The sequence below is a fragment of the Salvelinus namaycush genome, chromosome 19 (assembly GCF_016432855.1).
Source record: "Salvelinus namaycush isolate Seneca chromosome 19, SaNama_1.0, whole genome shotgun sequence".
In the NCBI taxonomy this organism is placed as follows: domain Eukaryota; kingdom Metazoa; phylum Chordata; class Actinopteri; order Salmoniformes; family Salmonidae; genus Salvelinus; species Salvelinus namaycush.
Window position 1 is genome coordinate 26,110,019 of NC_052325.1, and position 119,977 is coordinate 26,229,995.

The following is a 119,977-nucleotide window of genomic DNA, read 5'->3' on the forward strand; positions in this document are numbered from 1 at the left end:
CTTTAGTTCAGATTAAAATCGACTTAATGAAAAAGTTTTAATGTAAACAACAAACCGAGTGTAGACAGTAGTGTCCTGTTGCGTGCTCTGATGACGTCTCTCTCTCGTAACGTAATGCCAAAGGAGCAATGTCTTTACTGCGGTGTTGATGCTGGACGATATTCAAGTCGGTTACTACGACGAAGTTTGTTCACAGGATACACAATGCCTCAGACAAAACAGAGATGGGGACAGTTCTGGACATTGCTTATGTGTTTGGAAAGGGGGATACCTAGTCAGTTGTACAACTGAATGCCTTCAACTGAAATGTGCCTTCCACATTTAACCCCTCTGAATCAGAGAGGTGAGTGGGGGCTGCCTTAATCGACATCCACGTCTTCGGAGCCATGTATTTTGCTCCTCCCCCCAGGCTCCACTGGGTGATAACTATTCCGCTAAGCTTTGTTGTTTTTGTCAGAAAGAGGAGACATTGTCGCAGCTTGTCAAAGTTGATGCCCAAGTGACTGAGCAAATTAGCCTATCTGCAGATTCTGGGACCTGATATATTTGCTGTTGCCATTAAATTTCCTCCTACTGGTCCTCATACATGGCCTACCAAACCCATGTCATTTGCATTATCACACCTTCATTTTGATGTAACCACAGTCAGACCCTCTTTCTTTACGTACTTATTCCACAAGTTAATCATTTTGTATGCATGATTGTAAAGCACATACTGTGTGATATGTATTAATGTTTCTGTATGTCTCTTACAGGTGTGTTCATGGATGTTTCTGAGAGGAGTGTTTTATTGATCTACGTATTGGCAGCCCTGCCTCTCTGCCAGTTTCTGGTCCCTTTTAATCTGGAAATGGAAACATAAAGGCATTTTTTTACATTTCCATGTATTCTGAAGAGTGGTGTGAGTAGTGTCCATAGTCATACAGGAGAGGCCCGTCTAGGCCATTTGCTCTGATACAATTACAGTATAATTAACATTTAAATATGTATTTTTTTTTAAAGCTACAGATAATACTGACACTGTTAGAATTGGGCCATAGTCCCAGTCACCTTGCCATAGTTTAAATGCATTGGTTCGCACTTTCAGTTTTCCGCAAATGCTGCCATCTATCCACTGTTTCTGGTGTGCTCTCCATAAAGCCAGCTAGCCGTACAAACAGCCTTCCCTCTCGCTCCCAGACGTCCGCATGGTCCTAAAGTCAATGCCACTAAACTGCATTAGCCTTTTAATCGGGATTGGAATGATTTTTACTTAACTACTTTACACCACTGCTGTTAGGTTTACTCCTGCTCTCCATCTACTGTTAGCTCCCGAGTGGCGCAGCGGTCTAAGGCACTGCATCTCTGTGCTGGAGGTGTCACTACAGACACCCTGGTTCGAATCCAGGCTGTATCACAACTGGCTGTGATTGGGAGTCCCATAGTGCAGTGCATAATTGGCACGGTGTAGGCTGTCATTGTAAATAAGAATTTGATCTTAACTGACTTGCCTAGTAAAATAAAAAATACACTGTTGTCATAGAATGAGCCTACATTCCTCTCAATATTACAGCATATATTCATATTTTGTTCTAAATTAGTTGTTTTATCAGCAGTAAGATGACCATGGTGACCCTTATGACAGTTAATATTTACTCTGATGCCCTTTGGCTATACTGTTAGGCAGTGGTGTAAAAAGTACTCAATTGTCATACCCTCATAGATACCTTCATAGAAAATGAATAAAATAAAAGTGAAAGTCACCCAGTAAAATACTACTTCAGGAAAAGTATAAAAGTATTTGGTTTTAAATATACTTAAGCATCAAAAGTAAATGGAACGGCTAAAATATACTGTCACACCCTGATCTGTTTCACCTGTCTTTGTGATTGTCTCCACCCACCTGCAGGTGTCACCCATCTTCCCCATTATTCCCAGGGTATTTATTCCTGTGTTCTCTGTTTGTCTGTTGCCAGTTTGTCTTGTCAAGCTTACCAGCGTGTTTACCGAGTACCTGTTTCTCCTAGTCCTCCCGGTTTTGACCTCTTGCCTGCCCTGACACTAAGCCTTACTGTCTGACCATTCAGCCTGCCCTGACCTCGAGCCTGCCTGCCGCCCTGTACCATTTGGACTGACCTGGTTTATGAACATTTGCCTGTCCTCAACCTGCCTCTTGCCTGCCCCTTTTGTTCAATAAATATCAGAGACTCGAACCATCTGCCTCCTGTGTCTGCATCTGGGTCTCGCTCTGTGCCGTTATATACAGTTGAAGTCGGAAGTTTACATACACCTTAGCCAAATACATTTAAACTCAGTTTTGGGTGAATTTTGGCCCATTCCTCCTGACAGAGCTGGTGTAACTGAGTCAGGTTTGTGGGCCTGACTCAGTTACACAAGGACTTTGTTGTCCTTAAGTCATTTTGCCACAACTTTGGAAGTATGCTTGGGGTCATTGTTCATTTGGAAGACCCATTTGCGACCAAGCTTTAACTTCCTCACTGATGTCTTGAGATGTTGCTTCACTATATCCACATCATTTTCCTGCCTCATGAAGCCATCTATTTTGTGAAGTGCACCAGTCCCTCCTGCAGCAAAGCACCCCCACAACATGATGCTACCACCCCCGTGCTTCACGGTTGGGATGGTGTTCTTCGGCTTGCAAGCATCCCCCCTTTTCCTCCAAACATAACAATGGTCATTATGGTCAAACAGTTCTATTTTTGTTTCATCAGATTACAGGACATTTCTCCAAAAAGTACAATCTTTGTCCACATGTGCAGTTGCAAACTGTAGTCTGGCTTTTTTATGGTGGTTTTGGAGCAGTGGCTTCTTCCTTGCTGAGCAAGCCTTCCAGGTTATGTCGATATAGGACTTGTTTTACTGTGGATATAGATACTTTTGTACCTGTTTCCTCCTGCATCTTCACAAGATCCTTTGCTGTTGTTCTGGGATTGATTTGCACTTTTCGCACCAAAGTACGTTCATCTCTAGGAGACAGAACGCGTCTCCTTCCTGGGCGGTATGACGGCTGCGTGGTCCCATGGTATTTATACTTGCGTACTATTGTTTGTACAGATGAACGTGGTACCTTCAGGCGTTTGGAAATTGCTCCCAAGGATGAACCAGACTTGTGGAGGTCTACAATTTTTGGCTGATTTCTTTTGATTTTCCCATGATGTCAAGCAAAGAGGCACTGAGTTTGAAGGTAGGCCTTGAAATACATCCACAGGTACACCTCCAATTGACTCAAATAGCCTATCAGAAGCTTCTAAAGCTATGACATCATTTCTGGAATTTTCCAAGCTGTTTAAAGGCACAGTCAACTTAGTGTTTGTAAACTTCTGACCCACTGGAATTGGGATACAGTGAATTATAAGTGAAATAATCTGTCTGAAAACAATTGTTGGAAAAATTACTTGTGTCATGCACAAAGTAGATGTCCTAACCGACTTGCCAAAACTATAGTTTGTTTACAAGAAATTTGTGGAGTGGTTGAAAAACGAGTTTTAATGACTCCAACCTAAGTTTTAATGCACCTCTAACAGAGGGACCGCCATAGTATTATAGAAAAAGAAAGCTTTGGCTAAGTAACTGCTGTTTGACTTGACATTAAACTAAACTAGAGTTTTAATCCTGGTGCTGAGCTAGTGTGTAGCAGCTAATTCTTGTATGACGTGTTTGTAGAATATTAAGTCCCCTATTGACTGAAGTGAATGAAGTTATAGCAACAAGGTGATAGTAGCTGGTTTTTGTTTTTGCTGTTCTCCAAATTGCATTTTAGAGTTTTAAAATTGTGTAGAAGTGCAGTAAATCAGCTTCAATTTTATAAAAATTCCTTAGAGGGAGGAGAAAATCTTTCCCTGTTACTTTGCCCTAACCTAGGTTTAGCTGAAATGAGGCCCCTGACTGAAACCATCTCAGGCCTCTCCTAAAGCTTTTCTCTGGGAATGGACAACAATGACCTTTTCCAGTTAGGGCTGCCTGGTGGTAATAACTTGTGTGGACTGGATGGAGTGACTTAGTAGCTACAGAAAGTGGGTGGGGACCATTTAGGACCAGGTCCAACTTTTTGGATCGTGAAGACCTCTACCATGCAGACTCTTTTACAAAATTTAGGAGGTGCACGGTGATGCAGTAAAGAGCTCGATTTGGCCTCTGCAAGCCTCCGGAGCCTCCGCAATTGTATTACACCTTCTGTACTGAGCATCCGGAACACATATTCCGGAGCAAGCATAAATTGGCTTTTACTCTCATCCCACACACACACATTGACTGATTGATGTGCACTAAACTAAAGACTTAAAGTCACTGGTGTATGTCATGTGAATATTTAAGATGAATAAAGTTCATATTCAGTTTAGAGTTATTAACACAATTTATTTATATATTTTCCCTTTCTGTAATACACATGATTTCCAGTGTTCTGTTTGTAACACTTGGGTTGATGGTTGCTAGACTAGAGGCTGTATGTTATGGATTAAACTCATATCTGATAGTGATTGATGCCAGACTGGAGGTATAAGGACTGAGGACACACTGATTATTACTATATACTGTGAAACACTGTGATTCTGTAGCAGCTGTTATAGTCACTGCCCTTTGTTTTTACTTCCTACAAGCCTCTCTGGCTGGTGTTTACGGTACACTTTGTGCTGTTTGATTAGTATATAACGGGCCTATCTCCAAGAAGCCAGTTAGAGGTCGTCTACGGTTCTGGTTCAGGAAAAAGATGGAGGAAGTGGATGCTGAGTTCGAATCAAACAGCCCGCCAAGCAAAGTTGGTGAAGATGACTGTTCTGAATGGACAACAGTAGTAGTAAAACTGGAACAAAAAGGAAATGGTCTAAAATTGGAGTGGAGGATACGTGTATGAATGACAATGAATCACTTCTTGCTGGATGCGTTTGTTGAGTAAGGATGCATATGTGGGGAAACCGCTTGAGCAGTGGCGACCCGTCATTCAGGGCAGGTGGGGCAGAGCTCCACTTGTTTAGCAAAAATAATGATATATATATATATATATATATATATATATATATACACACACTTTTTTGGGCTGTTTTGCGTGTTATTTTGCCATTAATACATGTAACATGTCAATTTGCAGACAATGTAAACATAATATTAATTGAGTTAATAAAGCTGCTATCACAACTCAGGATATGACCCAGATGCAGACACAGGAGGCGGATAGTACAGTTCTCATAATATTTATAATACAAGGGGACAGGCCAGAGCAGGTCGAGGGCAGGCAGAGGTCAGTAATCCAGGGCAGAGTCAAAGAGGTACAGAACGGCAGGCAGGGTCAGGGGAGGCAGAAAACACTGGTATAAATACACAGGGGATAATGGGGACAATTGGGAGACACCTGGTAGGGGGTGGAGACAAGCACAATACAGGTGAAACTGATCAGGATGTGACAGCCGCATACAAACATGGCCTCTTTTTTGCTTTCTTGAGTAAGGCAGCTCCAAAATGCAGGTGTTTCAGCCTAGCTGGGTGCTTTCTGTGGTGGTGGTGGTGGGGCAGCCAGCGGAAAATAAGGAGCATAGGGGTTAGTAATGTTCTCTAGTTGCGCCGTGATTGGCTCAGTGTTCTGTCACTCATGGGGACACTACATCACCTCAAAATCTACAGGGAGAGCTCGAAAATTCAAGCCCCTTGGGTGCTGCCATAGATTTACATTAGAAGTGCCCATCCAAGAAAGCTCAAGGTCATTGGTTACAGATAAAATTACGTCAAATCACGTTATATCTACCGTAGCTTTGATTGGACTGATCATGTCAATATCATACTTTAAAAATCTTAGCTAGCAAGCTAGACAAGCAGTCATCATCATGAATCACGTTGACAATCTACTGGCAAATTATTTTCAATTCATATGAAGAGAAATGATAGATAAAACGAATCGGTGCTCATCGGCCATTGGACGTAAACATTACAAGTTCGAAAATCGCTAATTCAACAATGAGTGGTTTGGAAGGAATCAGTGACTAACTGCAAGTGTTTCAAAAGAATCCCTAGCCTGCTAATCAGTGGAGTGGGTGTGTGGTCCAAGTCTGGGTTTAAGCTTCTCTTTTCCAAGTTTAAAAGGATAAACATTCAACACCATGGGCCAGAGGTTGAATACATTGGCCATGCTGTTAATCCAGCATGTCTTCTGCCGCGTTCAAAACAACTGGAAACTTGGAAATCTCAGACTTCAGTGAGTTCAAGACAACTGGGAACTCTGAAAAAAACAAGCTCCATCTGGGAAAATACTTTTTGAATGGTCATCTAATTCGGAATTCCAAGTTGGAAATTCAGGCCTCTTTCTAGAGTTCTGACCTGAAAATCACTGATGCCATGATTCAACCTTGTTTTTTTTTCGGAGTTCCCTCTTGAAACCCCTATAAATCCAGAGAATGCCAGACTTTGATGACAACGTTTGATGACAAAATGTGCCCACAAGGACCACCTTCCTGTTCAAGTGAGCACAGCACAACAATGTGAGTCCAAAATATATTGTATGATGCTGCATAAATGCCAGGGAGATATGTATACTGTAGCTAAGAAAGTAATACTAAGTTTATGTTGTGTAGTAAGCTGTTAGTAGCCCATGTGCCTCACCCTAATAATGTGGTCCCTTTCCCCCTCATAACTTAGCCTACTGTTCTGACTTGGTGGTGCACATACAGCCTATGGCCTGTTTTAGAAAAATGTAATCATTGAATATTGTAAGATCTTTCATTGTCTGCTTATATGCCCCCTGTATTTATCCTACGGTTACGACTTGGTGTATAGGGAGAATACTGTAAGAACGGCCCATGTTCTGAATTCTGTCGCAGTACATTTCAAAAGTGTTGAACAAATAGTTTTATTGACTATGTCTGTCCTAGCCCACTCATTAATGTCTTAATCGAAATGATGGATTGCCTCTTATCTGCTCGTCATCCCCTTATGCCATAGTTTGTACATCTCAATTGTCAGTAGAAACCACATTTGTTTAAGAAAGTCAGCCTTATCAGCTATGTTTTTTTTTAAGTCCGTAAATGAGGCTGAATTAACTGATTCGCCCACCAAGATTGACATGCTAAAATTGCTACTGTGTTTGAAGTTTCTAAAGTGGTGAAGTAGGCACTGGGAGTCTGTCAGAGTGACCAGGAGTGGCCTCATTTGGATTAATTGTATTTCTGAAGAACAGAGGAAGATTTCAGTGAGCCTCAAAAGAATCCGAACAACAGAAGTTTTGTGTTTTGTACTTAGGAATAGAGCACCCGTCAAAGGAGTCATCTCAGGGGTGACAACGGATGTTCTGCTTGAATACCTGAAGAAAAGACCTTGTCTGGTTGGTGCCCTTCTGATCCACTGGGTGAATGAAGAAAAATAAGAAAGTCTGTCGGTCCTGTTGTTTTTTGATAAAGAGCAAATACCTACATGTAAATCTTGGTAATGTAAGATACGCTGTAAGAGCTTTGTCCCCAAACCATTGCAGCTTAATAATTGTAAAAGATTTGGCCATGTTTCAAGTATGTGCAGACGGACAGAGTATATTGAAGAACCCCAGCCTGTAGTAAATGTTTGCTGCCAGTCAAAAGATACCCTGTGTGTTATAAATGTGGATATTGTGGAGTTCATTGCCACAGTTACAAACTGTACGGCACAAGTCTCAAAGAAGTCTAAGAAACTGGACATTATTGTGGCTGCGGCAGAAACGTTCTTGGGACTTAAAGATTTTACATCTGAAGACTTGCAAGGGGTACTGGTGCCGGAAGACCCTCCCTCCCAGGTCCCCCTTGAGCCTGTGTATTGATCAGATCTCTTTTATTTTTTAACAGAAAAGTTGTTTGATTTAGTTTATTTATTTATTTATTTGTAGCTTGGTAGTTTTTTGGGGGGTTATTTTGTTCCATTTTTGGGAATCCTGTTTCCATCCCGCACAGTAGGTGGCGGGATGCACATTAAATTGTGCGATCGCCAATATACCATTGAAGAGATGATGGAACCCGAAAAGGCCAGATTCTAACTTAACGAGTGTCAAGCACGATCGATTGCCGTGTTCATTTCAAACCTGCAATAGTAAAAAACAGCAATTTTTGGAAAGATGGTGGAAGCGGATGATGAAGTGGATTCTGAATCAAATTTTTGGTATTTTGGTATTTTATTAGCATCCCCATTAGCTGTTGCAAAAGCAGCAGCTACTCTTCCTGGGGTCCACACAAAATATGAAACATGACATAATACAGAACATCAATAGACAAGAACAGCTCAAGGACAGAACTACATTCATTTTTTTAAAGGCACATGTAGCCTACATATCAATGCATACACACAAACTATCTAGGTCAAATAGGGGAGAGGCGTTGTGCCGTGAGGTGTTGCTTTGGCGGTAGAATCAAGGAGAATTGGAATATTGTCCAAAAGAATGGAAAACGGAGCAAAGTAGAGTACAGTGATGAAAATGTCACTTCGTATCTTGTAGTACGGTTTGTAAATGAGGAGCAGCTGATCAAATTACCCATCTTGAGGAATCCATTTGAGATATTCAAACTGGTGGAGAGTGCTGGCTAGAGTGAAGGCTGTGAGGATCACGAGATGTGGGCTGGTTTTGATTTTGTGTGGTTCTGAGGATCAGAAGAAACGTGTGTTGCGTCCCACCTGATTTGATAAGTATGAAGTGTCGTATGTGTCTCTTAGGAAAAGGGTGTGGAGTCTCTCCCTACTCAAGTATATTAACTACAGAGTCAGAGCATTTATCCCAAGACCAATGCAGTGTGATCATTGTAAAGCTTTTGATCATGTTTCAAGTGTTTTCAGAAGGGAGAAGCCAAGATGTCCAAGTTGTGGAAAAGATCATGTGTTATGTGTTATAAAAGTGATGAAAATGTGACATGTTGCAATTGTGGTGGGAACCATGAAGCCATGTCATTCGAATGCCCCACAAGGGTAAAAGAGAATGAGGTGGCCAAAGTCAGGGCTATCCAGAGCATATCATATGCAGCAACTGTTAAAAGGGTTGAGGGTTGGAATGGTGCACTTGAAGAGTCCATGGTGGTGGGTAGGCCTTCACTGCAGACTTCAGGGGTTGCCTTTCACCAGCAGGATCCTGACATTTTAAAGGTTAAGAAGGTGGACTTGGCCAGGCTCTGTCGCAGCCGGCCGCGACCGGGAGGCCCATGGGGCGGCGCACAATTAGCCTAGCGTCGTACGGGTTAGAGAGGGTTTGGCCAGCAGGGATATCCTTGTCTCATCGCGCACTAGCGACTCCTGTGGCGGGCCGGCCAGGTCGCTAGGTGTATGATGTTTCCTCCGACACATTGGTGCGGCTGGCTTTCGGGTTGGATGCGCGCTGTGTTAAGAAGAAGTGCGGCTTGGTTGGGTTGTGTTTCGGAGGATGCATGGCTCTTGACCTTCGCCTCTCCCGGGTCCGTACGGGAGTTGCAGCGATGAGACAAGACAGTAACTACTAACAATTGGATACCACGAAATTGGGGAGAAAAAGGGGATAAAAAAAATAAAAAAAGAAGGTGGACTAGGTGGCCTTTATAGCTATGGTGATAAATGGCACTGCCTAGGTGGAGAGAAGGTCCAGGAAGATAGAAATGATTTGTGGAAGCAGAGAAGGAGTTACATGGAATATTATCACAAGCCATACCACCATCTCAGGCCCTATAACCTGAGAAGGGAGATATGGAGAATTGGGAGTTTTGTTTTGTCAATGTACTATTTTTATTTGTGTGGAATAAGTTAATTTCCCTATCACGTATGGATTTTCTTTTTTTTTACCTTGTTTTGGTTTCAATGAATTCCAGTTGGTGGTGGCAATACACCTTTCTGGGTTATAGTCTGCCAGAAAGCCCACAGAAGAAGAAAAAAAACAGCTATACGTTTTCTCTGCTTCTGTGTTGGATGTTGCCTCTTGTAATGAACTTCATTGACTTATAATTGACTATCTGCGACTGCTCTTCTCTTTTGTTCACCTGGACATTCCTAGTGCAGTGTATAAATAATTCATGTTACTTTGAAACAACAAAAACCTGCCGTTTTTACTGTTATACAATCTGAAGTCTGGCAGGCACTATCGATTACGTTCGCTGTGACGTACGTACGTTGTTTGACGAAGTCGGAAATGAATTGAAGCTTAGCGTTGGAGATCATCAAAATAGTGAAATGCTTTAGTTTTCAAATCGTACAATTCAGTAACATATAGCAGATATTCAGCTACACAGACTCGTTTCCGTTAACGATTGGTTAGTTACATTGCTTCGATCAAGATGGAGGTAAGTTTGGTCCAACGACATGTAACGTTAAGTGATTGTTGTTAGCACGTCTGGCTGGCTAGTAGCAGGTTTAGCTAACGTTAGTGTAGCTAGCTAGCTAACATAATAGTAATGACAACTAAATCGCCATTTAAAATAATATGCGATACTACACAACTGCTAACATGAAATGATAGTTAAGTCATAGACCTTGGCCAAGTTACTGGTCTAGCTAGCTATAAGGGCAATGTTAGCCATGGACAGCTATCCAACTGTTTCCTTATCCAGAAGTATTCACATGCTTCGGTATCACCAAAGGCAAAGATGGCTATCTAGATGAGATTAGCTACGTGATACCTACTCATCGCTTTTGTAGTGTTTGCCTAGACTGTAAATGTGAGTTTGGTGTGTGTGTGCGCGCGTCATACCGGTATATCCTGTTTTATGTAATTGTTTGTTTGCAGGACACTGGCTCAGAGTCTGTGGCCTCACCACCTTCAGGTGCAGCAAAATCAAAGGTGCAGCACTCCCGAGTTCTCAGAAATACTATCCTACCCACCACCTCCCCATTCTTCCTTTATCAGTCTTAGAGTATTTTGAAATATCATGTACACTTTCTGTATCAATGATGTATACATGAATTGATTGGCCTTTGTGCTCATACTTTTGACAACTTTATAATATCAAAAGACGAGTACTGAGACCCTAAAATAATGTGTTCTATGTCTCACTGTTTGCTACATCTATGTCTCACTGTTTGGTACCTCTGTCTCACTGTTTGTTACCTTTGTCTTACTGTTACCTCTATGAAGTTGGACACGTTGTCCAAGGATGACCTCATCAAGTTTGCCAAGAAGCAGATGGCTGCCATCCAGAAGATGAAGTCCAAATGTGCAGGTACATGATGCACTTGTCATTCACTGTTTAGATTCAAGGTGTAATTTGACGTGCACAAGTACAGTGAAATGCATTTCGTGCAGCTCTAAACCCAACAATGTCATAATCATTATCAATGTAGCATTAAAAATAACAGAAGGTAGAACAAAAACACATGAGAAAGAGATATATGAAGAACACGAGAAAGTAAGAAGCTATATACAGGGTCAGTCCAGTACCATATTTACAAGGTGCATGGATACTGGAGTGATAGAGGTAGATATGTATAGGGGTTAGGTGACTAGGCATCAGGATATATGATAAACAGTAGCAGCAGTGTAAATTATGATTGTATGTGTGTGTATAGAGTCAGTATAAATGTGTGTGCATGTTATTTGTGAGTTGGAGTGTCAGTGTATGTAGAGTCCTGTGAGTGTGCATGGAGACAGTGCAAAAATAAAAAGGGTCAACCATTGGTTTACTATTCAATGTTGTGATCGTTTATAATATCAATACAGTAGTAGGATTTCCTTTTTAATATTTTTGTCCTTTCTACTTCCCAATATTCTTTTCAGATTTGGAGAAGGAAGTTGACACCCTCAAGTCTCAGCCAACAGGCAATTCAGACGACTCCGTCATACAGGTTTGTGGTCTTAAATTGTTACATGAGAAAATGAATAAGCTGCTGCTGAAGTGCTTTGGGAGTGTTTGTAAGTAATGTGTTTTCCATTCTATTCTGTTGAATTCTGTGGTATTCTGTTCTCCCAGGAGCTGACTGAGAGGATGAGTGCCTTGTTGCTGGAGAAAGCTGAGACCCAGCAGAGTGCAGTGTTACTGCGGAAGGAGAATGAGAAGGCCAAGCAGCGGGAACAGGTGAACTGTAGTAGACCATGTCATCTGTCTGTGTAGGCCAGACCAGTGGTCACCTACCCTAGTCCTGGATAGCTGCATGGTGTTCAGCCTTTTGTTCCAGTCCAGTTCTAACTTGATGTTTTCTGTTGAATATGACCAGGATGCAATAAGAAAACTGGCCACCCTGCAGGGAGAGTTGAACCAGGCCAAGGAAGACCACCAGAAAAAGATGGCCACTTTTGAGAAGGCCATGCACGTATCCCAGGCCAAACATAAAGAAGAAGTCGAATTCTTTCAGAGGCTTCTGAGAGAGAAAGACGAGCGTGACAGAGAGAAAGAAAAGCATAGGGAAAGAGAAAAGGAAGATACAAACGACAGTGTAGAAGCTGTTAGTCACAGCCTGAAGTCGCAGATCCTGAGTCTGCAGACGGAGCTAGCTGCAGCGGTGGAGCGAAGCGCCCAGGAGGCTGCAGCGCTGCAGGAGGACCACCAGAGGGCGCAGACAGAGGTTAGTTCAAAAGCAGTGTCCGAAACATTTCACTAAATAAATACCTTCACACGGTTGTAAGCCGACAGCTGACAAAGACCTTCTGGTTTAAATGTTGCAATACACTGTGTGATTCTTTTTCTTTTAGGCCCAGCAGGAAGTAGAGAACCTACGAGAGGAGTTGGCCCAGCATAGCATGCAACATGAAGAGGAGCTGAGAGCTCTGGAGGAGGACTTTGAGATGGAGAGAGAGAGACTGCTACTTCTCCAAGAGGAGCTCAGTGAGCAGCTCGCTCTCAAAGACAGGTGGGTCCTACTGCTATACATTGGTGTTGGACAAGATATTGGTGTTGGATGACATGAGATGAGTCACAGACTGTACAGTAAAACGCTTTGAGACACTTTAAAAAGTGCTTAATTAATCAAATTGTCTTCCTCTTCTTGTTATGACAGCTTCCTGCAGGATGTGCAGGAGGAAGAGGAGGAGCCTAGCGGCCGCAGCTCAGGAATAGCCAGGATGTTGGAGCTGTCTGGTTTAAGTCAGATTGATGCCAGTGATGGAGAGACGGAGACTGGACAGCTCCGATCCGCCTTGGAGGACCTGCAATCCCAGAATACAATGCTGCAAGACGAACTGACCTTCTTGGGCAATGTGAAGACTCAACTGGAGGCGGAGCTTGAGAGGATGAGGGAGGAGTTTCAGACAGAGAAGGAGGAGCTAGAATTTAAGATCGATGAGTTGCTGATGACCCGGGAGGGTGCGACCCCTGACCTGAATATGACCCCTTACCGAGACCCTCTGAGCCCAGCAACCCCCAAGTGTGACCTTCAGGAGGTTCCAGCCCTCACTCAGCTCCAGCAGAGTGGGCCACAGAGAGAACCAGCGTACAGCCTGCCTGCCAGCTCTGCTAGCCCCTCCAGCCCTTTCCCTGACACAGACCACCAGAGTTTGACCCTGGAAGAACAGCAGAGACTGATCCTAGAGGTCCAGGAGCTGAGGAACCAGTGTGAGACCTTAGCTAGAGAGAATACCCAGGCGGTGGGTGAATGTGAGTCTCTAGCCAGAGAGAGGCGCCAGGCAGTGGATGAATGTGAGTACCTAGCCAGAGAGAGGGGCCAGGCGGTGGCTGAGTGCGAACACACCAGAGACATCCTGAGAGGCCTGGAGACTGAGCTAGGTCAGAGGACTGGGGACTTCGTCAGACAATATGAAGCTATGAAGGAACAGGGGGCGTCAGCGATCCAGGAGCTACAGGAGAGAGTCAGAGGGCTAACTGAGGAGAGAGAGAGTCTGGTAGAGAAGTTGAGAGTGCTGAATGAAGACAGAGACAGCCTGTTGGAGAAGGTCCAGGGCCTGGAGAAGAAGCTGGAGAGCTTCCTGGAGCAGACACAGGCAGCCGAGGGGCTGAAGGAGCAGCTGCAGACCTCTCTGGAGGAGAAGACTGTGTTAGCCTCTGAGCTAAAGGCCTCTCTTGAGGAGCAGACAGCGTTAACCCTCGAGCTAAAGGCTTCAGTGGAGGATCTGAGCAGGCAGAACGGGGAGATCCTCTCTCAGCTACAGATGAAGGAGAGTGCTGTTCAGGAGTTGGAGGATTCACTCAATGTGGTGAGCACAGAGAGAAACCAAACACTGTCAGCACTGCAGGAGATGGAGGTGGTGAGGCTGAGGGAGGTGGAGGGGAGGCAAGGCCAAAGAGAAAAGGTGGCTGAGCTACAGGCTCGTATACAGGAGCTGGAGAAGGAGAGGAGCCTGCTGAAGAGCAGCCTAGGGGAGGTGCAGGGGAGCCCAGGGGAGGAGGTGGAGGAGCTGCAGGCTTGTGTAGAGAAGCTTGAAAAGGAGAGGAACCTCCTGAAGTGTAATCTGGGGGAGCTGGTTGGAGATACTGAAGCTCTACAGAGAGACCTGGGAGAGATGAAACTGGCCAATGAGAAGATAAGAACAGAGAACCAGGAACTATTGGCCCAGGTCAGCAACACTACAGAGACTCTGGCAGACAAAGAGAGGGAGCAGAAGGTGGGAGGAGAGACGGAGAGAGAGGAGGAAAAACAAGAGGAGAGGAGAGCGCTACAACAGCAGCTAACAGAAAAGGACAAAGTCATATCCCAGCTGAAGAGTGAGATGGCTGTCCTGCAGGTGAGTGCTTCTTCTGTCAGTGTCTTCAAGTTGAATGGATTACATGTATTTAAAAAACATTTGCCTCGAGCTATAGTTTGTTACAGTGACTGCTGAGGTATTTTTCATTAGTTCTACAGACTGACTTTTCCTCTCTCTCCTCCCACCAGTCTACAGCCTCCACTGTCTCAGAGGAGAACACAGAGTTCACTGAGAAAATCGGTACGTTCCTAATTACTACTGTAATGGAGAACTTCAGAACAGGGAACGGGGATACTATGACCAGTAAACACAGATCAGCAGTACTAACAGTGTCATGCTTGTTTTATTATTTCTAGGTGATTTTATTCAGCTCATATAAGAATGACAGATACAAAGTGCCAATCATTAAGGGATTCTGATACTGCCAATGATCTCTGTGTCCTCTTTCGATTCCATCCCTTCATCGCAGCCCTGCTGGAGAAGGAAAGCAAAGAGAAGAATGAGAGGATGAATAAGATCAAGGCTGTGGCTGTGAAAGCCAGGAAGGAGCTGGACACCAGCAGGAAAGAGGCTGTGTCTCTGAAGGAGGAAGTGGAGGTGTTGAAGGCTGAGAGAGAGAGAGTGACCAGCTCAATGAAAGACATCATCCATGGAGCAGAGGGATACAAGGTACTACTCACCCTGACCCCTATGTATTGGTAGGGGAAACATCACCCCTGATACCTAGCCCTGACCCCTCACTGTGTCTCTACCTCATACGGAATGAATAACACAGAAATCAATAGTGAATTGCTTATTAACAAGCTGTTGGTACAAATCTGAAGAGATTGTTCATGCAAATAATGAAGTGGCATTTTCCCTAGATTGTTGGCCAGGGCTGCTATTGCTAAGTGTGTGTGCTCAATAAGGAGCTTTCTATTTGTTTCAGTTAGTAATGCACAACAGCCACATTAAATGGGTTCAGACGGTTGTCTTTATGAATTGGCTTTGTAAGCCATTAGAGATCAAATCACTCTGCCCAGTTTAATGAGAGTTTTGTTCCAGACCTGAATGGATGGATACCCTGTCACTGTGTAGAACAGGCAGCTTGATATAGTATGTGTTATTCTGCATTAAACTGAATGCCTCGATGCCTACTCAATAATGAATGTGTTTAGTATTACATTTGTGTGTGTGTTACAGAACTTACAGTTGGACTACGACAGGCAGACAGAGCAGCTGGATAAGGAGAGAGAGAAGGTGGAGGGAGCTGAGAAACAGATCTCAGAGCTGACCAAACGACTCAACACCGCCGTACAACAGGTAACACACACACACAGTCCCACACACAAACCATGCTCAGTCTTCCAGCATGCTCAACCAGACTGACAATTTCCCCCTCAGTACAAATATAAACTGTCCATTTGTGAATTATTTCCATTCCACTTGTAATGATTATCATCTCCTCCTAATAGTTTTTCTAGTGAAGTAATGGAGTGTGTGTAAATAAACCGGTGTCTGGTTCCATCTGGTGTTGTAGCGTTGTGTCTACTGAGGAAGATGCTGGTCATGGCTGTATGAGCTGACAGCTCCCCTGGGACAATGCAGATTGGAAGTACAGACAGAGAAGCTCAAGTGTCTGAACAGTGTCTGAGACTTCCCTGGATGTCTTTGTTAGATATGTTGAAGAGTATTCTATATCCCTTGCTGGCTGATTATATGGCCAAGGGGACTGGTGATTGTCAAGAACTCTAGAGTGAAGTTTTCTTAAATGTGTGTTTTTCTGTGTGTCCAGCATGAGCAGCTGAGGTCGGAGAGAGAGGACCTGAAGACTGGGATGGAGACTCTGAGGAGCACGGTGAGACAGATGGAAGGACAGACAGCAGAGCTACACAGGCAGACAGACACCCTGAACAGAGACCATCAGGCTGAGAGACTACTGAAGGAACAAAAGACAAAGGTGTGTGTGTGTGTGTGTGTGTGTGTGTGTGTGTGTGTGTGTGTGTGTGTGTGTGTGTGTGTGTGTGTGTGTGTGTGTGTGTGTGTGTGTGCGCACTATGTTAACTGTGTTTGTCTCTCCAGGAGCTGTCATCGTTGCAGAAGGAGGGAGAGGAGTTGACCGCTCAGCTCCGCAGACAGAAGCAGCAGTCTCAGCAGACTGCACAGGAGCTGGAGCAGCTACGCAAGGTACACACACAGCATGGCCACTCAAATAAATAGCTGGTGAAGCCCTTCCTTCTAACCCTCACTGAGAGTTGTGTGTTGTGTTGCCTCTAGTCCTACAATACAACGCTGACTCTAGAACGATGTCAAAATAACATTTTCCCCTCAAGCACTGGAAGCTGCTTTTCCATTACTCATACTAAGATGTGTGTAGAAACATGATTCAGTGTGTGTATGTTGCGGTACACACAGTGTGGTGCAGTGTGTATCCGTTGTGAATGTGTGTGTTTTTGTCCAGGAGGCCCAGCAGAGCTCGTTGTTGGACATGGAGATGGCAGACTATGAACGCCTGGTCAAAGAACTCAACACCAAACTGTCAGAGAAGGACGTGTGTGTGGAGGAGCTGAAAACACAGATACACACACACACTCAGAAAGAAGACACACTCAACCAGGAGATTGGTACGCAGACATTTCTACATTCGAGTCATTTAGCAGATGCTCTTATCCAGAGCGACTTACAGTAGTGAGTGTGTACATTTGAATACTTTTTTTCGTACTGGTCCCCTGTGGGAATCGAACCCACAACCCCGGAGCTGCCATGCTCTACCAACTGAACTACACAGGACAGTTATCACACCAATCACTACCATTCGCCAAACTGACATAGTTCTCTTACAACTAACCTATTAAAACGGAACTAAATCAGGTTACAGTAGATCAAAATCCTTTGTTTCTATAATGGTTTCATTCATTATAATGATGTCCTTCAATGCATTTCTGTATTATTTCATTCCTGAAACCTGTGTGATCCTCCAGAGGGTCTGAAGTCCCAGCTGGACCAGGGGGAGGACAAGAGCGCCAAGATGAAACAGCTGCTGGTGAAAACCAAGAAAGATCTGGCGGACGCCAAGCGACAGGTCAGACTCCAGGGATCACAGTGTTGTGTTCCCCTTACTGCTTTCCCCTGTGTGTGACGTCACTACTGTATTATAAGGAGTGTTGACAGTGTTATGTTACGTTAATACATTGTAGTAGTCTAGTTGGTGTTGCCTTAGAAACACTTACATTGTAGTGTGTGTTTGTGCAGGAAGCCTCTCAGATGATGACCCTGGCCTCTCTGAAGGGAGACCTGGAGACCCACCAACAGAAGCTAGAGAACAGTAAGATCCAGTGCTGTGACCTGTCTGGGGAGCGCCACCGGCTGCATGAGCAGCTGAGGACTCTGACGGAACAACAGCAGAGAACAAGCAGCTCCCTGCAACACAGACTGACCTCACTACAGCAGGAGGCCAACACTGCCAAGGTATACCCGCATACAAACGCACATACGCACACCTTTGGTTTTTCTCTCTTTCATCTCATCCTCTCTCTCCGTTCCTACCTCTCTCTTCCCCCCTTTCTACCCTCAACCCCATCTTCCTCGCTCTCTCCTCTCTCTCTCCGTTCCTACCTCTTTCTACCCTCAACCCCATCTTCCTCGCTCTCTCCTCTCTCTCCGTTCCTACCTCTCTCTTCCCCCCTTTCTACCCTCAACCCCATCTTCCTCGCTCTCTCCTCTCTCTCCGTTCCTACCTCTTTCTACCCTCAACCCCATCTTCCTCGCTCTCTCCTCTCTCTCCGTTCCTACCTCTCTCTTCCCCCCCTTCTACCCTCAACCCCATCTTCCTCGCTCTCTCCTCTCTCTCCGTTCCTACCTCTCTCTTCCCCCCCTTCTACCCTCAACCCCATCTTCCTCGCTCTCTCCTCTCTCTCCGTTCCTACCTCTCTCTTCCCCCCCTTTCTACCCTCAACCCCATCTTCCTCGCTCTCTCCTCTCTCTCCGTTCCTACCTCTCTCTTCCCCCCCTTTCTACCCTCAACCCCATCTTCCTCGCTCTCTCCTCTCTCTCCGTTCCTACCTCTCTCTTCCCCCCCTTTCTACCCTCAACCCCATCTTCCTCGCTCTCTCCTCTCTCTCCGTTCCTACCTCTCTCTTCCCCCCCTTTCTACCCTCAACCCCATCTTCCTCGCTCTCTCCTCTCTCTCCGTTCCTACCTCTCTCTTCCCCCCCTTTCTACCCTCAACCCCATCTTCCTCGCTCTCTCCTCTCTCTCCGTTCCTACCTCTCTCTTCCCCCCCTTTCTACCCTCAACCCCATCTTCCTCGCTCTCTCCTCTCTCTCCGTTCCTACCTCTCTCTTCCCCCCCCTTCTACCCTCAACCCCATCTTCCTCGCTCTCTCCTCTCTCTCCGTTCCTACCTCTCTCTTCCCCCCCTTTCTACCCTCAACCCCATCTTCCTCGCTCTCTCCTCTCTCTCCGTTCCTACCTCTCTCTTCCCCCCCTTCTACCCTCAACCCCATCTTCCTCGCTCTCTCCCACTCTCCTCTCTCCACCTCTGTCTGGACCTAGCTCAACCCCTCTCCCACTCTCCTCCTCTGTCTGGACCTAGCTCAACCCCTCTCCCACTCTCCTCTCTCCCTCTCCATACCCTCTTTTTTCCCAGCTCAGTCAGTAGAAATAGCTTCATGGATTTCCCATCAGTAGAGTTTGAGTGTGCAGCTTTTCTAAATGGTTGAAACCAAATCTTATTATTACCCTGGGGTCTAGTGGGTGATAATGAATGGTACGGTCTGGCTCCACGGTAGAGGAAGTGCTGCTGGGTTGTCTACCTCTGGGACCTACACACTAACACTGTACTATTCATTACAATATATAATCATTCACTCACACACACACACACATACACATTGGCAATAGGCGGGGGGGGGGGGGGGGTTTGCGGAAGGAAAAAAAACCTGTAAAATCACCAGGAATTCATGTCTCAATGTAATCAAGATATGAAATTATAATAGAATCTCTTTTTGGGCTTAGTTGTGGTCAATTTGCAGTGTACACATTATTCTTTTTATTTTATTTCACCTTTATTTAACCAGGTAGGCCAGTTGAGAACAAGTTCTCATTTACAACTGCGACCTGGCCAGGATAAAGCAAAGCAGTGCGACACAAACAACAACACAGAGTTACACATGGAATAAACAAACGTACAGTTAGAACACAATAGAAAAGTCTATATACAGTGTGTGCAAATGTAGTAAGATTAGGGAGGTAAGGCATGGCATGGTAAGGCTTTGGTGACAACGGATGGCACTGTGATACACTGCATCCAATTTGCTGAGTAGAGTATTGGAAGCTATTTTGTAAATGACATCGCCGAAGTCGAGGATCGGTAGGATGGTCAGTTTTACGAGGGTATGTTTGGCAGCATGAGTGAAGGAGGCTTTGTTGCGAAATAGGAAGCCGATTCTAGATTTAATTTTGGATTGGAGATGCTTAATGTGAGTCTGGAAGGAGAGTTTACAGTCTAACCAGACACCTAGGTATTTGTAGATGTCCACATATTCTAGGTCAGAACCGTCCAGAGTAGTGATGCTAGTCGGGCGGGCGGGTGCGGGCAGCGATCGGTTGAATAGCATGCATTTAGTTTTACTAGTGTTTAAGAGCAGTTGGAAGCCACGGAAGGAAAGTTGAATGGCATTTAAGCTCGTCTGGAGGTTAGTTAACACAGTGTCCAAAGAAGGGCCAGAAGTATACAGAATGGTGTTGTCTGCTTAGAGGTGGATCAGAGAATCAACAGCAGCAAGAGCGACATCATTGATGTATACAGAGAAAAGAGTCGGCCGAGATTTGAACCCTGTGGCACCCCCATAGAGACTGCCAGAGGTCCGGACAACAGGCCCTCCGATTTGACACATTGAACTCTGTCTGAGAAGTAGTTGGTGAACCAGGCGAAGTGAACCAGGGCAAGTTGCTGTGGGGGGTGGAGGGCTGTTGGTAGGGGTGCTTATTGAAATTCTCAATTATCGTGGATTTATCAGTGGTGACAGTGTTTCCCAACCTCAGTGCAGTAGGCAGCTGGGAGGAGGTGCTATTATTCTCCATGGACTTTAGTGTCCCAGAACTTTTTGGAGTTTGTGCTACAGGATGCAAATTTCTGTTTGAAAAAGCTAGCTTTTGCTTTCCTAACTGCCTGTGTATATTGGTTCCTAACTTCCCTGAAAAGTTGCATATCGTGGGGGCTATTCGATGATAATGCAGAACGCCACAGGATGTTTTTGTGCTGGTCGAGGGCAGTCAGGTCTGGAGTGAACCAAGGGCTATTTCTGTTCCTGGTTCTACATGTTTTGAATGGGGCATGCTTATTTAAGATGGTGAGGAAAGCACTTGTAAAGAATAACCAGGCATCCTCTACTGACGGAATGAGGTCAATATCCTTCCAGGATACCCGGAGTATAATTACAGTGCCTACAGAAAGTATTTATACCCCTTGACTTATTCCACATTTTGTTGCCTGAATTCAAAATGGCTTAAATATGTTTTTTTCTCACCTATCTACAGACAAACCCCAATAATGTTAAAGTGAAAGCATGTTTTTAGACATTTTTGTTAATTTATTGAAAATGAAATACAGAAATATCTAATTTACATAAGTATTCACACCCCTGAGTCAATACTTTGTCGAAGCACCTTTGGCAGTGATTACAGCTGTGAGTCTTTCTGGGTAAGTCTCTAAGAGCTTTCCACACCTGGATTATGCAACATTTGCCCATTTTATTATTTTCAAAATAATTCAAGCTCTGACAAATTGGTTGTTGATCATTATTAGACAGCCATCTTTAGGTCTTGACAAAGATTTTCATGTAGATTTAAGTCATAACTGTAACTGTGCCTCACAGGAACATTGACTGTCTTGGTAAGAAACTCGAGTGTAGATTTGGCCTTGTTTTAGGTTATTGTCCTGCTGAAAGTTGAATTCATCTCCAATTTTTCCTCTCGGATTTTGCCTGTGCTTAGCTCCATTCTGTTTCTTTTTATCCTGAAAAATTCCCCAGTCCTTAACTATTATAAGCATACCCATAACATTATGCAGCCACCACTTTGTTTGATAATGTGTTTGTATTGGATTTGCCCCAAATATAACACTTTGTATTCAGGACAAATAGTGAATTGCTTTGCCACATGTTGGCAGTATTACTTTAGTACCTTGTTGCAAACAGGATGTATGTTTTGGAATATATCTATTCTGTATAGGCCTCCTTCTTTTCACTCTGTCAATTAGGTTAATATTGTGGAGTAACTGCAATGTTGTTGATCTGTCCTCAGTTTTCTCCTATCACAGCCATTAAACTCTAACTGTTTTAAAGTCACCATTGGCCTCATGGTGAAATCCTTCAGCGGTTTCCTTCCTTCAACAACTGAGTTAAGAAGGACGTCTATCTTTCTAGTGACTGGGTGTGTTGATAAGCCATCCAAAGTGTCATTAATAACTTCACCATGCTCAAAGAGATATTCCATCCCTGCTTTTTAAATGTTTGCTTATCTACAAATAGGTGCCCTTTGTGAGGCATTGGAAATCCTCCCTGGTTTTTATGGTTGAATCTGTGTTTGAAATTCACTACTCAACTCAGGGTCCTTACAGATAATTGTATATGTGGGGTACAGAGATGAGGTAGTTATTCAAAAATCATGTTAAACACTATTATTGCACACAGAGTGAGTCCATGCAACTTATTGTGTGTTGTTAAGCAAATATCTACTCCTGAATTTATTTAAACTTGCCATAACAAAGGGTTTGAATACTTATTGACTCAAGACATTTCAGCTTTTCATTTGTTATTAATTTAAAACATAATTCCACTTTGGCACTGCATGTTCCAGCCCCGCGACCATTTGCTCTGCCATAAACTGTCTCGATGCTGAATGTAGTTGCTATACACCGTCATATTTATAGCTGCTGATCTGCAGAAACACACCTAATTACACTTCAGGGTGAAAATAGAGATACCGGTACCACGTAATATGTGCTTACAAACAGTTTGTTAAGCATTTTAATGAATTACAACTTCAATCAATGTGTGGTGTGTATTCTGTTTTCAGGCTGAGCTGTCATTTGTCACTACTGAGTTTGACAGCTATAAGGTCAGAGTTCACAATGTCCTCAAACAACAGAAGAACAAGAGTTCGGCCCAGAGTGACGGACACGCCACCAAACAGGAAAGGTATAGCTACAGATGCTGTGTGTGTGTGTGTGTGTGTGTGTGTTATATGGTGACATATTTGATGTGTGTTATATGATGATAATGTGTGTGTGTGTGACAGAGAGCAGATGGAGTCCATGGTGGACCAGTATAAAGCCAAGCTGCAGGACAGTCAGCAGAGTCTGGCGGTGAGCACTGCAGAGTTCCAACAGCTCCAGATGGAACACGACACACTGCTGGAACGACACAACAAGATACTGCAGGAGACCGTCACTAAAGAGGCCGAACTCAGAGAGCGGTGTGTGGAGGAGTAACCTTGCCTGAAGACTTGTATTAGCTCCCAGAGCTCATGCCTTTAGCTCAGTGGATTAACGTTTCCCATCTCTCCTTTATCTTCCTCCAGACTCCTGTCTCTCCAGGCGGAGAGTATGTCGCTGAGGACAGAGCTTGCCCAGACGGTGGGTCAACTTACCTCCCAGGCCGACGCCCAACGCTCAGGGTTCCGGGAGCAGATCCGCCACCTTCAGGATGAACACAGAACTACAGTAGAGACCCTGCAGAACCAGATGACCCGGCTGGAGAACCAACTATTCATATTGCAGAGCCAGACCGGTAAGACCAGAGAGGTTGAGGATTGGGTTGAGAGTGGGAAAGAATAGAGTGCGGTTCTGGAGAGGAAAAGAGAGGAGGGGGGGTGAGTGTTGGGTTCGAGAGCCAGCGGAGAGTGAGAAGGGGATGGAGACCAGGGGAAGGGTAGAGAGAGGGGTTGTGAGTTGAGCATGAGAGAGCAGAGCTGATAGACCTTATATATCACCTCCCACACAGGGGCCCTCTGGAGCCACTCAGTGTAAGCACACACTCCATCTATCTCTCTACCTTTTCATCTTACTCGTCTAGTGTGGTAGTGCAGCTGTTTAAAGATGGGAGAGAGAGCTGAGTGAGAGGGGACTTCCTTCATCTCAGCCTGGCCAGGTGTTAGTTAGTGTGAAGGCTACAAAGAGCCCATCCAGCCCTGCTCTGCCCGCCCCTCTGGGTAGCACCAGCACACTGGCATCTGGAGAGCCTGGTCGTTAGTGCCACCCTAACACAAAAGTTGGGCGCAGTTGCACTTCTGGAGACAGCTGGATCCCTTCTTATAATCAGAAATTACTTCTGCTTCTTGTCTCTCTTCCTTCATCTGCACTGAACCTTAAACGGTTTAAGATTTGATTGAATCTTAAAGTGAAAATTATGTTAACTTGAAGTGCAAGTTAGGGTCAAGAGGTTCCAGAGAGACTCCACCACTGTGGGTGTTCTCTAGGGTGTGAAGAGCAGGGCGGGCTGCAGGTGGTTCTACCCACACGTCTTTCACTCTCTCTGTCCATCAATCAGACACCCGCCCTATCTCTTTCTCTACCTCTGTCTCTCTCTCTCACACAGAGACACACACCTACCAATATGAAGTGCGCTCTTTTTCAGCACTGTTATTTTTATCATCCTCTGTTCATGAACTTATCTAAGCCCAGCTTAGGAATTACATTGAAGTAGGTAATTACATTGTTGCACTCTGCCCGACTAGATGATATGTGTTGTCTTACTCTCTCTCCACCGTCCCCCCCCCCTCGTCTCTCTCCACCGTCCAGCTCCAGTCCAGACCAGTCGTAAGCCAGTGGTGGACCGCCGGACTGTGGACCAGGGGGCGATGGGAGGGCTGGGCCTGGGCCTCAGTGACCTCCAGTCTATGGCTAGAGAGGAGGGGGAGGGTATGGAGACCACTGAGACAGAGTCCCTGTCCCCCCCACACACACCCCTACCCTCACTGGAGCATCTACTCACCTCCCCAGACCCCAAACAGGGTAGGAGTTTGTGTCCATGCATGATTTCAATGGATACATACTGTAGTTGGTTTTGTTCCCACAAGAGACATGCATTTGAGATACTGTGTCTTTGAATACACCTGTCTGCTAAAGGAGCATTTGTTTGTGTGATTGGTTTCAGAGCCGTTTGTGTGGCAGGTGGAGCCGACTAAAGAGGAGTTAAGTCAGAAGTTGGCCACAGCTACACGCAGTATGGAACACATGAACATGCTACTGCATGAGACCGAGGCTACCAACGCTGTTCTGATGGAACAGGTCAACGTATGTACACACACACACACACACACACACACACACACACACACACACTCATACTTGTGTCGGTATTCTTTCTTCTGTAGCTGTTGAAGTCTGAGGTGCGTCGTCTGGAGCGTAACCATGAGAGGGAGAAGAGTGTAGCCAACCTGGAGTATCTGAAGAATGTCCTCCTGCAGTTCATCTTCCTGCGGTCAGGCAGTGAGAGACGGGCTCTGCTCCCCGTCATACACACCATGTTACAACTCAGCCCTGAGGAGAAGAATAAACTGGCTGCTATCGCAATGGGTAGGTACACACACACACACACACTGTATACACAGACACACCCACACACACACTGTACATATACACACACACATACTCTCTCTCACACACACCCATCAATCTCTGTCTGAGTAGTACATTTAGTGAAGTTGCAGAGACCTCAATATTTTATGTAGGTCAACATTGGAATGTTTAGTGCTGGGCGCCCCAACTGGTGGCCCGCGGACTGAATTTAGCCCGCGGTTGATTTTATTTGCTGAGTAATTTTTGAATTGTTGGACGTAAGACTGTAAAAACCATGCAAATGAGCTCCAAGTGATTTGTTCCAAAGTGTACAAAACATTGATATAGACTGACCAGGTGAAAGCTATGACCTCTTATTGATTTCAATCAAATCAAAGTTTATTTATCACATGCGCCGAATACAACAGGTGTAGACCTTAAAGTGAAATGCTTACTTACAGGCTCTAACCAACAGTGCAATTTTTAAGTAAAAAAATAGGTATTAGGTGTACAATATATAAGTAAAGAAATAAAAACAACAGTGAAAATAACAGTAGAGAGGCTATATACAGGTGGTACCGGTACAGAGTCAATGTGCGGGGGCACCGGTTAGTCAGGCTAATTGAGGTAATATGTACATGTAGGCATAGTTAAAGTGACTATGCATAGATGATAAACGGAGATTAGCAGCAGTGTAAAAAAGGGGGTGGGGGGCGGGGTGGGACACAATGCAAATAGGGTAGCCATTTGATTACCTGTTCAGGAGTCTTATGGCTTGGGGGTAAAAGTTGTCAAGAAGCTTTTTGGTCCTAGACTTGGTGCTCCGGTACCGCTTGATGTGTTGTAGCAGTGTAGATGAAGAGGAGGAGACGGGTTAAATAATGATTTTTAAGCCGAGTGTCATTCAGAGGGTGAATGGGAAAGACAAAAGATTTAAGTGCCTTTGAACGGGGTGTGGTAGTAGGTGCCAGTTGCACCGGTTTTAGTGTGTCAAGAACTGCAACACTGCTGGGTTTTCACACTCATCAGTTTCCCGTGTGTATCAAGAGTGGTCAACCACCCAAAGGACATCCAGCCAACTTGACACAACTGTGGAAAGCATTGAAGTCAACATGGGCCAGCATCCTTGTGGAACGCTTTCGACACCTTGTAGTGTCCATGCTCCAACGAATTGAAGACGTTCTGAGGGGAAAAGTGGGTGCAAACTCAATATTAGGAAGGTGTTCCTAATGTTTTATGCACTCAGTGTATGTGATCGTATACAAATGTAAGCAAGGTTTGAAATTATTATGTTTTAGTCAAATATTATACGGAGTGGCTACAGATAAGGAGTTTATGTATCCCAATTTGCCCAGGCAAAAAATCTGGATATTTCTGCACATTTTACATGGGCAGCGGAGTGGGCAATCAGCTATGTAGTGTAGTTGCTGTGCTGTGCTCCGCTGCCACTCCCCCTCCCCCCTCTTCTCCTTGATTGCCTTTGTTTTGGTTATTTTTTTTCATAATTGAAAACATTTCCTAAGCTGCGCAAGAGGCAGACAGGCCGTCAAGTAGGGTTCTGTTATTCAGGAACTACGATATGGCAGCATCTATAAAGATTAGCCTACATCACACAAAATGCTAAACGTTTTTTATCCAAAGTGTAGGCACTGAGTCCTGCTTGTGCAATTGCAATATCCACTGCAACAGACAGACCGAGAAGGTTGTAGCCTTTATAATATGTTTTGGAATGTACGTTCAAATCGCTGCAGGGTTTTTATTTAAACTGTTCAGAAATGAGACATGGGCTATATCATCATGGTTCAGAAGAGTAAAGAGTGAAATGTGAAGGGGTGGGGGGGGGGGGGGGAGCAGAGCAGCAACCTTAGAAAAATGTATGTGTGCGTAAAGTCACACATGTTCAGAACGTGATCCGGATCCTTAGCTTTAAGAAAGAGGTTTCCAGAAGGGGCAGGCAGGGGCGAAAGCTCCTTATCCACGGCCAATATTATATCTGTCTGGGCTTCTTGCAATCAATTTGCTGTCTACAAATTATTTGTAATTATGTTCCGACCATCCGCTCAAGAAAAAATTGTCCCGTGGCTGAATGTAGTTGATGATCCCTGGTATAGTAAATACTGTGTGTTGGTACTGTAGTGTCCTATCTGTGTCTCTGAACCCGGTCTCTTTTTGCTTCAGGTGAGGAGGAGGTGGGAGGAGCTAAAGGCTCAGGATGGACCTCCTACCTTCACAGCTGGTCTGGCATCAGATAAAGACACATCAACTACTGCCATCTCACTACCTGCCTTCACTTTCATCTGATCAATATGTCTGATCAACTGGAGTTATTGAAAAGTCTTCATATATTATTGATGATCATTAATCTACTTGAAATGAAGCAAGTGCTGACAGCAGCAAAACAAGCCAATGCTCTTTTAACTGTTTAGTTACTGGACCGGTGATGATTCCTCAATGCCTCACATTCAATACTTTGATTGTTTTTTACGACTGAATTTGTAGCTTGGTAATAATCCGCTCCATGCAGCACCTAAGTTAAAATGGTTAATGAAGTGAACTATGACTGTGATAACACATTTCACTTAAGATCTAATGTAGAGTGGTCAATCGACAATTATAACAATTCACAGCTGTTTCGATGTATCAATATTACATACCAAAGAATGTTATGTTAATATGTAGGTACGTAGTCTGTAATTGGTCAATGTGTGTTTATATAGTAATTATGTACTTGCTGTGAAATTACAATGTTATTGTAATGTGGGGCTGCTTTTTTTCAAGTTAACGAATCATGCAGAAAGGGTACTGGATATCAATGACTTGGTCAAATTGAAGCCTCTGCTCTGTAGTCCTATGGTTGTGCTTCATATCACATCATCATTTACAAACAGATATCTGCACTTGAATTTACACATTTGGTGGACTAGCACCAACTGTGACATGAGGTATAGGAGTCACATTAGGCTCTCATTTACTATGACCAAGGCTGCGCCTGAAATTGTACTCTTATTTCCCATATATTGCACTATATTGGGATAAAGTGCCGGTTCAGATTTGGCTCATCTCTTACCCAGGGTTATATGCTAATGTCATTGTTCTGTGTTATTCCTAAGGCATATTAATGAATGAGGCCAGATGGGGACAAGTAATACATGGGAATAACTGAATGTACTCGTAATGAATAATTGGATATTTAAACTGGGAAAGTATATTGTTAGGCTATAAAATATGAATGATTAGTGATGTTGTAAACTGGTGAGGGTTTCCAGTCCTCACAGTTTGGTTGAAGTTGATATCCGCTCTGGGTTAAGACATGATTTAGAAAAGGACAAATAAGTTAAGTTAAGCATACATTTTAGGTCAACCATTTTATATAAAAAGGAGACCTGCAATCAGTAGCAAAACCACCATTATTTTTCCTTTAGAGATTATTTAACTGTGAATAAACATGACAATTAATATATATACTTTTTTTTAATGATTTTTTTACTTTCTTGGCCTGCCGTTACTCTTGTTCAACTAAAAATGTAATGTCTCATCTCAACTTTTTAAGTCACCCCAATTAAATGATTTTGAGGTAAATTGATGTAATATTTGGTCATTTAGAAAAAGTTCTATGATCTAAAGAAGTTACAGTATATCTATAAAAGTTATATTTACCAATAGGGAAGCCTAAAGAGCAATAATCCACACATTTAGAGAGAAAAAATGTAAAGTCAAACTCCAGTCTCCTTTTCAGCTCATGTATCACCTGATTTACTTAAAGGTAAATCTCAATTGGTGATCCAGGTGTCCTCTGACATGGCACAGGTGGGGGGTGGGCCTTTCCTTTAATTCCTCTATTGTTCCTCAAGCAAGGTGGGAGACCAATGACATCGGAGCGCACCATCCAGCCTACTCCATGAAGTTTGCACTTCAGTCAACAAAAAGTATTTTACTACCCCTAAAAAATGTTTTACCTGTAAGTGTGTACATTACTGTATTTATACGTGGGATATTGTTTTTCAACAGGAAAAACAACTTTTACACTAAAGGGGCATCATTATTTTCACAATTGCACAGTATTGTTCCAACCTCAGTGTGGACATATACACTAAGTGGCCAGTATATTAGGTACACCACCTTGTTCACGAAAATGGTTCACTCTTACAGATAGTGAGTCACGTGGCTGTGGCTTGCTATATAAAGCAGGCAGACAGGCATCCAGTTACTGTTCGATTGAACATTAAAATGGGAAAAACGAGTGACCTAAGCGACTTTGACTGTGGTATGATAGTCGGTGCCAGGCACACCGGTTCCAGTATCTCAGAAACAGCCGGCCTCCTTTGCTTTTCACACACGACAGTGTCTAGGGTTTACCTAGAATGGAGCGACAAACAAAAAACATCCAGTCAGTGGCAGTCCTGTGGGTCAAAACAGCACGTTAATCAAATGTTATTTGTCACATGCGCCGAATACCACAGTGAAATATTTACGTACAAGAAGTTCAAAAGAATAGAAAGTAGAAAATACAAAATAACAGTAACAAATAATTAAACAGCAGCAGTAAAATAACAAGCAGGACTATATACAGGGGGTACCGATACAGAGTCAATGTGCGGGGGCACCAGTTAGTTGAGGTAATTGAGGCAATATGTACATGTAGGTAGAGTTAAAGTGACTATGCGTAGATTATAAACAGAGTAGCAGCAGCGTAAAAGAGGGGTCTGGGTAGCCCTTTGATTAGGTGTTCAGGAGTCTTATGGCTTAGGTAGAAGCTGTCTCGACTTGGCTCTCCGGTACCGCTTGCAGTGCGGTAGCAGAGGGAACAGTCTATGACTAGGGTGGCTGGAGTCGTTGACAATTTTTAGGGCCTTCCTCTGACACCGCCTGTTGTAGAGGTCCTGGATGGCAGGAAGCTTGGCCCCAGTGATGTACTGGGCCGTATGCACTACCCTCTGTAGTGCCTTGCAGTCAGAGGCCGAGCAGTTTCCATACCAGGCAGGGATGCAACCAGTCAGGATGCGCTCGATGGTGCAGCTGTAGACCCTTTGGAGGATCTGAGGACCCATGCCAAATGTTTTCAGTCTCCAGAGGGGGAATAGGCTTTGTCATGCCTTCTTCACGACTGTCTTAGTGTGTTTGAACAATGATAGTTTGTTGGGGATGTGGACACCAAAGAACGTGAAGCTCTCAACCTGTTCCACTACAGCCCCGTCGATGAGTATGGTGGCGTGCTCGGTCCTCCTTTTCCTGTAGTCCACAATCATCTCCTTTGTCTTGATCACGTTGAGGGAGAAGTTGTTGCCCTGGCACCACAGAACCAGGTCTCTGACCTCCCTATAGGCTATCTCATCGTTGTCGGTGATCAGGCCTACCACTGTTGTGTCATTGGCAAACTTGATGATTGTGTTGGAGTCGTGCCTGGCCATGCAGTCATGAGTGAACAGGGAGTACAGGATGGGACTGAGCACTCACCCCTGAGGGACGCCCGTGTTGAGGATCAGCGTGGCGGATGTGTTGTTACCTACCCTTACCACATGGGGGGCGGCCCGTCAGGAAGTCCAGGATCCAGTTGCAGAGGGAGCTGTTAAGTCCCAGGGTTCTTAGCTTAGTGATGAGCTTTGAGGTCTAGCGCCACAAGTAAAGGTAACCTGCCTAAATGACTACCGACCCGTAGCACTCACGCCGACCCGTAGCACTCTTTGGACACTGTGTTAACTAACCTCCAAATGAGCTTCTATGCCATACAGCACTCTTTCTGTGGCCTCCAACTGCTCTTAAACGCTAGTAAAACCAAATGCATGCTTTTCAACCGTTCGCTGCCCGCACCCGCCCACCCGACTAGCATCACTACCCTGGACAGTTCTGACCTAGAATATGTGTACAACTACAAATACCTAGTTGTCTGGCTAGACTGTAAACTCTCCTTCCAGACTCATATTAAAACTTCTACTTAGTACTCATCCCGGATCCGGGAGCACCCTCATCAGTAAAAAAGCTGACTAGCATAGCCTAGCGCCACAAGTAAATACTAGCATCTAAATATCATGAAATCACAAGTCCAAGACACCAGATGAAAGATACACATCTTGTGAATCCAGCCATCATTTCTGATTTTTAAAATGTTTTACAGGGAAGACACAATATGTATTTCTATTAGCTAACCACGATAGCAAAAGACTCAACTTTTTTTTTTCACAATTTTTTTACTGCATAGGTAGCTATCACAAATTCGACCAAATAAAGATATAAATAGTCACTAACCAAGAAACAACTTCATCAGATGACAGTCTGATAACATATTTATTGTATAGCATATGTTTTGTTCGAAAAATGTGCATATTTCAGGTATAACTCATAGTTTTACATTGCAGCCACCATCACAAAATCTCACCAAAGCAGCTAGAATAACTACAGAGACCAACGTGAATTACCTAAATACTCATCATAAAACATTTATGAAAAATACACAGCGTACAGCAAATGAAAGACAAACATCTTGTGAATCCAGCCAATATTTCAGATTTTTTAAGTGTTTTACAGCGAAAACACAATATAGCATTATATTAGCTTACTACAATAGCCAACCACACAGCAGCATTGATTCATGCACGTTAGCGATAGCGAATAAACCAGCAAAAGATATTACATTTTTCACTAACCTTCTCAAAACTTCATCAGATGACAGTCCTATAACATCATATTACACAATACATATATGGTTTGTTCGAAAATGTGCATATTTAGCGGCACAAATCGTGGTTATACAATGAGAATAGTAGCCAAACTGCAAACAAAATGTCGGGAGAAATCTTGGGAGAGGCACCTAATCTAATCAATAACTAATCATAAACTTGACTAAAAAATACAGGTTGGACAGCAAATGAAAGATACATTAGTTCTTAATGCAACCGCTGTGTTAGATTTTTAAAATTAACGTTACTACGACATACAGCGTGCGTTAAAGCGAGACCGCACCGAAATTAATGGCGGAATAATAGTTTAACATTTTTCAACAGAAATACGAATTAACATCATAAATAGTTCTTACTATTTGATGAGCTTCCATCAGAATCTTGTGCAAGTTGTCCTTTGTCCAGAATAATCGTTGCTCGGTTGTAGATTGTCGTCTTCAACTTTGGAATTAGCAGCAAACATTAGCCATGTGGCGAAGACGTGTCCAACTCACCATAACGCAGCACAAATAAAATACCGAAAATCGCAATATACTGATATAAACTGATATAACTCGGTTTAAAATAACTACATTATGATGTTTTTAACACCTATATAGAATAAAATCAGAGCCGGATATATCTAACGCCTATAACGAGAGCTTTTCAGAATGCAATCCTGAGGTCTGTCTTGCGTCATGACGAACGCTGAAAAGACTGCACACCCGGTTCCAAGAGCTTTTATACGGCCTCAGATCTACCTAGACACCCCATTCCAATTCTCACTGCTTACTGACATCTAGGGGAAGGCGTATGCAGTGCATGTAGACCCATAGATTACATGCAAATTAATAAACTGACCCTGGAACAGAGCCCCTGATTTCAGATTTCTCACTTCCTGACAGGAAGTTTGCTGCAAAATGAGTTCTGTTTTACTCACAGTTATAATTCAAACGGTTTTAGAAACTAGTGAGTGTTTTCTATCCAATAGTAATAATAATATGCATATTGTACGAGCAAGAATTGAGTACGAGGCAGTTTAATTTGGGAACGAATTTTTACAAAGTGAAAACAGCGCCCCCCTATTGAGAAAAGGTTAACAGACTCATAAGCTTGTGTCAAGAACTGCAACGCTGCTGGGGTTTTCATGCTCAACAGATTCCTTTGTGTACCAAAAACAGTCCATCACCCAAAGGACATACAGCCAACTTGACACAACTGTGGGAAGCATTGGAGTCAACATGGGCCAGCATTCATATGGAAGACTTAGGACACCTTGTAGAATCCATGCCTCGACGAATTGAAGCTGTTCCGAGGGCAAAAGGGGGTGCAAAGGGTGCAACTCAAAATTAGGAAGGTATTCCTAATGTTTGGTATACTATGTGTATCTACATGATGTTACAGTATCTAAACCTTGTAATGAACCCAAAACACACAACCACATACTCACCTATACACACACACACAAAAGCACACGCACAAACACTCAACTAAGTGTATAACAGCATCAGTGTGTAACGTGATATTCTACGATGCGCTGCAGTATCTATGGCAGTCCATGTCTGGTCAGTAGAGAGAAGAGATGCAAACCTTCCCCCTGCTCTGATTGTAGACCAGAACACAAACAGTATGAGGATGGCCTGGTTGGCCAATGGCCACCACAGTGGGGACAACTAACTTCCTTTATTTACCTGGAAATATAGTAACCTGTATGTTATTCATGGTACTTATTCTGTCCAACAACTTGTGAAATATTTCACAACATTTTCGATACGAATAATAATACCACATGCCATTGAAACCATTGCATATAGGGCCCTCATCTCCCCCTCCTTCTAACAACAAAAAGCATGACTTGAAGATAGGAATCACAAAACAACTGGGAGTGAATGTTCTCATAAGGCTTTCCAACCCAGAATATAATTTAGATGCCTAGCAGAGCATCAAAGGGAGAGGAAAAACAATCTGACTGGTGAAATAAATAAATGAAAAACAGCACCCAAGGCTAATCTGACTGGTGAAAAAAATGAAAAACAGCACCAAGGTTAAGCATCTCCAATCCAAAATCAAATCTAGAATCGGCTTTCTATTTCGCAACAAAGCCTCCTTCACTCACGTCGCCAAACTTACCCTAGTAAAACTGACTATCCTACCGATCCTCGACTTCGGCGATGTCATCTACAAAATAGCTTCCAATACTCTACTCAGCAAACTGGATGCAGTCTATCACAGTGCCATCCGTTTTGTTACCAAAGCCCCTTATACCACCCACCACTGCGACCTGTATGCTCTAGTCGGCTGGCCCTTGCTACATATTCGTCGCTAGACCCACTGGCTCCAGGTCATCTATAAGTCTATGCTAGGTAAAGCCCCACCTTATTTCAGCTCACTGGTCATGATAAAAACACCCACCCGTAGCACGCGCTCCAGCAGGTATATCTCACTGGTCATCCTCAAAGCCAACACGTCCTTTGGCCGCCTTTCCTTCCAGTTCTCTGCTGCCAGTGACTGAAACTAATTGCAAAAATCGCTGAAGCTGGAGACTTATATTTCCCTCACTAACTTTAAACATCAGCTATCTGAGCAGCTAACCGATCGCTGCAGCTGTACATAGTCCATCTGTAAATAGCCCACCCAATCTACCTACCTCATCCCCATATTGTTTTTATTTACTTTTCTGCTCTTTTGCACACCAGTATTTCTACTTGCACATCACCATCTGCTCATTTATCACTCCAGTGTTAATCTGCTAAATTGTAATTACTTCGCTAACTATGGCCTATTTATTGCCTACATCCTCATGCCATTTGCACACACTGTATATAGACTTTCTTTTTTTCTATTGTGTTATTGACTTTACGTTTGTTTATTCGACGTGTAACTCTGTGTTGTTGTTTGTGTCACACTGCTTTGCTTTATCTTGGCCAGGTCACAGTTCTAAATGAGAACTTGTTCTCAACTAGCTTACCTGGTTAAATAAAAAAAATTAAAAAATTAAATCCCAGAACATATTCCAGTCTGTGCTATCAAAATAGTCCTATAGTTTAGCGTCTGCTTCATCTGACCACTTTCTTATTGACCGAGTCACTGGTGCTTCCTGCTTTAGTTTTTAGCTTGTAAGCAGGAATCAGGAGGATAGAATTCTGGTCAGATTTGCCAAATGGAAGGCGAGGGAGAGCTTTGTACTCATCTCTGTGTGTGGAGTAAAGGTGGTCCATTGTTTTTTCCCTCTGGTTGCACATTTAACATGCTGATAGAAATTAGGTAAAACCGATTTGAGTTTCCCTGCATTAAAGTCCCTGGCCACTAGGAGCGCCGCCTCTGGATGAGAATTTTCCTGTTTGCTTATAGCCGTAAACAGCTCATTGTGTGCGGTCTTAGTGCCAGCATCTGTCTATGGTGGTATATAGACAGCTACGAAAAATATAGATACTCTACCTCAGGCGAGCAAAACCTAGAGACTTCCTTAGCTTTCGTGCACCAGCTGTTGTTTACAAATATGCATAGGCCGCCACCCCTTTTTTTACCAGTGGCCACTGGTCTATCCTGCCAAAAAAGCCTAAAACCAGCCAGCTGTATGTTAATCATGTTGTTGTTCAGCCACGACTCGGTGAAACATAGGATATTACAGTTTTTAATGTCCCGTTTGTAGGATATACGTGCTCGTAGTTTGTCTATTTTATTATCGATTGATTGTACGTTGGCTACTAGGACCGATGGGAAAGGTAGGTTACCCTCTCGGCGACGGATCCTTACAAGACACCTGGACTGTCGTCCACGATATCTCTATCTTTTCCTCCTGCGAATGACGGGGATGAGGGCCTTGTCAGGTGTCTGGAGTAAATCCTTCCCGTCAGACTCGTTGAAGAAGAAGAATTCCTCCAGTACGGGGCGAGTAATCGCTGCCCTGATATCAAGAAGCTATTTTCGGTCATAAGACATGGTGTCAGAAACATTATATACAAAATAAGTTACAAATAACGCAAAAAAAACACACAATAGCACAATTGGTTACGGGATTGTAAAATGGTGACCATCTCCTTCGGCGCCATTATCTGTAATAACAAGAATTGTGCAAGCTAACACAGGCAGGCAACAAACAAGCAAATAACACCACAACAGTGGTGTGCAGAACGGCATCTCGGAACGCACAACTCGTCGGTCCTTGTCACGGATGGGCTATTGCAACAGACAATCACTCCGGGTTCCACTCCTATCAGTTAAAAACAAGAAGCGGCTCCAGTGTGATCGCCTGGTCCGACGAATCCCGGTTCCTGTTGCGTTATCCTGATGTCAGAGTCAGAATTTGGCATAAGCAGCATGAGTCTATGGCCTTATCCTGCCTGTTGTCAACGGAACAGGCTGGTGGCGGTAGTGTAATGGTGTGGGAAACGTTTTCCTGGCACACGTTAGGTCCCTTGATACTAATTGAGCAACGTTTGTACTCCAGAGCGTATCGGTAGTTGTTCTGGAGGCAAAGGGGGGTCCAACCTGGTACTAGATGGGTGTACCTAATAAACTGTTCATTGGGTGTATATAAAACACTGGAAAATTACGCTTTTAACTGCACCGGGCCTTTAAAGGAAAATTCCTCCCAAAAACTTTGGGTATTTGTTTCATTAGTCCATTGTTAATATTGTTCCAAAATGTTTAGCATGTCAGCAATTACGTTTTCAAGATATATAACTTTAAAAATACAGAAATACAGCTGGTATGATGCATTTCGCTTTTAAGAGTTAATTACTCCAAATAAAATGGATTTTAACACACTAATCTTCAGGGGACAAATGCCCCCTTTCAAAGTTTCTGTTTTTATCAAATAACACACATAAATAAACTATTAATTCTGCCCACTTGCCTAAGGATGGCCAGTATGCACATATCTAAATCTTACCAAACGTAGACTTTTTTTGTGTCTGAAAATAGACATGTTCATTATGGGAGGCGTTTCCCCCCAACATAACCTGTTCAGTCTACGGGTCTGGAGAGCCTACAGCATTGACAGATCTTCCAGATGTTTTCCTCTCGTCTTATTCCGGAAATATAGCCTTTTAAGGAAATATACTGCATGTTCCAATTACATGACCTAAGCACACTGAGCACTAGTAGGTCTTTTTAAAGTTGACATTCTTATGGTTAAATCTCGTTTTGTTAATTTGACCTAATGTTAATACATCAAATAGTCTACAGTAGACTACAACATTTTCGAGCAGCGCCCCTCTGCGCTCAGTTATTTTCTCCAATAGCATGTAAGAAGTAGACTATACGACTTAGAGCTCACATTTATGTGTAATAGTTTTCCAAATATCACACATTTTTCACTGTGGGAAGTCGGTGCTGCTCGGGTAGATTTCCGCAAACATCCGTCCATGTTTAGCGAGGAAATATGTTGGAAATACACAGCGCAATATAATAACAACATTTAGCTAGTGCATGAGGTTTAAAGTGTAAGTTTTATATTTAACCTGCTGTCCATATATGCATCTGGTATTTACAGTAAAGACTAGTCTTCTGTAGGCTATCGTGGTCCTACATGGATGATTTGACTAGAATCAGAAGCTTAGAGGGCGGGTCTAGTCCGGTTAAATTACATTTTAGCGCAGTAGCCAGACACACCGACAGAAAAAGAAATAGGCGAGGCTCATTCGCCATTACTAAGAAAGTATCGCCTGTAAACAATAGCCTATACAAAAAAATACATCCCCTCCAGCACCAAACATCTGGAAAGAAAGTGCCGTTGGAGACGAAATACCCCTGCAGCCAAGAAGATGTTGGGGGTGGCCGAAGAAATGACCAATGGCAACGGGTGAGTACTGAAAAGAAAACACGTGTTATGATCGACCAAATTTGCTTCTTAAAAGTGTTGGTAGTCTGTGTGTTGACTCAAGACAAACAAAGCTGCAGCCTGTTGCAATCAATGATCATGCACAGCGCTGTCTGTCTGCGGGGTGTAGTTGCGCACAGATGAGTTGATGCAGTGCTTAACTATCATCTATCCATACTTGATTTACATTAGACCAGTCCGGGTGTGATCACTACTGCAACAATGTAACAATTACTTTATGGCCTACTTGAGTTATACTGTGTTAGGCTACTGAACAGCTGGGGCAGTGATGATCACTCTGGTTAGGCCTATTCACAATGAGATATGGTTCAAAGTTGTCTTTGTTTGCTGCTCTGCAGTACTGCTGAGATTTAAATCCTGAATTAGACTGTTGTAGGCCTACTTTACAGGTTTTGACCTACTTGTTGCAAACTTGATGAAAGTACAGCCTGGGACCATCTGAAACCTTGTTGTGGTCACTACGGGACAACAGTGCTATACCGTCTGTGTTCGTGATTCCTCAAGAAACCAAAACAAAAAAAGACCATGTGTACAAAACATTAGGAGCACCTGCTCTTTCCATGACATATGCAGACAAGGTGAATCCAGGTGAAGTGCCACTTTCAAAACAACTGGGAACTCTGAAAAATACAAGGTCAAATCATGACATCAGTGATTTTCAGGTCGGAAAGTCGGAGCTCTAGAAAGAGGCCAGAGTTCCCAAGTTGGAATAACAAATTAGATGACTGTTCAAATGGATTTTTCCTAGTCTGAGCTCGTTTTCTTTCAGAGTTCCCAGTTGTTTTGCACGCACTCTAGTCGGAAGTCTGAGATTTTCAAGTTCGGAGATCCGAGCTCCCAGTTGTTTTGAACTCGGCAAAAGCTATGATCCCTTATCGATGTCACCTGTTAAATCCACTTCAATCAGTGTAGATGAAGGGAGACAGGTTAAACATTAAAGAAGGATTTTTAAGCCTTGAGATAGTTGAGACATGGATTGTGTATGTGTGCCATTCAGAGGGTGAATGGGCAAGACAAAAGATTTAAGTGCCTTTGAACGGGGTGTGGTAGTAGTATGTGCCAGGGGTTCCAGTTTGAGTGTGTCAAGAACTGCAATGCTGCTGGGTTTTTCATGCTCAACAGTTTCCCATGTGTATCAAAAATGGTCCGCCACCCAAAGGACATCCAGCCAATTTGAAGCTACTGTGGAGAAGGAAGCATTAGAGTCAACACGGGCTAGCATCTCTGTGGAATGTTTGACACTTTGTGGAGTCCCATGCCCTGACGAATTTGAAGTTTGCAGTTGTGTCTGAAAACACTATTTTGCTCAAAACATATTTTTTTACCCTTTAGTGTTTGTACTTTACTGTATTTATACTTAGGATATCGCTTTTCAACAGAAAAAGTAAAAAACTCGCTTGGATGTCTTTTATGCAATATGTCCCAAGGGGTTGTGGTTCAGGCCAAAATGCCACTGCTAAGCCCTGTTCTTAGGCACAACGTAACCAATCCAGAGGTGCCTGATTGCTATTATAAACTGATTACCAACGTAATTAGAACAGTAAATAAGTAATTTTGCTTAATACCTATGGTATATTGTCTGATATACCACAGCTTTCAGCCAATCAGCGTTCATAGCTCTAACTACCCAGTTTATAATGACATACAGTACTGGCTAGGAGCTGCATATCCATGCTGTCCAGATCTGACGCAGTGAATGTGATGACGCTATCTCTCTCCATCAGTCCTTAGTTGTTAGTCATTACTGTAGTTCCATTCTACCCCCTGAGACATGTTTCAGCAGATCCGCTTCCTGCCTGTTAATTACCCCCCCTGTGTGTGCGTGTGCGTGTGAATGTGTGTGTGTTACTTTATTTAGATGCAGGGATCTCTGCTCCTGTCAGGAAGGAAACTGGTTTATCATGTACTGGTTCACTCGGGCACATTCCCCCGACCAGTACCAAAAAGTACTCAGATGTATCCACTCACTACTGTTCTGGATAAGAGCGTCTGATAAATGACTCAAAAGTAAAAATGTCATTCACACACACACACACACACACACACACACACACACACACACACACACACACACACACACACACACACACACACACACACACACACACACACACACACACACACACACACACACACACACACACACACACACACACACACACACACACACACACACTTTGCTTGTATAACTTCCTTTCCTGAGTTGTTTACGGTTGGGGGAAAGGAGGGGGAATGGGGTTGGTGGGTGGAGGGAAAGAGAGAGGGGTCTTTGTCATGGCTAAGACTCAGAGAGAAGTTGCTTTGGCAATGTAAATATATGTTTCTCATGCCAATAAAGCTCTTTGAATTGAAAGGTCATGATGTGGAGAGCGGATGTCTTTCTAGTCTCCTGAGTTTCTCTCTCTCTGTCTACATCTCTCTCTCTCTGTCTACATCTCTCTCTCTCTGTCTACATCTCTCTCTCTCTGCCTACATCTCTCTCTCTCTGTCTACATCTCTCTCTCTCTGCCTACATCTCTCTCTCTCTCTCTCTGACTACATCTCTCTCTCTCTCTGCCTACATCTCTCTCTCTCTCTGACTACATCTCTCTCTCTCTCTGCCTACATCTCTCTCTCTCTCTCTGTCTACATCTCTCTCTCTCTCTGCCTACATCTCTCTCTCTCTCTGTCTACATCTCTCTCTCTCTGTCTACATCTCTCTCTCTCTCTGTCTACATCTCTCTCTCTCTCTCTGTCTACATCTCTCTCTCTGTCTACATCTCTCGCTCTCTGTCTACATCTCTCTCTCTCTGTCTACATCTCTCTCTCTGTCTACATCTCTCTCTCTCTCTGTCTACATCTCTCTCTCTCTGTCTACATCTCTCTCTCTCTCTGTGTCTACATCTCTCTCTCTCTCTGTCTACATATCTCTCTCTCTCTCTGTCTACATCTCTCTCTCTCTCTCTGTCTACATCTCTCTCTCTCTGCTCCACTCCACCCTGAGCAGGAATGTGCTCAGTGGGAACGTTTAAAATCAGAGCTCTCTCTCGCTCTCGCTCTCTCTCTCTCTCTCTGCTCCACCCTGAGCAGGAATGAGCTCAGTGGGAACATTGGACATCAGAGCTACTGTCAGTCAGATAACTTCTGTAGCTGTCACACATATTTACACATTTTTTAATACCTTGGTCTTTCTTCCTGTCCCCATAGCAGAACGCCTTTGAAGAACTCCCTTTGGTTCCAGGTAAAACCCTTTTGTGTTCCATCCCTTTCCACAGAGGGATCTACATTGCACCTAAAATAGTTCTACCTGGAACCATTCTCCTATGGGGACAGCCGCAGAACCCTTTTGGAATCCTCTTTTGAAAGAGTGTGCCATCCCTCCCCTGATTGTAAACTAACGGACAACAATACTTATATTGCTACTTACAGCTATTTTTGCTCACATGTACTGTACATGTAGTTTAATTTCCTCTTCCTGCAAGTGCTGGATTCCCCCCCACAGTGGCCAATCCACCATTCATTCTGATCTTAACTCCAACCCTCCTATGTCCACAGGTTAACCCATCTTTCCCAGTATAATTCCATTTAACAATTTCCTTTTGCAATACATCCCTGCATTTTACTGCGATGTCTTGTAAGTGTCTTGAACCTCCCTGTTTGTAAAATGTCTACTGATATTGCCCTAAAATAGAGTATAATGATGTTTCCCATTGACTGATTGTGGTTCTTCAGATCCCCTAACAATACATCTGCAGGTCCATCTGAACCCTGATATTATGACAGAACATCCATTCCTGGATTAAAATTGAAATTAACACATTTCTGTGTCAATTGTTGTTTTATATGTCAGTTCATAGACCCGATGCCAAGGTATTGGTACATCAAAAACATGTTCCCAACTGACTTGAATTTCATACGGCATTGCTGTCAAACCTTTTGACTTTAAGTGAAACTGATAAAAAAAAATATTTATACTAATCATTTCAAGCCATGTATGATATTTAATGGGTGGCAGACAGACTAATTCTTTCATTTCTTCTTTAAGTAATTGTCTCTGCCAATTTTGTGAGATGAGATGAGTTGGTTATAATTTTGTTTAGAGCATACATCTCCATACACTGTTGTTAGTTGCTTGTGTGACATCATTTTACCATCCTTGTTTACAATGTTCTTCATAAATATTATACCTTTCTTGTACATTTCTTCCATTATTTTTTTTTCTCTCTCTCTCAGTACATTGGAGTTTAGCCATATTATTGGCTGTAATATTCGATCTGCCTTTTTTTTGGAGGAGGAAATTGAAATTGTAGCCAGCTCTGTATGACTTCCTTTAAAAAAAGGATGATACTTTCAACAGAGATCCATTGTCAATCCACTGGAAATGTGAGCTTTTAATCTGCAAAAAGGAAAAGAGCCCACTTTTTAACATTGGATGGGCCTCATAGTATCTTGCTAAAAAAACAGTTTGGATTTAGATACAATTTCGGTACAATGGAGACTTTAAGAGAGAGGTTTAATGCCTTAATATTTAATAGTTTTAACCCTCCAAACTCATGTTCGTTATATAAATATGGAGGTTTAACTTGCCATTCCAAATAAAGTGAAATACTTTTTTTCACATGATTTGAAAAGGATTCTCCTGGGGCCATGAATAATATGTAAACTGCGATATAACTAGAGAATTAATCAGGGAAATCTTCCTGTAAATGGATAGGTGTTTCCCTCTCCACGGTTTCAAGATTCTATCTATTTTGCAAAGTTTTGCGAGATCGCTAAACTTTTCCGGGATATGTACACCAAGCAGGGGCGCCGTATGGGGGGGGGAAGTTAGGACGACTCTAAGGGCCTGTGACTGACAGGGGCCCTAAAAAATGATTAGAACATTAGGTTTAAAACATCTATATTAAATTATTAACTTATCATCATTGTTATATTATCTTATTTACAATTCACTAATAAAACGAACAGATTATTTTTCTTATTTTTGGCAAAAAGTTAATATCCTGATTCTCCAGTCAGGAAAAATCTCACTTGACACAGAGGCAGCCAATATCAGAGCCTTAAACGAAGAGATGCAGGTTCTTTGAGATGGATAGGAGTCTCTGCTGTCTGAGGCAACACTGATTGCTACGCAAATGGATGTTGCACTTCAATTTAGCAATTTAGAAGAAAAATAAGAGATTCCATGATGAGACAGTGTTTTTTACTGCTATGGATAACATCATAAGTGACTTGGACATTAGGTTCCACACCACCGCAAAACAAAAATTGTAGAATTATTTTCTGCTGTTCTGAAAGTTGGGCAGATTAGTGAGGATAAAGTCCCTTCTGTGTGCCAACCACTGATCATGAAGTATTCCAGAGATCTTACACCTGAGTTTCAAAATGAAATAAGACACCTGAACACTGTATATGCTTCCACTTTCCCCCCTAACTTGCCCCTCTTGGTCTCCTGAATGCAATTTGTAAGATGCAGCTGCAAAGCATTTTTGGAGAGGTATGCATTTCTTTACGTATATTTTTCACACTGCCTGTGACCGTTGCTGGTGGCGAGAGAGCTTTCAGTGAACTAAAACTGCTAAAAAACTACTTGAGGTCCACTATGTCCCAGGACAGGCTTTGCAGTCTTTCCAAGCTGTCCATTGAAAGTCAGTTAGCTAGAAAGCTGGACTTCAAAGACTTGATCAATGACTTTGCTAGCAAGAAGGCTCGGCGCTGGGCTCTTGGTGAGTAAGGCTGAGCAAGGGCCAGTGATAACTGTTAAATGGCATGGCTATGGATATTGGATCACTAACACACATGATGCCCACAGGCTGAGAACAAGACTGAGAACAGACTGAGAAAAATATATATCTCAAAGTAATGGCTGGATTGCATTAAAATTTGTTGTGCACAATCAAGACCCCAAGTGGAAGAAACCTATTGATTTGGTGACCACTTTACCTTTCCTCTAGCGCCACCATCAGGCCTTTTCATTTCCATTTAGATTTCCACTTTTACAGCTGCATATCAAATCAAATCAAACTTTATTTGTCACATGCGCCGAATACAACAAGTGTAGACTTTACCGTGAAATGCTTACTTACAAGCCCTTAACCAACAGTGCAGTTCAAGAAGAAGAAAATATTTACCAAGTAGACTAAAATAAAAAAGTAATAATAAAAAAGTAACACAATAAGAATAACAATAATGAGGTTATATACAGGGGGCACCGGTACCGAGTCAGTGTGGGGGGTACAGGTTAGTTGAGGTAATCTGTACATGTCGGTGGGGGTGAAGTGTGACTATGCATATTTTCTAGTTGGTATGTATACTTAGTTAAACAATCTGCTGCTGATTTTATTATTTTGTTTGTTATATTATTCAATAGATGATAATGTTATTTATTTTAATTGATGAGGTTAATGTATATTTAAGTTATATTTATTTTAAGTTATTCATTAATGTTAAGATTCAAGAATTTTACCATTCAAGAATTTTACCATTCAAATGACATTTAGACTGTAAAAGGCCTTTAGCACATTTCATATAGAGGGTATCAGTCTTGCATCAAATAGTGAATTCCACTGTATGCAGAATGTTGCATGCATGTCTGCACAGTGTTATATTTTCACAGCTCACTGTCAGTAAATATCGTATAGTAAATTTTGGACTACAAGAGAGTTGCAAGCCTGCAAAAGTTGAGTTATTTAAAGCTTTGAATGGGTTGATTGGGTTCTGGAGGTGTGTGGTTACAGCAATCAGTAAATATAAGTTAACATCCTGATTCTCAGGATGTTAACGCAGGGTTGGTGTGGCCTGTGGTGGTGGGGCCCAATGTGATATCTTTTCATGGGGCCCAAAATCCCTGGCGGCACCCCTAACACCAAGCACATCGACTTCACCATCCGCCCATTTAATTGGGAGACCACATTGAAATTTAAAGTTTGTATCTTTTGGAGACCCAATCCATAATATAGTACACTTATCATAGTTGAGTTTTAGTCCAGAGAAACTGGAGAAATTATCCCGGTCCTCAATAAGGCCCTTCAAGGTTGAAGATTGAGGACTCAAGAGAATGCTTTAATCATTGGTGTACGTTGATACTTTTGTCTCTAATCCATTCCTTTTTAGCCCCTTAAAGTTATCATTGATCTGATTTTTAAAGCTAAGAGTTCAATGGCCATATTAAATAGGTATGGTGACAAAGAGCAACCTTGTTTTACACCTCTTGGCAATTCAAAGAGAAGTAACCGTTATTTATTATTTGTCATAGAAGATTGTTGTATGTAAATTTTACCCATCTTATGAGAGTTTCTCCAAAGTTGAAAAAATCCAAGCACTTACGTTGCATTCGGAAAGTATTCAGACCCCTTCCCTTTTTCCACATTCTGTTACGTTACAGCCTTATTCTAAAATTGATTCAAAAAAAAAATCCTCATCAATCTACATACAATACCCCATAATGACAAAGCAAAAACCAGCATAAAAAAATACAAAACAGAAATACCTTATTTGCATCAGTATTCAGACCCTTTGCTATGAGACTCAAAAATTGAGCTCAGGTGCATCCTGTGTCCATTGATCATCCTTGAGATGTCCACCTGTGATAAATTCAATTAATTGGACATGATTTGGAATGGCACACACCTGTCTATATAACGTCCCACAGTTGACAGTGCATGTCAGAGCAAAAACCAAGCCATGATGTCGAAGGAAGAGTCTATAGAGCTCTGAGACAGGATTGTGTCTAGGCACAGATCTTGAGAAGGGTACCAAAAAATGTCTGCAGCATTGAAGGTCCCCAAGAACACAGTGGCCTCCATCATTCTTAAATGGAAGAAGTTTGGAACCACCAAGACGCTTCCTAGAGCTGGTCACCCGGCCAGACTGAGCAATCGGGGGAGAAGGTCCTTGGTCAGGGAGTTGACCCCAATCTTGATGGTCAATTTGACAGAGCTCCAGAGTTCCTCTGTGGAAATGGGAGAACCTTCCAGAAAGACAACCATCTCTTCAGCACTCCACCAATCAGGCCTTTATGGTAGAGTAGCCAGACGGAAGCCACTCCTCAGTCTAAGGTTGGTAACTTACACATGTATACATCCCCCTCTGGTGGTCACAGTAGACAACAGCAGTGGGGAAGTGAATTGAGAAGAGCAGTGGTTCTGCTTCTCAAACTTCTCTGTGACTGTCAGTCAGTCTAGGAATGTGAGTGATCCAACACCTCTTCCTGGTATCTTCCTGTGACCCACACAATAAGCAAAGATGATATGTTGTAATACACACAGTTTACTCCTTCCCTAGCCCTGTCCCTACTCTAGCCCTTACTATGACCACCGGACTGCACCCTGAGTCAGTCAGCCACTAACACACACACACACACACACACACACACACACACACTTCTCATGCCTGCCAGGTGCCAGCATATTACGCTTTGCATAACAAACTCTCCCCACACTAAAATAGTCCAGGGTATCTGAGCCACTGTCTACTACCACACCATGACACAAAAACACACACACAGGGAGGCCTTCCAGGCAGCCAAATAGGAAGTGATATGGCTGAGCAGAGAGACATGGCAACAGACACATTAGGGACACTAGTAGTGACAACACAAACAACAACAACCACACAGCAGCCTAACAAAATACTTTGGTAACACATACTATGTTATAGTATTCTGTTTCTTCTACATGCAACCTACACAATCTGCAGTATCAGATCTTGATTGTAGAGAAAACAATGTATTAGTTTTTTTTTTGCTCGTCTTAGTTATATTGATTCAATGTCTCTTTGAAAGAAATGTCTACAAATATTTAAAACTAGATGGCCGTAAGAACAGAGTCGACTGTAGAATTTATCTATAAGACTGCAGTACCTGTTAAGTCCAGAAAGTGGCAGTATCTTCATGTTCTGTTGGATTTGGACATAATGTTACTTGACTTTCCTACACTGGCTGATATCACTCTTATTTCTTTTGGCAAAATCTATTCAAATATCACATGTCTGGGGCGGCCTACACCCCAGCTACCCTGTCAACTGGGACTGGAATGGAGTGGCTACAAAGGTTGCATTTAGAGCAGGGATGGGAAACTGGGGGCGTTGGTCTCAACTTACTGCTGAGTTAGAATAGTAGAATGCACAATGTGCATTTTTCTAAATGTGGTTGTGCATTAGGAGTTTTTCTCTTATTATGTCAGTCACTGACAGTCACTCAATTAGCTCATGTCAGCTAAATATTTGTAGATTGATAAGTTAGTCTAGCCTGATATCTAAACTTGTAGTAATCATGGTCAAATTACCGACTGGGGGGTCCACATTGATTTTGTTAGTAACTCTCACTCAGATATCATATTAAAAACTGCTAAATCTTCTCTCCACTCCATGACAAAATATATAGAATTGCAGGAAATTAACTCTAAAACTTCAATTGTTTCTCTCCGCTGTCAAGAGGGAGGCCACTCAAATATTTTGCTCGCAGAGTGGGGGAGTGGGGAGGCCAGCAAAATTCCACTTAGGGCCCCCAAAAGGCTAGGGCCATCTCTGACTGCATGTGTGGGTATGGATGTGGGTACACAGACCCGCGAGCCACTGCGGCCCCTCATGAGTTCAGATTTTTTTGTGGCCCCCAACCCCATCAAAGTTGCCCGTCCCTGATTTAGAGGAACCTGAGGGGAGGTTTGTGTGTGTGTGTGTGTGTGTGTGTGTGTGTGTGTGTGTGTGTGTGTGTGTGTGTGTGTGTGTGTGTGTGTGTGTGTGTGTGTGTGTGTGTGTGTGTGTGTGTGTGTGTGTGTGTGTCTTTCAGCCAGTCATCACATTCCTGCTGAACAGGAATTCATTATTGTACCCAGCTGATCTCTCTCTCTCTCTCTCTCTCTCTCTCTCTCAGAGTGGTGGTTATGGCTTCTCAACTCTGTTTCTCTATACACTTCTCATCATACTCACTAACTATGAATGTAATTTTGGGCATTAGCCAACTTGCTAATAACAGTCATAAGACACACTTATTATGATCAAATTACAGCAATCATCACCACCATCTTCTTCCTACAGGTTAGATCTTTATAGAAAACCTGTAGGAGCTAGTATGTCATATAAATGTAATAATTGCATTCATCCTGCATTTTGTGTGTGTGTGCGTGCGTGTGTGCGTGTGTGCGTGTGTGCGTGTGTGTGTGTGTGTGTGTGTGTGTGTGTGTGTGTGTGTGTGTGTGTGTGTGTGTGTGTGTGTGTGTGTGTGTGTGTGTGTGTGTGTGTGTGTGTGTGTGTGTGTGTGTGGAATGTAGTGCAGGTTAAGGCAGGCTAGTGAAGGTGAAAGCTGCTGGGCATGTTGACTCTAGAGACAGACCTAGCCTTATGGCATGAATATCTCTCTCACACACACACACATACACACACAAACTTCCCTCTCTCACTGTATTAGCCAATAACATCCTCTGAGAAAGAGGAACAATATCAGGTTATAGCATATTCTCATAATATTCTGTAGGCAGACTCAACACACCTCAACACTGAGTAGAAGGTGAGTATACCACTTCATTACATTTCGTTCTTCTTAATTTTGGACTGTTGTGTTTTCCCTGTGTCTGTGTGGGTCATTGTTTAGTTGCTGTAGGCCTATACCTTCAAATGTTTTAGCCAGTCTAGTACTCTGCTACACCAGGACCTGCCTGTGTCTCTGGTTCTCTCTTTGTTGCTCCTCTCTCTGTTTGTGTGTTTGTTTGTCTCTAGTTTGTGATGACTCTTATTTTCTGTTAATGTCACAGGTACTTGTGACATCACCTTCTCTCTGATCTTCTGCAGATGATTGATTGGGTTGCTCTCATGTTGGTGTAGAGATTGACATCGGTCTGATATGGGTGGGGTTAGGGATTGTGATATTGTCTGCAGTAGCACGCATGCACACAAGCATGCACGCACACACACATACAAACACACACACACACACACACACACACAACAAAGTCCCAACAAAGCTAGCACATTTTGTTCCTTGGAAGTTGTGGGAACGAAAGTTTTTGGTTTCCCATTTGTTTTGGGATCGAAAACGTACGTTTCCTGACCGGTAAAACTGAACGTTTTTTAAACATTCAGAGAACGGATGTGAACATTTAGCCTGTTCTAGGAACGTTAATCTTTAGGTTGCAGGGAGGTTCTGAGAACGTTTTACTATGGTTCCTTTAAAGTTTTCCTGGCAGGTTATATTAACGTTCTGAGAACGGAAATTATAGTTTATTTTATGGTAATTAAATAACATTCTGAGAACATGTTTCAATAAGAATTTTAATAACAGTGCTAGCTTAGGTTACCTGTTTTGAACTCCAAGCACAGATAGGACCCATGGAAATAAATTAGCTTAGGCATTAATCATGCAAACATATTTATTTTGTGGCATGGCGTCAGTGCGATTCGAACCTATGATCTTCTGTTCTCTATCCATAGAATTAGTCCACTGTGCCACCAGGATGGAGCTTGCACGCAATGTTATTTTTAACTCATACAGAGCCGTTCATTTTAGTCTATTCAAACAGACCCCATTTCAAAGGAAACAAGCACTCGTTAAGATCAGGTGTAGCCAATCACTAGGCGCAGCCAACACTCCTGAACATACAGTCGTGGCCAAAAGTTTTGAGAATGACACAAATATTAATTTTAACAAAGTCTGCTGCCTCAGTTTGTATGATGGCAATTTGCATATACTCCAGAATGTTATGAAGAGTGATCAGATGAATTGCAATTAATTGCAAAGTCCCTCTTTGCCATGCAAATGAACTGAATCCCCCAAAAACATTTCCACTGCATTTCAGCCCTGCCATAAAAGGACCAGCTGACATCATGTCAGTGATTCGCTTGTTAACACAGGTGTGAGTGTTGACGAGGACAAGGCTGGAGATCACTCTGTCATGCTGATTGAGTTCGAATAACAGACTAGAAGCTTCAAAAGGAGGGTGGTGCTTGGAATCATTGTTCTTCCTCAGTCAACCATGGTTACCTGCAAGGAAACATGTACCATCATCATTGCTTTGCACAAAAAGGGCTTCACATGCAAGGATATTGCTGCCAGTAAGATTGCATCTAAATCAACCATTTATCGGATCATCAAGAACAACGGTTCAATTGTTGTGAAGAAGGCTTCAGGGCGCCCAAGAAAGTCCAGTAGCGCCAGGACCGTCTCCTAAAGTTGATTCAGCTGCGGGATCGGGGCACCACCAGTACAGAGCTTGCTCAGGAATGGCAGCAGGCAGGTGTGAGTGCATCTGCACGTACAGTGAGGCGAAGACTTTTGGAGGATGGCCTGGTGTCACAAAGGGCAGCAATGAAGCCACTTCTCTCCAGGAAAAACATCAGGGACAGACTGATATTCTGCAAAAGGTACAGGGATTGGACTGCTGAGGACTGGGGTAAAGTCATTTTCTCTGATAAATCCCCTTTCCGATTTTTTGGGGCACCCGGAAAAAAGCTTGTCCGTTGAAGATAAGGTGAGCGCTACCATCAGTCCTGTGTCATGCCAACAGTAAAGCATCCTGAGACCATTCATGCGTGGGGTTGCTTCTCAGCCAAGGGAATGGGCTCACTCACAATTTTGCCTAAGAACACAGCCATGAATAAAGAATGGTACCAACACATCCTCCGAGAGCAACTTCTCCCAACCATCCAGGAACAGTTTGGTAACGAACAATGCCTTTTCCAGCATGATGGAGCACCTTGCCATAAGGCAAAAGTGATAACTAAGTGGCTCGGGGAACAAAACATCGATATTTGGGTCCATGGCCAGGAAACTCCCCAGACCTTAATCCCATTGAGAACTTGTGGTCAATCCTCAAGAGGTGGGTGGACAAACAAAACCCACAAATTCTGACAAACTCCAAGCATTGGTTATGCAAGAATGGGCTGCCATAAGTCAGGATGTGGCCCAGAAGTTATTGACAGCATGCCAGGGCGGATTGCAGAGGTCTTGAAAAAGAAGGGTCAACACTGCAAATATTGACTCTTTGCATCAACTTCATGTAATTGTATATAAAAGCCTTTGACACTTATGAAATGCTTGTAATTATACTTCAGTATTCCATAGTAACATCTGACAAAAATATCTAAAGACACTGAGGCAGCAGACTTTGTGAAAATTAATATTGTGTCATACTCAAAACTTTTGGCCACAACTACACTTAACAAGATAGAGGACAGAGAGAGTTTTGTTGATGCTAAGAACGGAATGTATATGTTTTAAAATAACATTCTTTGAACCATCTTTGAACATTACTAAAGTTTTCTTGTGGTTTTTATGGAACTTTTCTTAACGTTCTCTGGTCAATTTGAGACCATGACTTGAAATAGAACCATGACGAAACCTGTAGCAATGTTATGCTGATGTACTGTAATTCCCAAAGAAGAACGTTGTTTCTTAACATTCTCTGAAAGATTTGAGAACATTCCCAATGTCAAACCAGTTGGAGGACATTGCTAGAACAACAATTCCTAAAATTGAAATTAAATATAGCCATGTTTGAACTTTTAGGAAACATTCTGTTGGAAAAACACGAGATGAACTGCTACAAAAAAGACCCGCTAAAGCTAAAGACCCCTCCGTAATGTTCACAACCACATATACCTTGAATTCGCCAAAAGTGGGAGGTGTGGTCAAGAAACACTGGCATATTTTATCATCTGACAGAGCTTTGCCGGCTGAATTTAAATATCCACCACGTATTGTGTATAGGAGAGGTCGCAATTTACACGATAAATTGGTTCATGCCAACTGCCAGCCACAAAAGAAAATCCGCCAGGCTCTTTTACGCCCTCTTCCAAATGGTAGCTATAAATGCAGAGGATGCGCACAGTGCAACAATATGATGAAGTGTGAATATTTCTGCCACCCACACACAGGAAAATGGTTCCATATAAATGACATTATTACGTGTTCCACCACCCATGTTATTTACATTATTAAATGTCCATGTGGGCTCTGCTATGTCGGTAAAACCTCTTCTCTCTAACAGAGAATTAGTGAACATAAAAGTTCAATCAGGAGAAATTACAGGGATTATCCAGTCACAGTACATTTTAATGACCTAAAGCATGACATTTCTACCTTTAAATTTTGTGGCATAGAGAAAGTTAAGATATCAGATAGGGGAGGTGATATTAATAATTGAGAGAATGTTTTTGGATTTTCACCCTCCAGATATTATTTCCTAAAGGTCTTAATGATGAAATGCCTATGTTATGTTGTGAATTTGAACATGAATTATGTCCCTATTTAAGATTACTCTGATGTTTTTCGTACGATGTACCCAATGATTAATGAAAACTTGATATGTCCTCATTGTGGTTTTACAGACGTGTTTAATACGTCTAGTTTACACACTTTATTTTAATATTTATGAAATGCATATTGTTATATTTGGTAGCTTTTCCTTCGCCTCCAACCCCTTTCGATGCGTGGAGCGGATGTGGGTGGGGCTAGGTCTACATAAGGGCGCTAATTTTAAGAAATTCACAAAAGCTCTGACGAAGGCCGTGAGGCCGATACGTAAACTTATTAAAGATCAGTGATACTACTAAGAGCAGTGTGCGGTTTCCTTTTTCCTTCATCTTGTTCAACTGTTACCATGCACATGCAAAAATTATTGCTCAGATGTGCGAGTGCCTTTTGAATTTAGGAAACATTCTGTTAAAGTAATGAAATACCAAGAAAATAACCTTATTTTGTCAAATGTTTTAAATGTGCTGAGAATGTTCCAAAGCCAAGCAACTATCCTGCACCATTCCCAGAAAGTTGTGGGAAGGTTGTATGCAAAATACCCATAAAATAACCATAGGACAACCACGCTCTAAGTAACATATGGTTAGCTGGGAAAGTGAAAAACAGGACCAGGAAAGGGTGGCCATCACTCTGTCACCACATCACTGTGACAATGTCAACTCTCAACTCTTCTGGCTCTTTCTCTGACCCTGTGTGTGTGTGTGTGTGTGTGTGTGTGTGTGTGTGTGTGTGTGTGTGTGTGTGTGTGTGTGTGTGTGTGTGTGTGTGTGTGTGTGTGTGTGTGTGTGTGTGTGTGTGTGTGTGTGTGTTTTTCCTGTGTGAAGAGTTCAGTGTAAAGACAAAATGTGCTATAAGGGTGTGAAGTACATAGGGAGCAGAGTACATACACACACTACACACACTGAGTACACACATACTGTACTTACACTACACACACTGAGTACACATACACACACTGAGTACACACACTACACACTGAGTACACACATACACTACACGCACTGAGTACGCACATACACACACTACACACACTGAGTACACACATACACTACACACACTGAGTACACACACACACTACACACACTGAGTACACACATACACTACACACACTGAGCACACACATACTCTACACACACTGAGTACACACATACTCTACACACACTGAGTACACACATACACTACACGCACTGAGTACGCACATACACACACTACACGCACTGAGTACATACATACACACACTACACACACTGAGTACATACATACACACACTACACACACTGAGTACACACATACTCTACACACACTGAGTGCATACAGACTCTACACACACTGAGTACACACATACACTACACACACTGAGTACACACATACACTACACACACTGAGTACACACATACACTACACACACTGAGTACACACATACTCTACACACACTGAGTACACACATACTCTACACACACTGAGTACACACATACTCTACACACACTGAGTACACACATACTCTACACACACTGAGTACACACAGACAGAGGTGGATGGGTTCATGTTGTGGGGCTCCAAGGGGGCTGTTTGGTATTTGAGGAAATCTGAGAGGATGAGATAAATTCTATAATGCAATAGTCATTATGTTACATCAGTATTGTAAGTTCAGTTCATCTCTGCTGTTTATGCTTTTATTAATGAACAGAAGAATGGGCAGGAAACCCACAGCTCTCTTCTATCACAGAAACCCTCTCTCTCAGTCAGACGGATGCAGAGACAGACACGTTGAGAGACAATGAGAGACTCCAGAGAGATCATGAGAAACTCCCGGGAGATCAAGAGAGACTACAGGGAGATAGAGACTGGGGTACCAGGGCCGGCTCCAGGCATATGTGACATAGGTGGTTGGTTAGGGCCTCCAGATGCTAGGGAGCCCCTGACCCACAAAATTAATATATATTAATATATTAAAACATTTTGGAACACAGTGGGGGTCTCAACTTACTGTAGTAGGATAGTAGAATACACAAGGTGCAATTTCGAAATTTAGTTGTGTATCAAAAGTTTTCCTCATGTTGTGTCAGTCACTGACAGTCACTCAATTAGCCATGTCAACTAACAAATTATAGTTAGTCTGGCCAGCTATCTAAACTTGTAGTAATCATGGCCAAATACCGACTGGCACGTAGGGCATGTGCCTAGGGGCCCTGACCTCCAGGGGGCCCCCATTGATTTTGTTAGCCACTTTCACTCGGATATCATTAACATGGCATAAGTCTTGGCAAAATGTGTGCAATTGACGGAAATTTGACGGAAATAGGGCCCTCAAAAGGCTAGGGCCGGCTATGGGGGGGACACTAACATCCTATCAGAATGGGAATGTCATTGGATAGCTTGGCAAGATGACAAGCATAAAGAGGACAAGAGAGGGGGAGGGAGCAAGAGGGAGAGGGGGGAGAAAGAGAGGGAAAGACAATAGAGGATAGGCCAGGCTACTGCAGTACAACTGCCTCTTACCCTTTTTACCTTTCTTCCTCCTTATCCCTCCTCCTCCCCCCTCTATCTCTACCTGCCCTGAGGCTGAGAAGGGGGGCAGAGCGAGGAGCTGATAGGTGTGTTGGATCAGAGCCACACCCCTGATAGGTTATTCCTTTGGGTGTGTGCCTGGAGGTGTGTGTATGTCAGAGATAGAGGGTGTGTGTAATGTAGTAGCCTGCTGTTCCAGGAGAGAGAGGGGACTGATCTGCTAAGGGCTTCCCAGGGGTGAGCTGACGTTCTGGGCTTGGAGAGGAGACTGGTGGGGGACAGTGGTGGTTGTTGGCTGTCGAGCCTTGGAACTTACTGATCACATACACGAGGAGGATTATTGTGAGTGCTTATCCACACCCTGGTGGACAGAGGGAAGGGAAGGAAGGAGGGATGAACTCTCTGCGGTTGAAGGAGTTGTCTAACTCAGACCTGTACAGACGCAGACAGGAGAGACCTGACAGCTATGGAAGCATAGCTCCTGACTGCCTCAGGTGAGAACCTTTTCTCTTTATTTGACCATTCTGCAGAGTAAACAGACAGCAGGTCAGAGATTGTACTGTAGTGGGGGATGATTTGGGTTAATGCTTGGGAACATTTGATGAATCACCATCTGTTGGTGAACTTTGTGTTGAAGAGATGCAGAGAACCTGGTCTGTGTGGCCTTTGTGTACTGTATGAGTGTGAAGTAGAGGCCTTTGTGTACTGTATGAGTGTGAAGTAGAGGCCTTTGTGTACTGTATGAGTGTGAAGTAGAGGCCTTTGTGTACTGTATGAGTGTGAAGTAGAGGCCTTTGTGTACTGTATGAGTGTGAAGTAGAGGCCTTTGTGTACTGTATGAGTGTGAAGTAGAGGCCTTTGTGTACTGTATGAGTGTGAAGTAGAGGCCTGTGTGTACTGTATGAGTGTGAAGTAGAGGCCTTTGTGTACTGTATGAGTGTGAAGTAGAGGCCTTTGTGTACTGTATGAGTGTGAAGTAGAGGCCTTTGTGTACTGTATGAGTGTGAAGTAGAGGCCTTTGTGTACTGTATGAGTGTGAAGTAGAGGCCTTTGTGTACTGTATGAGTGTGAAGTAGAGGCCTTTGTGTACTGTATGCGTGTGAAGTAGAGGCCTTTGTGTACTGTATGAGTGTGAAGTAGAGGCCTTTGTGTACTGTATGAGTGTGAAGTAAAGTGTAGAGTGTATACATATATAAAACCGATTACCATTTTAAGAACCAAATGGAAGCAAACAAAGCAAACAAAACGGGGAGGGACCAACCTGATTTTGTCCAATAGAAATAGATAGACATAGAAATGTTTTTGTTGCAAAACATTTTCTGTTTGGAGTAAAGGGTTTCTGTTGCTCTCTTTCTCTCCCTCTCCCGCCTTCTTCCTCCCTCTCTCTCTTCATCTCCCTCTATCTGGCTTCCCCCCATATCTCCCTCTCTCTCCACCCCTGATCATGCAGTGATTAGACGTCTGTAATGTCAGGAATGCCAACGAAGCTCTTTTTAGAGGTGACCTGAGAACAACAAAATAGAGCTGCAGAGACGATAGAGGGAGAGAGAGAATACACTGCATCTCTCTCAAGGGACAGCCATATTATATCATATCACACAGTAGTGGTGATTGTTCACCTGCACCCACCCGCAATTGCCAATAACCCATCCGCAACCACCCGACTATATGTGATATTGTGATATATCCAACCCTAATCCGCTACTATAGAAAATGTGCTGTAGCTTTTTTGACAGAGGGTGCAGGATTTGTTTTGCCTCATTTAGATATGTTTCTGCTTAAAATAACATTTTGATAGGCTATTTGTTAGTCAACTATGTTTATAATTTGCCGCGCGTACAGTTAGGCTCTAGCTTAGGCTTACGCAAAAATGCCAGACAGCCTAAAACAATGAAAGAAAAACCTCAATGTAGTCTATAGATATAAATTGTATGAGAATGATACATTTATGGATTTTTTGAGGTATTGTTTTCTCTTTATTCAACCCACACGCCACCCGAGGATATAACCGCGGGGACTGCAGGTTATGAGTCAACCCGCCCCCCCCGAGGATATAACAGCGGGGACTGCAGGTTATGAGTCAACCCTTCCATAAGATACTGTATAACAGCGGGGACTGCAGGTTATGAGTCAACCCTTCCCCCCCCGCGGATATAACAGCGGGGACTGCAGGTTATGAGTCAACCCCCCCCGAGGATATAACCGCGGGGACTGCAGGTTATGAGTCAACCCGCCCCCTCCGAGGATATAACCACGGGGACTGCAGGTTATGAGTCAACCCCCCCCGAGGATATAACCGCGGGGACTGCAGGTTATGAGTCAACCCGTCCCCCCCGAGGATATAACCGCGGGGACTGCAGGTTATGAGTCAACCCGCGCATCACTATGACACACACACACACACACCAGCCTTCACTGCTAACCATGATGCACTGAAGTGCTTGGTCGGCAGAATTGAGCTAGTGTCAAAGGTTGCGTCAATCAAATCTGGTATCAGGATATAATGTGATTCAGAGTCACTGATTATACTATAATTATCTTTATTTAACACAAGTGATGAATGGTAAATGCAATTTTCGTATATACGGGTTCACTGTATCACCACGCAGGGTAAAGCAGAGAACTGACTGAAATAGTACAGACATCTTCTTTTATACTGTGACAGTGGTTTTTCCAACTTTAGAGTTGGCCTGTCACAGTAGAGGCTTAGCGTGGTTTAAACTTGCTAGCCTATCGGTGGTGCCCAGGCTGGTCCCAGCCCCACAGCACTCAGGATTGAAATGACCGGAATGGTGCTTGTGAAGATTGAGCTGATTTGTTGGTTTCTACTCATTCCTCCGTTCCTGTTTTCCTGTTATTCAGCATTTTTCCATCTTGTCTCAACCTTGTGGTTTGCACAGTCGACACCCTAGATTAACAACAGCTTTTCTGCAGTCACACTATGTTTTGTGATTAACATGTCCTACTTCTATAAGGCATATATTTATGTTAAAAGAGAACAAAACCATCCTTTACACTAGTGACAGAACAGACCATAAAGTCACCTGGTCTCTGTGACGTCTTTGGTTGTAGTGGTGTGTCCCTGCCATGTGATGTGACCTTCACTGACTCATGACCACGCAGCTTGCTTCCCAGGTTGTCACACATACTCCCAAACCCTCCCCTCTCCTCCTCCTCTCACTCTGCCCTCAGCAGGAAATGGAACAGTGGAGTCATGCCAGTAGGGCAGAGGGGCAGGGCGGAGGTTTTGGGATGTTGGGAACAAAGGGAAAACAGGGAGGAACTATCTGCTAATGTTTGAGATTCAGTACACTTAGCACAAAGGGAATTAACATGTCTACAGAGATCACCTAGAGTACTCTTTCTTCCACTTTTCTGAGCATTGTTTTGAGCTGCTCAGCCACAGGTTACCCCCTAGTTGTTGTGCTAACAGCCTTTATATTTACCCATTACCATGGCTACTGTTGACACAGTGCAGCAGGAGAAGGGGGTTTGTTTGGTTAGCATTCTCCTTAGTGCTAGCAGCCTAGCAGCCTTAGCCAGTAGGTCCAGTCTGATCTGTGTACCTAGCCCTCGCTGAGACCATAACCGCCTCTGCATTATCCAGGAAACATACTTGTCAGAACTCATTCCTCACCTCTGGCAGGGAGGGCAAATGCACAGCTACTGTGGTGTTGGACTGTTAGATGGCTATCACAACTAAACAATGACTGGTTTTAAAAATACTTAGCCTGGAAGCTTGGAAGATTCTTGGGGTGCCAGGGTTAGCCAGGATGACCTGAGGCCATGGGAAAAGATTTGGAAGGTATAGGAGGCCTGGGGAGATCATTTCTGAGCCTGTGGCTAGGTTAGTTTGAGACGGTCTGGCCTGGCATTGCCTGGAAGAGTGTGGAAGGATATTGCAGAACCCTGCCTCTGGGCCCTGACGAAGGCGTGGAGTACTCTGGTTGAGCAATGACACCTTGCAGCTGTGCTGTTGCACCACTTTCTCACCAACAGGAAATATTGTACCATCGCCATAGTGATTTATACTGCTATTCCGTTTGACTTTGTATTACCATGCCTGTTACTCTGACAACACATCTGTCAAGTAGCTAATTTAGTTATCTCACCAGTGCTGTGTGTGTTGTTGCAGTTTGTAGTGTGTTATTGTGTGTTGTAATACAGGTCTTGGCAGTCTATGTATTTACTCTAGAAAATGCACTAGACAAACTAACCCCAGAGTGACTGTTTGTAATGGCTTACCCTCCCAATAGGCCTAGCTAAGCATCTGTCTAAACAGTTATTCATCCTATCATGTATCCACAGACAGAGTTGGATATAGCCCAGGGGAGACACCTTTATACTGGCTCAAAGATCATTTTGTCTCTCTTCGGACACAGCAAAGTCTTCCTTTGACATTATCAGATGTTTTTATTATCTCTGTATTGATGTAGAATCCATCTAAAGCTGCTTATTGTCATCATCATCATAACAACACCTCACTTTTCTCTCAGTGCAGTCTAAACTCCTGCCTCCTGGAATGTTTCCTGTCACCTCTCTCTGTACTGCAGACCCCCAGGTGGCAGGGTTTCTCTCTGTACTGCAGACCCCCAGGTGGCAGGGTTTCTCTCTGTACTGTAGACCCCCAGGTGGCAGAGATTCTCTCTGTACTGCAGACCCCCAGGTGGCAGGGATTCTCTCTGTACTGCAGACCCCCAGGTGGCAGAGATTCTCTCTGTACTGCAGACCCCCAGGTGGCAGGGATTCTCTCTGTACTGCAGACCCCCAGGTGGCAGGGATACTCTCTGTACTGCAGACCCCCAGGTGGCAGGGTTTCTCTCTGTACTGCAGACCCCCAGGTGGCAGGGTTTCTCTCTGTACTGCAGACCCCCAGTTGGCAGAGATTCTCTCTGTACTGCAGACCCCCAGGTGGCAGGGATTCTCTCTGTACTGCAGACCCCCAGGTGGCAGAGATTCTCTCTGTACTGCAGACCCCCAGGTGGCAGGGATTCTCTCTGTACTGCAGACCCCCAGGTGGCAGGGATACTCTCTGTACTGCAGACCCCCAGGTGGCAGGGTTTCTCTCTGTACTGCAGACCCCCAGGTGGCAGGGTTTCTCTCTGTACTGTAGACCCCCAGGTGGCAGAGATTCTCTCTGTACTGCAGACCCCCAGGTGGCAGGGATTCTCTCTGTACTGCAGACCCCCAGGTGGCAGGGAGTCTCACTGTAGTTGGCCCTGTCCTGAGTCCTTTTTACTGGAGCCTCCTTTGTCTGCATGTTGTTGGGGATATCCCTGGATTCAACCTGCAGGAGAGAAAGCCACATTACCAGAGACATGACCACATTACCAGAGACATGACCACATTACCAGAGACATGACCACATTACCAGAGAAATGACCACATTACCAGAGACATGACCACATTACCAGAGATATGACCACATTACCAGAGACATGACCACATTACCAGAGACATGACCACATTACCAGAGACATGACCACATTACCAGAGACATGACCACATTACCAGAGACATGACCACATTACCAGAGACATGACCACATTACCAGAGACATGACCACATTACCAGAGACATGACCACATTACCAGAGACATGACCACATTACCAGAGACATGACCACATTACCAGTGAAATGACCACATTACCAGAGACATGACCACATTACCAGAGACATGACCACATTACCAGAGACATGACCACATTACCAGAGACATGGCCACATTACCAGAGACATGACCACATTACCAGAGACATGACCACATTACCAGAGACATGACCACATTACCAGAGACATGACCACATTACCAGAGAAATGACCACATTACCAGAGACATGACCACATTACCAGAGATATGACCACATTACCAGAGACATGACCACATTACCAGAGACATGACCACATTACCAGAGACATGACCACATTACCAGAGACATGACCACATTACCAGAGACATGACCACATTACCAGAGACATGACCACATTACCAGAGACATGACCACATTACCAGAGACATGACCACATTACCAGAGAAATGACCACATTACCAGAGAAATGACCACATTACCAGAGACATGATCACATGACCAGAGACATGACCACATTACCAGAGAAATGACCACATTACCAGAGACATGACCACATGAACAGAGACATGATCACATGAACAGAGACATGACCACATGAACAGAGACATGGCCACATGAACAGAGACATGATCACATGAACAGAGACATGATCACATGAACAGAGACATGACCACATGAACAGAGACATGACCACATGACCAGAGACATGAACTGAGACATGATCACATGAACAGAGACATGGCCACATGACCAGAGACATGACCACATGACCAGAGACATGATCACATGACCAGAGACATGATCACATGACCAGAGACATGATCACATGACCAGAGACATGACCACATGAACAGAGACATGATCACATGAACAGAGACATGATCACATGAACAGAGACATGACCACATGAACAGAGACATGACCACATGACCAGAGACATGAACTGAGACATGATCACATGAACAGAGACATGGCCACATGACCAGAGACATGACCACATGACCAGAGACATGATCACATGAACAGAGACATGATCACATGAACAGAGACATGACCACATGAACAGAGACATGACCACATGAACAGAGACATGATCACATTACCAGAGACATGACCACATGAACAGAGACATGACCACATTACCAGAGACATGACCACATGAACAGAGACATGAACAGAGACATGAACACATGAACAGAGACATGACCACATGAACAGAGACATGATCACATGAACAGAGACATGACCACATGAACAGAGACATGACCACATGAACAGAGACATGAACAGAGACATGACCACATGAACAGAGACATGATCACATGAACAGAGACATGACCACATGAACAGAGACATGACCACATGAACAGAGACATGAACAGAGACATGACCACATTACCAGAGACATGACCACATGAACAGAGACATGACCACATGAACAGAGACATGATCACATGAACAGAGACATGACCACATGAACAGAGACATGACCACATGAACAGAGACATGACCACATGAACAGAGACATGATCACATGAACAGAGACATGATCACATGAACAGAGACATGATCACATGAACAGAGACATGACCACATGAACAGAGACATGACCACATGAACAGAGACATGACCACATGAACAGAGACATGATCACATGAACAGAGACATGATCACATGAACAGAGACATGATCACATGAACAGAGACATGACCACATTACCAGAGACATGACCACATGAACAGAGACATGATCACATGAACAGAGACATGACCACATTACCAGAGACATGACCACATGAACAGAGACATGACCACATGAACAGAGACATGACCACATGAACAGAGACATGACCACATGAACAGAGACATGATCACATGAACAGAGACATGACCACATGAACAGAGACATGAACACATGAACAGAGACATGACCACATGAACAGAGACATGAACACATGAACAGAGACATGACCACATGACCACATGAACAGAGACATGATCACATGAACAGAGACATGAACAGAGACATGATCACATGAACAGAGACATGAACAGAGACATGACCACATGAACAGAGACATGACCACATGAACAGAGACATGACCACATTACCAGAGACATGAAAAGAGACATGACCACATGAACAGAGACATGACCACATGAACAGAGACATGATCCCATGAACAGAGACATGAACAGAGACATGACCACATTACCAGAGACATGAAAAGAGACATGATCACATGAACAGAGACATGATCACATGAACAGAGACATGACCACATGAACAGAGACATGATCACATGAACAGAGACATGAACACATGAACAGAGACATGAACACATGGAAATGCTCCTCCTCTCCTCAGTATAATCAGTATGCTGTAATTAGGAAGGCAGCTCAGAGTGTTTCCTGTTTTGGTCCCGCCTTCCGTCCCATAGTCCTGTCAGTTAACACCAGTGTTTCCCAGTCTGTTTTAGGGATTTGTTTTCCTGTGAGGCCTTCTTTCTCCTGGTAGTTTTAATGGGAGTAATATGTGAATGTGCACCTAGCAGTAGGACACACACCAGGGACAGGAAGAGGGAAAAACTGCCCTCCCGCCCCATATACACACACACACACACACACACACACACACACACACACACACACACACACACACACACACACACACACACACACACACACACACACACACACACACACACACACACACACACACGGGGGCTGGCGTCAGCTGCCAGCGCCTATTTTGGACATGATACTTTCCTGGGCGTCTATTTGTGGAATGATGGAAACAGGCTGGAATAGCAGAGAGAGGAATGGCTGTGCACTCCTGGTTTATAGTCTCTGGTAGAGACTCTGTGGAGAGACACACATGTCCACAGTACTCCACTCTAGAGAGACACAGGCTGCCACACAGCGTTGAGATTTGCAGTGGGAACACTGCCCCAGCGTTAAAGTCAATGGACAGAAGAGGTTTCATCCGGATAAATCCTTTTTCTTACAGAGGATGAATATGTTCCCACTGAATCAGAGTTATTTCAACATCTCCTGTACATTTATGCTCCTGGCCTTTTGGTGGTGTAGAAGTGTCATTTAGTTAACTTCTACTTGGTCACCATCCCGGATCCGGAAGCATCCTCATCAGTAAAAAAGCTGACTAGCATAGCCTAGCATAGCGCCACAAGTAAATACTAGCATATAAATATCATGAAATCACAAGTCCAAGACACCAAATGAAAGATACACATCTTGTGAATCCAGCCATCGTTTCCGATTTTTAAAATGTTTTACAGCAAAAACACTATGTATTTCTATTAGCTAACCACAATAGCAAAAGACTCAACCGCATATTTTCACCATTTTTTTACCGCATAGGTAGCTATCACAAAACCGACCAAATAGAGATATAATTAGTCACTAACCAAGAAACAACTTCATCAGATGACAGTCTTATAACATGTTACACAATACATTTATGTTTTGTTCGAAAAATGTGCATATTTGAGGTATAAATCATAGTTTTACATTGCAGCTACAATCAAAAATATCACCAAAGCAGCTAGAATAATTACAGAGAGCAACGTGAAATACCTAAATACTCATCATAAAACATTTATGAAAAATACATGGTGTACAGCAAATGAAAGATAAACATCTTGTGAATCCAGCCAATATTTCAGATTTTTTAAGTGTTTTACAGCGAAAACACAATATAGCATTATATTAGCTTACCACAATAGCCAACCACACAAACGCATTTATCAGCAACAAAAGGTAGCGATCGCAAAAACCAGCAAAAGATATTAAATTATTCACTAACCTTGACAAACTTCATCAGATGACAGTCCTATAACATCATGTTACACAATACATATATGTTTTGTTCGAAAATGTGCATATTTAGCGGTACAAATCGTGGTTTTACAATGTGAATACGTAGCCAAACTGCACAAAATTGTCCGGAGATATTTTGTTATCTAATCAAATAACTCATCATAAACTTTACTAAAAAATACATGTTGTACAGCAAATGAAAGATACACTAGTTCTTAATGCAACCGCTGTGTTAGATTTTTAAAAATAACTTTAGTACGACATACAGCTTACGTTATAGCGAGACAGCGCCCGCCAAAACGCTGGATAATAGGACTAAACATTTTCCACAGAAATACGAAATAACATCATAAATGGTTCCTACTTTTGCTGAGCTTCCATCAGAATCTTGTACAAGGAGTCCTTTGTCCAGAATAAATCGTTGTTTGGTTTTAGAATGTCCTCTTCGCCTGTCGAATTAGCAACCATAGCTAGCCATGTGGCGCAAACGTGCCCAACTTCACTTGACGCAAAGAAAAGAAAATTCCAAAACTCGCAATAAACGTTCAATAAACTGATACAACTCGGTTGAAAAAAAACTACTTTATGATGTTTTTATCACATCTATCAAATAAAATCAAAGCCGGAGATATCTAACGTGTATACCGAAAGCTTTTCAGAAGGCAATCTGGGGTTCCTTCTCGCGTCTTCGAAGACAATGAAATTTCCAGTCACGTCATTCCAAAAACTCTTGTTCGGCCTCAGATCAAGCTAGACACCCCATTCCACCTCCCACTGCCTGTTGACATCTAGTGGAAGGCGTATGAAGTGCATGTATATGCATAGATTTCAGGCAAATTAATAGGAAGGCCCTGGAACAGAGCCTCGATTTCAGATTTTTCACTTCCTATCAGGAAGTTTGCTGCAAAATGAGTTCTGTTTTACTCACAGATATAATTCAAACGGTTTTAGAAACTTGAGAGTGTTTTCTATCCAATAGTAATAATAATATGCATATTGTACGAGCTAGAATGGAGTACTAGGCAGTTTAATTTTTTTACAAAGTGAAAATAGACCCCCCCTATTGAGAAAAGGTTTTTAAGGAGGTCAGAGCAGGAAGATGTAGGGGTGCAACTTTGTTTCTATATATACAAACAGCCTGCCCGGCCGCTAGGAGGCATCTGCATGGTCCTAAAGCACCCCGTAGCCTTGTTTTGTATCACATTCCAATGATAAAACTGGAGGGGACAAAAATGAAATTTCTGAATGTGGGGGGAACCCCCCGTCCCCAGTGACAGTTGCACCCCTGGTAAGATGTGATGAGTTTAGCCACATAAACAACTATCAGTCACTTTGATTTGTAAATGCTTGTGAAGTGTTTATTCAGTAGATTAAAAATGGCATAATATGGATGAGATTAATTTTATATGGGGCGGCAGGTAGCCTAGTGGTTAGAGCGTTGGACTAGTAACCGAAAGGTTGCAAGATCGAATCCCCGAGCTGACAAGGTAAAAATTTGTCGTTCTGCCCATAAACAGGCAGTTAACCCACTGTTCCTTGGCTGTCATTGAAAATAAGAATTTGTTCTTAAACTTGCCTAGTTAAATAAAGGTTAAAAAATATTTATGTTTTCATATTGCAGAGTGCATGTTTCATTCCTTAATCTCCCTTGAGCAAAACACTGAGTTGCTCAACTCAGCCTGTAGCGTTTCTGACTCGGATCCATGTGGTGGATCTCCCTGAGCACACACACGCACACGCACGCGCACGCACGCGCGCACACACACACACACACACACACACACACACACACACACACACACACACACACACACACACACACACACACACACACACACACACACATATGACTTTAGCCAAACCATCTGTTTCTCTCCTGGAAGTGAGAAATCACAACATATCTCCATGAGTGATAATGTAGAAGTGTGTGTGTCAGTGGGGGCTGCTGAGGGGAGGACGGCTCATAATAATGGCTGGAATGGAGTCAATGGAGTGTTATCAATCACATTAAAGAGGTGGTTTCCATGTACCATTCCATTGAATCCATTCCAGACATTATTATGAGCCATCCTCCCCTCAGCAGCCCCCACTGGTGTGTGTGCGTGTGTGTGTATGTGTCCAGTGGCACAGTGACCTCTGTCCGTTAGATGGGCCAGTTGCAAAGTCAAAATGTATTATATTGCAAAAATGACCTTTTTGTCCTTAATTGAAGGTTAGGGTTAGGCATTAGGGTTAGCATTGTGTTTAAGGTTAGGTTTAAAATCTGATTTTATGATTTTGTGGCTGTGCTAGCTAGTGACCACTCTGCAGAGCTGCCTCCAGGGCAAAATTCATTACCATAAATGCCAACCTGCATGTGAGAGAGACAGTTGAGGGAGGGTGAAATGGAATGAGAGAGTATGAGCAAGGGAGATAAAAAGAGAGAGAGAGGGAGGGAGGTAAATCAGGGATCTGTGTGAAGTCAGGGCAGTCAGACAGTCTTCTTCTCTGTCTCAGTGCTGCTCAGGCCATCTCTTTCTAGACTACTCCTACTTTTTGGATTGGATTGTTGTAGGACTGAGTGTTTGGGAAAGAGCCTGTATTTGGATAGGGCCGGGGAAGGGTGTGTTGGACTGGGAGCTTGTACTAACTAGTATTTGGACTACCGAGTCGTGTCGTATGGAGGTACAGGTTCAGAGTCAGCCACAGCCCCCCACCATCCTGGAGAATGGGGAGGCCCAGGACCCTGAACCACACCCTGTGGAGTTCAACGGTCATCGTCATGTCAACGGTGGGGAGGCAGAGCTGCCCGTCTCCAAGTCTCAGAGGAGACGCAGCGATGTCAAAGTCTACAAGGAGTTCTGTGACTTCTACGCACGCTTGTAAGTCCGGGAGCCATGATACACACACACTGGGGGAGGAGGTGTGTGTGACAGGATTGAGTGGATTGTTAGTGTGGATCTCTGAAATCACCTGTGTGATCCATGGCATTAAAGATCTGTATAGCTTCTGAGTAGTGTACATTATTTGGTGGATTAAACCCACTCAGTTGATTAAGGGTTTAGAGTTATCACATTTGACTGTGGTTGACCTTTGTTTGTATTGCTTGCTGTTTGGGGTTTTAGGCTGGGTTTCTGTACAGCACTTTGTGACATCTGCTGATGTAAAAAGGGCTTTATAAAAACATTTGATTGATTGATAAATGCTTGTTGGAAATGTGAAGAATTTGAAGAATTCTGGTATTAGAAACAGTTTGATTATTGGGAACAATTCTGGTATTAGGAACAGTTTGATGATTAGGAACAATTCTGGTATTAGGAACAGTTTTGATGATTAGGAACACTTCTGGTATTATGAACAGTTTGATGATTAGGAACACTTCTGGTTTTGGGATGTGAAGAATTCTGGTATTATGAACAGTTTGATGATTAGAAACAGTTCGATGTCTGAACTCTATAGAGTTATTTGACATGAATAGACTATTGGCTGTTTTCTGCTACAGTGCATGCTGTCATGGTGTGGTAGTAGACAGTGGCTCAGAGACCCTGGACTATTTTAGTGTGGGGAAGTGTATTATGCAAAGTGAAATATGCTGGCAGGCATGAGAACTCTGTGCCATGAAGGGATCTATGGGATGAGGGCAGGCTAAATATATGTGAGCTTTATGTTGTCGCCCTGTGGATAGTTAGAATGGATGTTACTCATATTATGGGAGTCATTGGGGGTAATGTTATCAGCATTATAAGTATAGTCACTGAAAATATGTCACATTTGAAGTCTCCAGTCTCAAGGAAAATGTCTGGAATGCTAATCATTAGCAAGGCAAGAAGGAGAGTCACACAGTTTGAGACTTTGACTTATTCAGAGAGGTTAAGTCCGATCTTTAGATGCCTCGGGTACTCTAGCACAGACCATACCGTTTCTTTCAACCCTTGGGGCAGAACTAATACTCCAGTAGGTAAATAAAGCAGAAGCCCTGACTTCAGTCAGTCGCTCAGATATGTGATGACAACCTGGTCCTTTTATAGACATAAGCACTAGAGACAACATGGGGAGGGTCAGAAGTTCAAAACCCTGTGCAACTTTATGATACATCTGTCTCTCCCTCCCTCTCTCTCCCTCTCCCTCCCTCTTTCTGTCTCTCCCTCCCTCCCTCTCTCTGTCTCCCCCTCCCTCTCTCTGTCTCTCCCTCCCTCTGTCTCTCCCTCCCTCTCTCCCTCCTCTCTCTCACTCTCTCCCTCCCTCTCTGTCTCTCCCTCCCTCTCTGTCTCTCCCTCCCTCTCTGTCTCTCCCTCCCTCTCTGTCTCTGTCTCTGCCTCTCTCTCCCTCTCTCTTTATCTCCCTCCCTCTCTCTGTCTCTCCCTCCCTCTCTCTTTCCCTATGAAACAAACTCACTAAGTTAGTGATGAACAGTTTTGGGGGAAACGACCAATCACCTCACACTGGAAGAAGTTAAGCAACACTAAAGCTACCCATATACAAATATAGTTTACTGAAAGCTACTACTAAGCTACTTTCAAAGGAAGTTCACTACATCCAAACTACCTTGTGAAAAAAATGTCACATCTAAATCTGAAATGTCATAGACTACAAATTGCAAAAATAGATCACTCTGGAGTCAGATGTGTAATTTAGCCTATTAAACACAAAAACGGTTTCAAGTGTGAATTGTGCGGTTTTAATGTCAAAAAAGAGTTCTTGCCTACTTCACCAATATTTTATTAAAATGTTTGCTAAAAAAGTAGTATGTAGTTCCAGTAGTTAGCTACACCACTACATGATAAAAAAAGACTACCAACACGACCAAGATTGGAATCTAGTTCAACTACCACCAAGCTACAGCAGAATGTAATGAAATGACTAGTTGAACTACATGTAGTTCAACTAGTCACTACTCCCCAACACTGATCATGAAGTATTTACCAACCAGCTCAGCACCTCCTTCATAGTCTTTCTGTCTTCCTGTCTCTGGGGGAAATGCTTGAGGCTTCTGTCATTTCCTACTAGCAGAGCCAGAAAAGGGCTTCTGAATCCTTCCTTTTGTCTGATGTCACACCAGGGTCCTGACAATATGGCCCCTATATGTTCATACATTACACCAGACAGTGTGATGAGAGCTGTAGAGTATCTTGATGGAACCTCTGCATTGATTCCACATCTTGTGCCAATACGTTCTATGTGCTCTGGAATGTAGTGACTTACTGTAAATCAGATCAAATCAAACTTTATTTCTCACATACAACAGGTGTAGACCTTGCCGTGAAATGCTTAATTACAATCCCTTAACAAACATTGCAGTTCAAGAAAGAGTTAAGAAAATATTTACCAAATAAACTAAAGTAAAAAATAATAAAAAGTAACACAATAAAATAACAATAACGAGGCTATTTACAGGGGGTACCGGTACCGAGTCAATGTGCGAGGTCATTTGTACAAGTAGGTAGGGGTAAAGTGACTATGCATAGATAATAAACAGCGAGTAGCAGCAGTGTAAAAACAAAATATTTACTAAATAAACTAAAGTAAAAAAATCTAATCTAAATGTAACACAAGAAAAGTACGTAACAATAACGAGGCTATATACAGGGGGTACCGGTACCTAGTCAATGTGCAGCGGTATATACAGGGGGTACCGGTACCTAGTCAATGTGCAGCGGTATATACAGGGGGTACCGGTACCGAGTCAATGTGCAGCGGTATATACAGGGGGTACCGGTACCGAGTCAATGTGCAGAGTATATACAGGGGGTACCGGTACCTAGTCAATGTGCAGCGGTATATACAGGGGGTACCGGTACCGAGTCAATGTGCAGGGTATATACAGAGGGTACCGGTACCGAGTCAATGTGCAGGGTATATACAGGGGGTACCGGTACCTAGTCAATGTGCAGGGGTACAGGTTAGATGAGGTCATTTGTAAAGTGACTATGGATAGATAATTAACAGAGAGGGGGGGTCAATGAAAATAGTCCGGGTGGCCATTTGATTAATTGTTCAGCAGTCTTATGGCTTGGGGGTAGAAGCTGTTAAGGAGCCTTTTGGTCCTAGACGTGGTGCTCTGGTACCGCTTGCCGTGAGGTAGCAGAGAGAACAGTTTATGACTTGGGTGACTGGAGTCTTTGACATCTTTTTGGGGCTTTCCTCTGACACTGCCTAGTATATAGGTCCTGGATGGCAGGAAGCTTGGCCCCAGTGATGCAACTGGTCAGGATGCTCTTGATGGTGCAGCTGTAGAACCTTTTGAGGATCTGGGGACCCATGCCAAATCTTTTCAGTCTCCTGAGGGGGAAAAGGTGTTGTCGTGCCCTCTTCATGACTGTTTTGGTGTGTTTGGACCATGATAGTTCGTTGGTGGTCTGTAGTGTTGATCCTGCTCTAGGATGTACAGCTACTAGGCTGTATGATGAGGGAGGAAGGTTACAGTAGATAGACACCTCACCTTTTCTTCACCCATTCTTCTGTCTATCTGAGGGGGAGAGCAGTGCCGTGTGTGTGTGTGTGTGTGTGTGTGTGTGTGTGTGTGTGTGTGTGTGTGTGTGTGTGTGTGTGTGTGTGTGTGTGTGTGTGTGTGTGTGTGTGTGTGTGTGTGTGTGTGTGTGTGTGTGTGTGTGTGTGTGTGTGTGTGTGTGTGTGTCACTTTACCCTGCCTTCATGTACATATCTACCTCAAATACCTTATTATTTTCTATCCTGATGTGAGCGTGTGTGTTTGTCTCCTGGGCACACATTGGATTTCTGACCTTTGAAAAAAGCAGCCCGCTTCCCTCCCTTCTCTTCTCTTTTTCTCTCTCTTCATTACATCAGGTCTGACTAATAAACAACACACTGTTTGGAGAGACCGCTCCCTTACTGTCACTGAAAAAACATTGGTATCCATTGACATGAACTTGGGCTTGAGTTTGTGTGGGACAGGGAGTAGCAGCCCTCCCTGTAGCTCTGAGATTGGATAGTGTGATGCCCTTATTTGAACTAATTTTCTCTCCTCTCCTCCTTGCACACACATACTGTACACACAAAGTGTCTCTCACATACCCTTCGCTATGGCTGCAAGTTGTCATTTAAACAGCTTATGAACCTGATGTTCCTGGTTCAGGAAGACCAGGTTCATAAGGGGGGACACAGGCTAGAGCTGCCGCTTTCAAGGAGCGGGACTCTAATCCGGACGCTTATAAGTAGTCCCGCTATGCCCTCAGACGAACCATCAAACAGGCAAAGTGTCAATACAGGACTAAGATTGAATCCTACTACACCTGCTCTGACGCTCGTCGGATGTGGCAAACTATTACGGACTACAAAGGGAAACCCAGCCATGAGCTGCCCAGTGACGCGAGCCTACCAGATGGGCTAAATGCCTTTTTACGCTCGCTTTCGAGGCAAGCAACACTGAAGCATGCATGAGAGCATCAGCTGTTCCGGACGACTGTGTGATCACGCTCTCCGTAGCCGATGTGAGCAAGATATTTAAACAAGTCAACATTCACAAGGCCGCGGGGGTAGGCGGATTACCAGGACATGTACTCAGAGCATGCGCTGACCAACTGGCAAGTGTCTTCACTGATATTTTCAACCTCTCCCTGAATGAGTCTGTAGTACCTACATGTTTCAAGCAGACCACCATAGTCCCTGTGCCCAAGAATGCGAAGGTAACCTGCCTAAATGACTACCGCCCGTAGCACTTACGTCGGTAGCAATGAAGTGCTTTGAAAGGCTGGTCATGTCTCACATCAACACCAGTATCCCGGAAAACCCTAGACCCACTCCAATTTGCATGCCTCCCCAACGCAATCTCAATTGTACGCCACATTGCCCTTTCCCACCTGGACAAAAGGATCACCTATGTGAGAATGCTGTTCATAGACTACAGCTCAGTTCAACACCATAGTGCCCACTAAGCTCATAACTGAGCTAAGGACCCTGGGATTAAACACCTCGCTCTGCAACTGGATCCTGGACTTGCTGACGGGCCGCCCCCAGGTGGTAAGGGTAGGTAACAACACATCCGCCACACTGATCTTCTACACGGGGGCCCCTCAGGGGTGCGTGCTTAGTCCCCTCTTGTACTCCCTATTCACCCACGACTGCGTGGCCACAACAGGGGTAGGCCTGATCACCAACAACGATGAGACAGCCTATAGGAAGGAGGTCAGAGATCTGGCAGTGTGGTGCCAGGACAACAACCTCTCCCTCAACGTGAGCAAGACAAAGGAGATGATCGTGGACTACAGGAAAAGGAGAGCCGAACACTCCCCCATTCTCATCGGCGTGGCTGTAGTGGAGCGGGTCGAGAGTGTCACGTTCCTTAGGGTCCGCATCTCCAACAAACTATCCTGGTCCAAACACACCAAGACAGTCATGAAAAGGGCACGACAACGCCTTTTCCCCCTCAGGAGACTGAAAAGATTTGGCATGGGTCCCCAGATCCTCAAAGTTCTACAGCTGCACCATCGAGAGCACCCTGACCGGTTGCATCACCGTCTGGTATGGCAACTACTCAGCATCCGGCCGTAAGGCGCTACAGAGGGTAGTGCATACAGCCCAGTGCATCACTGGGGCCAAGCTTCCTGCCGTCCAGGACCTATATAAAAGGCGGTGTCAGAGGAAGGCCCCAAACATTGTAAAAGACTCCAGTCACCCAAGTCATAGACTGTTCACTCTGCTACCGCACAACAAGCGGTACCGGAGCACCAAGTCTAGGTCCAAAAGGCTCAACAGACTGGTGAACAATTAATCAAATGCTATTTGCATTGATGCTGAACCCCCCCCCCCCCCCCCCCCCCCCGCCTTTGTTTTTACACTGCTGCTTCTCGCTGTTTATTATTTATGCAAGGTTACTTTACCCCTACCTACATGTACAAATTACCTTGACTAACCTGTACCCCCGCACATTGACTCGGTACCGGTACCCCCTGTATATTAAGGGATCCTGAGTAACGCAGCGGTCTAAGGCACTGCATCGCAGTGCTTGAGGCGTCACTACAGACCCAGGTTCGATCCCGGACTATATCACAACCGGCCGTGATCGGGAATCCCATAGGGCGGCGCACAATTGGCCCTGCGTCATCCGGGTTAGGGGAAGTTTGGCTGGGGTAGACCATCATTGTAAATAAGAATTTGTTCTTAACTGACTTGCCTAGTTAACTTCTTTGGGGTAGGGGGCAGTATTTTCATGTCCGGATGAAAATCGTGCCCAGAGTAAACGGCCTGCTACTCAGCCATAAAAGCTAGAATATGCATATTATTAGTATATTTGGATAGAAAGCACTCTCAAGTTTCTAAAACTGTTTGAATGATGTCTGTGAGTATAACAGAACTCATATGGCAGGCAAAAACCTGAGAAAAAATCCAACCAGGAAGTGGGAAATCTGAGGTTGGTCGATTTTCAACTCAGCTCCTATTGAAGATACAGTGGGATATTGGTAATGTTGCACTTCCTAAGGCTTCCACTAGATGCCAACAGTCTTTATAACCTTGTCTGATGCTTCTACTGTGAGGTGGGGCCGAATGAGAGGGGATTGAGTAAGGTCTGCCATGAGCTGAACATGCGCTGACCATGCCCTGATCATGTTCATCTTCTGAAGAAAAAGGAATTCTCTGGTTGGAAGATTATTGGAGAATTATGTTAAAAACATCCTAAAGATTGATTCAATACTTCGTTTGTCATGTTTTTACGGACTGTAATATAACTTTTTTAACTTTTTATCCGTACTTTCCGTTGGACTTGCCCGCGCGTCGTGAGTTTGGAAAGTGTACTGAACGCTAGAACAACAAGGAGGAATTTGGACATAAATGATGGACATTATCGAACAAAACAAACTTTTATTGTGGAACTGGGATTCCTGGGAGTGCATTCTGATGAAGATCATCAAAGGTAAGTGAATGTTTATAATGTTATTTCTGACTTCTGTTGACTGCACAATATGGCGGATATATTTTTGTCTTGATTTTTGCTCTGAGTGCCGACCTCAGATTATTGCATGGTTTGCTTTTTCCGTAAAGCTTTTTGGAAATCTGACACAGCAGTTGCATTAAATAAACGTTAAATGAAAAAAATATAGCCTCATTATTGTTAGTTTATTGTGTTACTTAAAAAAAGTAACTCTATTTTCATAAAACTGCATTGTTGGATAAAGGCTTGTAAGTAAGCATTTCACGGTATTCGGAGCATTTGACAAAGACATTTTGATTTGATTAGATTTGACACACACTGTCAGTGTGCATCTCAGTTAATGTGTTAATCCATAACAGATGGGAGGGTGCTTCTCCAATGAAAACCAAACATTTAGATTTCCCAGATTCTGTGTCTGAAGCTATGATAGGCCGGGTTGGACCAAAGCCCACACTAGAAGGTTTAGTGGGAGTTGGCCTGAGAATCCTTATGTGTGTACGTGCCTGTATGTGTATGAGGGAATGTCTGGAATGTCTGGAATGCTAATCATTAGCAAGGCAAGAAGGAGAGTCACACAGTTTGAGACTTTGACTTATTCAGAGAGGTTAAGTCCGATCTTTAGATGCCTCGGGTACTCTAGCACAGACCATACCGTTTCTTTCAACCCTTGGGGCAGAACTAATACTCCAGTAGGTAAATAAAGCAGAAGCCCTGACTTCAGTCAGTCGCTCAGATATGTGATGACAACCTGGTCCTTTTATAGACATAAGCACTAGAGACAACATGGGGAGGGTCAGAAGTTCAAAACCCTGTGCAACTTTATGATACATCTGTCTCTCCCTCCCTCTCTCTCCCTCTCCCTCCCTCTTTCTGTCTCTCCCTCCCTCCCTCTCTCTGTCTCCCCCTCCCTCTCTCTGTCTCTCCCTCCCTCTGTCTCTCCCTCCCTCTCTCCCTCCTCTCTCTCACTCTCTCCCTCCCTCTCTGTCTCTCCCTCCCTCTCTGTCTCTCCCTCCCTCTCTGTCTCTCCCTCCCTCTCTGTCTCTGTCTCTGCCTCTCTCTCCCTCTCTCTTTATCTCCCTCCCTCTCTCTGTCTCTCCCTCCCTCTCTCTTTCCCTATGAAACAAACTCACTAAGTTAGTGATGAACAGTTTTGGGGGAAACGACCAATCACCTCACACTGGAAGAAGTTAAGCAACACTAAAGCTACCCATATACAAATATAGTTTACTGAAAGCTACTACTAAGCTACTTTCAAAGGAAGTTCACTACATCCAAACTACCTTGTGAAAAAAATGTCACATCTAAATCTGAAATGTCATAGACTACAAATTGCAAAAATAGATCACTCTGGAGTCAGATGTGTAATTTAGCCTATTAAACACAAAAACGGTTTCAAGTGTGAATTGTGCGGTTTTAATGTCAAAAAAGAGTTCTTGCCTACTTCACCAATATTTTATTAAAATGTTTGCTAAAAAAGTAGTATGTAGTTCCAGTAGTTAGCTACACCACTACATGATAAAAAAAGACTACCAACACGACCAAGATTGGAATCTAGTTCAACTACCACCAAGCTACAGCAGAATGTAATGAAATGACTAGTTGAACTACATGTAGTTCAACTAGTCACTACTCCCCAACACTGATCATGAAGTATTTACCAACCAGCTCAGCACCTCCTTCATAGTCTTTCTGTCTTCCTGTCTCTGGGGGAAATGCTTGAGGCTTCTGTCATTTCCTACTAGCAGAGCCAGAAAAGGGCTTCTGAATCCTTCCTTTTGTCTGATGTCACACCAGGGTCCTGACAATATGGCCCCTATATGTTCATACATTACACCAGACAGTGTGATGAGAGCTGTAGAGTATCTTGATGGAACCTCTGCATTGATTCCACATCTTGTGCCAATACGTTCTATGTGCTCTGGAATGTAGTGACTTACTGTAAATCAGATCAAATCAAACTTTATTTCTCACATACAACAGGTGTAGACCTTGCCGTGAAATGCTTAATTACAATCCCTTAACAAACATTGCAGTTCAAGAAAGAGTTAAGAAAATATTTACCAAATAAACTAAAGTAAAAAATAATAAAAAGTAACACAATAAAATAACAATAACGAGGCTATTTACAGGGGGTACCGGTACCGAGTCAATGTGCGAGGTCATTTGTACAAGTAGGTAGGGGTAAAGTGACTATGCATAGATAATAAACAGCGAGTAGCAGCAGTGTAAAAACAAAATATTTACTAAATAAACTAAAGTAAAAAAATCTAATCTAAATGTAACACAAGAAAAGTACGTAACAATAACGAGGCTATATACAGGGGGTACCGGTACCTAGTCAATGTGCAGCGGTATATACAGGGGGTACCGGTACCTAGTCAATGTGCAGCGGTATATACAGGGGGTACCGGTACCGAGTCAATGTGCAGCGGTATATACAGGGGGTACCGGTACCGAGTCAATGTGCAGAGTATATACAGGGGGTACCGGTACCTAGTCAATGTGCAGCGGTATATACAGGGGGTACCGGTACCGAGTCAATGTGCAGGGTATATACAGAGGGTACCGGTACCGAGTCAATGTGCAGGGTATATACAGGGGGTACCGGTACCTAGTCAATGTGCAGGGGTACAGGTTAGATGAGGTCATTTGTAAAGTGACTATGGATAGATAATTAACAGAGAGGGGGGGTCAATGAAAATAGTCCGGGTGGCCATTTGATTAATTGTTCAGCAGTCTTATGGCTTGGGGGTAGAAGCTGTTAAGGAGCCTTTTGGTCCTAGACGTGGTGCTCTGGTACCGCTTGCCGTGAGGTAGCAGAGAGAACAGTTTATGACTTGGGTGACTGGAGTCTTTGACATCTTTTTGGGGCTTTCCTCTGACACTGCCTAGTATATAGGTCCTGGATGGCAGGAAGCTTGGCCCCAGTGATGCAACTGGTCAGGATGCTCTTGATGGTGCAGCTGTAGAACCTTTTGAGGATCTGGGGACCCATGCCAAATCTTTTCAGTCTCCTGAGGGGGAAAAGGTGTTGTCGTGCCCTCTTCATGACTGTTTTGGTGTGTTTGGACCATGATAGTTCGTTGGTGGTCTGTAGTGTTGATCCTGCTCTAGGATGTACAGCTACTAGGCTGTATGATGAGGGAGGAAGGTTACAGTAGATAGACACCTCACCTTTTCTTCACCCATTCTTCTGTCTATCTGAGGGGGAGAGCAGTGCCGTGTGTGTGTGTGTGTGTGTGTGTGTGTGTGTGTGTGTGTGTGTGTGTGTGTGTGTGTGTGTGTGTGTGTGTGTGTGTGTGTGTGTGTGTGTGTGTGTGTGTGTGTGTGTGTGTGTGTGTGTCACTTTACCCTGCCTTCATGTACATATCTACCTCAAATACCTTATTATTTTCTATCCTGATGTGAGCGTGTGTGTTTGTCTCCTGGGCACACATTGGATTTCTGACCTTTGAAAAAAGCAGCCCGCTTCCCTCCCTTCTCTTCTCTTTTTCTCTCTCTTCATTACATCAGGTCTGACTAATAAACAACACACTGTTTGGAGAGACCGCTCCCTTACTGTCACTGAAAAAACATTGGTATCCATTGACATGAACTTGGGCTTGAGTTTGTGTGGGACAGGGAGTAGCAGCCCTCCCTGTAGCTCTGAGATTGGATAGTGTGATGCCCTTATTTGAACTAATTTTCTCTCCTCTCCTCCTTGCACACACATACTGTACACACAAAGTGTCTCTCACATACCCTTCGCTATGGCTGCAAGTTGTCATTTAAACAGCTTATGAACCTGATGTTCCTGGTTCAGGAAGACCAGGTTCATAAGGGGGGACACAGGCTAGAGCTGCCGCTTTCAAGGAGCGGGACTCTAATCCGGACGCTTATAAGTAGTCCCGCTATGCCCTCAGACGAACCATCAAACAGGCAAAGTGTCAATACAGGACTAAGATTGAATCCTACTACACCTGCTCTGACGCTCGTCGGATGTGGCAAACTATTACGGACTACAAAGGGAAACCCAGCCATGAGCTGCCCAGTGACGCGAGCCTACCAGATGGGCTAAATGCCTTTTTACGCTCGCTTTCGAGGCAAGCAACACTGAAGCATGCATGAGAGCATCAGCTGTTCCGGACGACTGTGTGATCACGCTCTCCGTAGCCGATGTGAGCAAGATATTTAAACAAGTCAACATTCACAAGGCCGCGGGGGTAGGCGGATTACCAGGACATGTACTCAGAGCATGCGCTGACCAACTGGCAAGTGTCTTCACTGATATTTTCAACCTCTCCCTGAATGAGTCTGTAGTACCTACATGTTTCAAGCAGACCACCATAGTCCCTGTGCCCAAGAATGCGAAGGTAACCTGCCTAAATGACTACCGCCCGTAGCACTTACGTCGGTAGCAATGAAGTGCTTTGAAAGGCTGGTCATGTCTCACATCAACACCAGTATCCCGGAAAACCCTAGACCCACTCCAATTTGCATGCCTCCCCAACGCAATCTCAATTGTACGCCACATTGCCCTTTCCCACCTGGACAAAAGGATCACCTATGTGAGAATGCTGTTCATAGACTACAGCTCAGTTCAACACCATAGTGCCCACTAAGCTCATAACTGAGCTAAGGACCCTGGGATTAAACACCTCGCTCTGCAACTGGATCCTGGACTTGCTGACGGGCCGCCCCCAGGTGGTAAGGGTAGGTAACAACACATCCGCCACACTGATCTTCTACACGGGGGCCCCTCAGGGGTGCGTGCTTAGTCCCCTCTTGTACTCCCTATTCACCCACGACTGCGTGGCCACAACAGGGGTAGGCCTGATCACCAACAACGATGAGACAGCCTATAGGAAGGAGGTCAGAGATCTGGCAGTGTGGTGCCAGGACAACAACCTCTCCCTCAACGTGAGCAAGACAAAGGAGATGATCGTGGACTACAGGAAAAGGAGAGCCGAACACTCCCCCATTCTCATCGGCGTGGCTGTAGTGGAGCGGGTCGAGAGTGTCACGTTCCTTAGGGTCCGCATCTCCAACAAACTATCCTGGTCCAAACACACCAAGACAGTCATGAAAAGGGCACGACAACGCCTTTTCCCCCTCAGGAGACTGAAAAGATTTGGCATGGGTCCCCAGATCCTCAAAGTTCTACAGCTGCACCATCGAGAGCACCCTGACCGGTTGCATCACCGTCTGGTATGGCAACTACTCAGCATCCGGCCGTAAGGCGCTACAGAGGGTAGTGCATACAGCCCAGTGCATCACTGGGGCCAAGCTTCCTGCCGTCCAGGACCTATATAAAAGGCGGTGTCAGAGGAAGGCCCCAAACATTGTAAAAGACTCCAGTCACCCAAGTCATAGACTGTTCACTCTGCTACCGCACAACAAGCGGTACCGGAGCACCAAGTCTAGGTCCAAAAGGCTCAACAGACTGGTGAACAATTAATCAAATGCTATTTGCATTGATGCTGAACCCCCCCCCCCCCCCCCCCCCCCCCCCCGCCTTTGTTTTTACACTGCTGCTTCTCGCTGTTTATTATTTATGCAAGGTTACTTTACCCCTACCTACATGTACAAATTACCTTGACTAACCTGTACCCCCGCACATTGACTCGGTACCGGTACCCCCTGTATATTAAGGGATCCTGAGTAACGCAGCGGTCTAAGGCACTGCATCGCAGTGCTTGAGGCGTCACTACAGACCCAGGTTCGATCCCGGACTATATCACAACCGGCCGTGATCGGGAATCCCATAGGGCGGCGCACAATTGGCCCTGCGTCATCCGGGTTAGGGGAAGTTTGGCTGGGGTAGACCATCATTGTAAATAAGAATTTGTTCTTAACTGACTTGCCTAGTTAACTTCTTTGGGGTAGGGGGCAGTATTTTCATGTCCGGATGAAAATCGTGCCCAGAGTAAACGGCCTGCTACTCAGCCATAAAAGCTAGAATATGCATATTATTAGTATATTTGGATAGAAAGCACTCTCAAGTTTCTAAAACTGTTTGAATGATGTCTGTGAGTATAACAGAACTCATATGGCAGGCAAAAACCTGAGAAAAAATCCAACCAGGAAGTGGGAAATCTGAGGTTGGTCGATTTTCAACTCAGCTCCTATTGAAGATACAGTGGGATATTGGTAATGTTGCACTTCCTAAGGCTTCCACTAGATGCCAACAGTCTTTATAACCTTGTCTGATGCTTCTACTGTGAGGTGGGGCCGAATGAGAGGGGATTGAGTAAGGTCTGCCATGAGCTGAACATGCGCTGACCATGCCCTGATCATGTTCATCTTCTGAAGAAAAAGGAATTCTCTGGTTGGAAGATTATTGGAGAATTATGTTAAAAACATCCTAAAGATTGATTCAATACTTCGTTTGTCATGTTTTTACGGACTGTAATATAACTTTTTTAACTTTTTATCCGTACTTTCCGTTGGACTTGCCCGCGCGTCGTGAGTTTGGAAAGTGTACTGAACGCTAGAACAACAAGGAGGAATTTGGACATAAATGATGGACATTATCGAACAAAACAAACTTTTATTGTGGAACTGGGATTCCTGGGAGTGCATTCTGATGAAGATCATCAAAGGTAAGTGAATGTTTATAATGTTATTTCTGACTTCTGTTGACTGCACAATATGGCGGATATATTTTTGTCTTGATTTTTGCTCTGAGTGCCGACCTCAGATTATTGCATGGTTTGCTTTTTCCGTAAAGCTTTTTGGAAATCTGACACAGCAGTTGCATTAAATAAACGTTAAATGAAAAAAATATAGCCTCATTATTGTTAGTTTATTGTGTTACTTAAAAAAAGTAACTCTATTTTCATAAAACTGCATTGTTGGATAAAGGCTTGTAAGTAAGCATTTCACGGTATTCGGAGCATTTGACAAAGACATTTTGATTTGATTAGATTTGACACACACTGTCAGTGTGCATCTCAGTTAATGTGTTAATCCATAACAGATGGGAGGGTGCTTCTCCAATGAAAACCAAACATTTAGATTTCCCAGATTCTGTGTCTGAAGCTATGATAGGCCGGGTTGGACCAAAGCCCACACTAGAAGGTTTAGTGGGAGTTGGCCTGAGAATCCTTATGTGTGTACGTGCCTGTATGTGTATGAGGGAATGTGTCAGCTCTCTTCACTCATTTACCCACCCTGATCTCCAAACCCTGAATACAGCCTCCAGCTGGGTGTGTTGTGTAAAGAGAGACACTATTACTTCTGTGCGTTGGGTGATGATGTGCTTCAGCCGTGGTGTGGCTTGCCAATAGGGGTCAACACTGTGTTCCTTGTGACCTTACTCACTCTATGACCGGTTCTTTCCCTTTTTAGAAAAAATAAAAAGAATACTGAATGTAAACGCTCCTGTCTTCCTTCTCTCCTCTCTCTCTCCTCTCTCTCTCCTCTCTCTCTCTCTCTCTCTCTCTCTCTCTCTCTCTCTCTCTCTCCTCTCTCTCCTCTCTCCCCTCTCTCTCTCCTCTCTCTCCTCTCTCTCTCTCTCTCTCTCTCTCTCTCTCTCTCTCTCTCTCTCCTCTCTCTCCTCTCTCTCCTCTCTCTCCTCTCTCTCCTCTCTCTCCTCTCTCTCTCCTCTCTCTCCTCTCTCTCCTCTCTCTCCTCTCTCTCCTCTCTCTCTCTCTCTCTCTCTCTCTCTCTCTCTCTCCTCTCTCCCCTCTCTCTCCTCTCTCTCCTCTCTCTCTCCTCTCTCTCCTCTCTCCTCTCTCTCTCCTCTCTCCTCTCTCTCCTCTCTCTCTCCCCTCTCTCTCCTCTCTCTCCCCTCTCTCTCCTCTCTCTCCTCTCTCTCTCCTCTCTCTCTCTCCTCTCTCCCCTCTCTCTCCTCTCTCTCCTCTCTCTCTCCTCTCTCTCCTCTCTCTCCTCTCTCTCCCCTCTCTCTCCTCTCTCTCCTCTCTCTCTCCTCTCTCTCCCCTCTCTCCCCTCTCAGCAACATGGCCAGTGCCCTGGCCAATGCGATGTGTGAGCGCTGTAAGAGTGGCTTTGCCCCGGCGGAGAAGATCGTCAACAGTAACGGGGAGCTGTACCATGAGGGATGCTTCGTCTGTGCTCAGTGCTTCCAACAATTCCCTGAGGGTCTCTTCTATGAGGTGACGTTCACTTACTGTACCCCTCTTACCATCAGACACGCTCTCCTCTCTCCCGCTCTACCAATTCAATGGGCTTTTATTGGCATGGGAAACATATGTTTACATTGCCAAAGCAAACGGAATAGACAATAAACAAAAGGGAAATAAACAATAAAAATATTAGTAAACATTTCACTCACAAAAGTTTTAAAAGAATATAGACATTTCAAATGTTATATTATTGTCTATGTACAGTGTTGTAACAATGGGCAAGTAGTTGAAGTATGAAAGGGAAGATAATAAACAGATAAATATAGGTCGTATTTACAAAGTTGTCTGTGCTCCACTGGTTGCCCTTTACTCATAGCAACGGGTCACACATCTTGCTGCTCTGACTGCGCACTGCAGTATTTCACCAGATATGGGAGTTTATCAATGCTTGATTTGTTTTCAAATTCTTTGTTGGTCTGTGTGAGCTGTTGGAAATGTGTCTCTAATATGGTCATACATTTGGCAGGAGTTTAGGAAGTGCAGCTCAGTTTCCACCTCATTTTGTGGGCAGTGGGCACATAGCTGATCCTCTTGAGAGCCAGGTCTGCCTGTGACAGCCTCTCTCAGTAGCACATGAGTCTGTACATAGTCAAGGATTTTTTAAATGTAGGGTTAGTCACAGTGGTCAGGTATGTACTCTCTGTTTAGGGCCAGATAGCATTCCAATTTGCTCTGTTTTTGGTTGATTCTTTCCAGCATGCCAAATAGTTATCTTTTTGTTTTCTTATAAATTGGTTGGGTCTAAATGGGTTTCTGTCCTGGGGCTCTGTGGGGTCTGTTTGTGTTTGTGAACAGAGCCCCAGAACCAGCTGGCTGAGGGGACTCTTCTCTAGGTTCATCTCTCTGTAGGTGAGGGCTTTGTGGTGGTATGTGTGGGCATCGCTTCCTTTTAGGTGGATGCAGAATTTAACAGCTCTTTTCTGGATTTTGATAACTAGTGGGTATAGTCCTAATTCTGCTCTGCATGCATTGTTTGGGGTTTTGCTTGGTTCTTTGTCCTATTTTGTGAATTCTTGGTTGGTGAGTGGACCCTAGACCTCACCACCATAGAAGGCAATGGGTTTGATAACTGATTGAAGTATTTTTAGCCAGATCCTAATTGGGATGTTGAGTTTTATGTTCCTTTTGATGGCAAAGAAGGCCCTTCTTGCCTTGTCTCTTAGATCGTTCACAGCCTTGTGGAAGTTACCTGTGGTGTTGATGTTTAGGCCGAGGTAGGTGTAATTCTTTGTGTGCTCTAGGGCAACTGTGTCTAAATAGAATGTGTATTCGTGGTCTTAGCTACAAATTGATTCTAAATCTTTTTTTAAATAAACAAAGCATGAGAAAATGTTGCTTTTGTTTTGTTTGTCAGTAAGGGTGTGCAGGGTGTATACGTGGTCTGTCTAACGTTATTTTGGTAAGAAGCCAATTTGACATTTGCTCAGGACATTGTTTTCACTGAGGAAATGTTGGAGTCTGCTGTTGATGATACTGCAGAGGAAATGTTGGAGTCTGCTGTTGATGATACTGCAGAGGAAATGTTGGAGTCTGCTGTTGATGATACTGCAGAGGAAATGTTGGAGTCTGCTGTTGATGATACTGCAGAGGAAATTTCCGAGATTGCTGCTGACACATATTCCAAGGTACTTATTGGGGTCACGTTTGTCTCCACTGTTGTGGATGGTGTGATCCTGCCTTGGTTCCAAATATTAGGGAAGATGCCAGAGCTGAGGATAAAGAGTTTAAGAATAGCCCATTTGAATTTGTGGTCTGTATATTTTATCATTTCATTTAGCATACCATCAACACCACAGGCCTTTTTGGGTTGGACGGTTTGTATTTTGTCCTCCAATGTAATTGGAGAATACTGTGGGTTCTGGTATTCTTTAATAGCTGATTCTAAGTTTGGTAAATTATCATGTATATGTTTTTGCTCTTGGTTCTTTGATATACAGTGGGGAGAACAAGTATTTGATACACTGCCGATTTTGCAGGTTTTCCTACTTACAAAGCATGTAGAGGTCTGTCATTTTTATCATAGGTACATGCAAATTAATTACTTAAAAATCATACACTGTGATGTTCTGGATTTTTGTTTTAGATTCCGTCTCTCACAGTTGAAGTGTACCTATGATAAAAATTACAGACCTCTACATGCTTTGTAAGTAGGAAAACCTGCAAAATCGGCAGTGTATCAAATACTTGTTCTCCCCACTGTATGTCCGAAAAGGTTGGAGAAGTGATTTATCCATACATCTCCATTTTGGATAGATAGCTCTTCATGTTATTGTTTGTTCAGTGTGTTCCACCATCAGACCTTCTCTCCCTCTCTACCATCAAACCCTCTCTCCCTCTCTCCCATCAGAGCCTCTCTCCCTCTCTCCCATCAGAACCTCTCTCCTCTATCCCTCTCTACCATCAGATCCTCTCCCCTCTCTCCCTCTCTTGCATCAGACCCTCTCTCCTCTATCCCTCTCTACCATCAGACCCTCTCTCCTCTCTCCCTCTCTCGCATCAGACCCTCTCTCCTCTCTCCCTCTCTACCATCAGACCCTCTCTCCTCTCTCCCTCTTTACCATCAGGCCCTCTCTCCTCTCTCCCTCTCTATCATCAGACCCTCTCTCCCTCTCTACCATCAGACCCTCTCCCTCTCTCCTCTCTACCATCAGACCCTCTCTCCTCTATCCTCTCTCCAATCAGACCCTTCTCTCCTCTCTACCATCAGACCCTCTCTCCTCTCTCCCTCTCTACCATCAGGCCCTCTCTCCTCTCTCCCTCTCTATCATCAGACCCTCTCTCCCTCTCTACCATCAGACCCTCTCTCCTCTCTCCCTCTCTACCATCAGACCCTCTCTCCTCTCTCCCTCTCTACCATCAGACCCTCTCTCCTCTCTCCCTCTCTACCATCAGACCCTCTCTCCTCTCTCCCATCAGACCCTCTCTCCTCTATCCCTCTCTACCATCAGACCCTCTCTCCTCTATCCTCTCTCCAATCAGACCCTTCTCTCCTCTCTACCATCAGACCCTCTCTCCCTCTCTACCATCAGACCCTCTCTCCTCTCTACCATCAGACCCTCTCTCCTCTCTCCCTCTCTACCATCAGACCCTCTCTCCTCTATCCTCTCTCCAATCAGACCCTTCTCTCCTCTCTACCATCAGACCCTTCTCTCCTCTCTACCATCAGACCCTCTCTCCTCTCTACCATCAGACCCTCTCTCCTCTCTACCATCAGACCCTCTCTCCTCTCTACCATCAGACCCTCTCTCCTCTCTCCCTCTCTACCATCAGACCCTCTCTCCTCTCTCCCTCTCTACCATCAGACCCTCTCTCCTCTATCCTCTCTCCAATCAGACTCTCTCTCCTCTCTCCCTCTCTACCATCAGACCCTCTCTCCTCTATCCCTCTCTACCATCAGACCCTCTCTCCTCTATCCTCTCTCCAATCAGACCCTTCTCTCCTCTCTACCATCAGACCCTCTCTCCCTCTCTACCATCAGACCCTCTCTCCTCTCTACCATCAGACCCTCTCTCCTCTCTCCCTCTCTACCATCAGACCCTCTCTCCAATCAGACCCTTCTCTCCTCTCTACCATCAGACCCTCTCTCCCTCTCTACCATCAGACCCTCTCTCCTCTCTACCATCAGACCCTCTCTCCTCTCTCCCTCTCTACCATCAGACCCTCTCTCCTCTATCCTCTCTCCAATCAGACCCTTCTCTCCTCTCTACCATCAGACCCTTCTCTCCTCTCTACCATCAGACCCTCTCTCCTCTCTACCATCAGACCCTCTCTCCTCTCTCCCTCTCTACCATCAGACCCTCTCTCCTCTCTCCCTCTCTACCATCAGACTCTCTCTCCTCTCTCCCTCTCTACCATCAGACCCTCTCTCCTCTATCCTCTCTCCAATCAGACCCTTCTCTCCTCTCTACCATCAGACCCTTCTCTCCTCTCTACCATCAGTCCCTCTCTCCTCTCTACCATCAGACCCTTTCTCCTCACTCCCTCTCTACCATCAGACCCTCTCTCCTCTCTACCATCAGAACCTCTCTCCCTCTCTACCATCAGACCCTCTCTCCTCTCTCCCTCTCTACCATCAGACCCTCTCTCCTCTCTCCCTCTCTACTATCAGACCCTCTCTCCTCTCTCCCTCTCTACCATCAGACCCTCTCTCCTCTCTCCCTCTCTACCATCAGACCCTCTCTCCTCTCTCCCTCTCTACCATCAGACCCTTCTTTCTCCCTCTCTACCATCAGACCTTCTCTCCCTCTCTACCATCAGACCCTCTCTCCTCTCTCCCTCTACCATCAGACCCTCTCTCCTCTATCCTCTCTCCAATCAGACCCTTCTTTCCTCTCTACCATCAGACCCTCTCTCCCTCTCTACCATCAGACCCTTCTCTCCCTCTCTACCATCAGACCCTCTCTCCTCTATCCCTCTCTACCATCAGACCCTCTCTCCTCTATCCTCTCTCCAATCAGACCCTTCTCTCCTCTCTACCATCAGACCCTCTCTCCTCACTCCCTCTCTACCATCAGACCCTCTCTCCTCTCTACCATCAGACCCTCTCTCCTCTCTCCCTCTCTACCATCAGACCCTCTCTCCTCTCTCCCTCTCTACTATCAGACCCTCTCTCCTCTCTCCCTCTCTACTATCAGACCCTTCTCTCCTCTCGCCCTCTCTCTCTCTCTACCATCAGACCCTTCTCTCCTCTATCCCTCTTTACTATCAGACCCTCTCTCCTCTCTCCCTCTCTACTATCAGACCCTCTCTCCTCTCTCCCTCTCTACCATCAGACCCTCTCTCCTCTCTCCCTCTCTACTATCAGACCCTCTCTCCTCTCTCCCTCTCTACCATCAGACCCTCTCTCCTCTCTCCCTCTCTACCATCAGACCCTTCTCTCCTCTCTCCCTCTTTACTATCAGACCCTCTCTCCTCTCTCCCTCTCTACTATCAGACCCTCTCTCCTCTCTCCCTCTCTACCATCAGACCCTCTCTCCTCTCTCCCTCTCTACTATCAGACCCTCTCTCCTCTCTCCCTCTCTACCATCAGACCCTCTCTCCTCTCTCCCTCTCTACCATCAGACCCTCTCTCCTCTCTCCCTCTCTACCATCAGACCCTTCTCTCTCCCTCTCTACCATCAGACCTTCTCTCCCTCTCTACCATCAGACCCTCTCTCCTCTCTCCCTCTACCATCAGACCCTCTCTCCTCTATCCTCTCTCCAATCAGACCCTTCTTTCCTCTCTACCATCAGACCCTCTCTCCCTCTCTACCATCAGACCCTTCTCTCCTCTCTACCATCAGACCCTCTCTCCTCTCTCCCTCTCTACCATCAGACCCTCTCTCCACTATCCTGTCTCCAATCATACCCTTCTCTCCTTTCTACCATCAGACCCTCTCTCCTCTCTACCATCAGACCCTCTCTCCTCTCTCCCTCTCTACCATCAGACCCTCTCTCCTCTCTCCCTCTCTACCATCAGACCCTTCTCTCCTCTCTCCCTCTTTACTATCAGACCCTCTCTCCTCTCTCCCTCTCTACTATCAGACCCTCTCTCCTCTCTCCCTCTCTACCATCAGACCCTCTCTCCTCTCTCCCTCTCTACTATCAGACCCTCTCTCCTCTCTCCCTCTCTACCATCAGACCCTCTCTCCTCTCTCCCTCTCTACCATCAGACCCTCTCTCCTCTCTCCCTCTCTACCATCAGACCCTTCTCTCTCCCTCTCTACCATCAGACCTTCTCTCCCTCTCTACCATCAGACCCTCTCTCCTCTCTCCCTCTACCATCAGACCCTCTCTCCTCTATCCTCTCTCCAATCAGACCCTTCTTTCCTCTCTACCATCAGACCCTCTCTCCCTCTCTACCATCAGACCCTTCTCTCCTCTCTACCATCAGACCCTCTCTCCTCTCTCCCTCTCTACCATCAGACCCTCTCTCCACTATCCTGTCTCCAATCATACCCTTCTCTCCTTTCTACCATCAGACCCTCTCTCCTCTCTACCATCAGACCCTCTCTCCTCTCTCCCTCTCTACCATCAGACCCTCTCTCCTCTCTCCCTCTCTACCATCAGACCCTTCTCTCCTCTCTCCCTCTTTACTATCAGACCCTCTCTCCTCTCTCCCTCTCTACTATCAGACCCTCTCTCCTCTCTCCCTCTCTACCATCAGACCCTCTCTCCTCTCTCCCTCTCTACTATCAGACCCTCTCTCCTCTCTCCCTCTCTACCATCAGACCCTCTCTCCTCTCTCCCTCTCTACCATCAGACCCTCTCTCCTCTCTCCCTCTCTACCATCAGACCCTTCTCTCTCCCTCTCTACCATCAGACCTTCTCTCCCTCTCTACCATCAGACCCTCTCTCCTCTCTCCCTCTACCATCAGACCCTCTCTCCTCTATCCTCTCTCCAATCAGACCCTTCTTTCCTCTCTACCATCAGACCCTCTCTCCCTCTCTACCATCAGACCCTTCTCTCCTCTCTACCATCAGACCCTCTCTCCTCTCTCCCTCTCTACCATCAGACCCTCTCTCCACTATCCTGTCTCCAATCATACCCTTCTCTCCTTTCTACCATCAGACCCTCTCTCCTCTCTACCATCAGACCCTCTCTCCTCTCTACAATCAGACCCCCTCTCCCTCTCTACCATCAGACCCTTCTCTCCTCTCTACCATCAGACCCTCTCTCCTCTCTACCATCAGACCCTCTCTCCTCTCTCCCTCTCTACCATCAGACCCTTCTCTCCTCTCTACCATCAGACCCTCTCTCCTCTCTACCATCAGACCCTCTCTCCTCTCTCCCTCTCTACCATCAGACCCTTCTCCTCTCTCCCTCTTTACTATCAGACCCTTCTCTCCTCTCTACCATCAGACCCTCTCTCCCTCTCTACCATCAGACCCTCTCTCCTCTCTCCCTCTCTACCATCAGACCCTCTCCTCTCTCCCTCTCTACCATCAGACCCCTCTCTCCTCTCTACCATCAGACCCTCTCTCCTCTATACCATCAGACCCTCTCTACCATCAGACCCTTCTCCTCTCTCCCTCTTTACTATCAGACCCTTCTCTCCTCTCTCCCTCTCTACTATCAGACCCTCTCTCCTCTCTCCCTCTCTACTATCAGACCCTCTCTCCTCTCTCCCTCTCTACCATCAGCTTTCTTTTCAGCACCATGGAGTGAATCCTTACCACCGCTACACCTGGTTATCAGAGGAGCCTTGTCTGGCAGCGACACAGTTCCTTCAGCCTCATTTACTCTCTTTAAAAAAAAAAAGCTGATATGGCTGACTTGCTTAAACAAATGTGGTTTGTACTGACAGTTGAGCAGTACAAACTATGGCATAAGGGAACGATGAGCGGATAAGAGGCAATCCGTAATTTCGATAAAGACATTAATATGCGAGCTAGGATGGACGTAGTCAATATAACTATTCGTTCAGCACTTTTGAAATGTACAGAGACAGAATTCAGAACATGGGCCATTCTTACAGTATTCTCCATGTACACCAAGTCAGAACCGTAGGATAAATAAAGGGGGCATATAAGGAGAAAGCTCTTACAATATTTAATGATTACATTTCTCTAAAACAGGCTATTTATTTATTTTAATTTTCTTTTTATTTATTTCACCTTTATTTAACCAGGTAGGCAAGTTGAGAACAAGTTCTCATTTACAATTGCGACCTGGCCAAGATAAAGCAAAGCAGTTCGACACATACAACAACACAGAGTTACACATGGAGTAAAACAAACATACAGTCAATAATACAGTAGAAAAATAAGTCTATATATAATGTGAGCAAATGAGGTGAGATAAGGGAGGTAAAGGCAAAAAAAGGCCATGGTGGCGAAGTAAATACAATATAGCAAGTAAAACACTGGAATGGTAGATTTTCAGTGGAAGAATGTGCAAAGTATAAATATAAATAATGGGGTGCAAAGGAGCAAAATAGATAAATAAATACAGTAGGGGAAGGGGTAGTTGTTTGGGCTAAATTATAGATGGGCTATGTACAGGTGCAGTAATCTGTGAGCTGCTCTGACAGCTGGTGCTTAAAGCTAGTGAGGGAGATAAGTGTTTCCAGTTTCAGAGATTTTTGTAGTTCGTTCCAGTCATTGGCAGCAGAGAACTGGAAGGAGAGGCAGCCAAAGGAGGAATTGGTTTTGGGAGTGACCAGAGAGATATACCTGCTGGAGCGCGTGCTACAGGTGGGTGCTGCTATGGTGACTGCATCCAATTTATTGAGTAGGGTATTGGAGGCTATTTTGTAAATGACATCGCCGAAGTCGAGGAACGGTAGGATGGTCAGTTTTACGAGGATATGTTTGGCAGCATGAGTGAAGGATGCTTTGTTGCAAAATAGGAGGCCAATTCTAGATTTAACTTTGGATTGGAGATGTTTGATGTGAGTCTGGTACACTTAGTATTACTTTCTTAGCTACAGTATAAATATCTCCCTGGCATATTATATCATTATGCAGTAGCATATGTAACAGTATAACTTTAGTACGTCCCCTCGCCCCGACCTCGGGCGCGAACCAGGGACCCTCTGCACACATCAACAACAGTCACCCACGAAGGATCGTTACCCATCTCTCCACAAAAGCTGCGGCCCTTGCAGAGCAAGGGGAACCACTACAGGTTTCAGAGCAAGTGACGTAACCGACTGAAAGGCTGCTAGCTCGCACCACCGCTAACTAGCTAGCCATTTCACATCCGTTACACTCACCCCCCTTTCGACCTCCTCCTTTTCCGCAGCAACCAGTGATCCGGGTCAACAGCATCAATGTAACAGTATAACTTTAGTACGTCCCCTCGCCCCGACCTCGGGCGCGAACCAGGGACCCTCTGCACACATCAACAACAGTCACCCACGAACCATCGTTACCCATCACTCCACAAAAGCCGCAGCCCTTGCAGAGCAAGGGGAACCACTACAGGTTTCAGAGCAAGTGACGTAACCTACTGAAAGGCTGCTAGCTCGCACCACCGCTAACTAGCTAGCCATTTCACATCCGTTACACTCACCCCCCTTTCGACCTCCTCCTTTTCCGCAGCAACCAGTGATCCGGGTCAACAGCATCAATGTAACAGTATAACTTTAGTACGTCCCCTCGCCCCGACCTCGGGCGCGAACCAGGGACCCTCTGCACACATCAACAACAGTCACCCACGAACCATCGTTACCCATCACTCCACAAAAGCCGCGGCCCTTGCAGAGCAAGGGGAACCACTACAGGTTTCAGAGCAAGTGACGTAACCGACTGAAAGGCTGCTAGCTCGCACCACCGCTAACTAGCTAGCCATTTCACATCCGTTACACATACAAGACATTTTTGGACTCACCTTGTTCTGTGCTCACTTGAAATGGAAGGTGTGGCAGTGGTCCTTCTTGTGGTCACATTTTGTTATCAAACTTTGTAATCAAAGTCTGGAATTCTCTGGATTTATGGTGCTTTCAAGACAACTTGGAACTCGGGAAAAAAACAAGGTTGAATCCTGACGTCAGTTATCTTCAGGTCAGAGCTCTAGAAAGAAGCCTGAGTTCTTGGAGTTCCGAGTTGGATAACTGTTCAAAACGCAATTTTCCCAGTCGGCGCTAGTTTTTTTCAGTTCCCAGTTGTCTTGAACTCACTGAGTCTGAGATTTCCCAGTTCAGAGTTCCCAGTTGTTTTGAACGCGGCAGAAGTCATGCTGGATTGACAGCATGACCAATGTATTCAACCTTTTCTGGCCCATGGTGTGTTACTAGTGAATGTTTATCCTTTTAAGCTTAGAAAAGAGACCCTTAAACACAGACTTGGACCACACACCCTCTCCACTGAATAGCAGGCTAGTGATTGCTTTTGTTAGGTTAACATTTTTCAGAGTGTCAGGGAGTGTACGGGAGGCGAAGTCAGGTGCAGGAGAGCAGAGTATAGTTAACAGGCACACTTTTATTTTTGTTCCAAAACCGAGAGCACTACATAAATCAAACGTGCTCAAAACACGGAACATAACAAAAGTAAAGCGCGTAAAAAAACACCACATAACATGAAACAATTACACACAAAGACATGATGGGAAACAGAGGGCCAAATACATGTTTACATACCCTACTCATCTCATATGTATATACTGTACTCGATACCATTTATTGCATCTTGCCTATGCCGTTCTGTACCATCACTCATTCATATATTTTTATGTACATATTCTTCATTCCTTTACACTTGTGTGTATAAGTTGTTGTGAAATTGTTAGGTTAGATTACTCGTTGGTTATTACTGCATTGTCGGAACTAGAAGCACACGCATTTCGCTACACTCGCATTAACATCTGCTAACCATGTGTATGTGACAAATAAAATTGGATTTGATTTGATGTAGATTGATTGGGGAATGAAAACCAGGTGTGTATGGAACAAGACAAAACAAATGGACATATGAAAAATGGAGTGGCGATGGCTAGAAAGCCGGTGACGTTGATCGCCGAACGCCGCCCGAACAAGGAGAGGAGCCGACTTCGGCGGAAGTCGTGACACAGAGAAAATAACTCACGGACACTAGACAAGCTTAACCAAGTTTAATTCTTCCCAAAGGGTCGTTACAGCTGTAATTCAGACAAAATAATATTTCACACAAGCACTGATATTTAACCCTTTCTCCTATGCTGAGTCTCCTCCTCCACAACCAAACAGCCAATGCATCTCTGTTGCTAGACAGAACCTTATTGATATCTGTTCTTCCTCACTTCATCTAACCTGACCTCTAACCCAAAGTGCTCACTCCTCCCCAACTCAAGGCTGTCATGGTTATTGATACCAGACTGTGTCTTTTCTCCTCCCAGAGGATCCCTGATGGCTAACAATAAAAAATCCTGACATAATGTAAACGTTATACGTTATTATTATATTATTAAACGTTATTATCTCTCCCTCAGTGACATTGTTAGTTTCTAAGATCTCCACCCGTCTCCCCTTATCAATGCCTGTCACATGGAATCGCTTCCCTGCTCATGAATAAGTAACATTTCATATTCTTAGAACCAAACACTTTGCAAAGCTTTCAGTTAGCCACTGATTCCTTCCAAACTACTCATTGTTGAATTTGAAATTTCCAACTTGTATAATGTTTATGTCCGATACGTTTTATTTATAATTTTTCTTCATATGACAAGGATTGAAAACTATTTGCCAGTAGATTGTCAACTTGATTCATGATGATGACTGTTTGCTAGCTAGGATTTTGAAAGTATGATCTTGACATTATCAAAGCAACGGTAGATATACATGATTTGACAATTTTATCTGTGGCCAATGACATTGAGCTTTCTTGGATGGGCACTTCTAATGTAAATCTATGGCAGCACCCAAGGGGCTTGAATTTTCGAGCTCTACCCTTAGATTTTGCGGTGACATAGTGTCCCCATGAATGACAGAACTCTGAGCCAATCACGACGCAACTAGAGAACATTACCAACCCCTACGCTCTGTATTTTCCACTGGCTGCCCCACCACCACAGAAAGCAGAGCTAGGCTGAAACACCTGCATTTTGGAGCTGCCTTACTCAAGAAAACAAAAAAGGACCATGTTTGTATGCGGATTTATTACACCAATGATTGGTCGCCACTGACCGGGGTAGCCCACGAGCAGTCTTTCAATCACCCGTGAGTGAATGCACTTTTCAGATCGGAGCGTGTGCATTTCTGTTTATATTCTTTGCAAGTTAGCGAGTTATCAGCCCAGTTATAGATCAGTATAGGTCAGCAATGGGGAGTTACTGCTTCCTACAAGAGCACAAAACGTGTAGGCTACATTTCAAGCAGTCTTTGAAAAGCCAGTCAGGTAAAAAGCTTGTCTTAATTAAAGGGGCAGTGTTGTATTTTGAGACAGGCTTGAATATGCAAATAAGCCAATAGGCAGAGGGGTAGCCTACATTGTCTAATTCTCTGTATGGTAATAACAATACATAGTATTTTGTAAAGTAGTTTCTTGCATCATACAACACAATGCAAAGCAATTTACAGTCACCTATTTGGCCCATGGTGTTACAGACCTAAGTAAAACATAATTCATTCATGTCAAGCCCTTCTTCGTGTAAAAACATTTTTAAAAGTCTCATGCAATGTAGGCCTGCGTTGAATACATATAGGCTACTGTAGGCTATATCATAGAAATCAAAGCTATTTCCATTTGCTCCACTGGTTTTGTTGGTAGGCCTACATTATGCTCAAATAACTGTACAGGGTACAGCCTCAGTGTTCACTGTAAACGTGTGCCAGAAGTTGCACATCATTCTCACAACGTTCAAGTTTCTGCTCAGTGCCCCAACAAATTAGAAGGAACATTACTTAGACTGTGTTTACACAGGCAGCCCAATTCTGATCTTTTTTTTTTGTAATTGGTCTTTAGACCAATCAGATCAGCTCTTTTGCCCATAATTGTGCAAAGGATCAGAATTGACTGCCTGTGTAAATACAGCTTTATTATCCCTGTCACTCTTACCCATATCATTCTATACAACAGTGTCTAGCCTGAAGTAAACCCAAGCCCCTTGTCCTAGAAACATTTATTGTGTTAGCCTCCTGGAATCTATAGCGGTGGAACTGCCACGTCTGTTTGCGATACAACAACAAAGATGTTACTTCAAACAACAAACTCCGTTTTTTTCCCTCGGACATCATTGCACGTGCGATAGAACAGCAGACTATAGTACTCCTCTCCTCCTTTCATAAACAAAAACAATAACAAGTGCCCCCAGGGAGACCAGTGGCACTATTTCACCAAATGCGGATTCCAGCTTTAAATTAGATGTATTACAAACTTTGCTTACATGGCCCTCATGCTGAAAACAACAGAATATGATAGTATTTGTATTTGGTACGGGTGGTAATATAAGAAGATAAGGGTGGAGACACCTTCACCTCCTGTCACAAATTTGATATTGGGTAAAGTGTATTAACTGGATCGACTCCCAACCTCACAGCACTCAGCCTAATGCATTACTGGCCCATTAGAAGCTTCCCACTGGGCAAAAACTGGTTGAATCAAAGTTGTTTCCACGTGATTTCAACAGCAACAAAAACATTTGATGGCGTTGAATCAACGTAGAAAATTTTTGGGATTTGCAAAAAGTCGTCAATGTATTATTTTTCACTCAACTTTGAATCTAAATACAATGATGTGGTGACATTTGTTATTGATTTCAGGTTGAATTCAAGTTAGATGACAACTCAACCAAATGTAAATCAAAACTAGATGTAGAAATGATGTCGGTACCCAGTGGGTTGTCTCTTAGTTATCCCACTCTCTCTCTCGTTCTGTCTCTGTCTGACTGGCTTTTTAGGGGCAGCAGAACAGACAGGAGGCCAGACACATCTCCAGCTGACCCTAGGGATCCCAGAGATGTTCCCCGAAAGGGAGATCATAGCCACAGACAGATCTGTAGACGTACAGGTCTATATATGGCTACGGTATGTTCTAATCATTGACTAATTCTGATGCTTGTTCTCTTCTTCTGCAGTTTGAGGGCAGGAAGTACTGCGAGCACGACTTCCAGATGCTGTTTGCTCCCTGCTGCCACCAGTGTGGTGAGTACAGGAACTGCACCTACACAGTAGAATTATTAACACTGGTGGTGTTGTCTGAAGCTTAAGGTCATATTTGGTCTACTTTAACCCTGCTTCCCTCACCTTGAGCCCTAGGCACAACTGGGTAGACTTCTATCGCCAATTGCTTTCTTGTGCCAAGAGTTTTTCCTTTAGTTATTTCTCTATATTAACTGGTGGATATGTGTGTGCACGGGGGATGTTATATTCTTGCCAGTGTGTTGTCCCTTATCTCCTCCTCCTCCTCCTCCCAGGGGAGTTTATCATTGGCCGTGTGATCAAGGCGATGAACAACAGCTGGCACCCTGACTGTTTCTGCTGTGACCTCTGCCAGGCCGTGCTGGCTGACGTGGGCTTCGTCAAGAACGCCGGCAGGTCAGTCCAGAGACATGGACTAGATCACTGATCAGCCATTACTGATTGAACACCATGGGATACGGGACACCATGGGATAGGGGACAGCCACTTTTCCGCTGCATAGCTTTTATAAAGCAAGGAGAAATCCCACACACTGTTAACACCCTCCTGTAGTCTTAATGTAGCAACATTATTTCAGCCTCTGGGTCAGGCTGAGCTCTCTTTACCAACATGTATATCACTCTCTATCTCTCTCCCTCAGACACCTGTGTCGCCCATGTCATAACCGTGAGAAAGCCCGTGGTCTGGGGAAGTACATCTGTCAGAAGTGCCACGCCATCATCGAGGAGCAGCCGCTGCTGTTCAAGAACGACCCCTACCACCCGGACCACTTCAACTGCAACAACTGCGGGTACTCATGCAAGCAATCTAGAAACAACTCCACAAACCCTATATACAAGTACTACTCAACCAAAAAACTATATTTATACAACCTGCATTCAACCTAAACCCAAACACTGCTAAATCACCACACAAACGTCACACACCCTCTACATAAACCTAGTGGTATGAATACAACCACTGCCAAATCTTTACTCAACTTCTACACAGCTTGTATGCAACCTACACATGCACTGTAGCCTACAGTTCAGGTGGGCCTTCGCTTCAGCAAACAAAGGAAAGGAGGGGTGCTCAACAACAATGACAAAAATCATGAGAAGGGCTTACCAAGAAAAACTTCCAAAAATACTAATTTGTGGTAGAAAGGAGTTGGAGCACTCAACAAAAAAAGCAGAGATTGATATGTTTTAGTTCACCTTAGTCCGTTGATCAGGATGGAACACGTGACTGACATTTCTACGTCAAGCTGACGTCTTCCTCAGAGTGACCTGACCATTGCATTTAGCTCCAATTTATAGCCTAGTTGCCCATTGAGACACAACAAGGTAAGAAAATAATATTGATGATATGTTCCAAGATAAAGGGCAAATTATAACACAAAATAATACTAATAATAGTATTATTATTATTACAAGACCGCAGGGCCAGACGGATTACCAGGACTTCGAGCATGCGCTGACCAACTGGCAAGTGTCTTCACGGACATTTTCAACCTCTCCCTGTCCGAGTCTGTAATACCAACATGCTTTAAGCAAACAACCATAGTGCCTGTGATCAAAGAACACTAAGGTAACTTGCCTAAATGACTACCAACCCGTAGCATTCACGTCTGTAGCCATGAAGTGCTTTGAAAGGCTGGTCATGGCTCACATCAACACCATTATCCCAGAAACCCTAGACCCACTCCAATTTGCATACCACCCTAACAGATCCACAGAAGATGCAATCTCCATTGCACTCCACACTACCCTTTCCCACCTAGACAAAAGGAACACCTATGTGAGAATGTTATTCATTGACTACAGCTCAGCGTTCAACGCCATAGTGCCCTCAAAGTTCATCAATAAGCTAAGGATCCTGGGACTAAACACTTCCCTCTGCAACTGGATCCTGGACTTCCTGACGGGCCGCCCTCAGGTGGTAAGGGTAGGTAATATATCCGCCACGCTGATCCTCAACACAGGGGCCCCTCAAGGGTGCTTGCTCAGTCCCCTCCTGTACTCCCTGTTCACTCATGACTGCACGGCCAGGCAAACTCCAACACCATCATGAAGTTTGCAGATGACACAACAGTGGTAGGCCTGATCAAGGAACAATGACGAAACAGCCTACAGGGAGGAGGTCAGAGACCTGACCTTGTGGTGCCAGGACAACAACCTCTCCCTCAACGTGATCAAGACAAAGGAGATGATTGTGGACTACAGGAAAAAGAGGACCGAGCACGCCCCCATTCTCATCGACGGGGCTGTAGTGGAGCAGGTTGAGAGCTTCAAGTTCCTCGGTGTCCACATCACCAACTAACATGGTCCAAGCACACCAAGACAGTCGTGAAGAGGGCATGACAAAACCTATTCCCCCTCAGGAGACTGAAAAGATTTGGCATGGGTCCTGAGATCCTCAAAAGGTTATACAGCTGCACCATCGATTGCATTCTGACTGGTTGCATCACTGCCTGGTATGGCAACTGCTGTATTAACAGAAGTATGGATAGCTTAAGATACAAACGCATGGCTTATGGCTACAAAATAAAAATAAAGACAATTGAATAAAGGATAAAAACAGAGGCTAGTGCGTACGGCCCAGTACATCTCTGGGACCAAGCTTCCTGCCATCCAGGACCTCTATACCAGGCAGTGTCAAAGGAAGGCCCTAAAAATTGTCAAAGACTCCAGCCACCCTCGTCATAGACTGTTCTCTCTGCTACCGCACGGCAAGTGGTACCGGAGCGCCAAGTCTAGGTCCAAGAGGCTCCTTAATAGCTTCTACCCCCAAGCCATAAGACTCCTGAACATCTAATCAAATAGCTACCCAGACTATTTGCATTGACCCCCCTCCTTTTACACCACTGCTACTCTGTTGTTATAATCTATGCATAGTCACTTTAATAACTTTATCTACATGTACATATTACCTCAATTACCTCAACTAACCTGTGCCCCCGCACATTGACTCTGTACCGTTACCTCCCTGTATATAGCCTCGCTATTGTTATTTTACTGCTGCTCTTTAATTATTTGTTACTTTTATTTCTTAGTCTTACTCTTATTTCTTTAAACTGCATTATTGGTTAGGGGCTTGTAAGTAAGCATTTCACTGTAAGGTAATACAGTTTGATTTGATAATAACAGAAATAGTGTGTCTCGTTAATCAATAGGCCAGTTCAATATAGATGATATTTGGGTGTCTGTGAATACAGAGACACAGAGACCCCAAAAAATCAAGGCAACAACATTATAGAAACGATGACAGTGAAAAATCATCTCAGACCCTTAGGATCCACAGTGTCTGAGTACTGCCAGAATGCCTCTGTTTTAGTTTACGTACAATGTCACCTCCTCTTGGTGAAATGTGGAAGTGTTTTATGGTTACAGAGCACAGGGAGGAAGGTGAGCCATGGTTGGCTGGTATGCAGTGTCGCGCAATAGGTAGTCCGTGTTTTTATTAGGAATATAGCAGCCTTGTGCCTTGATCACACCGTATTACACAGTATTATTAAAGTTGCAGTGCCGTCTGTGTGGTGCATACCTTGGATTTATCGAACGTATGTGTCAAACTGTATGATTAGACGGCTTGACAGAAATGGTAGCAAAGTGAATGTTGAACTTTTGTTGCACACATATACAGATGATGCTGCTTACTATTTTGCGCAAAGACACTATCGGTGCTGTGTGATCAAGGTGTAACACCTCGATCTGACCAGCAGCATTTTTGCGTTTTGGCACAACAGAAGGACATTAAAATGTACATTAATATCTAATGTAACACTGTGTTTGACTTGCAACATTGCGTTGCAGATGCAGCACAGTGCTTTCTGTGTGGTGCATATGTTGGATTTATCCAATGTATGCATCAAATTGTATGCTAGACTTGACAGAATTTGTACCAAAAGGTGAATGTTGAACTTTTGCTGCACATATATCCAGTAACAATTTTGTATTAATGAAACAAGTTTGACGACAGAATTTATTACGCTGTATTGATGCAATGATGCTGTCGGGCTGATCGAGGGGTTATGTTCTGTGATGAGGAGTTTAAATTCTTGTTTAGTTTGACCAACTAAAGCAGCCCCGCAGATGCATTTCAGCATGTACAGTTGAAGTCGGAAGTTTACATACATTTAGGTTGGAGTCATTAAAACTCGTTTTTCAACCACTCCACAAATTTCTTGTTAACAAACTATAGTTTTGACAAGTCGGTTAGGACATCTACTTTGTGCATGACACAAGTAATTTTTCCAACAATTGTTTACAGACAGATTATTTCACTTATAATTCACTGTATCACAATTCCAGTGGGTCAGAAGTTTACATACACTAAGTTAACTGTGCCTTTAAACAGCTTGGAAAATTCCAGAAAATTATGTCATGGCTTTAGAAGATTCTGATAGGCTAATTGACATCACTTGAGTCAATTGGAGGTGTACCTGTGGATGTATTTCAAGGCCTACCTTCAAACTCAGTGCCTCTTTGCTTGACATCATGGGAAAATCAATAGAAATCAGCCAAGACCTCAGAAAATAAATTGTAGACCTCCACAAGTCTGGTTCATCATTGGGAGCAATTTCCAAATACCTGAAGGTACCACGTTCATCTGTACAAACAATAGCATGCAAGTATAAACACCATGGGACCACGCAGCCGTCATACCGCTCAGGAAGGAGACGTGTTCTGTCTCCTAGAGATGAACGTACTTTGGTGCAAAGTACGTCAATCCCAGAACAACAGCAAAGGACCATGTGAAGATGCTGGAGGAAACCGGTACAAAAGTATCTATATCCACAGGAAAACGAGTCCTATATCGACATAACCTGAAAGGCCGCTCAGCAAGGAAGAAGCCACTGCTCCAAAACCACCATAAGAAAGCCAGACTATGGTTTGCAACTGCACATGGGGACAAAGATTGTACTTTTTGGAGAAATGTCCTTTGGTCTGATGAAACAAAGATAGAACTGTTTGGCCATAATGACCATCGTTATGTTTGGAGGAAAAATGGGGAGGCTTGCAAGCCGAAGAACACCATCCCAACTGTGAAGCATGGGGGTGGCAGCATCATGTTGTGGGTGTGCTTTGCTGCAGGAGGGCCTGGTTGCACTTGACAAAATAGATGGGGTCATGAGGCAGGAAAATTATGTGGATATATTGAAGCAACATCTCAAGACATCAGTCAGGAAGTTAAAGCTTGGTCACAAATGGGTCTTCCAAATGGACAATGACCCCAAGCATACTTCCAAAGTTGTGACAAAATGGCTTAAGGACAACAAAGTCATGTTATTGGAGTGGCCATCACAAAGCCCTGACCTCAATCCTATAGAACATTTGTGGGCAGAACTGAAAGTGTGTGTGCGGGCAAGGAGGCCTACAAACCTGACTCAGTTACACCAGCTCTGTCAGGAGGAATGGGCCAAAATTCACCCAAATTATTGTGGGAAGCTTGTGGAAGGCTACCTGAAATGTTTGACCTAAGTTAAACAATTTAAAGGCAATGCTACCAAATACTAATTGAGTGTATGTAAACTTCTGACCCACTGGGAATGTGATGAAAGAAATAAAAGTTGAAATAAATCATTCTCTCTACTATTATTGTGACTTTTCACATTCTTTAAAATAAAGTGGTGATCCTAACTGACCTAAAACAGGGAATTTTTACTCTGTTTAAATGTCAGGAATTGTAAAAAACTGAGGTTAAATGTATTTGGTTAAGGTGTATGTAAACTTCCGACTTCAACTGTATATGACATTTGTGTTGTTACAATTAATGAAGCTTTGGATTTTGTATTCCTAACCTGTTCTGAGGTGGTAAAAAAACGTTAGTATTGGTCATGTTGTCACAATGTACATATCTTTACAGCAATAACAATTTGCTTTCCAAACAATGTTTTCCTGCGATTGTATTTAGAAATATTGCGATATTCCTGGCTGGGCCTGTAGGCTACTACTTACAGTCACAACCTAACAATCATGTAGGCCTATTTGCCGCGCTCTGCCTATCCTTCCGACTGCAGGCAATGCTCGTGATCCTCTGTGGCCAAATCATGCTTTAGTAGCCATATTTGAATTATTTTATTTATTTATGTATAGACAGGAGTAGGCTAATTAAGCTAACGTCAAGTGTAACGAAGATGTTACCTGACACTAGAGGAAGTATAGGAGTTGTTTTCCATACTTTTATGTATTTTCGGTAAGCCATAATAAACTAGACAGGCTGGGCGCAGCGTAATGAGAAAGTCCTCTATTTTCAAATCCTCTGAAAGAGCGTTATCAATTAAACTATATCCTTTTTTATTATGTCTGTGGGGTTGCAACGGAGAGGGACATAACAAAAAAAATGAAAATGTATGCACTCACTATTGAAAGTCGCTCTGAATAAGAGAGTCTGCTAAATGACGTAAATGTAAACTTAGTGTCAGAGTTGAGCATAGACCTCACTCTTCTATTGTTCGCTGCTTAATACCACAATAGACACTCCCTTATCAGCAATTTCTATCACAATATCTGGATTGTCTTTCAGTTCCTTTAAAGCGTTTTGTTCATCATTACTGAGATTAGCTGCCTTGTTTAGGAGTATTGCGGGGCAGTTTAGCAAAATCATGTTCTGTCAGCCAACTGTATGTGGGAACAGAGGGCTCTTTTTGACAGTCGTTTGTTCTCTCATATCAGAAATACCAGATGCATTATAGTTTCTAAACACTGCATTGCCATTCTAAACACGGCTGCTATTCCTAATAAAAACACGGACTATGCTATTGCGCGCCACTGCGTAGAAGCCAACCATGGCTCATCTTCCTGCTCTTTGTAGCCATGAACACAACCACATTTCACCAAGAGGAGGTGACATTGTACGTAAACTAAAACAGAGGCATTCTGGCAGTACTCAGACACTGTGGATCCTAAGGGTCTAAGATGATTTGTCACTGTCATCGTTTCAATAATGTTGTTGCCTTTATTTTTTGGGGTCTTTGTGTCTCTGGATTCAGACACCCAAATATCATCTATATTGAACTGGCCTATTGATTAACGAGACACACTATTTCTGTTATTATTAGTATTATTGTGTTATAATTTGCCATTTAGCTTGAAACATATCATCATTATTATTTTCTTACATTGTTGTGTCTCAAAGGGCCACTAGGCTATACATGGGAGTTAAGTGCCATAGTCAGGTCGCTCTGAGGTGAGGTCAGCTTGATGGCAAAACATCAGTCACTTGTTTGCATCCTGTACAATGGATTAGTGAGCTAAAATAAATACATCTCTGCTTTTTTTGTTGAGTGCTCCAAGTCCTTTCTACCTTGAATTTATCCTTTTGGAAGTTTTTCTTGGTAAGCCCTTCTCATATACTATAGCCTGTCAGTGGTAGACACTGAAATTCTGAAATACAATCAAATCAAAGTTTATTTGTCACATGCGCTGAATACAACAGGTGAAATGCTTACTTACAGGCTTTAACCAATAGTGCAAAAAAGGTATTAGGTGAACTAAAGGTAGGTAAGGAAATAAAAACAACAGTAAAAAGACAGGCTATATGCAGTAGCAAGGTTATAAAAATAGTGAGGCTACAATACAGACACCGGTTAGTCAGGCTGATTGAGGTAGTATGTACATGTAGATATGGTCTCTCCACAGAGCTGCTATAGGCAGGGTATGTTTTCTGTAGCAGGATAGGATTTCTCAAGGTTGGGTTTAGTAGAGTTTACCCCTGTACAAGTAAGCGAAAGGAGAGAAGAGAGGGAGGAGGTGTAACGGCTCTCGTTTGTAGAATGAAGAGTGGACCAAGACGCAGCGTGGTAGGCGTACATCGTCTTTTTATTGATGACACCAAAATAACAAAGACAAAAAACGAAAGCGCACAGTTCTGTAAGGCTAAGACACTATACAGAAAACAAGATCCCACAAAACCCAAAAGGAAAATGACAACTTATATATGATCCCCAATCAGAGACAACGATAGACAGCTGCCTCTGATTGGGAACCACACTCGGCCAAAAACAAAGAAATAGAAAACATAGACTTTCCCACCCGAGTCACACCCTGACCTAACCAAACATAGAGAATAATAAGGATATCTAAGGTCAGGGCGTGACAGGAGGAGGAAGAGAGTAGGGAGAGAGGGACTGATGATAGAAGAATGATTATCGCAGTAGCTCTTTTAGATGACAGTTAAAAGCAGTTGAGAGGCACCTCCAACCTAACCAAACCTTTCCCTTAAGACTGCCTGTCCTTAAACAAAGCTACAGTTGTCAGCTTGTCCTTGAAGTAGAAGTTGTGATGGTGAATATTCATTCAGGAAGTCTGCAGACGACTAATTCCTCTATGCAACACCGCCACTTGGTTTGTGTTGTGAATTCAGAACACAATAACCACCACCCCACTAACAGCTGTTGTTGATGCTCATAAGGTTTGTCCTTCCTCTCCCCCCTAGTAAGGAACTGACGGCTGATGCCAGGGAGCTGAAGGGAGAGCTGTACTGCCTGCCCTGCCATGACAAGATGGGCGTTCCCATATGTGGAGCCTGCAGGAGACCCATCGAGGGCCGCGTGGTCAATGCCATGGGCAAGCAGTGGCACGTCGAGGTAGTTAAATACATTTAAAATATTTTTTTTTTCCCAAAATCTAATTAAATGATGACATCACTCTTACAATATGGACCTGTTCAGGAGGTTGCAATGTTATGGAACATTCAGATAGTAATGTATTGTGTATGATTATGGTATTTTGTAGCCATAAGGTGATTACTACAATATTATTATTATTATTATATTATGATCTTTGGTATGTACTGCTTTGTATGTCGTTGTCGCTGAACTACTATTATTTCCTATTATACAACAGGTGGTTTGGAATTCCCATTGTTAGAGTTAGTTATATGATTCCTGAGAACATCACAGTAGAAATGTATTCATGGGAGTTTGTATGTGGTTCTGTTTCTACCCTGCTTTCATATCATCTCTGTGGCCGTGTTTGGACTATGTCAGAATGGAGGATATCCTTCCTCTTTCTTTCCCTCTGACATTCCTCTGTTCATATATCTGCTGCCTTTTCCCTCTACTTTTCTCCTCTTCCCCCCTCCTGTAGCACCATGTATGTGCTCTGTGTGAGCGTCCGTTTCATGGCTCCCCGTATTACGCGCGTGGGGACCACACCTACTGTGAAAAACACTTTAACATGGTGAGGGGTTAGTTAGGGTGACTAATGGGAGACCCTTCCTGGCTGCATTCTGTCCTGCTCTCTGTCTGGTCTGTGCTGCATTCTGCCTCCGGGTGGACCTCCCAGACAAACAAGGCTCCTCCTGTGTCTGTCTGTCTGTAGAGGTGAGTGCTTCCACAGGGGACGATCCTGCCCTGCTGCTGCCCTCTGAACCCACTCATCTCAGATGGGACGGGACTGGTCTGGTCTGGTCTGTCTCCTAATAGGTCTGAACTAAACTAGACTGATATGGATTAAACTGACCTGTGCTGGTCTGTCTGTACTAACCTGTTGTGTGGGGCCATGTTGTGTGTGTTTGCAGCATTTTGTGTGTGCTAAGTGTGAGAAGCCCTTCCTGGGCCATCGCCACTACGAACGCAAAGGACTGGCCTACTGTGAGACTCACTACAACCAGGTAATGTAGGGGAAGGCTGCACACAGCCCAAGGTCTCTACATAGTAACTCAATCCAATCCAGCACTGTATTTTATTTATCTTTAAGCAAGCCTTTGAGTGATTGCATCTTGCTGTATATAATTTGAATGTGACCTCCAGTCTTGGCTAGTTTTATGGGACCATCTAGTGGTGGAAGTACAAATGTAGCAATGCAACAAATGAAGACTGTGAAGTGAATTGCATGGCTCTTGTCTTGAAGAATACAGTAAAGAGTAAATACATTGTAATATGTAAAGTGAATTGCGTGCCTGGCTATTGACTCTCTCCTCTCCTACAGCTCTTTGGAGATGTCTGCTACCACTGCAACCGTGTCATTGAGGGTGATGGTAAGATATTATCACCTAACATCACATACAGTCAAACAAATATTGAATGGAATATGTCATATTCGTTTTATAAACTACTTGTAGCTTGGAAACCAGACTGTCTCTGCTTTCGCCATGTTGTCATTGTCTTGCCAGGTACCCAGGCTAATGTAATTGACGTGTTTGTGTTGTGTGTTCCAGTGGTTTCAGCCCTGAACAAGGCATGGTGTGTCAACTGCTTTGCCTGTTCCACCTGCAACACCAAGCTCACCCTCAAGTAAGTCTGACTGAGTTAACACAGCAACACCATCCTGTGTGCTGACACTTTGCAATGAGGTTAGACTATCTTTGGGACTGTAGATTTCAATTCAATTGAAACCTTTCTTTCTGCTCTGTGCCCACCTGAAGCAATATCTCTGTCCTCTTTTGTCTCTCATATGTCTCTACTGCTCTACCTGTTCCACTGTACCTGTGACTACCTGATCTATTTCCCAGCTTTTCCATCTGCCTGTGTCATCTCTGTCCCTCTCTTTCACTTGTCCCTGTTTGTCTGTCCATATCCTCCCCTCCCCTCTCCTCTTTCTTCCTCCTCCTCCTCTTTCCTGGTCGTACCAGGAATAAGTTTGTAGATGTGGATCTGAAGCCTGTGTGTAAACACTGCTACGAGCGCCTGCCAGACGACATGAAGCGGCGTCTTGCCAAACGAGAAAAAGAAAAGAAGAAGAAAGTGTCCATGTGTCTATAAACTTCTCTCCTTTCTTTCTCCTCACTTTCCATTCATTGGTTCGTTTTCTTCTCCTTTCCTTCTCTTTTTCTTGTGTTGTGCTTTTACTATCTATCTATCTTTCATCCGTCCACCCTGACAAGTCAGTTAAAAAAGGGTTTTAGACACAGAGATCAAATATCTGTTAAACATAAACTATGAACCATGCATTTTTTATTACATCACATTCAACATCACTGTACTTTATCAGTTTTAGAGTATGAGCATTCAACGGAAGTAGAGATTAGACACAGATCATAAATAATGATTAATAACCGGTACAGATAGATATTTGGCCTAAGCTGTTATTTGCATCAGTGCCTGTGTTTCCCACCAATGTTGACCATATTTAGGATCTCCGCAGGAAATGGTTACTCCATATGGCCATTCCTCAACCAGACACACTTAGGGGATTAACATAATAATGCTGCAATAATCAGACTGGAAGTCCTTTTCTCTATGATCAGATAGTTGAGGCTAGAGGCATGTACAGTACGGTAGTGTGTATTTTGTCAGATTAGTCAGTGTGTAAAGAGAAGGCTTTGTTCACCAGATCCTGGTTTGTTTATGGGTAAAACACCAATCGTTTCCTGCCTCTGTGTACTGGCTGGACTGGATGTCTGATTTTTAAAGGCCCCAATGGGGAAGAGAGGGAGCAGAAGGGTGAGAGAGGGAGCAGAAGGGTGAGAGAGGGAGCAGAAGGGTGAGAGAGGGAGCAGAAGGGGGAGAGAGGGAGGAGAAGGGGGAGAGAGGGAGCAGAACGGGGAGAGAGGGAGCAGGGAGGGGAGAGAGGGAGCAGGAGGGGGAGAGAGGGAGCAGAACGGGGAGAGAGGGAGCAGGAGGGGAGAGAGGGAGCAGGGAGGGGGGGAGAGGGAGAAGAAGGGTGAGAGGGGGAGCAGAAGGGGGAGAGGGGGAGCAGGGAGGGAGCAGGAGGGGGAGAGAGGGAGCTGGAGGGGGAGAGAGGGAGCAGGAGGGGGAGAGAGGGAGCAGAAGGGGGAGAGAGGGAGCAGGAAGGGGAGAGAGGGAGCAGAAGGGTGAGAGAGGGAGAAGGAGGGTGAGAGAGGGAGAAGGAGGGTGAGAGAGGGAGCAGGAAGGGTGAGAGAGGGAGCAGGGAGGGGAGAGAGGGAGCAGGAAGGGTGAGAGAGGGAGCAGGGAGGGTGAGAGAGGGAGCAGGAAGGGTGAGAGAGGGAGCAGGGAGGGTGAGAGAGGGAGCAAGGGAGGGTGAGAGAGGGAGCAGGAAGGGTGAGAGAGGGAGCAGGGAGGGTGAGAGAGGGAGCAGGGAGGGTGAGAGAGGGAGCAGGAAGGGTGAGAGAGGGAGCAGGAAGGGTGAGAGAGGGAGCAGGGAGGGTGAGAGAGGGAGCAGGAAGGGTGAGGAGAAGGGGGAGAGAGGGAGCAGAACGGGGAGAGAGGGAGCGAGGGAGAAGAAGGGGGAGAGAGGGAGCAGGTAGGGGAGAGAGGGAGCAGGAGGGGGAGAGAGGGAGCAGAAGGGGGAGAGAGGGAGAAGGGAGGGGAGAGAGGGAGAAGAGAGGGGAGAGAGGGAGCAGGAGGGGGAGAGAGGGAGCAGAACGGGGAGAGAGGGAGCAGGAGGGGAGAGAGGGAGCAGGGAGGGGGGGAGAGGGGGAAGAAGGGTGAGAGAGGGAGCAGAAGGGTGAGAGAGGGAGCAGGAGGGGGAGAGAGGGAGCAGGAAGGGGAGAGAGGGAGAAGAAGGGGGAGAGAGGGAGCAGGAAGGGGAGAGAGGGAGCAGGGAGGGGGAGAGAGGGAGCAGAAGGGTGAGAGAGGGAGAAGGAGGGGGAGAGAGGGAGCAGGGAGGGGAGAGGGAGAGAGGGAGCAGAAGGGGGAGAGCGGGAGGAGAAGAGAGGGAGCAGAAGGGGGAGAGAGGGAGCAGAAGGGGGAGAGAGGGAGCAGGAAGGGGAGAGAGGGAGCAGGAGCGGAAGAGAGGGAGCAGGAGGGGGGGGGAGCGAGGGAGCAGGAGGGGGAGAGAGGGAGCAGGAGGGTGGGCAGAAGGGGAAGAGAGGGAGCTAGAGGGAGCCGAAGGGAAAGTAGTGCTAGAGTTTAAGACTTGTGATATACTGTATATATATATATATAGATAGATAGATAAATGAAAGACAAATAAAATCAGAACCCTGCTCATAAAGATTGTGTTTTTGTCTCTTCCTTACAGGAACAAGTTTGTGGAGTTTGACATGAAGCCGGTGTGTAAGAAGTGTTACGAGAAGTTTCCTCTGGAGCTCAAGAAGAGGCTCAAGAAGCTGGCAGAGACCGTGGGCCGGAAGTAGAGAGACAGACATGCTAGAAACAGACAAAAGTGATATCAGAGTGTTTGAGCAAGCACATGACCTTTGTTCTTTGTGTAAATTTAGGGATTAAAACCACTCTACCCAACCCCTCATAGGTTGATGAAAATAAGATTTACAATATTATTCCGTTCATTCATGCCTGGTTAAATAGTGACAACCCATGAGCAGAGAGAGAGACTGTACACAAGAAAGGGTCATCCCCAAATCAGTGCCTTTGTCTGAATACATATTCATATTATATTCATATATATCCTTGATATAATTATCTCATATATTTCATAATTCTTTTAGCTTAAAATTTCCCTTCATAACCCAACTTGTATATTTAAGTATGCATCAATGGTCCTGGTATTTTGTCAGGTGAATAAAAAGTATTGGTAAGGTTGTTTCTGCTTTAGCCAACTACTTTATCATTGTCATGCCATACAAGAAGAAACAGACAGACACCTGGGCTATGTTACTGTTGCTACACATAATCACATTACTGTGCAGCAGAACTGGATCCAATATAAATATATATATACAGTACCAGTCAAAAGTTTGGACACACCTTTCATTCAAGGATTTTTCTTTATTTGTACTATTTTCTACATTGTAGAATAATGGTGAATACATCACAACTATGAAATAACACATATGGAATCATGTAGTAACCAAAAAAGTGTTAAACAAATCAAAATATATTTCAGATTTTAGATTTTTCAAAGTAGCCATCCTTTGCCTTGATGACAGCTTTGCATACTCTTGTACAATTTTCATATGAATATAAATATGTAAGATCTATTGTCACTGAAGGGCGTTTTTTAAACTGTTGGATGACAGATGTTTGTTTTTGTGTTTTTCACAATCAATATGCTCAGAATAAACATGAATACACTTTTATATAATAGTAAAGGAATCAAACAATATCTGGCAATCATTTTCTTCATGCTTTACATGTCATGCATTATTTTGTCTTTTGAAATGGAAAAATAAACATTGCAGAGACTAACAATTCCGTTGATATATGGATTTTCTTGTAATTGCAATGTCCATTTTTCCTTTTCCTATTGGTGTGTATTAAAGTGGATTTATGAGTACTGTAAGATGTGGGAATGTGTGTATAAGCTCAGTAAACCTATCCTCTAATGACAGTGTTACTTCCTCCATCTATAGATCCTCTTAGGAAGGAATGAACTGCCAGAAAAGAAAGCATCATATCCCTTTTGACCTTTTGAAAATGTGTTTAGTTTGTCACAGTATTTAACTATATTTGGACAAAAATATGTTGCAGTGTGTTGATATGCATAGAGTGATAAAATTACACATTCCTCTGCTAAATGGGACTTTAAAACCCTGCGTTATTCCTCCGCTATACTACAATATAATAGTCTATGCTACATTCACAGCCTTGATTCATACAGTGCTTTGCTTGAGACTATTATTTACCTCAACTAAATCTTGTAATGAATAATGTGAAAATTGAGCAAGTTGAGTTGACTAATTTGCTTGGAGTAATCCTGGACTCTAAACTGTCATGTTCAAAACATTGATACAACAGTAGTTAAGATGGGGAGAAGTCTGTCCATGATAAAGCCTTCTTAACAGCACTATCAACAAATCAAATATTTTTTTTCACATGCGCCGAATACGACAGGTGTAGACATTACCGTGAAATGCTTATTTACAAGCCCTTAACCAACAATGCAGTTCATGAAATAGAGTTAAGAAAATATTTACTAAATAAACTAAAGTATAAAAAAAATTACATAACAAGAAAATGACATACCAATAGCGAGGCTATATACGGAGGGTACTAGTACTGAGTCAATGTGCGGGGGTACAGGTTAGTCAAGGTAATTTTTAAAGTGACTATGCATAGATAATAAACAGCGAGTAGCAGCAGAGGGGGGGTAATGCAACCGGTCAGGATGCTCTCTATTGATACATTTTCAAGTACATAACTATAGAGAACATACAAAAATGATATAGTAATAAAAAATGTAAGTTTACCCACTCCCAGGAATGTCATAAATGATGGATAGTTAGCTTCCCTATAGAAAGACACTGCCTTTGTTGTGAAATGTAGCAATATTGATGTTACTCATATTGATGTTACACAGAAAACGGAAACCAAGTGTTACTTACCGTCTTCATGCACTGGATGTGCTGGTTGACAACATGCATTGTAAAGTTTGCTTAAGGATCAGACCCTTTTTTTCCAATTTTTACCTAAAATGACATACCCATATCTAACTGCCTATAGCTCAGGACCTGAAGCAAGGATATGCATATTCTTGATACCATTTGAAAGGAAACACTAATTTCACAGAATGTAAAATTAATGTAGGAGACTGTAACACATTAGATCTAGTAAAAGATAATACAAAGAAAAAAATATGCGTTTTCTTTGTTGTTTTTTCCCCATCATCTTTGAAATGCAAGAGAAAGGCCATTATACCACTTAGGAGTCTATGCGCAATTTAGATTTTGGCCACTAGACGGCAGCAGTGTATGTGCAAAGTTTTAGACTGATCCAATGAACCATTGCATTGCTGTTCAAAATATTGTAACAAGTCGGCCCAAATGTGCCGAATTGGTCAATTGATACATCTTCAAGTACTTAACTATAGAGAACATAAAAAAATGATATGGTAATAAAAAAAAAACGTTTACCCACTCCCAGGAATGTCATAAATGATGGATAATTAGCTTCCCTACAGAAAAGACACTAACCTTCACACATCTAGATCAAGGGCAGCAGGGGTTCAAACTGTAGAACCCAGTTCCTACATTTGAATATAAAAATGTATTTTATCAAACAAAACTATGCTACATTTTCTCTCTGGGACCTTCAGGATGACAAATCAGGGCAAGATTTCTGAATTACCTTCAGAGGTGAATGTATCAAACCAGTTGCTGTGATAAGTTTTTTGTTGTTGTGCATTCTCCTCAAACAATAGCATGGTATTTTTCAATGTAATAGCTACTGTAAATTGGACAGTGCAGTTAGATTAACAATAATTTAAGCTTTCTGCCCATATAAGACATGTCTATGTCCTGGGAAATGTTCTTGTTACTTACAACATCAAGCTAATCACATTAGCGCACATTAGCTCAACCGTCCCGCGGACACCGATCCTGTAGAGGTTAACTTCTTATGGCTGAGATCCCGTTAACGGGATCGACTTGACAACAGCCAGTGAAAGTGCAGGGCGCCAAATTCAAACAGTTTTAGAAACTTCAGAGTGTTTTCTATCCAAATCTACTAATAATATGCAATATCTTAGCTTCTGTGACTGAGTTGCAGGCAGTTTCCTCTGGGCACCTTATTCATCCAAGCTACTCAATACTGCCCCCAGCCATAAGAAGTTTTTAAGCAATAATAGGACCAAAGCGTAGTTTACATTGTTTAAGGGATATATCAGTGACCACCTCGTCCAGGGCAATAGGAAAAACAATATCTCTCTCTACAGAAGAGAGAATCATGTCTAAACCAATTTACGATGGGACGAAATGCTAGTGCCTGGAAATACAATTTAATGTTTGGTACGAATAGTCCTCCTATGTTTTTCACTATTTGTAAATGTATCAATTTTATCCGGGATTGTTTTACCTTGCCATATACATTTTGAAACCGCACTATGAATTTTATCCCAATAGCCAGAAGGGGGAGCCATGAGAAGCATTGAACTACAGACATTTAGCCGTGGCAATATATTCATTTTGAAAATAGATATCCGGCCAGTTAAAGCAACAGCGATATTATTCCAATTATTGAGGTCGGGTTGAATTGGTTTGAGCGTTCTAGCAATGATTTTATCTAAGGAAGGAAATACAGTTGAAGTCAGAAGTTTACATACACCTTAGCCAAATACATTTAACTTCTTATGGCTGCAGGGGCAGTATTGAGTAGCTTGGATGAAAAGGTGCCCAGAGTAAACTGCCTGCTCCTCAGTTCCAGTTGCTAATATATGCATAGTATTATTAGTATTGGATAGAAAACACTCTGAAGTTTCTAAAACTGTTTGAATGATGTCTGTGAGTATAACAGAACTCATATGACAGGCAAAAACCTGAGAAAAAAATCCAACCAGGAAGTGGGAAATCTGAGGTTTGTAGGTTTTCAACTCATCGCCTATCGAATACACAGTGGGATATGGGTCCTTTTGCACTTCCTACGGCTTCCACTAGATGTCAACAGTCTTTAGAACCTTGTCTGATGCTTCTACTGTGAAGTGGGGCCGAAGGAGAGGGGATTGAGTAAGGTCTACCATGACCTGAACATGCGCTGACCATGCGCATTCATGTGAGAGCGAGCTCTGTTCCATCGCACTTCTGAAGACAAAGGAATTCTCCGGTTGGAACATTATTGAAGATTTATGTTAAAAACATCCTAAAGATTGATTCAATACATCGTTTGACATGTTTCTACTGACTGTTACGGAAATTTCGTCTGCTTTTAGTGAACGCGCTTCGTGACTTTGGATTTGTTTACCAAACGCGCTAACAAAAGTAGCTATTTGGACATAAATGATGGACATTACCGAACAAAAATAACATTTCTTGTGGAAGTGGGAGTCCTGGGAGTGCATTCCGACGAAGATCAGCAAAGGTAAGTGAAGATTTATAATGCTATTTCTGACTTTTGTTGACTCCACAATTTGGCGGGTAACTGTATGGCTTGCTTTTGTGGCTGAACGCTGTTCTCAGATGATTGAATATTGTGCTTTGCCGTGAAAGCTTTTTTGAAATCTGACACAGCGGTTGCATTAAGAACAAGTGTATCTTTAATTCTATGTAAAACATGTATCTTTCATCAAAGTTTATGATTTATGAGTTATGATTTATGAGTATTTCTGTTATTTGATGTGGCTCTCTGCAATTTCTCCGGATATTTTGGAGGCATTTCTGAACATGGCGCCAATGTAAACTGAGGTTTTTGTATATAAATATGAACTTTATCGAACAAAACATATATGTATTGTGTAACGTGAAGTCCTATGAGTGTCATCTGATGAAGATCATCAAAGGTTAGTGATTAATTTTATCTCTATTTCTGCTTTTCGTGACTCCTGTCTTTGGCTGGAAAAATGGCTGTGTTTTTCTGTGACTTGGCTCTGACCTAACATAATCGTTTGTGGTGCTTTCGCTGTTCTTTTTTAAATCGGACACTGTGGTGGGATTAACAAGAAGTGTATCTTTAAAATGGTGTGAAATACTTGTATGCTTGAGGAATTTTAATTATGAGATTTCTGTTGTTTGAATTTGGCGCCTTGCACTTTCACTGGCTGTTGTCATATCGATCCCGTTAACGGGATTGCAGCCCTAAGAAGATTTATACTCCGTTTTTCACAATTCCTGACATTTAATCCGAGTAAAAATTCACTGTTTTGGGTCAGTTAGGAGTATCACTTTATTTTAAGAATGTGAAATGTCAGAATAATAGTAGAGAGAATGATTTACTTCAGCTTTTATTTATTTCATCACATTCCCAGTGGGTCAGAAGTTTACATTCACTCAATTAGTATTTGGTAGCATTGCCTTTAAATTGTTTAACTTGGGTCAAACGTCTTGGGTAGCCAAAATTGGGTGAATCTTGGCCCATTCCTCCTGACAGAGCTGGTGTAACTGAGTCAGGTTTGTAGGCCTCCTTGCTCACACACGCTTTTTAAGTTCTGCCCACAAATGTTCTATAGGATTGAGGTCAGGGCTTTGTGATGGCCACTCCAATACCTTGACTTTGTTGTCCTTAAGCCATTTTGCCACAACTTTGGAAGTATGCTTGGGGTCATTGTCCATTTGGAAGACCCATTTGCGACCAAGCGTTAACTTCCTGACTGATGTCTTGAGATGTTGCTTCAATATATCCACATAATTTTCCTGCCTCATGATGCAATCTATTTTGTGAAGTACACCAGCCCCTCCTGCAGCAAAGCACCCCCACAACATGATGCTGCCACCCCCGTGCTTCACGGTTGGGATGGTGTTCTTCGGCTTGCAAGCCTCCCCCTTTTTCCTCCTGTCGTGTCTTTGGCATCATTTAACTTATTTATCAAATAACTCTCTGTAATTATTATTACGCGAATAAACTGATTAATCATGTAACTGTAATTAACTAGGAAGTCGGGGCAAAAAGGAAAATATTCAGATAATAATTTTCCTAACATAACTTTCAGATATCTTAATATCTGATCAATTAGTCTTAGAATTAATGAATTATTAATTACCTCACGTTGGTCTCATTCCAAACGTCGTAAATTGTTGGTTATCTTCACCAACTCAGTCTTCACTATGAGTCATCCATACATCAATTGTCTTAAAATAATTTATCTACTAACTAAGTAATTAACAGAAATGCATAACAAACAGTAGATATGGTTACAAGGAAATTATAGGAGAAATGTGCTCTAGTGGGCTAAACCGGTATCGCGGCTTGGTGGACAAAAAGGGAAGTGGGGGTCAACTGAGATGAGACACTACAGAGTTGAATATTATAACAATTGAAATGCTAATCCTTTGCACATGAACGCTCACTCATTCAGGAACAATTTCAATCAATATATATATATTTATGCTCAGTGTGTCGTCGGGATCTCTGTTGAAAAGTTTGTTTCTGTTGGAGAGTCTGTCCGCCCTCTCTCTCTCTCTCTCTCTCGTGGTTAGAATGAATAGTTCAGAGTGACATTCATTTATGTCGTTATAGAATAGATGTTTCGGCGGTTGTCGGTCTTCGCGTTCAATGATACCGAATTCCTAACTGCAGACTAGTAATTAATATCAAAGACTTGTTCTTATTCTGTCGGTATCGATAGTCTAAGAGTTTAACCTAGTGGTATGGTTAAAAGATTCAGCCATCTACTCAAACCTTAGCTTATACTCAGGTTTATGGTCTCTACTCAAACCTTGGCCCTCTCGTGGTAAACTGGTCTGCAACCTTTAGCCATCTCGTAATTGAGGTAAGCTCGGTCTCCTCTCAAACCTGGGCCCTCTCGTTATCGAGGTAAGCTGGTCTGCTGATAGAAACCCCGGGTGGGGGTTTTATTCGGAAGAGCAGAAAAGGGCCATAACTGTGCTCATGGGCGGTCCTCTGATTTAGTTAAACTCCAAAGGGAATTGGAGTTTCCTTCATTAAACAGTCCAAAATCTCATTACACAATTTCACAAACAGTATCATCCTCACTCATTCATCTTATACAACAATTAGATGTAAGCCTCATATCTGAGGCTATTGTATAAACAGTGTTATGGTAATGTGGCCGTATTGTCTCTCATGAGTTTCACAAAATTGTACCATACGGACCAGTTCGTAGCTGGATTCTTCACCGATCTTTTATACCTTCTCCAGAACATAAATATTGTTTGGACCTCAAGTTCTGTGAGGTGGAATAAATTCCTCTCTATGTAAACTCACTCTCTCTCTATACTGTGGCCATGAGGAGATAATCTCCTCCAGGAATTTACGACCTCTCTGACCACAGCAGCCTGGGTGTAGGAGACAGGGAGGTAGGGGGATTGTGCATAGAAAAGGGCGGGTGTAGAGGAGGGGGGGGGGGGGGTAGTGCTCGCTGTACCCAAAGAGGGCAACGACATGACACTCCAAACATAACGATGGTCATAATGGCCAAACAGTTCTATTTTTGTTTCATTAGACCAGAGGACATTTCTCCAAAAAGTACGATCGTTGTCCCCATGTGCAGTTGCAAACCGTAGTCTGGCTTTTTTATGGCAGTTTTGGAGCAGTGGCCTCTTCCTTGCTGAGCAGCCTTTCAGGTTATGTCAATATAGGACTCATTTTAATGTGGATATAGATACTTTTGTATCTGTTTCCTCCAGCATCTTCACATGGTCCTTTGCTGTTGTTCTGAGATTGAGTTGCACTTTTTGCACCAAAGTACGTTCATCTCTAGGAGACAGAACACGTCTCCTTCCTGAGCGGTTTGACGGCTGCGTGGTCCCATGGTGTGTATACTTGCGTACTATTGTTTGTACAGATGAACGTGGTACCTTCAGGCGTTTGGAACTTGCTCCCAAGGATGAACCAGACTTGTGGAGGTCTACAATCTTTTTATGAGGTCTTGGCTGATTTCTTTTGATTTTCCCATGATGTCAAGCAAAGAGGCACTGAGTTTGAAAGTAGGCCTTGAAATACATCCACAGGTACACCTCCAATTGACTCAAATTATGTCAATTAGTCTATCAGAAGCTTTTAAAGCCATGACATAATTTTCTGGAATTTTCCAAGCCGTTTAAAGGCACAGTCAACTTAGTGTATGTAAACTTCTGACCCACTGGAATTGTGATACAGTGAATTATAAGTGAAATAATCTGTCTGTAAACAATTGTTGGAAAAATTACTGGTGTCATGCACAAAGTAGATGTCCTAACCGACTTCAAAACTATAGTTTGTTAACAAGAAATTTGTGGAGTGGTTGAAAAATGAGTTTTAATGACTCCAACCTAAGTGTATGTAAACTACCGACTTCAACTGTATATCTACTCCCAAATACTTAAAATGGGAAACTATTGGGATTCCATAAGTAGAGATGGAGTCCTTCATCAAGGTATTGAGAGGCAGTAGCGCTGATTTGGTTGTATTAATTTCATAATTTGAGATGATCTTCAATGTGTTTGGGAGCGATTGAGGTACATTGTCTAGAGATGGCAGTGTTGTAGTGAATCCGGTCTCGAGACCACATATTGAGTGTCTAGGTCTTGTCTTGGTTTCAGATACATTTGTACTGACTGCTTATCGGACAGTGAGGACTCGTAATTTCTTACCTAGACCAGTGGAGTAGAAAATTCACAATTCTCATCTTCAGTCAAGAGTTTGGACACACCTACTCATTCAAGGGTTTTTCTTTATTTGTACTATTTTCTACAATGTAGAATAATAGTGAAGACATTAAAACTATGAAATAACACATATGGAATCATGTAGTAACCAAAAAACTATTAAACAAATCAAAATATATTTTATATTTCAGATTCTTCAAAGTAGCCACCCTTTGCCTTGATGACCGCTTTGCACACTCTTGAAAATTCATACCTCTCTCAACCAGCTTCGCGAGGTAGTCACCTGGAATGCATTTCAATTAACAGGTGTTCCTTGTCAAAAGTTTATTTGTGGAATTGATTTACTTCTTAATGCTTTTTAACCAATCAGTTGTGTTGTGACAAGGTAGGGTACACTCATCTTCTGCACATCTATCACTCCAGTATACAAAATGGGTTGATATAGGGTTGGTATAGGGTTGGTATACAAAAAGCCAAGTTAACAAACAGATCCCCGACCATTTCGAATCCCACCGTACCTTCTCCACTATGCAATCTGGTTTCCGAGCTGGTCATGGGTGCACCTCAGCCACGCTCAAGGTCCTAAACGATATCATAACCGCCATCAATAAGAGACAATACTGTGCAGCTGTATTCATCGACCTGGCCAAGGCGTTCGACTCTGTCAATCATCACATTCTTATCGGCAGACTCAACAGCCTTGATTTCTAAAATGACTGCCTCACCTGGTTCACCAACTACTTCTCAAACAGAGTTCAGTGTGTCAAATCGGAGGGCTTGTTGTCCCTACCTCTGGCGGTCTCTATGGGGGTTCCACAGGGTTCAATCCTCGGGCCAACTCTTTTCTCTGTATACATCAATGATGTCGCTCTTGCTGCTGGTGAATCTCTGATCCACCTCTACGCAGACCACACCATTCTGTATACTTCTGGCCCTTCTTTGGACACTGTGTTAACTAACCTCCAGACGAGCTTTAATGCCATACAACTCTCCTTCCGTGGCCTCCAACTGCTCTTAAATGCAAGTAAAACTAAATGCATGCTCTTCAACCGATCGATGCCCACACCTGCCCGCCCACCCAGCATCACTACTTTGGACGGTTTTGACTTAGAATATGTGGACAATTACAAATACCTAGGTGTCTGGTTAGACTGTAAACTCTCCTTACAGACTCACATTAAGCATCTCCAGTCCAAAATTAAATCTAGAATCAGCTTCCTATTTTGCAACAAAGCATCCTTCACTCATGCTGCCAAACACACCCACGTAAAACTGACTATCCTACCAATCCTTGACTTCGGCAATGTCATTTACAAATAGCCTCCAACACTCTACTCAGCAAATTGGATGCAGTCTATCACAGGGCCATCCGTTTTGTCACCAAAGCCCCATATACTACCCACCATTGCGACCTGTATGCTCTCGTTGGCTGGCCCTGGCTTCATATTCATTGCCAAACCCACTGGCTCCAGGTCATCTATAAGTCTTTGCTAGGTAAAGCCCCGCCTTATCTCAGCTCACTGGTCACAATAGCAGCACCCACCCATAGCACGCGCTCCAGCAGGTATATTTCACTGGTCACCCCCAAAGCCAATTCCTCCTTCGGCCGCCTTTCCTTCCAGTTCTCTGCTGCCAATGACTGGAACGAACTGCAAAAATCTCTGAAGCTGGAGACTCATATCTCCCTCACTAGCTTCAAGCACAAGCTGTCAGAGCAGCTCATAGATCACTGCACCTGTACATAGCGCACTTGTAATTAGCCCATCCAATTACCTCATCCCCATACTGTTATCTATTTTATTTATTTCCCTCTTTTGCACCCCAGTATCTCTACTTGTACACTCATCTTCTGCACATCTATCACTCCAGTGTTTAATTGCTATATTGTAATTTTTTTCGCCACTATGGCCTATTTATTGCCTTACCTCCGTTATCCTACCTCATTTGCACACACTGTATATAGACTTTTTCTATTGTATTATTGACTGTATGTTTGTTTATTCCATGTGTAACTCTGTGTTATTGTTTGTGTTGCACTGCTTTGCTTTATCTTGGCCAGGTCGCAGTTGTAAATGAGAACTTGTTCTCAACTAGCCTACCTGGTTAAATAAAGGTTAAATAAAATAAAATAAAAATAAAATACATACAGAAGATAGCCCGATTTGGCTGATATCTGTCTCATTGTTTGATCTGTGATGTTACTGAGCAGTGCGAGTCATAAACTCAGAAAAAAAAGAAACGCCCCTTTTTCAGGACCCTGTCTTTCAAAGATAATTCGTTAAAAAGACAAATCCTTCACAGATCTTCATTGTAAAAGGTTTAAACACTGTTTCCCATGTTTGTTCAATGAACCATATACAATTAATGAACATGCACCTGTGGAACGGTCGTTAAGACACTAACAGTTTACAGACGGTAGGCAATTAAGGTCACAGTTATGAAAATTTAGGACACTAAAGAGGCCTTTCTACTGACTCTGAAAAACACCAAAAGAAAGATGCCCAGGGTCCCTGCTCATCTGCGTGAACGTGCCTTAGGTATGCTGCAAGGAGGCATGAGGCCTGTAAATATGGCCAGGGCAATAAATTGCAATGTCCGTACTGTGAGATGCCTAAGACAGCCCTACAGGGAGACAGGACAGACAGCTGATCGTCCTCGCAGTGGCAGACCACGTGTAACGACACCTGCACAGGATCGGTACATCCGAACATCACACCTGCAGGACAGGTACAGGATGGCAACAACAACTGCCCGAGTTACACCAGGAACGCACAATCCCTCCATCAGTGCCCAGACTGTCCGCAATAGGCTGAGAGAGGCTGGACTGAGGGCTTGTAGGCCTGTTGTAAGGCAGGTGCTCACCAGACATCACCGACAACAACGTCGCCTATGGGCACAAACCCACCGTCGCTGGACCAGACAGGACTGGCAAAAAGTGCTCTTC

The 119,977-nt window shown here is 43.7% G+C and overlaps 2 protein-coding genes and 1 long non-coding RNA gene across 4 annotated transcripts in view; all 3 read left to right on the forward strand.

The window, feature by feature from the left end:
• Positions 1-2,089, forward strand: part of LOC120063773 — a 2,387-nt gene extending 298 nt beyond the window's left edge. Inside the window, exons 1-3 of the long non-coding RNA XR_005478546.1 lie at positions 1-343; positions 756-901; positions 1,956-2,089. The exon at positions 1-343 is cut by the window's left edge and continues 298 nt beyond it. This is a non-coding gene — a long non-coding RNA (uncharacterized LOC120063773). The remainder of the gene's footprint in view (positions 344-755; positions 902-1,955) is intronic.
• Positions 2,090-10,058: 7,969 nt separating this feature from the next.
• LOC120064261 (GRIP and coiled-coil domain-containing protein 2-like) lies at positions 10,059-28,645 on the forward strand. The gene is made up of 23 exons (XM_039014697.1): positions 10,059-10,238; positions 10,682-10,735; positions 11,030-11,114; positions 11,669-11,736; positions 11,862-11,966; positions 12,106-12,453; positions 12,581-12,738; positions 12,886-14,566; positions 14,716-14,767; positions 14,997-15,196; positions 15,710-15,829; positions 16,302-16,466; positions 16,589-16,693; positions 16,968-17,130; positions 17,488-17,588; positions 17,759-17,974; positions 22,585-22,706; positions 22,807-22,983; positions 23,089-23,297; positions 24,308-24,520; positions 24,663-24,802; positions 24,883-25,084; positions 27,245-28,645. Exons 1-23 carry the CDS (start codon positions 10,233-10,235, stop codon positions 27,316-27,318), a joined length of 4,764 nt encoding a protein of 1,587 aa, XP_038870625.1. The 5' UTR covers positions 10,059-10,232; the 3' UTR covers positions 27,319-28,645.
• An 8,685-nt stretch (positions 28,646-37,330) lies between these two features.
• Positions 37,331-108,862, forward strand: LOC120063774 (LIM and senescent cell antigen-like-containing domain protein 1). 2 transcript variants are annotated; one of them, XM_039014068.1, is made up of 10 exons: positions 37,331-37,525; positions 81,529-81,688; positions 95,190-95,256; positions 95,529-95,649; positions 95,894-96,043; positions 103,672-103,822; positions 104,758-104,850; positions 105,168-105,216; positions 105,397-105,472; positions 108,123-108,862. In XM_039014068.1, the coding sequence occupies exons 1-10, from the start codon at positions 37,488-37,490 to the stop codon at positions 108,235-108,237; spliced, it is 1,020 nt and encodes a 339-aa protein (XP_038869996.1). In that variant the 5' UTR covers positions 37,331-37,487; the 3' UTR covers positions 108,238-108,862. The 2 variants fall into 2 exon arrangements, with proteins under 2 accessions (XP_038869996.1, XP_038869995.1); XM_039014067.1 differs by lacking the exon at positions 37,331-37,525 and adding an exon at positions 66,314-66,588.
• The last annotated feature ends 11,115 nt before the right edge of the window (positions 108,863-119,977 follow it).

Excerpts from the sequence above, each read along its gene's own strand:
- LOC120063774 (XM_039014067.1), top strand. The coding sequence starts at position 66,386 with ATGGAGGTACAGGTTCAGAGTCAGCCACAGCCCCCCACCATCCTGGAG. Across the intron at positions 66,589-81,528 it reads TGTGACTTCTACGCACGCTT|CAACATGGCCAGTGCCCTGG; the intron begins GTAAGTCCGGGA and ends CTCCCCTCTCAG. Across the intron at positions 104,851-105,167 it reads GTGAGACTCACTACAACCAG|CTCTTTGGAGATGTCTGCTA; the intron begins GTAATGTAGGGG and ends CCTCTCCTACAG.
- LOC120064261 (XM_039014697.1), top strand. Across the intron at positions 11,115-11,668 it reads GATGAAGTCCAAATGTGCAG|ATTTGGAGAAGGAAGTTGAC; the intron begins GTACATGATGCA and ends TATTCTTTTCAG. Across the intron at positions 12,739-12,885 it reads CAGCTCGCTCTCAAAGACAG|CTTCCTGCAGGATGTGCAGG; the intron begins GTGGGTCCTACT and ends TTGTTATGACAG.